Source organism: Juglans microcarpa x Juglans regia, chromosome 7S (assembly GCF_004785595.1).
Source record: "Juglans microcarpa x Juglans regia isolate MS1-56 chromosome 7S, Jm3101_v1.0, whole genome shotgun sequence".
NCBI lineage: Eukaryota > Viridiplantae > Streptophyta > Magnoliopsida > Fagales > Juglandaceae > Juglans > Juglans microcarpa x Juglans regia.
Window position 1 is genome coordinate 6757793 of NC_054607.1, and position 134946 is coordinate 6892738.

Genomic DNA, 134946 nt, shown 5'->3' on the forward strand with positions numbered 1-134946 from the left:
TATATATTTATTGGAGAGAAAGCTTTCATTGGAACTCTCTGTTCCGAGGTTAAAGGAGAGATCGAAGAGGAAGAAGAAGCTCCTCTATTTATCTGATTCTTTTTCTCGCTTGCGCCCCTACAGTGGTAAGGCCAAGCCTGTATTGCGTGTCTAACTGTGCCTCCCTGACAGTCCCATGCCCCCTGTCGTCCCTTTCCCCTGACAACCCACCCTACTCCTGATGGCATGGCTCCTACCCCTTAACAATATTTTTACCACCCTCGCACATACCTTCTTTTTATTTCTATATATAGCTATAGTTGATAATATCACACATGAAAATACTTAAAATATATTCGTGAATATTGCATGTTGCAAGGTAGAACTTGATCTTGAAGCTATGTTAAAAAATCCATCATGATTAAAAATGAATAGACAAGATCGAAAAACTGATCAAAAAGTTTACTTATTTGTTTACTTAAAGCAATACTGTCCATTCATTTTTTAATAGAATGTATTAATAAAATTAAAACAGGATGTATGCCAAACTCCTTCCCGAACCTTTCCTTGTAAGATTCTTGGGTCAACACGATAATTTGGGAAGTTGAATGGACTGGTTGTTAAACAATGGACTGGTTGGTGGGACTTCAACCTCGTGAAAATAATAAAGGTGAAGGTTACGGCAGAGGAAGATAAGGATTACATGTCATCTCACTTATAGTATAGGATAATTAGTCAAGGAACTCTCTCAAGGTGGATTCTATCTTCAACAATTTAAAGAAAATCTCATCACAATTCTCAACCAAACCACAATATACTATGTCGTTTTATAAATGTGATACTTTTATCACTCATAAATGGATAAAATCAGATTGCATTTCGATGCTAAGACGATCTTAAATTATCTAAGTTGATTTATAAATAATAGTATTTTATGGATCTCAATAAGACAGGAGTGGACCTATCTTGATAGTTGGGGGGGTCTTCCCCCTGCCCAAAAAAAAAAAAAAAATCATTTTAAAAACATGTTTTAGTATATGATTTTTTTTTAAAAATGTCCTAGCATAAAGATAATTTTTTTTTTCCAAAATCTCAATTAGTAGTTAGTACTTAGTTGTCTAGGTTTCTTTTAGCTTTTCAACAATTTTTTCATACTTACACCTATTCTTTGTCATTAATAAAATCTCACATTCTTTTTTTTTTCATATCTCATAAGACCCAAGAAAATATCTTGATCCCATTTTATAAGCTAGTTGGTAAATTTACAACCTTATTTTTCCTACTTATTTACAATTTTCTTTTCAAATCTTCCACTAGCTAACTTATTAATTTGGATTAGTTTTATTAGCAAGTACATATAACTACCATCGAATTAACAATTAGGAATGAAGGTAAAGATAAAATCATGTAGCTAATTTTTATCGTTTGTTTCAACAGATCTCACATAACTATTTCTATCTTAATTTTTATCATTCACTTGAATCCGATAGAGCTCAAGTAAGAGGTTTAGATTGACGGATTTAATAATTTAGTTTATCCTTAGATATCTTATATGATTATTGTTAAATGTCGGTGACATACTTTACTACCTTAAATGTCGGTTTCTGTTCACCCCTACATACAACAATACTTTGCTAATCGCTCCGTATGCATCAAATCCTAGTTCCACCCCTGCATTGAGATGTGTTTGAATATAAACAAGTTGATATATGTGTTTGATTGTATGAAATAGGTTGAAATAAGTTTAACTTTTTATCAAAAGTTAAAAAGGTTGTGGGTTCCATCAATAATTAGTTTGAAATGAATTGAGATGATCTCGACATCCAAACATAGCCCGACTTATCATAGTAAGATCAAATATTTAAATATTATTATTCATTCTCAGTTTTGTTATTGTTAGTCACATTAACTCAAGTACATTTTAATTAATTTTCTATTTAATTAATAAAATCAATTAAAACATATCACATTATTTAGTAAAACTTGAGATGAGAACATTAAAGATGCATAGTAATATGAGAAATATTTTAGTTATAAAGAGTTTTCATAAAAATAAACTTATAAATTAACATAACTTGATATGATATGTCAGATTGTAAAATAGACCTAATGTATAAAATGAAATGATATCTATTTGTGAGTTCAGTTTTGCTAAGTATAGTCGGTATATGCAAGCGGCAGGTAAACGTGAGGAATAAAAAAAGTAAAAATGACAAAAATAAACCAGACCTCTCTCTTTCTCTTTCTTCTTTCCCAAAAATTTTTCTTTCTTCTTCATATTCTTCTTTCTCGTCTCTCTCTTTTTTTCCTTTTTTTTTTTTTTTTTCTAGAATCAATTATTTTGTGGCTGGTTCTATGTTTTTTGTCCAAGATTTTTGAATAGATCCAATTGTTAGATAAGTTATTTTTTTCTCTTCTTCATATACTAGTCTGTTATCCATATATAGATTTTATCTCAAACATCTGTCTCGTAGCAAAATTTCATTCTTCCCATTATTTTTATTTTTATTTGTAGAATGTTGATTTAGTGTGTATGTTGTGGGTTAACAACTTCTCGCCAAAGCATGAAAAAGAAGAAAGAAAAACAGTGATTGAAATTTGTTTAAAATGGTGGTGGTCTTCAATCCCATAGAGAACAGGCTATCAGAAAAAAAGAGGTGGAGAGAAAAAGAGATGAAGAAAGTGAGCAGATGAAAAAAGAAGTAAGAGGAAGAAAAGAAAAGATTGAGACCCAATTGTCAGACGATTGCATTTCGATTGCACACACAGACTGTATATAGAGTTCTTGTTTTGAGTTAATGTTTATGAAATCTCTTCGCTAAAGTAAATATGCTAAGTTTGGATTGAGAAAACTTTTAATTCATCTCATCATTATAATTTTTACATAAAATATAATAAGTAATTTAATTTTTTTAAATTCTAAAACAATAATTATATTAAAAAATAATATTCTAATAATATTTAATTCAACTTTTAACTTTCATCTCAATTCATTTCATCTAAATTCATATCCAAACCGTCGTAAAATAAGTCGAAAAGATAAAACCATTAGTAGAATCTTTCCGGAGTCATCGATTAAAAAAAAAGATATTTACAATCTTGTGCAAATATCTCGATAAAAAGACAAACGAACGTACGTACCATAGTAGAAGACTGGAGTCAATTTAATATTTACATAAAGCCTAACTAATATTCAACGACTACAACAGTACCATTCAATAGTTTCATCATCTCCTCATTTATGCTATTTTCTCAAACTTCAACATATAGTTAATCCCTGTGGTTTTTATGGATCGTGTGTTTTTCTTTCTGTGATTGAACCCTAAACAGAGAGGAGAGAATATCATGGCGAAAGACAGGAATATAGCTGTGGCCTTGGACTTCTCGAAAGGAAGCAAACTTGCTCTGAAATGGGCCATTGATAATCTGCTTGATAAAGGTGACACCCTCTATGTCATCAACGTCAAGCACTCTCAAGGCGACGAGTCTCGCAATCTCCTTTGGTCCACCTCCGGATCCCGTATGTAAAAAGCTCTATATTGATCTTATTCAAGAGGAGTTTGTAGTTTTCTTTTTTGCTAATTTTTTTTATGGGAATTTACTGATTCCAATGTTTCGATCTGGGTTTTCCTGGGATGTTGATTGGATGCAGCTCCGATTCCACTGGTGGAGTTCCGTGAACAGCAGGTGATGCAGAAGTACGAGGTAGAACTTGATCCTGAAGCTCTGGGCTTGCTTGACTTTGTTTCTAAGGAAAAACAGGTGTGTGTTTTCTTTTACATTTTCGTGTTATTTAGGCTACTTTCTTCTGCTTTTTACACCCTTTTATTGGTATGTTTTATAGGTGAAAGTGGTGGCAAAACTTTACTGGGGCGATGCCAGAGACAAACTCTGTGGGGCAGTTGCAGATCTAAAGCTGGACTGTCTGGTCATGGGTAGCAGAGGCCTTGGTAGCATCCAGAGGTACTCAAATCTTTCCTTTTTTTTTTTTCTTTTTTGTCTTTGAAATTATGATCACCATTGAAGAATTTACAACCAATAGTACTATACTTATGATCTTTTCAACTGTTTGAATATAGGGTACTCTTGGGTAGTGTGACCAGTTATGTTGTGGCGAATGCGAATTGCCCTGTTTCTGTCGTTAAGGATTCCTCTGCTCATGGCTTTTGATTTGATTCAGCAAATCTGGACTTTGCAAGTGATTGTTTGGTTTGAAAAAATGGTGCCCTATTTCTGTATTCTCATCTCAATAAAGGGTGGTTAAAATTAGAGGTGTGTGAGCAATTTCAGAAGTTTCTGAATGTTGAATGTTTTATTATGCCTGCTTTTCATACCTTTGTATCGGTTATTTGTACAGGGATTCATGTCTTTCACTTTTGCTTGTGTTTTGGTCAGTTTCAATACTTGTAAGTCATGATGTAAGAAATACAGAAAGGAGAATTTATGCATATGTTGTGTCTGTAAAAAAAAAAAGGTGCTAACTTCTTGTGATTTCTTGGAAAAGGGTTTTGCAAATCTCTTGGGAGTTGAGTTTGGTTAAAGATTGCAGGTAGCAGACTGAAACTGATTGGCATTTGTAATTCAAGATGTGCTAAGGTTCCAATGTCTAACAATTCTATGGATAAACTGTTTTCTAGTTGGTTAATGATTTCCAGTTTGACAAGATAAAGCGGATTTTCTTTGTGAGAAATTATATTTACAGGCATAAAATTCGTAAGTGTTGCGCAATCTCTTTGAAAAAATGAGTAAATACGGAATCGATAAAAAATTTATTTTTTTAATAGTAAAGTCTACTCTTTTACAAAAAAGTGTGCGGCTCTAACGTATTCAGCATTACTCTTTCTTTGAATGTTGGAGCAAAGCATTGGGCATGGATTGCAAGCACTAGGGAAAGTCCTCTTCATCAAGCAACTTGTTCTCCAAACAACTCCAAGACTAGTAGCTAGACAACCTTTTTTTTTTTGTGTCCTTTTTATCAATGACCAAGTAGACAATCCAAACTCTAGGATAAAATCGAAAGATGATTGTCATTCTTCTAAATTTCAAGAGCATCATATGCGTATAAACTCAATCATGGACTTCTGTTATCCCTTAATGCATTTGAATTTCATGTTTGGTGGATTAATCTTTGCATAGCCGCAATTTTGGGGTCCTTGGGGGAGAGATTTCTCCTCGGTTATGTTAAATTATAATTTAACCCTCTCAAGTGTTGGTCAAATTTTTTCTTAACGAATGGACTTAATATATGAAATATTTAATTAAATAAGAAAAAATGTAGAAGATCTCATGCCGGCGAAGGCCGGACGGTGCGGGAGACAAGCTGTTGGTGTACTTGAAAGGGTGACCTTTTCGGATTTACGCTCAAATTACAAACATGGTATGGGTTCAGCCTGCTGTATTCACAGCTTCAACCACCCACAGGGAAAAAAAAAAAAACAGAGAGAGAGAGAGAGAGAGAATGTTGTGGGAGGAGAGAGAGACCCATTGCCCGTTCGTTGGCTATTGGGAGAGAAAGGGGCAGTGAGAGGTGGTGCAGACTGCCCAGAGGAAATGCTATTTCTACATGCCCTTTTCTTTCTTTCCCTGAAACTGAAACTCCAGCCAAGCAGCCCATAATGCAGCCTAATGTGTAGTTTAGTTCTTACCCCTTCTTTAGCCTGATGAGATCACAGTCGAGATCTTCCTTGTATAGCTAATGGTTGTTTAACTTTGGACAAAGCTATTTCTGCTTACTTATGTTGTAAATGAAGTGAATAGCCAATTTTAGGTTTCGTTTGAATACTAAGAGTATCTCGGATGATTTATAAATAGTAGTGAGTATAGTAGTGAATAGTTTGTGAATAGTAATAAAATAATCTGATAATATCTGAGAATAGTTATGTTCCCAAACAGACCAAGTCGGACTGTGTATAAGATTGTTGCCTTGCGATAATGTGAACTTTGACAAAGAAAAAAAAAGTAACACCAATAAGTGCCCCTAAGCACATTCTTCTTCTTCGTCATCTACCACTTCTCCTCCAAGATCCTTGTATTAACTTTATTTAAACTACTTGGTGGGGAACATATTGAACTCTTGAAGATACAATTCTCTAACTTTCATGCAAATATGTCCTCATAATCGGAAGTACATTAAGATGGAAACTTGATTTATTAAGACACGATTGGTGAAGCTTCTCTATTAAGCATTTAAGTTTGGTTTGGATAGTAAATTGAGATGAAAGTTGAATAAAGATATTATAAAATAAAAATATTATTAGAATATTATTTTTGTTTTGATATTTGAAAAAATTGAATTATTTATTGTATTTTGTTTGAAATTTTGAAAAAATTGTAATAATTAGATAAAATAAATTGATATGATTTCTGAAAACAAACGAGACCTTAATGTTATTCAAAAATTATACAGCTGCAAATGAGTTGAGTCTCACATCATGTACCTTTTATTCTCAACTTAGATTCTAACATTGGGATAAGAATGCATCTTTAATCTTAATATTTGTTAAAAATAATATTAACAATAAAATTAAACTTTTCTAGCCAATTTTCCAACAAGTCGTTGTAGTATAGTGGTAAGTATTCCCGCCTGTCACGCGGGTGACCCGGGTTCGATCCCCGGCAACGGCGTTAATTTTTTAATTTTTCTCGAACGATTTTGCCATGCGACCTTGCCGACTTCCATCCACGACTATTCCCTCCTTCGGCGACTCCTTCTTCTCCAGTCTCATCGTCTTGGCCTCTCAAGTCTCTAACAAGCCATCAAAGTCCCGAAAGCTGGCGGTGAAGCTGGGATTGGAGGCGAGGTGAGATGCTCCTGTCACCAACGAGCACCAGAACGCGGCCACTTTGCGTGTTGTTGGGATGCACGTCTCGATGATCGGGTCCCCACCATTCGGGTGCGTGTTCATATCGATGAAGCTGGTGGATTTGGTTCAGATCATTCTGGGGGTATTGGCTTGTGAGAGTTTGCATACTTTTTCGCTGCAAGCGGGCCCCTGGTAATTCTTGTCCCTTTTGGCCTTATCATTTATGCTAGCTATCGATGGTTTTGTAGATCTGAACTCTTGAAGCTCAGGGGTTGGATCATTCTCCGTTGGAAGCAATGATTTCTGGTAAGCAAGTGATGGGGGCTAACAAGGGTGGCCAGCATTACAGGGTCCGCCATTGGACAGTTAGCAAGTTATATTATTCTTTACTGTGCCATGAAATATCTGCAATTCAAGCTGCTTTTTTCTTTTTCCTTTTTTAAGAAAGAGGACATTACCTTAATTTTATTGATAGTCTCATTTGTGGTGGAGCAAAACCGTGGTTACGAACCAAGAGATACAAATCAAAACCCCAAACCAAAACCAAAATAAATAAACCAAAACCATATTACAAAATTCCAAAAACAACATAAAGACCAAGAAAACAACCCTATAAAAAGAGGCCCTTTTTATATTGACATATGGGGAAAAATTCGAGGCCCTTTTCTTCTTTATATTGCAGATTATCTGCCATACTTGGGGACCAAGTCTCCATGAATTCCTGCATAGAGAACAGAGAAATTACAAGTAGTCAAGTTGAGAGACACTGTAACAAGTAGGGGTGCAAATTAGGATCTTTGAAAGTATAATAGCTAGCAGAAAACAAGTTCTATTTGATAAATTGATTACTGGAAAGGTTTTTTGAGTTAGAAGTAACTCCAACTAATAAACCAGTTTGCAGGTTTTCATTGCCAGTAATCAGAAATTCCACCACAATATGCCATGGTGCCATCAGTCCAAGGATATACTTTAAAACAGTAAGAAACATAAGTCTTGCTCCTGCTGTACATATTTATCCACTTACATACCTTGAGAACGGATGGGGAACTCTTTTGCCAAGGAAGACAAGGCCCTAATAGTAAAGTGAACCTACAGAATGAAGATCAGATAAAGTTTGTTAGTACCTTAGTATAGTCTGCAACCTATATATAATCTCTGCTGATTCGCAGCCGAATTTTCATTAACAACATCAATACCTTGCCACCAGTTTCCTCAAGACACACTGTTTGAGTTGTTTTACATAATTCGATATGAACACAATTAGTTTTACATATCATTCATTTGACTAATGAAAAAAGCCAACAATGCACAGCAGCATAGAGGTATATCAATTTTCAAGTAATCAAGACTCACTTGAGGGTATGATCCAGAGGATTGGGTACTTGGGAACTGGGAATAGATGTCTTGTCCACCATAATAAAGAGATGAACCTAGATGACATGGTTCCACTCTTTCTTAGAAAATTGAACTCCTGTCCTTGTTGAGTATGCTACAGCATGCACCCCCGCTACTGATAGCTATATAGTTTGAGACAAATCAAAATTTTGAGGCAATATTTTCCATGCATATACTTTTACACTAAGGTACCAGGGATTTTGTTACAAGCATATGATTATAGGGAAGCATAACCTATAACTAGAAGTTCAAAAACTGTTAAAATGCATCCTTATTGTTGCTTGCTTAGTAAATGAAGGTTCTAAGAAGTTTAGCTCTTCTGATTATAGGATACCAGAATTGGTAAAATTTGCACAAGGGGAAAAACGGGAAGATTACAACTATCAAGTGACAAGTTTTAGCTTACCGCCTCAGATAGAGAAAGAAAGAGAGTAAATTGAGCTTAAATGGCATTCAACTTGGAGAAGATATTCCAACTGGTTAGTCTCGTATGGGCATGGGCGATTACTCAAGCCCGAAGCCTACCTAACTACCTAAAGCCTAGCTCGATATCAAGAGGATCTAGCCCACAGCCAATACCGACTGGATAACTATCCGACGGTGGCATGGGGTCAAAACGATTATCTCCAGGTTTGAATTTGAATAACAAATAAGATTATTATCATTTAACAACAAAACGGTTCAAAGGCTCTATATAAGAGAAAAACTCAAGTATGTAAAGGGGATCTGATTCATTAGTATTAAAGAGTTATTTTCGATCACTGACTTAGGCATTGGAGGCATTTCCTCTAACCCCCAAGCTGTCTTATTCTTTGGTTGCAGGTGATCGTGAGGCAGAGGCAGTGAAACACATCCATAACACAACTAAACAACAGTTGCTGTCAAAGAAAATTTTCACTCTAACAAGAATGAAGTAACAGAAAAAGAAGCTGAATGAGCCTTGATCATGAACCTGGAGTTCCTTGTTTCATGTTCCATGCTTCATTTCCTGAAGGTTGTTTTTGCCAAGATCCCATTATCTCAATGCCCAAGGAGTTCCTCCCAACCAGCTGAACTTGCACAATAAATAATTTAGATATTAGCCAACAGAACCCCATCATCAAGTTCATATGATTTTCCAGTGAGAAAAATGCTGGAATTCCAAGCTCAACATCTCCATTTCATTTGATCCGTGCTCCATAAATCCTATTTTTGCTATCACACACCTAACTTGACTTATCTAGTAATTTCAAAAACAAACAGAAAGTACAGGAACGAGAGAGAAAATGAAATCCATGAACTATAGCATGGAAGAAGGAAATCTGTGTATATTTCAAAGACAATCATTTTTTTTTTCCATGAAATCTCTTGATTTTGTTAAAAGTTCCTCCACCAAACATTCAAAACATATTGGAACAAGCAGGGGATGTTTGGCCCAGAATTTTCTGGAGCACACAGTACACAAACTAAATTAGACAGATAACCATTCTGTCCATAACTTCCCAATTAAAATATGGACTTTTTTCTTCTTCCTTTTACTTCAAGAACTGTCAGTCTGACAGGTAAAAAACAAGTATTTTCCCTGCCTTTTTTCCAATACTAGAACATCATATCTAGTTCAACAATTATTGTAACATGAATAGAAGCTTCAACCGTTAATGGAGGTCGGAAAATGGAGGCAAAAATTCCTGATGACGAGGATGGTGGTGACTCCTTGGCACCAAAACGATCAGCAGTGATTGAGGAAGGTGAACTTTCCTGCTTCTTGCCCTCCATTTCCATTATCTTTAAGACTTTCCTCTCCAATCCAACTAAAAAGACCACCTCCAAAAACAAGTTAAGATTTGCAGGAAACATAATTGTAAGGGGATTTTTTCCTGGCCCATGGAATTTCCTAGGCCCACTCATTGGAGAGGGACTCACTAGAAGACAAAGTATTAAAGCAAATGAGGGACAAAAAGAAACTAAGACATAGAAGTGTCATGAGGTAAGGAAAAGTAATGTTAGGAGAGAAAAATAGAGAATTTGACATAAAGCAAGGAAAAATAAGGAAAAGTAAGGTGTGAGGGAAAAGTAGGAAAATGATTTAAAACAAATGGTGAGTAGGAGATAAAAGGCAAGAGAAACTTATGATTGTGGATTTTTTTATTTGAGACGACTTTGACTTCTTTCGATTTTTGGATTCTACTTCGATTTCTTCTTCAACCTGAGAGTTTCAGAGAGAACTTCTTCTCCAGTAAATAGATCTGCATCTTCTATTGTACAGTGAGAAATGAAAGGCTATAAGAGACTGTAAACAAGTTTATTATAATGAAAACTCCCCTCCCCAAACCTCTGTGGACATAGGCCTAGTGTCAAATCATATAAATCTATATATTCATCTCTTTATTTTTTCTGCATTTAAATAATATTCTTCGTCATGGATGTATGAATCGATACTATACAGTCGCACTGAAACACAATTGGGAGCTCCACACATTACCAATCGAGACCCAACTCTAAAAATCTAAGTTGCTGGAGCCTGACTCAAAGCTGTGCAAAACACGACATTAACAATAGTGAAAACAGTTCTCCTGTAAGATCAGCGTAATGCTAGATGAACATGAATCTTTAAATAATTTTTCAGTTGACAAATAAAATCAGTTAAAATGCATGGTACAAAAAATTACCATTGTTTGAAAATTTAAAATCAAAGAAATAATGGTTCAGTGGCTCCACATCTAATCCAAGTAGGCTGAGAATACGTTGACACGTGTCCCAAGCAGATAATTGCAGCCCCTCACCTCTGATTTTCCTGGATACTTTCTCCAAGGCTTTTAAAAGAATTGAAAGTAAAGAAACCTCAAATGTTTCTGATCCCACAAGAAGATAAACAAGATAAGGTTGTATACCCACTGTCCAAATACCTGTCCCTATTCTCAAAATATCAAAGAAGTCTGGGATCATACCGCATGTCTCAGGCAACTGATTCCGGGAAGTCTGTCTGTCTGTCTGTCTGTCTGTGATGCCATGTAACAAAGGCAATCCATCTATCCATGAGCAAGGGGAAAATACTTGAATATTTGTACAACACTACTGGGATTTGTCTGTAACACAATTATTTTCAGATATTTTCATATTAATTTATTACTATTCATAAATTAACTATTCACAGAAATACTCTAGTATCAAACCTAAACAACTCCAAAGAGATCTCAAAAGAATAATTTACTTTTTTTTAATATAAATTAAATTATTAGTGAATATAATTCAAATGAGAAATTTCATAGTTCCTATTTTGTTAATTTAAGCTTTTGGATTATGCCATGGTTTAACATGACATTAGATCAGTGATCTGAATCTGCACCTTAATTCTACCCTACCTCCTTATTAGAATATCAAATTCCTTTCCCAGAGTATTAGTATTAGTTTTATCAAATTCATCTTCAAAATTTGATGAAAAATACATATTTTACATAAATTCAAAACCTCCTTATCCATAATATCACATTAGATTAGTCATTAAATTTATCAAAATAATAATATAATATTATTTTTTAATAATAATTTTTTTAAATTTTTTTTCATATTTTACAATTATATTAACCATATATATATTAATAATTTAATTTGATACTTAAATTATTGATACTAACTAGAGGGTCATTGCATGAATTATAGGAAATGTAAGAAAAATATTTTATAACAAAATAATAGGAATAGAGAATGAATAGTGGGTCTTTAAATATAGAAATGAAAGTAAAGATATTATAACTAAATCCAATGCCAGCATTTTAACCCCCAAATCATCAAATTTTGATGAAACTCCCTTTTGATGAAACCGATGCTGGTGCTTTAATAAGCAGTTCAATTCCTTGTCGACTAAAATGAAAGGTGCCGCTTGACAAACGTGTGAGAAATATTGAACAATCACAAACTAATATGATTGTGTGATACATTATATTGATTTATATAAGTCTAAAGTGTGCAAGTTATATGCCAGTCTTTTAAAAAAATAAAACCCACTAAAAAATTTGACTTGTTTTTTTAAAATTCTATTTCAACCTATACTTAGGCCTGGTTTGGTTGGGTTATCTCATCTCATATAATTATTATAATTTTTTTAAACTCACACATAAAATATAATAAATAATTTAACTTTTTTAAAATTTAAAATAAAAATTATATTCTAACAATATTTTATTTAATTTTTAATTTTTATTTTACTTCGTCTCATCTGTATAATCAAAAGTGACCTTAAACACTCTAGACCTTATCTAACGTTAGTTCATTAATAAATAATAAATAATAAAAAAGGTGTTCTCTCAAATGGTAGAATTGTCACCCCCAACATATTGGGGTCGCGTAATGCATTGCTACGTGGAGGGCATGGCATTTATAGGCTACATGGAAAAGGAAAAGAAAATTATTAAAACGTGGGCGGCAGGATTCGAACCTGCGCGGGCAAAGCCCACATGATTTCTAGTCATGCCCGATAACCACTCCGGCACGCCCACCACTTGTCTAATACATGGATACATATAATATATATAGCATTTTTAATTTTTAATTCTTCCCATCTCTACTTTTCCTAATATTTTATGGAAAAATTACTTTTCTTAATTTGAAAATGAAAAATAATTTATACGATAAACAAGTTTCACACACTTCTATAATCTAGATGAAAAACTTATTTTTAATAGTGAGCAGAACTTGTACATCTTAATACCATATCTATCATTAGTCTTTGAAAATATCTTACTATTTATCATTTATGTACCATACCAAGAGAGAGATTCAATGAGAATAACTTCAAGACGCTATATGGTTTTCTTTATCTTTCTTTAATCTTTGGAATAAACAAAATTATCATAAATTTATTAAGTCCTAATCCTATGGACAGAGAAAAAGAAGATTCTGATTATACGAAATAGAAACTCATTTGTGAGTAAAGAGTTTTTCCATCTCTTTAATCTTTGACCATATTCTATCCTTTAATTTTCTGAATGTGTTATATTTCGACCTTCCAACCAAAGTAAGTAGTTCTAAGTATGTTTCATAGCTTCCAACCAAAAGCTTACGATCGAATTGAATGGCTATACTTGGAGGTTATGATGAGAAAGTTAGGGTTTTAAAAAAAATAGATCTCACTAATCATGAAAAGTGTAAGTTTTGTTTCTTATTTAGTACTGGTAAATAGAAAGCCAAGCGAGAAGATATTACCAGCTAGGGGAATTAGAGAAGGTGATCCATTCTTTCCATACCTTTTTATATTATGTGCGAAGGGTTTGAGCTCCTTTCCAATAGTATGAGAAGCGGGGTATCATATAGGTGCAACAATGACTCGAGAGGAGCCAAGAATTAATCATGTGTTGTTCGCAGATGATTATATAATCTTTTGTTTGCAAATAATTATGTAATCTTCTGCAAAGTAAATCAAACTAAATGATCAAAGCTTTAGCTCATTTCATTCCATTTCATCTAATTATTACAATTTTTCTAAATTTTCACATAAAATAAAATAAATAATTTAATTTTTTTAAATCTCAAAATAAAAATAATATTAAAAAAATATATTCTAATAATATTTTATTTATTAACTTTAATCTCAACTCATCTCATCTCGTCTACGAAAATAAACGAGGCGTTATGAGAAGACTACGGATCAGGTTCTAAATAGGTATAAAACATCTATTTTCTTCGGCCACAATACTAAAGGAGGAACCAGAAATAGAAACTCATTTATTTTCATTATTGCCCGCATAATAAATAGATTTTCTATACATGCTCCTTTGTTTTGAAACGTGGTCCGTTTTCAAGAAAATGATTGATTGGAATATATTAAAAATAGTTGTATTTTGAAAAATATATTATTAGTGTTTTGAAAAATATTTATATAATTATATTTTAAAGTGTTATATGTATATCATTTTCTTTAAAAAAATCCCTACAAATCTATTTAAGCATATTTTTAAGCCGTAAATTCAATGGATAACATCAAATTTTATTTATAGTTTTAACTAAACATTATGAGTTTTATTAATTCATAAGAAAATTAAGCTTGTTTGGATGTTTCCAATATTTTTTCAAACAACAAACATTATAAATTTATTAAGATCCCGTTTGGATACAGAAAGACTTTCAATCCATCTCATCTCATCATTATATTTTTTTAAATTCTCATACAAAATATAATAAAAAATTCAACTTTTTTCAAATTCTAAAATAATAATAATATTAAAAAAATAATATTATAACAATATTTTATTCAACTCATCTTATCTTACTATCCAAATCAGTCCTAATTATTTTGCACAAATCACTTTATTCGTATGATTTTTTTTTATGTTGTTTTAAAATTAAAATTTAATACATGCAACTGTCAAAAGTGGGTACATTAGATGGAAGAATAGAATAAAATGTGTGGATTTTAGTGAAAACACCACCATTTAACATTAATAATACAACCAAAATCCAATGTATTCTTTAAAATAATAAAAATAAAATAAAAAATAAAAGAACATCCACTGTAACTTACACCACCCAACCAGGCCCCAGCCTGACTTGCACTGCCAATTGCCATCTCCCAGTTTCGTCAGTTTACCCATCTAACACGACGCCGTTTTACCCACCCAGCTTCCCTGCACTATTTATATCTGTCCGTTTCCCGAAATCCCTCCTATCGGTTTCTCCGTTCCCTCTGCTCTTACAAGACTCCTCTGTAATTCCTGCAGTTACTTGCTTTTACCCACACCGAGACACAGAGAGAGAGAGAGGAACTTCATTTTCCTAATTCGGAAAGCTCAGTCGGAGACTTAAACCATCACCATCTCCATCACCTCGATCTCAATCTCTTAGTGGATCTATCTTTCTTTCGGTATGTCCCGCCGGATCTCTGTTTAGTTTATATTATGTCTATTTTGTGTATTTGTATGTGGATCTAAATTTTGGGCTTGGGGGTGGGGTTTTGGTGGTTCAGAGAGATCGGGGACGAGAAGAGGGGGGCTATGGCGCATAGGGTGGACCACGAGTACGACTACCTTTTCAAGATCGTCTTGATCGGCGACTCCGGGGTCGGCAAGTCTAACATTCTTTCCAGATTCACGCGCAACGAGTTCTGCTTGGAGTCCAAGTCCACCATCGGCGTCGAGTTCGCCACTAGAACTCTCCAGGCAAGCCTTCACGGCCTATTTTTTATTCTCACCGACAATTGTGCCGCTTTACGGCTCGATCTGTGTTTTTGGGGCTTTAGTTTTAATTATTGGCTAATCATTTGCTAGAGCAGTAGTAGTGTGAAAAAAAAAAATTCAGTGATATTATTCCGTTGCTCTTTGATTCTCGTTGTTGTGGTGCAGAAATGGTTATTGGATTATGAGAGTTTCAAGGTTCTGGGAAGCTTTAAAAAAGTTTATTTTTAAAAGGTTAGGAATTTTATTAGCAATCTAGGTGTATGTGTGTCCGAAGCCTCAAAACTGGTGTGAGGCGGGGATCGGATGCATGTTAAACTAAGTGTTTGGCGCACGTTTGGGTGGCAGTTGCCATGGATGAGACCTTGGGCTTAAATACTGGCTTGTGTAATTCAAGATTGGTTTCATATTCATAATTTAGAGGCGTATTTATTGTCCGCACTTTTCTGTGCGATCTAATTCAGAAAAACACCGTCTTTTTAATGATATAGGAAGGTTGTTGTTGGAAATTTATGAGATCATCGTGCTGATGAGCACTAAGCTGTGTCAGCCCATGTCACCTTCTGTCTCGAATCACATTTTTCTATAGACTTGTTTCGGAAGTTCCTATGAAAGCTTTTTTTATAAGTCAATAAAGTAGTTCCTATACACTAAGTAATAACCACGATTATGTAGATAATATCTTTGTGATTAGTTATTTGCTTAACGAGTTACACAGTTTCATTAATAAGGGCCAAATCGGATGTTACATGTACTTTTCGGAATGTACAAGAGACTGCATTCCTCACATGCCCTCTTTCTTTCTCCCTTCTTTTGGGAGAAAAATGACTTGTTTAAAGGCTTGTTTGTTTTTAGAGATAAGATGAGATGAGATAAGATTAAAGTTAAAAAGTTGAATAAAATATTGTTAGAATATATTTTTTAATATTATTTTTGTTTTGGGATTTGAAAAAGTTGAATTGTTTATTTTATTTTGTGTGGGGATTTGAGAAAGTTGTAATGATGAAGTGAGATGAGATGAGATGAGATGAGATGAGATATTTCCTGAAAACAAACGAGGCCTAAGTCTTAGCTCTTCTTTTGTCATGTCGTGCTGAGATGGGAATTTTCTTTGTTGATATTAATTGTTCTCGTCTGATTTTTTTTCTTTTTGGTGAAAAGTTCCTCATGAGTGCTTCAAGTGATAAACTATTCGAGAAAATGGTGTGAAATTGGTGAACAAGTATTGTCCAATATATAGACTGTTGGTTGGTTAGAGACCCTGACCCAAGTATTGAACACTTCATATATTGGCCAATCAAACGGCTGATTGATGGGTATCAGATTACTTCTATAAGAGGTTATTTTGACAGTCGAGCTATCAATGAGATTATTAATATGCTTAAAAGAAATTTTTGGTGATTCAGATGAAAGTTGAACCTTTTTTATGGATCATGGGAGCTAAAACTTGTACTGGAGAAGTTCCATGGGTTTCACTACTGCTAGAAGTTTTCTTCTTGCGAATTAGATAATTAGATTGATATTACTATATTTTTGAGTGGTCATTTTATCACTACGGCATGGGGCATTTTTCTGAATTGTTCGGTTCTGACGTAACACTTGTTATCTATATTCTGAGATATAGGTGGAGGGAAAAACGGTGAAGGCACAGATATGGGATACGGCAGGTCAGGAGCGATACCGTGCTATCACCAGTGCTTACTATAGAGGAGCTGTCGGGGCACTGCTTGTCTATGACATAACTAAGAGGCAAACTTTTGACAATGTCCAAAGGTGGCTTCGGGAATTGAGGGACCATGCAGATTCTAATATTGTCATCATGATGGTGGGAAATAAATCCGACTTGAGCCATCTTAGAGCTGTTACAGAGGATGATGGTCAGGCCTTGGCTGAAAAGGAAGGCCTCTCATTTCTTGAGACATCAGCTTTGGAAGCGACAAACATCGAGAAGGCATTCCAGACCATTTTGACAGAGATCTACCAAATCATAAGCAAAAAAGCATTGGCAGCTCAGGAAGCCGCTGCCAGTACCACTGTTCCTGGCCAAGGAACCACCATCAATGTTTCTGATACATCAGGGAATGCGAACAAGAAAGCTTGCTGCTCTACTTAAGGTGGCATTTGAGGGAGGGAAAACATTTGCAAGCAGACAAAGCTTCTTTTTTCATTTTTCACTTATAAATTTCCCCCTTTTTTTTCTCTTTTTTTCTTTTTTCTATTTTTGGATGAGAGAGAGACATGTAGAGTAAATTTTCACTTCATGTAGTAATGATAAGAGAGATTGTGAACGTTGTAAACAACAGAATGGATAGTACTTTTGGAGTGTCTGCTTTCCTTTTGCTCTATTCTTATACATTGCCTTAAATTCGAAGTTCCATTGAAATTTGGTCTGTTGGGTCGATCATGACTCATGCTCCCTTTAGACTTTGCTTGCTTTAGTTACTTCCTAACTCTTAAGTTGCAAGAAAAGCTTGCCTCCTTTATGTCATATCCTTGCAACACAAAACCCATCTATCTTGCCTTTCCTTCCACCAATCACCACCACTAGCCCTTTGGGGTCAAAATATGTGGTATGTTCATTCATGAATTGATTCTTATTTTCTCTCTGTTCATTGTATCCCGTGGCAGTATGTCTTAAAAAGTTTAGGGAGGTCACCATCTTCCAACTGTTTTTGTAGGCTCTAATTACACTTTGTGCAGTGTTTTTTGTTTTGTGTTTCTTGTCTTGGTAATGGAATGGTGAGAGTGGACTTCCCTTTTCATGTGTTCCATCCAAATTCAGAGTGCATAGTGTCACTAATGTGGGGTTTGGTTGACAGTAAAGGAATCTCAAAGAGATAATCCGATTAGGTTGTCAAACCATTAATCATATCTCTAGTTGTGATGGGAATCCACGTTGAAAACAATAATTGCCTTGAAAAAAATAGCATTTTATTTTTATTTTTTTAATGAATAATCTATTCCCCAGCAGTTTCTGAACCCTAAATTTAAAAATAAAAAGTTTTGTTAATAATGTTCTAATGAATCATTAAATGGGACCCTTTCAGATTCAATTTCGTTGGAATAGGAAATGTTGGTTGGTCCTCATGATTTTTTTTGGAAAATGGAGCTACCGAGAGTTGGGTCCCGACATGGGTCCCGTCATTTTTTTTTTCTTTTTATTTAGTGATTAAATATATATATATATATATATATATTTTTAATAATGTTTTTTTAAAAAATGTTTAAAGATAAAAAAAAAAAAAAAAAAAAAAAAAAAAAAAAAAATCTATGAAAAAAACAGAGAGAATTTCGCTTTCTCGAGAACCATCCTCCGGTGGGTGTAGCACTATTTTTTTTTTCTTTCCCAAAATTCTCATTTTTGACCTTTCCTCTCAGATATTTGGAGTTATCAAAGCAATCCAACCAGTTCAGATTCTCAAACTCTCAACGATGGACCACAAAAGATGTCGAATTTAACTCTCAAAACTGTCTCAGAAATGTTTAGAGACTGCTGGTAGAATTGAGTTCTTAGCCTCAAATCATAGAGAATGGCAACAATGGCATAACTGCAACTGAAGCAGCTGTCTAAATCATTTCCAATCTTTACTTGAAAACACATTTGAAAGATCTCCTACACAACACGCATCATACAATTCAGCAACAGATATCATGTATTGTTTTTTGCAGTGAAAATAACTGAGGGGAAGAGAGGAAAACTTAAAAAGGGCCATTTACAAGACAGAGGTGCCAACTTTCTTATTTCCAAAAAATGAAATGTGAAAGGGCCATATTTAACAAAAACTCTTACAACCAAAGGAAAAAAAAAACTCTCTCTCGGTTGATCAAGGTCTGGTTTGTTTTCGAAGATGAGTTGAGATAAAAATTAAAAATTGAATAAAATATTATTAGAATATATTTTTTTAATATTATTTTATTTTGAAATTTGAAAAAATTGAATTACTTATTTTATTTTGTATAAAAATTTAAAAAAGTTGTAATGATTAGACGAGATGAGATGAGATGAAAAGTTTTGTGAAAGTGAACGAGCCTAAGAACCCACTCTCTCAAAATCCGTGTGCCAACTAAAAGATTCTTGTCCCTAACCACTACTTAATGGACGTTTTGATGATGTTGCTTCTGGTTATGGTTACAGAAAAATAGTAAAGCTACATGAAATTTTTCTTGGTACTTTCTTTGACACTACTTTTTTGTTTGATTGAGACCCTTTGTAGAACCTCTATATAAAATCTATATCTCAAGCATCACATCTTTAAGAATTAGATGTGAAGAAAATGTTAGATTTTCTCCAACCAAACACTAAATAAATGTGTTTCCTTCTCTTTTTATATCTTCCAGTATAAACAAACCATATGCTTTCTATTTCTCTCTCCATCATGATTTTCTTTCTATTCCATCCTTGGATAAACTTCTAAACACAAGGGGTTAGGGATAAAATGCTGAGAGTGATATCAAACACAGTGGCATAACTTGCTAATCAGATTAAAAACTTGAAATATATAATATATATATATATATATATCTTCATCAGCAGCAACTCGAGGTTCAATTATCATAAGAGAAGCAGATGGACGACGCATGAACTAGATCAAAACAGATCCAATTGAACTACTTGCTACACATTATTGGAAAATTATTAACTGCTAACTTGGTAGACAATGGCCTTGCTTTTTTATTTCACGACTCTCTTCTAACTTAAACAGTAGGAACTGAAGAAAGTTGAACAAGAAAGAAGGAATGTTAAATGTATAAGTTGCTATTCAATTTGCACAGTTACATGATGTATTCTGTATGTTCTTTCACAGAAATCTCTGATCTTGCAAATCAATTCACTCGAGGAAACTAGAGGATCAGCTGTTACATGGCAAGATAACACAATTTTCCCCGCAGTTATTGCCCAAACATGTAGGTCATGAACATCCTGAACTCCTTTGATACACTTGAGGCCATTTTCTAGCTTATCAATATCAATCTCTATTGGAGTCCTCTCCATCAGTATGCCGCATATATTTCTAAGCATAGACACAGTAGTACTTAAAGCAAGAACTGCAAATATAAGAGTACAGATCAGATCAACCACTAACCAATCTGGTTTTGCCCATATGATGGCTCCAGCAATCATCACCCCCACAGACTGAATCAGATCAGTCAAGACATGCAGGTAAGCACCTTGGACATTTATGTTTAATATTTTGGACTTTTCTGGAGAATCTGACACCAAGTTAGTCTCCTCTTCAGTTGTTGCACATAGTTCCTCCTTTTCATGATCATGATTATGATCCATGTGTCCACAGGCATGATGAGTGTGGCTGTGGTCGTGATTGTGACCAAGCCATGCGACCATCAGACAGTTAATAATAAATCCAAATGCTGCAATCGCAAACATAAGCATCCCATTCACCTTTGCGTTTTTGTAAAGAATTCTGTCAATGGCTTCATAAATTAAAATCCCAGAGATCAACCATATAAGCTGCACAGATAGAAGGGCACCCAAAACCTCAAGACGATTGTATCCGAAAGAATGGTGAGATGTTGCCGCCCAACCTGAAGCCCATACAGTGAAAAGAGAAATGGACAATCCAGCAACATCAGAGAGCAAGTGGGCTGCATCTGTGATAACTGCAAGGCTGTTGGCTTTCACACCACCAAAAATCTCTACTATTATTACTATTATATAAAAAATGATAAGTCCACATAGTTTTACCACCGACTTTGATCGTTGTTCTGACTCCAAAGTACTATTTTCTTGTCTGGAGAAAGCACAAAGATGTTTGCAAGATAAACTCTGTGGCAGGGAGTGGATTTCATTTTTTTCAGAAACTACTGGAATCTCAATTTCCACCTGGGAATTTGTTCTCAAGATGGGCGTTTCCTCTTGCTCCATCTGCTTCAAGAAAAACTGACGGGTTAATTTTGCGAAAGAAATACATTAAACGCAAACAATTAGACTCAATAATTTCATTAATTAGCTTCACACACTAGAAATATGTCATACTTAAGGCTACCAACCAAATGACTTCAAACGGAATATTAAAAATGAGGAAAAGAAAAGGACCGCTAGAGATCAGTCAGTGCTTTTTTAACCATAGCTGAAAACGGAGACTTCTATATGTTAGGCAGCTTCTAATACATGACCAGATCCAATTGATGAAGTCGGCTAAGATCAGAGGCTTGGATACGAACGCAGAAGAAATCATGATGACAGTTTATGAACTTGTGATAAGTTGAAGACTGGAATTTGGACCATATTACCTTTTTTTTATCAAGTCCACCAGAGTCTATGTAGCCCTATTGTATGTCATGCAAGTGTCCCTGTCCCAAAATCTATCCTAGAACATCAAAAGATCTTAATTAAAATAAGAGTTTCTGCAAGCTTTAATCATGCTAAAAGTTGATGTAACGCTATGAGATTGAGCAAACCACAATGCAGAGTTTTGTATTTCAAAATCTCTTTTAATGGGAAGAGAAATATGATCCCGAGCTCATAAAACATCTGGACTTTACATTCTGTCATACATAATAACTCACCAGCTCTTTCTAATATATATTTTTTTATAGGTAAAAGTAAAGTTCTATTGATATACAAGGCTTTGACTAAGTACACCGGTAGTATTTCTCTAAAATATATAAAAATCTCTTTTACATTCTGCCATGCATACTGAGATCCTATTCATTATTCGACTCTATCTAGAACATCAAAAGATCTTAATTAAAATAGAAAGGTTTCTGCAAGCTTTAATCACGCTAAAAGTTGACGTAACGCAATGGGATTGAGCAAACCACAATGCAGAGTTTTTATTTCAAAATCTCTTTTACATTCTGTCATGCATACTTAGATCCTTTTCATTGTTTGACTCTATCTATGATCATGCACCTTTGTGATATCATATGTCAATATGCATTTTTTCACCATGACGATGCGCACCCACGTTCAACTCCTCTGGTCTTTTAGTGGAACCTAATGCAACCTAATCAATTTTATCTTCTCCATCTAGTGACTTAGTCATTAATTCATATGAGAGATCAAAAACTAATGGTGACTTTCCAGATTCTGTACTGAAGTCTGCTATCACTGACATCTTATGAATGCCTACACTTCTCATTCCATCTTCTTTAGTATCACTTCTCATGCCGATATTACTGTTCAAACTCTGTTCATTTTGTGAACTGCCCAACTTTTCATACCATTGAACATACCTTGCCTTGTAAGTTGTAAACTGTACATGCAATTTCCAATTAAACTTGATGACTAATATTCATCAGAATACAAGCTTTCCTCCACTTTGTCCTACAACTCTAATCCTATGCATAATCTACACATTCCCACCCAAGAACAATTAATCCAAAGTACAAACATAATCAAATGAAGGCATAAAATCAAGAATCCAAAAGCTAACCAGAAAATAACATTGAATGCTACAAAATTTTCGAATTTTGTAACTTAGCAAGACGAATTCATCAACTACCCCTTCAAACACAAAACCGATATTTATTCAGCGTTTTTTTACAAGAATGATTTCTTTCACCAACAGCATGAAAACTCAAAACATAGGGGGCCACTTGACAATTCACAGATCCAAACACCCAGTCCCCCCCAATTAGCTGACGAGGATCCGTAGAAGACTCCAATTTAATTGGGATTAAAGCACTAAGCTTAGATCAGTTCAGACTGCAAGAGAAAAAGCACTAAGCGCTACAACATCCCATTACCGAAATATAAAGAAATACACACCATCATGGTCTACCATGAATCTTTTGACGAACCAATACAAACATGAATCCAAAAGTATGAAATACAACGAGAATTACCAAAAAAAAGGCTTAAAATTTTGGATATCCATTTCAAAATCATAGCAAATAATTTCTATAAAGAAAAAAAAAAAACTGAAAATAACAGATCAAAGAGGTGTGATAGATGTACCTGAGAAGCAGATGAAAAGACAGAGAGAAGCCTGTAAGGGGGACTCGTATACGAATTTGATCTCATAGATAGGTTGAGGAATAAAGGAGAAACAAAAAGTCTAAGGTCTATATGAAACGATCAACATGGAAAGAATCAAACGGGATCAACGGTCAGTAAGACCAGACATAGTCACATAGAAACACAGACCGACGCCCAGACTAGACCGTGCGGAATGTTTCGTTTTCCGCATGATTTACGCCCAAGTTGTAACAAATAAATGTTGGAAAGCTACGTATTGGTATCGTCAAAACCTACGGCCTAGATGACAAGAAAAACAGTGCGGGGACGGTGCTACGTCCACGCTACCTATCGTTAGACATAATTCAATTTTTTTAAAAAATTATAAGATTATTATTCTTTTACTATCTATTTTTTATTTTTTATTTTTTATCATTTTCTTTTAAGTAATTTCTTAACATTCTTAATCATTAAAAAAAAAATTTAAAAATATATAATTTTATTAATAGTCACTTCTTTAACCATTAAGTAAAATAAAAAATTTAAAAATAAATCAAATATAAAAAGAGTAGTAAATAGGTAATAGGAAGGTAGTAACCCTATTATTTTTCTCTTTTTTTCTATCGTCTTTTTTATATGTGTTTTTTTATACTTTTAAATATTTTTTTAAAAAAAATCACAATATTATTAAAAAATACTTTCTTAATCACTAAGTAAAAATAAAAAATTTCAATGGTAACACCAAGCTATAAGAACAAGTGGTGAGAATATCATTTTTCTTAATTTTTAGGGCGGCACTACAGCCACCGCTGGTTCCCGCTAGTTATTTTGGTGTGGTTTTTTTGACTTTTTTTTACATGTATTTTTTGACATTTTTATTTTTATTTAAAAAAAAACACTTCATTAATCACGAAGTAAAGAAAAAAAAAAAACCAACGGTACCTCCTAGCGGAAGCTGGGAGCGAGAGGACTAGTATTATCCAAATATCTATCGCTTCTCAATTTCCCACCTACTAAGTAAGACCTTCAAACTGAGCACAAAATTCTCCCTCGTTTCCATTGTGAACTCGTAAAAAGTCATTATATGTTGGGATTAACCTGTTTGGGTTGCATGCAGAGTCTGGTTCGTGAATAGAAAAGATGTAATCCGTGAGTTCGCTCAAGTCTGGTTTGTGAATAGAAAAGATGTAATCCATGAGTTCGCTCGAGTCTTGCGTAACAATGAGCTTGAGCGAGACATAAATTCTAGTGTTTGCTCAAACTGCGCTCAACACACCGCTTGAGTCAATATTCATTGGTTGTTCACTCGAGCGAAGAACGTATGTTTTTGCCAATTAAAGTTTTCAATGTTGTTTTCTATAAATATGTACTATTTTGATCTCTTGTACATGTTTTTCAACAGTTTAAGAGTGAACAAAGAGAGACAAAGTGTGAGTGCATATTGTCAAAGAGAAAAAGCCCTAAAGAGTGAGTTGAGATTGTGTGATTGTAATCTCCTCTGAATTAATAAAATTTCTACAATTTTGTGAACGTAGGTACGTTGTCGAATCACGTAGATTGCGTGTCGTGTGATTGCTTGATCGTTGTTCTTTATTTGTTTGTCATCGTTGGTGTGTGTTTTACAACAATTGGTATCAAAAGCTAAGGTTTGCGTCTAAAAAAGAACGATGGCTAAAGACAAACTGAAAACACTCGAGATCGACAAGTTTGATAGCACTGACTTCAGGTATTAAAGGATGCAGATCGATGACTATCTCTATGGAAAGAGACTCTATCTTCCACTTTTGGGAAAGAAGCCGGAGAGTATGGATGATACTGAATGGAATCTATTGGATCGACAGGTTCTGGGGGGTTTTCTGCTGCCTCTATCCAGAACAGTGGCTCACAATGTTATTAAGGAGAAGACTACAGTGGATCTCATGGCAGCTTTGTCAGGTATGTATGAAAAGCCGTCGATAAATAACAAGGTGTATCTAATGAAGAAGTTGTTCAATATAAAGATGTCAGAAGGTATGTCTGTGACCTAACACTTGAATGACTTTAATATGATCACAAATCATTTATCTTTTGTATAGATTGTGTTTGATGATGAGACCACAGTGTTGATTCTATTGGCATCGCTGCCAAATAGTTGGAATGCCATGAGCATGGCAGTGAGTAATTTAGCCGGTAAGATGAAACTGAACTACGATGACATACGTGACATAGTTATTGCTAAAGAGGTACACAAAAGAGACTCTAGTGAGCTCTCTAGTTCAGGACTGACTCTGAACGTTGACAATCGGGGTAGAAGACATGACAGGTCAAGCTCCAAGAGCAAGGGCAAGAGTGAGACTAACACCCCGTATTTTAGTGTATTTTTATTGAATGATTATTTTTATTAATTCAAAATTTATTCTCTTATTTTAAAATTGTCGGATTTTTAGTGAGTTTATTTTTATGATTTTTAATTTGTGAAAATTAAATTTGATATGTTTTCTTAATATTAAATTATTGTTATGCATTTAAACTGTTCTTTATTTTTTTAGATTAATTGATTGTTGGATTTAATTATTTTGTTTTCATTTTATCATTAAGTTTAAATTATTTTATTTGACTTGCTGTTTTAAAATCTTTTTCGTTGAATCATTTTTGTGACTCAAGATGTGAGGATTGGACCTCATTTCTTTCCCTCCATTTTTTCCTTTTCCTTTTTTCTTTTTCCTTCTCTTTTTCTTTCTTCTTCTTTTTCTTTTTCTCTCCTCTCTCTCTCTCTCTCCCGCGCACAACGTCTTCTTCCTTTCCCTGCGTCCGCGTTATTCTCCACCAGCTCGCCGTCATGCGCCTCCGTCCGGCGACACCGCCCAGCCCATTAGCTTCCCCTCCCTCCGGCGACCACCCACCTTCAACCTCAGCCTCCCTCGCGTTGCCGTCGCGCCACCTCCGGCCACCATCTCTTCACCACTTCATCATCAACCTCCTAGCAACCCAATGCACCCATTCTTAGTCCCGATCTGTCACCGGTGAAGTACATCTAACTCCATTTCCGTTTGGGCTTTGTGGTCTTCGACCGCCCTCTACGCCACCACGCACGACCAACCACCACCACTATTAGCTTCATCGACATCCCTAAGCTCTACCCTATCAATTTCGGGTCTTGGTTTGTCCCCATTCAAAAATGGGTATTTAAGACCCACGGCCACAGTGCATTTTGCACTGTAACGTTGTTGTACCACCACTTTTTGCAGCTCCGTGATTCTTCAGAAATTATTATATAGCACTGTAAGTATTTTTCCAAAGAACTATCTTGATTTAAATATATTTTTGCACTGACTCATTTTACTGTGTTCTGGTTGGTTATGCCGGACTGAGTCTGAGGAATACGGGGGTCAGATGGATTGGATGACGGAGTTGTTTGTGTGTTTGGTTTGTATTATGAGTTGTTGGTTGTTGGTTAAGGCGTCGTTCATGCACATGGCATATTTGCACGCATAATCATGTTTGTAAATGAAACTGGGTTTTCATGTAATTGCATTCATGTTCATGTGTTTATTGAAAACTGGGTTTTCATGTGTTAAAGGATTTTTGGGTGCGTGTGTATCACGACCCTAAGCCGAGATGAGGCATTATCTCGGTGGAGCTCCTCTGGTCACTCGGGAGTGAAATATACTGAGTAACGTCCCCTAGGTTGTCGCTGGGCAACAACAAGATTGGACGGGATGGTCTTGTGCCGACTCCGTGACCACTCTGCTGGCGAGGGCTAGAGGATGCTTGGCCATGAACGAGCTGGGCGCGGAACTGGGCATTGCTAGTTGCGTAGGGGATGCTTGGCCACGAACGCGCTGGGCGCGGAACTGAGCATCGCTACGAAGCCAGGACTTACGGATGGTCCCTAAGGGAAATCATGGTGCATATGGTAAAATGGATTAATGGGCTGTTTTCTGGAAAAATAGCGTGTGTTGAATAAAATGATTTTTATGTGGTTCATTTTCTGGAAAAATGATGTTTTATTGATTTGGGTCATTTTTTGAGAAAATGATGAATTATTTTTATTATTGGGCCAAAATGAGATTTTGGCGTGCGTTGGAAAAATATCCGTTTTTGGAAAAAATGATATTTTAAGTCAGTTGCATATTTCTTCATATGCATGCATGTTGGTTGCATTATTATGTTTTAATCACGTGGTTATTTGGTTTATATTTACCTGCGGTACCGTTTTATGGTAATGCAGATTTTGATGCAGAGGAGGATGAGGGTGAGCCTGAGGATTCGGCTTTGCCCGAGGTGTGATTGGGATCACTCGTTCTTGGTTTGAGAATTGTATTATATTTTATTTGAGATGATTGTATAACTCTTTTAATCATTTTACTTATGTTAGTTTGTATTAAAAAAACTCTGGTACTTAATTTACTTATTTATATTTATCCGCTGCGTTGTTTATTGTACAATGATGCATGTACACGCACTTGACACTATCGTTGGGATGCGTGACCGTGTTGTCATCATCCTGGCATCTCGATTCCCGTGTTTCCTTACATGGGGGTTGGGGGCACCACAGAGACGAAATCTGGGTAACAGATCACTTGCTAGAGTTGTGGAAAGCCGAGCCACAACAAGAGAGATTGTTTGAATCGTGAAGGTGCTGAGAATGACATTGTGAATGCAGTGGCTGGAGAAATACAGGATGTCTTAATCCTTGCAGTGCACGGCCCGATTAATAATTAGGTGTTGGATTCAAGGGGCTACGTTCTATAGCACTTCACATCAAAATATCATCTAGAACTACGTTGCTGGTGATTTTGGAAAAATATTTTCCGGCTAATGGAGATGCATTAGATGTATTGAGAGTGGGTGATGTGCACATCACACTTCCGAATAGAGGGAGTGGGCTTTACAGCAAGTCAGACACATTTCAGATCTGAAAAAAAAACCTTATTTCTGTGGGACAACTTGATGACGACGATTATGCAGTAGCGTTTGCTGGAGGAGCGTGGAAGATCACTAAGGGTGCGCTGGTCTTGGTGCGTGGTAAGAAATCTAACTCTTTGTATTTGACATCAAAGTCCAGTGATATGCAAGAAAATACAGAAGTGCAAAACGGCAAGCTTGGTTGCATGAATCTTATGAGGAAGCAAAATAGAGTCAGTTTTGTCATTCCTAATGTAAGCGTGAGGGTTACCAAGATTGGTTCAAAACTATATACTGTAGTGGGAGTAAGGAGTCGTCCAGTAGATGTGCTGATTGAAGGTGATGCTCGTGAGAAACTAAGTCGGGCTTGACTTCAATGCGTCTTCTAGCTTGAAGAAAGGAGTTGTGAACTGTAGAGGTGATAAGGTTTGGCTGGAAACAGTGGCTAGCATGTGAAGAACCAGTCTCCAAGTAAGAGATTGTTGGGTTGCATGTAGAGCCTAGTTCGTGAGCAGATGAGTTTGCTCGAGTCTTATGCGATAGTGAGCTCGAACGAGACACAAACTCTAGTGTCTCGAGCCAGTGTTCATTAGTTGTTTTCCAATTCAGGTTTCTAACGTCATTTTCTATAAATATGTCATATTTTGATCTCTTGTACACTTTTTTCAACAGTTTCAGAGTGGACAAAGAGAAGCAAAGTGTGAATGCATATTGTAAAAGAAAAAAAAGCTCTAGAGAGAGTGAGTTAAGATTATGTGATTGTAATCTCCTCTGAATTAATAAAATTTCTGCAGCTTTGTAGACGTAGGTACGTTGCCAAACACGTAAATTGTGTGTCGTGTGATTGTTTGATCATTGTTCTTTATTTATTTGTCATCGTTAGTCTGTGTTTTATAATATAACACAATTCTCTTGACATCGTTTTCTCGTTAATTTACAGGAAAAAAAGATTTTTTTTATTTTATTTTAAGAAACATTGAGAATTTCAACATCATCGTGCTGGTTGCTTGTCGGTTCCTAGACCCAAAAAAAAAACACTCTTTGATCTTTATGTAAATTATAATGGACGACCGGAGCAGTGCTCCAAACAGAAGAGAACAAAGGGCAAAGACAAGAAGAAAGAAAAACTTTTTAAGAAGAATTCCAAAAGTGCTACAAACATAAGAGAACAAAATATATTAACTGTACGTGTTTTATGGAAGATGCCATTGGCCGTAACACATTACAACTATTTGACCGAATTTGTCGATTTTATATTTTTAAATTTTGAATTTTTTGAATCACATATTGAAAAATAAATTTAATTTAAAAATTCAGGGAAAGGTTATCAATAGTATGCTAAATAGTTTATATATATATGTATAGAAAAATGATAAATGTACTTAATAAAAATTTACAAAAAACTTACTTCTCCACATATCAATTATTAATATATGTGTGTGGGTGTTTGTGATATTATATACTTTTCAATGAGTCGGTGTGACTCAATAGAACACATTTTAACAAGAGAAATGTTATACACCATTCCTTTTACCATAATCTTCTAATATGACATTAAATTATTACAAAATTATTTATCATTCATTACCATTCATTTTTTTTTTTTTATAAGAACGTCATTCAAGACATTAAAATAATGTGCTTACAAATTTGAGAGATCTAGCCAAATATACTAAGATAGAAAAGGAGGGAAAGACCCCAACCATATTTCCAAGTCTGAGATATACAATGCATCTTTTGCTAGAAAATGAGCAACCTGATTCCCACCTCTAAGCATATGTTGAATTTGATAATCTTCAAAGTGACTTAACAAATTTTTGACTTCCTTTAGTAAATTACCTTGAGTTGATAGTGAATCTTCATTAGTAGACAGTGCTTTCACCATGAGTAAAATATTACTTTCCAACACAACTTTCTTAATTCCCAGATGCAAGTTGAATTGCAGTCCTCGGAACATGGCTAATAATTCAACTGACTCTAGTTCACTGATCTCATGCTCAGCCTTGCTCTTAGCCATAAGTACTTCCCCTTTCTCATCCCTGAGCACAACACCCACCCCAATTTTTCGAAGGTCAAAAAACAGTGCAACATCCACATTCAACTTGCAGTAACCTGGTGGAGGAACCTGCCAACAACCCACTTTCTACATAGCAAAGCTTGGTTCTGCAGACCAGTGTTTTAAATTTCGTACCGTACCGGTCGAATTTTTCGTACTGGCCGTCCGGCCGGTACAAGTACTATACCCGTTTCGTACCGGCCAAAATACTGACCGTACAGGCCTCAATTTCGGCTTGTACCAGCCTATATTTCAGCTTGTGTTTTTTTTTTTTTAAATTACAAGCATATTTTTTAACCCCCAATTCAAACTAGACTATTTATAATTTATATATATATGTATTTATATATAGACTATTATTTTAGAATATAATTTTTATATATATTTTTATATATAATTTATTTATATATCGACTATCCCGAGACGTTATCCCAAAACGCTATCTCGAAACGGTACCGATATCGAAATATTTTGTTCTAGTGCCTTGACCGGTACGGCGTCCGGTACGGTATTCAAAACATTGTTGCAGACGCTGGGAAGTCAGGTTTCTTCAAACTGATAGCATGGTTTGCAATATTTACAGGGTCCAACAGAGAGTGCTCAATAGTCCACTTGTTTCGCTTGTACCAAAAAGTTCATGCATTTAAGAAGAATCTGGCCAATAACTCTTGCTCCCCTCTGTGTAATAAGAACATGATTGCATTAGTAACTGAGCACATGTTATGCAAATTTGTTAAGACAGGCAACAATTTCACCCATGCAGCTCTAATGTCAAAGCAATGTAACACATCATGAGATGCATCCTCAGCAGGATAATTACAAAAATCACATGCAACACTTTCAACAACTCTTTTCTTCAACAGGTTTTGTTTTGTTGAAGGCTATCCGTACAAACTCTCCAAATAAACACTTTAACTTTGTTGGGAACACTCATTTTACACATAGATTTCCACATTTTTTGCTCATCATTGGCAATTGAACTCTCAGTAGTATCTTGATCTTGATGGAGTAGAGAATTGAAAAATCTATACCCACTTCGCACACTAAAAATCACATTCTTCTCATACCTCCACATCCACACATCTTCGTGTTGACTTGGGCTGAGAAGGATCTTCAGAATATCTGAAGTTGTTCTTGGTAGCAGGTTTGGGGGGTGAGACAAAACACAAAATTTTCATCTCATCTCATCACATCATTACACATTTTTCAAATCTTCATATAAAATATAATAAATAACTTAACTTTTTCAAATACAAATAATGGTTGAAAACTAGTTTACAATTTAAGTAATATAAAATTAATAAAAAAATTGATGTAAGAAATATTTTATAATTTAGCAAAATAATTTTATTGTCTTAATTGTAAACCAGTTAGAAGGGTATCTCCTGACACCAAATTCAACTAATGCACAGTCAATGTAAAATTAATCAATTGACTTTAGAGTAATGAATTTAGTGGGTGGCTCCCGCTCTTCCATTGTCATGATTTTTTGAGCTATTGACTTTACAGGAATGAAATTAACGTTTATAACGTTAAATGCAGTATTAAAGTCGTTTTTAAAAAAATGAAATCCATTATAAAAAAGTTATTTCTTTTCATGTGGTTCATATTTTTTTATTTTTTTCATGAAAATACACAGAATTTAAAACATCTTAAAATTATATCTAACATTACTAATTTATATTAACAAATTTAATTATATAACATATTATAATAAGATAAAAGTATTACATCATTTATATTTGAAAAATGATGTTTGCAACTGTAGAGTGTACAAACACGCAATTCTTTTAAAAAAGTGAGTAAATATGAGATATTTATGAAAAAAAAATTAATTTTTTAATAATAGACATAATTTTTTTTCAAAATAATTATATAATGTTTACACATCTTACGTCACTTTTTATATTCTAAGGATACTTAATAATTTGTTTACTTTCTAAGGATACTTAATAATTTGATTACTCCTGCCACTTGATTGTATGAAAGCAAGACCACATGAGATGATACATTGGGGATCAATCTCTTACAATCTCACTCAACAATCTTCTATTCTTAGAGCACTCGCAATGAGTTTTGTAAAACTCATTTTTATGTAAAATTTGAAAAAAATTAGCTTAAAACTATCTCCAACAGATCATTTATTTTCAAATGTATTTTATATTTTACTATAGTGTTAAGCTACATGTAGTGTGAACTGTTCACAAATGTAAAAATATTTTATTTATTTATTATGAACTTTTTTTCCAACAAACTATTAAATAATATAATATAAAAAAAATAGATAAACTGATGTATGGTATATTATAAAAGTTAGTATGTAAAATAGAAAAAATGAGTTTTGGTGATGTATTTTAAAGAATAAGATACATAAACTATTGGGAGTGCTCTTAGTAACTACTTAAATTGCTGCTTTACAGTTTTTGGGCAATATAAGTAGATCTTGATAGCTTTTTTAGGAAAGAAAAATTCTTCTCATCACTATTTATCACCTCACACTCTACGGGCCCACACCGTATAAAAAAATTATATATGTGTTGTGTGAGAGTGAATAATGGTTGATGTATAATATTCATATTCAGGAAAACATATATTGGTGAGCTATTCTTCAAGCTTGAGTTCTCAATTAAAAGAGAGATAAATGCATTAATTGGATTCTATAATATTTATTATTATTAGTTTAAGTTTTTTTAGAGAACAATAAATATTTAAAATTAATCGTCTAGCATATTTTGCTCCAAAATTAAATGTATTGTTAGCTTTCAATTATTTATAAAAAACTTACACCTTCAACGTACGATTGTTTAAGGCTATGTTTGGTTATTAAAGTGATATCAAGTTCAACCCATCTCAAAACTAATCTTCGATGTGATCTATTATTTTTTTAATTTTTTATAAAAAAGTTAAACCCATTTCAATCTACTTGGTATAATTAAACACATATCTCGACATATTTACATCTAAACATATCTCAATAGACATACAAAATATTACTATTTACAGATCAACTAAGATTATCTGAGATTACTTCAACATTCAAATACAGTCTTAATCATGACAATAAAGATGGATGAAAGATACAAGAGAGAGTAGAATCTCAACCATGAAATGTTAATAAATGATAAAAAAAAAATCATTTTTTGGTAGTTGAAGGGTATAATATGTTATTATTCTCATGTCATCTCATAATGTGTTATTAAATAATTAAAAATTATTTGTTATAGTTTATTTGTAGATTGATAATTTAATGTCACGTCAAGAAATTATGTTACGAGAACAATAATAAATAAAATGATAAATAAAAATTTCAATATATAATATATGATGTTTGACGGTACTAAATATATTTGTCTCTGATTTGGAAAAGAAATAAATGTTTGTAAATTTCAGATCTGCACAAGATATGTCACAGACGAATATATTATAATGTTTACCGATAAAAATATTTTCCAAAAATAACTGTAACACTCGAGCTCTAAGCCCAGGTTCCATTGAAGCCCAGCCCGGAAGACCCCTAGACGAGGCGACGTCGTTTTGGTGAGTCTCTTTTTTCCCTTTGTGATTTTCCTTTCTCTTCTCTCTCAGTCGGTCTTACCTCTCTGTTCACTCCCGATTTCTTCTCCCTGATGATTCCAATGTCTGCCCACGTTCTGCAGTTTTTTTTTCAGTTCCTCGTGAAGATTTCCCTTGCCACTCCTTAATCATTTCGATTTTCTTCTTCTTACCAATATACCGGTCCATCCTCACTCCGATTCTCTTCCTTTTACTCATTTTCTGGTTCAACCTTGCAGGAGCTGTGTTCTTTGTTTCTCTCCGTGTATTTGCAGAAACTCGTTGCCGCTGTTTAGGTTGCACGATGGTGAGTCATCTCTCTCTCCCTTCTTCTGTTTCTCTTTGTCTCTCTAACTGTTTTGTGACTATTTGTGGTTGATTGTTCTATATAGTCGGCTTGTGGGTCTCTAGTTACTGGTATTGCTACCGAGCCTCACATCGGAAGTACTAGACTTGGTAAAATTTCTCCTCCCACCATCCAATTTCAGTTTCATTTTTATCTTACCCTTTGTTTAATTTTCGCACACATCTCCTCTCCGTTTGAATTCGTAGTGTACACGTTCGGACCACTCAACTTTTCTCTTTTGTGCAGAAACACTTTTCTCTTTCACTAGAGATCTCTGTGAACTTTGGGCACAGACTTCAGTGGGTTACACCCTTTCGAAGTGGTTCGAATTTTGGTGACTCTTTTAGGTAAGTTCTTTCCAAAACTTTTGGTAGTTTTTGGATATTATGGTTGGATTGTGAAATGTGGTAGTGTTACGGATAGGATTGTGGCATTGATCAGAATTTGCACTACTGCAGTAAACTTTTAGAAATTTGTTACCTATGTAAATTTATGTTATTTTGGTATTTTATCTGTTGGATTGTAATTGTTTATGATGGAAGTGTTGAGGTTGAGGAGTATGATTGTTTTGGACGGTTTTGTGAGACTGTTTTGGGCTAACAATTGGGATTGTTTAATGTAATTGTTGGGTTATTTTTAGGCTGGTCGGGTTGGGTTAAGTGGCTATTGGATGGAAATTTCTTGGTGGTACTAGAATGGAAATATTGACGGTTTGAAGTGGGTTGTCCGGGTTTACCTTATGGAGAATTTTTAGATTAAAAATGGAGCTGATTTAAGCTTTATTAATTGAGCTTAGTGGTATACCTATTTGGATTATTAATTATGTGGTGTGCATTTATTGTTTTAGGTTGTGATACTGTTAGAGGACAGATCCAAGACATATCTTGTACATAGAAGTCAGGTAAGCGGGGTTCATATACTATTTTTGCATAAAAGAAGTGAAGTGAGGTTGTTTTTGAATTAAGCATGTTTAGTTTTGAAAAGAAATCTGAAAGCGACCTCAGATGTTTATTCTGCATATGCATAAATTATTTATAAGAAAAAATATTTTCTGTCATGACCGGTATAAACATGAGCCAATTTTGTACATTTTGTTTCTGAACTATGCAAAAGAGCGAATATGAAAAATCTAAAAGTTTTGTTAGGAATAAATGAAAATATTTTAATTTTGTTTATTTTGAACATGTGAAATGACCTGAAGCTATTCAATACTTTGTTTTGTTATGATGTGTCATTTGAAAACCTTAGCATGAAGTTCTGATTCTGTATATGAATGTGATCTGATTCCGATGATATTCTGTTCTGTTTTCTGTTAAGGCCCAGCCACGGGTATAATGGTGGTTTATAACCCTACCATGGGGTGAAACATGGAATACGGCCCAATCACGGGTATAATGGTGGTTTATAACCCTACCACGGGGGTGAAACATAGTATATGGCCCAGCCACGGGTATAATGATAGTTTATAACCCTACCATGGGGGTTAAACATGGTTATTAGTCCTGATGTGATGTTATGAGATGATATAAATATAATGTTTTAATTTGGATATGCCAATGGATTTTGTTTTGGGAATAAATTTGTCTTTCTAGAAATTTTCGCTCTAATGTTTTGCACTAAGTTTTGGTTTATGCATTTCGAAAGTAAAATAGGTGTTTCTACATTCTGGAAGAAAATGTTTTGTTTAGCATATCAACGTTATAAATGCTCATGTTTACATGCTAGTATATACTCTCTGCTTGCTGAGTTGTTGATAATTTACCCCTTACTCTTCATAATATTTTCAGATGACATTGATGGTTCAACTGGGGATCAGTATTAGAGTCTGTGGGCAAGATTAGCTGTAAATAGTTTTGGGTATCTCGCAATATTAGTACTGCTGTTGAACGTTATTTGTTTAATGTTGATTTCAATGAATTTAGACAGTTTATGGGACTTACGTCAATTTTTTTTTATTCTAGTTTGTTATTTGAGACATGAAGAAAAGTTGATATTTTTTTTAGGTTGTGATATTGAGGATTTGAGATGTGAGTATGTATGATTTATTGAATTGAAGTATTTACGTTGTTTTGGAGATTTGGAAGGATATATTCTTGATTTTGGAAATATATTAGTGTTGTTGGAATTGATATTCAGATTATGTGAGTTAATTCCCCGGACCACGGGATCGGGGCATTACAATAACTTTCTCAAGTAATTGATACCGGTCCTATAATGTTCAAGCTCATGAGATTCAATGCTTTTATATTCCTTAAGGAGAAATGCATTTGCTTCTGAGACGAGGAAGGGCAGTGTTTTTATTTTATATTTTTTTGTTTTATAATGATAACAAAATGAAAGAATTTTGTATTGAAAATAAATTATACTGTTAATGCTCATTTATTTTTATTTTGTGCGAAACATAGAAGAAGACTGCTACATTCTTAAAAGAATTATACAAAAACAATCTCACAAACTGACGTGATATTATCTGATCCGTTATATCTACTTTATAACAAAAGTAACTTTATAATCTGATAAATCACATTAAATCACGTCAGTTTGTAAGATTGTTTTTGTGTAATCGGCTAGAGTATTTAACCTTTTTTTTTTATAAATATGAGGTTTTAAAAACATGAGGTTTTAAATATTGCTAATTCTATGAGTTTGACATTTAACTGTATTTTTATCGATAAAAAAAGAGTTGGACATTTGGATTTAACAATATTAAAAAGAAAAAAAGAAGAAAAAAAATGATTTTTTCAAATTCCAATAAAACCAAATATAGAAAAACCTATTGAATCTATACGATTTCTTCCTTAAAAAATAAAGAAAATCTTAGGTCCAAGCAACCCCATAAAATCTTACCGGGATTAAATATCAAAACGAAGTTGATCTTTTTAGAGAAGTTGTGACCTGAACTGATAAAATTTAAGATTACAGGGGTTTCCGCCGCATTGAAATTGCAGTCGGCTCTCTTGATACTCATCCAGTTGTCTTGGTCTTGTCCTGTATTTTCTGAAGACACAGACATAAAGCCAAACCCTTGCTTCCCCCGTTCCCAACTCAATTTTTTTAAACTACCTTGTATTGCAATTTGCAGCACATAGTAAATAACTAAGCAAAAATGATAAAGCACTCATCTTTCTATTGCACATTAACTAAAAAAGTTCAGTAAACCCAAAAAAATCAGCCTCATTCCTCCACCTTCTCTTATTCCAAAGCACTCCCCCCACGCACCATACCATTTTTCAAAAAGAGTCCGCTCCAACTAATAAATTCGAACAAATACAAAGAGGCCGAAAGAAGAACACAAGATCGGATATAAACAGAGAGAGCTCTCTTCGACGCTTCGTTCTCTTTAAAATCTTTAGAATTTGTGGGAGTTTGGGAACTATGGACCCTGCGGTGCTGGATGACATTATCAACAGGTTATTGGAGTATCGGCAGGTGCGGGCAGGGAAGCAGGTCCAGCTCATGGAGACCGAGATCCGCCAGCTCTGCACTGTTTCTAGGGAGATCTTCCTCCAGCAGCCCAATCTTCTGGAGCTCGAAGCCCCAATCAAGATCTGCGGTGCGTTCTCTTTTGGTCAATATTTGCTTGTCTCGATCTTGAAAAAGCCTGTGAAAAAAATGTTTCTTTTATTATGGTTTCGATGATTGGTTTGATTTATTTATTTATTTTGCGGGTTGGGTTTCTTGGGATTTGGATGATGTGGGTTTTGCCTGGATGGAGCAAAATGGGTTTTTTGAATGGCTCAATGCGGGTGTTTGAGTTTTGCATTATGAGTAACTTCAAAGAAAGTAAGACATGGGGTTGAGGATTTATATTTTGAACTCAGGCTTCTGAGACATGTATGGTTTGTGATTGGTCTTGGATAGAGGGACTCTTTTACATGTGTGCTCTAGGTTTTGATAGAATGAGATTGACGAAGGAGAGTTTCGGAGTTGAAGAAGAAAAATGGATGCCCTGGATGACCGTAAAGTTTAAAGCAAGCTGAAGCGGGTTCCTACAGTCTGTCCAATCTGCGCCTTCAAATTTTCTTTATATAGCGATCGATAGGTGCTTACAAGTCTTACATTTATCATATAGTTTATACACTGGTGGCTATGAGATCCTTCCGAAGAAGGGAAGAAACAAATTTTGTTCATATTGTTGGAGAACTTCGAAAAATTATAATTGCAAACAAAATTATAGTCCTTTCTTGAGGTCAAATATAATTAAACAGAATCTACTTGCTTTTACTATGGGTCATTTGGAATGACTCTTGATTGGAGAAGTCAAGTTAAGATTGGGTTGTGACGACTGTGGAGCTTTGTAAAGTTTAGAGGGTAACATTTGCACACTTTGAAGTGTCAGTTGAAGCTTTTTCTACTCTCTTCTACATCAATTATTGGGAAAAGTGGTTTCTTTTTGCTGTGGCCTGGGGGGGATGTGTTGAATGTTCAAAGATTGTAAGCTTCTTACCAGCGTTGTCAGATGTGAAGGGTTTTCAAGAGAAATGTATATAATAGAAACTGCAATAGAACCAGCTTATAGCATATTTATTGCCATGTAAGAGGATCTTCTATCATCCATGAGATGATTGTGGAAGAACCAGCTCTATGTTACTAGGATGTCTAGAGGAGCCTTCACATCCATGAGGTGAAGAAGAGAAAAATGAAGAGAGATTTTTCCTTGAGGATGTTCTATGCAAAGAGTTATGATCTTTGTTTGGAGGTGTAGATGCAGTTATCATAAGGGTTCTTTGGAATTATGACGTATTTATCTTATATCACATAAGTGATTACACAATGGAAAATCTATAGTTCGGTTGAAATAATTACCTGGTCTCCAATACAGCATATTAAGGTCCCAATTGAGTTTTACCTGATAAAAGAAGGTCCCATTTGAGTATTGCCCAAAAATGTACCTTCTCCTTTTAAAGAAAAATGCTGTAGAAGAAAGAAAAACACCATTTGCTATGCAGGGAAGTAATTCTCAATTGAAAAAAAAAAATTTGCTTTTTGGTAGAAGCAAAATTTTCCTTTTTTTATTGATAAGCAAAATTTTATTGAGCATAAAGTAGACAAGGGCCCGGGTATATGGGACATATACAAGAGCGTCACCTATGCATGCTAGTTTAGCGATACAGTGGTTGTATAATATCAAAAGCTGAATAGAAACATGCCAAGTCTCAACCTTATCTTCTAGGGGATCACATTTATCCATCTTGAATATTTTCCAATTTATGAAACATAATTTTTCTTTTACAATTTTTCCGACTACATTGAAAAATGTAAAAAACTTGGTTGGTTGTTAGATTTTTTAGTTGTATGTGATGAATCAAAAAGAGGTATCTGTTTATTAATAATTTTGTTTCCTCTATATTCAATATAGACGGTCCTTTTTCCAAATTCTCGGAGGACTAATTGACAAAATCTAGTACTTACAAAAAGAAAAGAATCTAATTGACAAAAACTGTTTGTGGTACCATACATGATGCTCTAATTCCTACAGTATAATGTGAGAAATGCATCTGGGTTATGTCAAACTTGGTTAGTATGCTTGCTAGACCCTTGGTTATGATGAAATTAAGTCTCTACAAGCATTTTTTTATAAGGGTTGTGCTTATTTCTGACACTTTGAGATAGAGCAGTGTGACCACATAGGAAGACAAAAAAAAAAAAAAAAAACATCAGTTAAATCTGGATATATTGTTATTGTTATTTAGCAAAAAATTGTGGCATAAATTTTAGAAGCTGGAAGTTTGGGAAATGGCCTTCATTGCTTGAGAGAATATTCCTGGTACTAATGGCATGGTGAGTCGGTGACATAGACTTCATACTTCTTGTTTTCTATTAAAGGGCCTTATTTGAAAGTTGAGTAGCCAGGCTATGCTAACTTATTTTCTTAGAGAATTAACTTTAGGAATTGGAATGCTTATTTAGTATTGTATCGTCAAGCACTTCATTTGGCAGATGTATTCTTCTGTACATATTGATTTAACTTTATCACCCATATATAAAAGTTTGTTTTTTTTTCATGCCTAATATATAATATTTTACAAAAGAAAAAGAACTTGGTGACTCTTTGATTGGAGTACCTTTTGTTGTGTCTGTGACTGGAGTTTGGATTATTTACTTGCTTGCATTTTGTTTATCACCTTTGAAGTTGAGTAGTACTAAGCTTTGTACTTACCCAAAAAAGTGCATACTAATCTCTGTTATTTATTTATGTTTTTTACCAGGTGACATTCATGGACAATATACTGATCTTTTGAGGCTTTTTGAGTATGGGGGTTTTCCTCCCAATGCCAACTATTTATTCCTTGGAGACTACGTAGACCGTGGCAAGCAGAGTTTGGAAACAATATGCCTTTTGCTTGCTTATAAAATCAAATATCCTGAGAACTTCTTTCTTTTGAGAGGGAATCATGAATGTGCTTCAATTAATCGGATATATGGATTTTATGATGAATGTAAACGCCGGTTCAATATAAGAATTTGGAAAACTTTTACTGATTGTTTTAATTGTCTTCCTGTGGCTGCACTCATAGACGACAAAATATTGTGCATGCATGGTGGCCTTTCCCCTGATTTAACAAATTTAGATCAAATCAGGAACTTACCTCGTCCAGCTGATGTTCCGGACTCTGGTTTGCTTTGTGATTTACTTTGGTCAGATCCTGGTAGAGATGTCAAAGGCTGGGCAATGAACGATCGTGGAGTCTCTTACACTTTTGGTGCTGATAGCCTTTCAGAATTCTTAACAAAGAATGACATGGACCTTGTTTGTCGTGCCCATCAGGTGAGTGACATTATCTTCTTTGCCCTTATTTTTTTTCTAACTCAAGCAGCTCACAAGGATGCATCTTGTTCCAGGTTGTTGAGGATGGATATGAATTCTTTGCTCACAGGCAGCTTGTTACAATATTCTCTGCTCCCAATTACTGTGGTGAATTCGATAATGCTGGTGCTATGATGAGTGTTGATGAAAGCTTAATGTGTTCTTTTCAAATCCTTAAGCCAGCAGATAAAAAGCGCAAGTTCATTTGAACAGAGCCAATGAGGACTGCAGTCTGAACGCTCCTTAAGCTTGCTAATGTAAGTCTCTTTCTAATTCTTAAACTTTGTTGTTACCGAAACGTCTTTGTTTTCAATTTATGTTAGTATGAAAAGCTACAACTGTGATGCATTAGCTATGGGCTCGTGAAACCTTGCTTGCAGAATGCCTCTCCCATCACTCAGGAAAGAACACTTCGAAGATGAAAAGGCTGGCTTTGAAGCTCCTTCAAACTTCAGTTGAACATCTAGTATCTTTTTGTGTTGGAGGTATGAATTACACATTCAAAATGTCTTGAGAAGGAGCTGAATGACTTCTCATTTAGGAGCCAATTGCCTTTTAGGGTGGTGGCAAAGGCAGAATTTTCGCTTTAATCAGTTGTCAAAGCTCTCACCGAAAAATTGTGGTGCGAGTAAATGTATTGGGTTTTGTAAATGACTGCCTGTGTAGACAGACTATGGTCACTGATTGAAAAATGTTTGATCTGCCAACATTTTTAGTTATCGAATAGTTTCACTTGCTTTCTTCTTTTCTTCCCTGTTTTTGACACGATTATGGTCTTTGAAGATTCAATGTTCATCCATTTATCATACAAGTGATATGCTTTTAGACATAATGCAGCATGCTCTGCAATATGAGTGCCTTTGAACTGTTGCCAAACCTTCTATCATTGCATTAACCTGCACTAGACAGTGTAGACACCAGAAGAAATCCGCAGTTATTGTGATTTCCGGTATGTGATGATGATACTAAATTCCGAAAACTGTTGTAATGTGTATGGGAAATGTGGGGTGGGACTTTCTTCACAACCTCTGCATCGAAACCCTAAACCCGAAGCAGTTTGCTTTAAGCTTTCAACTGCTGGTGGCTGCCGTTGAAAGTATCCCCGGCGACTTATTTTGCCACCATAACCAGTTGCCTTCGAAGTGAAAATTGTTGGTTATCAAGTTACTGATGTTATAAGAACCTGTGACAGCCGATGTGTAATCACTCTCGTATGGACTTACTTGTATATGGACTTTCTCTGTTGCCAAGATTTTATTTTCAATCAATCTTTAAATTCTTTTCTTTCAATAGCATCTCGGGGGTTGGCAAAGTGCCAAGTGCTTTGGTCTTAGAAGTATTTTCTTTCCAAATCTACGGTTATAACTCTTTGGTATAAATAATATCTCAGAGCCATGTTCCATCGATAAAAATTCAATAATTTATTTAAGAGTATTGACACTGGGCCATTTGAAATTTACTGCTCAGATGACCTTTTTAACGTGACACTACCAAATAGTGCCATATGATTTATTGAAAAAAAAACATATATTCAAATCAAAAGGGCGATTGAAAATACAATAAGAGGAAAACTGAAAATACAATCTCTAGGGTTACTATGTCATTAAACAAAATTCAATAAACCATGCTTTTATCTTCGAGCTCAATTTTATCAGATGAATATAAAACAATTTGTTGAAAAAAATAGATCTTTCATGTTTAAATGATCATCCCATAAGTATTCAAACTACATCATTAAACATTTAAATAATATAAAAAAAAATGAAATAACTATAATAAATTTTACATATTGCAAAACATTTAGCAGTATGTACTACACATTTGTTTTTATCTTCTATTTTTTTATTTTCTTTCTTAACAGATATATGGTATATGACTGTTGAGTAAAAGAACTCTAATTAATTTACGTGAAAAATAATAAATACTGATTTTATATGTCAGTATTTTGTAATTGTAGGTGAAATCTTAGGGATTTAAATAGAGGGAAAAATTATAAAAATAAAATGACAATTGATAATTCGGCAAAAAAGAAAGTAATACTATATATAGTTGTGAAATGTAAAAATATTATGTAATATTTTTAAAAAAGAATGAGATCAATTATTAAAAAATTAAACTTTGATAATGTAAATCTCGTATTTTTTTTTTTCTTTTCAAAAAGATACATTTTAAGATTATAATTTCTTAAAAAAAAAAAAGAAAAAAAAAAAAAAAAAAGAGAAAAGATGAAGGCAAGTGAGCTAATTTGAGTGAGCGCTCAGAATACAAGTCAGAAGTCAAAAGCCAACTCCCGCAACCTCTAAAGGTCGTTCAAGGACGGAGCAAGCGCAGAGGAAAGATGTTCTTCCACATAGTACTGGAGCGGAACATGCAGCTACACCCGCGCCACTTCGGTCGTAACCTCCGCGAGAACCTCGTCTCCAAGCTCATGAAAGATGTCGAGGGTACGTGCAGGTCAGGTCCTCTTAATTTTCGATTTTCCTTTCTATTCTTTTCTCTGTTTGGTACCCTAGAAAAACCGGGATTCTAAATAAACGAGAATCTTAGAAAACTAAATAGGGATACTTGAAGGATAATTTGTTTTTTAACAAAAATGTTAAGCCACGGAATTGAAAGTTCTCTGTTGCTCGGCTTGGTTGCCGGGAAAACTCATTCAAATGAGAAGCCCTAATATTCGTTTCCTCCCTTTGGTTCTAAAAAAGCGTGTAGGAAAATCATTTGAAAGCTTTTGGTTTCATTAATTTTGTTTTGCAGATTCTTTTCTCCATTACCACTTTGTTTCGATAATGCTGTATTTGATTACAGGGAAATCAGATGAATATGAAAATATAAGGTTAAAAAATCTATAAATAGTTTACCTGCATTCAATTGGGTTCGTAGATGGACTCTGTTAATTGTTTATTTATGTGTAAATGGGTTTTGGAATTGGGTTTCCTTATGGGCAAGATCCCTTATATCAATTTCGTTTAAAGCAAAAATGTTTTGTTTTAACAGTATCATTATACAGAATCAACTTATAATTTAAAGAAAGAAAAAAAAAACAAATAAAATGTATAGTCTCTTCACTATTTCCGAACAAATAGACAGGATTACACCACTGAAGATTATCTTCCCTTATGCAGCGGTCGACATGGGTTTGTGGTGGCAATAACCGGTATAGAGAATGTTGGGAAAGGGTTGATTCGTGATGGGACAGGGTTTGTGACATTTCCAGTGAAGTACCAATGTGTTGTATTCAGACCATTTAAGGGAGAGATTTTAGAAGCTGTTGTTACCATGGTGAACAAGGTGTGAATCTGCAAATATGGATTAATTTTATTTATAACTTCTAAAAGATATTTCTAACCAAGTAGAATTCGTGCAGATGGGATTTTTCGCTGAAGCTGGGCCTGTTCAAATTTTTGTTTCAAACCATGTAAGTGTTACTTTCACGTTATATAACATTGCTGCCTGAAAACTAGTATACTTTCTTTACGTTATATCCCATTTCAAATTCTCTCTTTTTTAGTATCTTGTTGTCTTGTTACTTATAAAAAAAAAAAAAAAAAGTATCTTGTTGTCTTGTTTTTTTGTAGGGAGGGTTGTTGATTTCCTTCTCTTTTGTTGTATTGTCTGTGGCTATAATGGTATTTTGTTTCCTATTTCTCCCTAAATTGGCTCAAGTTTATCCTTCAACAATCTCTTTGGACAGCTTCTATAGACTTTACTTAATTTTCATGATTTTCTTGAATTTTTTCTCCCTCTAGATAGTTATATTCCTTGAATGCATCTTTTGAACTTAGATTGTGCGTTTTAATGAAGTTTGATCACCAGCCCAGTGATAGATGCTGGTGTTGCATGTATAGATGTCTTTGAAGTAGCATGACAATTAAGGTTTCTCATCTTGTATAAATTCTAGTTGTTGGTTCTCAAAGCTTCTTAGAGTGTTTTCATCATTCTTGTGGGTTCACTTAAATGCTTTAATCCGAGATTATATCTGCTTTGATTGTTGCGCAAATATTACCATTCCATTCTTTGTTTTAGTTGATACCGGATGATATGGAATTCCAATCTGGAGATATGCCAAATTATACAACTTCAGATGGATCAGTAAGTCTTGGTTCCGACTTATTTTCAGAAGGAGACTTGATTGTTAATTTTCTAGTGAAGAATTGTATTCTTGACATTTAAATCTTGGTCTTCGTGCAGGTCAAGATACAGAAGGATAGTGAAGTACGCCTGAAAATAATTGGGACTCGAGTTGATGCTACAGAAATTGTATGCCCTGTTCTATCATGTTGTTACTATTTGAAGCCTCAACTTGCTGTTTTTTGTAGCAGCCGTAAAATTCAGCTAAGTTGGTTAATTTACTCAGTTCTCTTTCAGGGGAAAAAAAAAAAAAAAAACCTTAAAACGCCATTGAACTCTAGCTCAAATAATATTTTCTCTGCTACTAAAATGGAGTAGAAGGTGAGATCATGGATTCAAGACCTACTGTTTAAAAACCAACAAGAAAAGATGAAACACAAATTTAAAGCCATACAGTAGCATGGCTAACGATTCGGTCCTTTATCAATTCATTAGTAGTAGGTTATAAAATTCTTTAAAATAATATATTATGTTGTCCTGAAACTCCAGGCCCTTGCGTTTTCTGTCTTTGGAAGAAGTGGCATCTTCTCCCCCACATGAAAGGGTTGGTTTTTGAGGATACCAGTGTAATCCTGTATGACTGGGTTTCTTGGGGGTTGATGCAAGAAACCTTTTAAATAATGGACCATAAGGTTTCATCCTTGAAGTCTGTATCGTGTTTTTTTTTTTTTTTTTTTTTTTTTTTTTTTTTTTTTTTTTTTTTTTTTTTATAACAAGGAAATCCTGAGAATATGTAAATGCATTTTAACCGGTTAAACCCCAGAAAATTCCATCTCAATTTCAAATCATAAGCTGGAATTTGAAATCCATTTGGTGTTGACTGTTGAGTCTTTATTATAGAACTTTGAAGTGGATAGAGTCAATGAAATCTTAGGAGTGCAAAGACGCTTTAGAGACATTGATAGAGTTTAGTGACCTTTTGAGATAATGAATGTGAAATTTAGCTTTTATTTTTACATGTCTTCTAATATATTTTCTCTTTCAACAGTTCTGCATTGGTACCATAAAAGATGATTTCTTGGGTGTGATAAATGATCCGGCAGCTGCATAGCGAAGTTGCTAATGACGTTTCTGGTGTGGAGGACGCTTTTTCCATACCAGCTTGCAAATATAATTTTTCTTCATGCTAATACACTCCTAGGATGATGCTATGAATATTTGAACTGATTACTCTATATTGGACCAATTATATGGTACTATCTTTCTTAATTTGTTTTATTTCATACATTGTATCCCGTTTTGAGGTGATTGTTGGGGCTCCATATCCCTCCAGATGCATTTATCTTCCGGTTAGTAATGAAATTATCTTGACTTGAAGAGAAGAACAAGGGAAAGGCTTTACAATGTGCCCTTAATTATGGCCTTAGGTCTTCTTTCTTTTAGTAATGATATTTTAGAGTGGTATATGTATATGTAAATCTTAACTAATGTTCTCGAATTTTTCAATAATAAATATGTTTTCATATTGGATTTTTGGGTTTATAATTTTAAACTAATGCGTCAAATATTTAGCTATAAATGCTTGGATTCAAGATGATAATTATTGGTGGGGTAAATTTCCCTTTATTGAATTTTCTGTTTCCGGACACCTGGTGCCAATAAAAAATTTTCCTGTATTGAATTTACAAGCAGTGCTTGGTATTCGGTGAAACACACAAGAGGTGGTGTGTTTTTGTTTGAGAGAAATGATAGTTGCAGTCGTAAGTACGTAAGCGCTGTGCAATTACTTAAAAAAAATATGAAATTTACATAAAAAAAAAATAATTTTTAATAGTGGATCTTATATTTTTTTAAAGTGATTGTATGACGTTTGTGCACTTCACGATTGCATGTAGTATTACTTTTGAACTTTTAGAACCTAAGCTTACATAGGGCTACCAATCATAAAAATTCCATACAAAAGTTTAAACAACACAGCTCACCTGACCAAATATAAAGATATTTTTATGTGGAAGTTGGATGGGAGAGTAGAAAGGAGTATTTAAGGACCTTAAAAATAAAAAAGGTAACCCCAGTCTGGAGCAGACGACATCGTAATTCTCATGTGAATGTGATGTGGGCGCTTCACTCTCCCCACAATCTCCAATCGTCTTCCACCTCCACTCCTTTCTACTTCCCCACTCGCTCTTCTTCAAGACCACCAATCTGCTCCCTCACCTTAAACCCAAAGAATACGGGCATAAACTACAACCAGTTGATACAGTCTTTATGTAAACAAGGCAGTCTCAAGCAAGCCCTCCAAGTCCTTCCTCACGAGCCCAACCCGACGCAGCATACCTACGAGCTCTTAATCCTCTCTTGCTCCCTCCAAAACTCCCTCTCCGATGGCGTTGACGTTCACCGCCACCTCCTCGATGCAGGGTTTGATCAGGACCCTTTCCTGGCCACCAAACTCATCAATATGTATTCCGAATTGGACTCCATCGATGACGCACGGGAGGTGTTTGATAAAACTCGTAACAGAACGATATATGTTTGGAATGCTCTCTTTAGAGCGCTTACGTTGGCGGGTTATGGCCAAGAGGTCTTAGGTTTGTATCGACGGATGAATCAGATTGGGATTCCATCTGATAGGTTCACGTATACGTATGTGCTCAAAGCTTGCGTTGCTTCGGAGTGTTTGATTTCGCTTCTCCATATGGGTAAGGAGATTCACGCTCATATTCTGCGACATGGGTATGAATCGCATGTTCATGTTATGACTACTTTGGTGGATATGTACGCTAGGTTTGGGTGTGTATCGAATGCTAGTTGTGTGTTTGATTCGATGCCTGTGAGAAATGTGGTCTCATGGAGTGCTATGATTGCGTGTTATGCGAAGAATGGGAGCCCCTTTGAAGCTTTGGAACTATTCCGTGAAATGATTCTCGAGACCCACGATTCAGTTCCAAATTCAGTGACAATGGTCAGTGTTCTTCAAGCTTGTTCAGCTCTTGCCTCATTGGAGCAAGGGAAGCTGATCCATGGTTATATCCTTAGAAGGGGACTTGACTCTATCCTGCCAGTAATTAGTGCCCTTGTGACGATGTATGCAAGATGTGGTAAACTTGAATTGGGGCAACTTGTTTTTGATCGGATGGCAAAGAGGGATGTTGTTTCCTGGAATTCCTTGATTTCAAGTTATGGGATTCATGGATTTGGAAAGAAGTCAATTCAAATTTTCCTAGAGATGATTCAACAAGGACTCTCACCGAGTCACATATCATTTGTTAGTGTTTTGGGAGCATGTAGTCATGCCGGGCTTGTTGAGGAGGGGAAGATGTTGTTTGAGTCTATGGTTAAAGAACATAGGATATATCCTAGTGTGGAGCATTATGCTTGTATGGTGGACCTTCTTGGCCGTGCCAATCAATTGGATGAAGCAGCCAAGATTATCGAAGATATGCGGATTGAACCAGGACCTAAGGTTTGGGGTTCTCTTCTTGGCTCATGCAGGATTCATTGCAATGTGGAGCTTGCAGAGAGAGCAAGCAGAAGACTGTTTGAGCTTGAGCCTATGAATGCTGGGAATTATGTGCTTCTAACTGATATTTATGCTGAAGCTAACATGTGGGGTGAGGTAAAAAGAGTGAAGAAGCTCTTAGAAGCTCGGGGACTACAAAAGCTCCCTGGTCGCAGTTGGATAGAAGTTAAAAGGAAGATCTACTCGTTTACGTCTGTTGAGGAGCTTAACCCACAGATTGAACAACTCCATGCTTTGTTGCTTAAATTGTCAAATGAGATGAAGGAGCAGGGCTACGTGCCACAAACTAAAGCTGTTCTTTATGATCTTGATACAGAGGAGAAGGAACGAATTGTATTGGGCCATAGCGAAAAGCTTGCTGTTGCCTTTGGACTCATCAATGCAAGTAAAGGGGAAACAATTCGGATTACCAAAAACTTAAGGTTATGTGAAGACTGTCATTCGGTTACCAAGTTCATTTCCAAGTTTGCGAATAGAGAGATTCTGGTTCGAGATGTGAATCGTTTTCACCATTTTAAAGATGGGATTTGTTCATGTGGAGATTATTGGTAGTTTTAACTTCATTTATCATAATAATTGGAAAGTGAGCATTTTCGCCAAATATTTGAGGCTCCTCAAATGTATACGGACAAAATTTGTGTTTGACAATTATTTTACAAGCATCTTTCATTAACTGTTCTATTCTTTCCCTTTTCCTTGATTAACTAGTTTATATAGACTGTGAGTATGTATTAGAAGGAAAAAATGATCACCCCATTAGTGGTGAAAGATCTTTTTGCCTGGGGAATCTACATCCTAAGACCACACTCCCACAGGGTTGTGTTGAAAGAGTTAAAAAAAATTTATCATCAGTCACTATTTATTACCCTATAATTCTATTTCCTATAAAAAATATCTCTACACCTTATGAAAAAGTTATAAGTGTGAGATGTGAGAGTGAATAATAACTGATGCGTAGTAAATCTCAAGAGTGAAAAATAAAAATTAAAAAATGTCTGAGCCCGGGTTCGAACCGGGGACCTCTAGTGTGTGAGACTAGCGTGATAACCAACTACACCACCCAGACGTAGATGTCTATTAAATTAAATATTATCTTTAATAAACATTGGTTTGGACTTTGCTTTTAAGCCTCCAGAAAAACGTTTCTTTTCTTCTTCCTTTTAAATTCCACAAATACGTTTGCTCGTCTTCTTTGGCGGTCTAGTTTGGTTGGGGAAGAATTGCAGGGAAACGCCGACTCCTCTCCGATTGAGGAGGGAAAATCAGTATTAATCTCTGCAATCTGTCATCTTTAACGCTGCCATGGACGCTCGGCACGCATCCCTCGCTCGAAGAACGGTGCTGATCCTTCGCCCTTCTTCACCATGCTCGTCTTTCGCTTTTAGTTTCCCGAGTTTCGTATTCTTTTCATGTGCTAATTTATCCTCTATATATATGTGCGTGTGCGTGTGCGTGTGCGTGTGTACACAGTTGGAAGAGATTCGTCAGAAGAGAGCAGCCGAAAGATTGAGCAAAACTTCTTCGGGACCAGATCTGAGCAGAGCTTCCGTTCCCACTGGTCTCTTTCTCCCTCTCTCGCTCTCAATTATGTGAAGGTTTTCGTAATGTATAACTTTTTTCTTCTGGTCCACAGATATTGATGGGATGAAAAAATCAGAGAGCGCAAATCGACTCATGGAGGTGGGAACCGAGTTCTCCGTTTTCTTTTTCTTTTAGGTTTCATCATAGGGTCTCTTCATTTTTTTTTTCTAAATTTCCCTCTTTCTAATTTTTATTTTTTACGACATTCTTTTTCCAATTTGTAAAGAATTTTGGCACTGAAAAAATTTCTCGGTTTTTAAGTCTTACCTTTTGTTTGCTTTTCCGAAGATGGGGGGCTTTGACAATAGAAAGTTTCTTACAAAGAATTGCATATTGACAGTTTATTTCATTTTGCTAATGATGCCACTTACTGCCGGCCACCATTATATGGCGTGAAAGTTGAGCTCGTAACTTATTAATAAATGTTAAAAAAAGGTTCTGTTCTTTCATTGCATGTTGTAGGCAATCAAATGCGGCAGTTTGAAGCAATTTTTCCTAAAAAACGTTCCTAAAACAATTTTTCCTAATCACCGTTGCAGACCGATGTTAGTGGTTTAGTATCTCAGCTACAAGACCTACAGAAGAAGAGTGTGGAATTGGAGGAAGAGAACAAGACGTTGACTTCAAGGGTAAGGCTATCATATTGGATATGTGTGTGGGCATATATATATATATATATTTGTTCTGTATGTAATGCACAGCTGCGAAGGATTTTGATAATGAATAATGATCTGATATGTTTCTGTTTAAGCTTCAAACAAGGGAAGCTGAGAATGACATGCTACAGAAGCGTGTGACTGATCTGGTAATTGAAGGCCTTCATTATTCTTTATTTATTTATTTGCATAGAAGGGTGTGTTGATTAACATCGCTGTGTGCATTTCCACTTGTGTTTGTCATTGGTGGACACATTATACTTTTTAATTCCTTTGGTTTGGGAAGTCGTGGGAATGATCCACAATAATAATTTCTAGACGAGAAACCTAATGAGAAATTAAAAAAATGATTAGCCACACAGCTTTGCTTTCATATGGTGAGAATCTTTTCTGTCTTCCTTTTCTAGGTGTTCTACATTGTCTGAGTTTTAGATCTGTGCACTTTTTCCCATACATACATCATACCACCTGAAGTTTTATGGCATGAAAAAAAGTTCTAGATGTTTTGGTTAAATTTTTCAACGTGAATTAGCTTTTTGTTTTATTCTTCTTGGCTATAAATTGCAGGAACAAAACACTGTACCATCTCTGAGAAAAGCTCTAAAGGATGTGGCGATGGAGAAAGATGCAGCAGTTGTTGCGCGGGTAAATCCCATGCACAATATATGTTCTCATTTCATATTTTTTTATTCCTTTCATTCTTCACCTAAAAAGTATCATGCGTTAGTGTAGGAGGACCTTTCTGCCCAGCTTCGCATGCTCAAGAAACGGTTAAAGGATGCAGAGGAAGAACAATATCGAGTATGCAATCAGTTTTTATGTATATATTGGCATTGTCATGTTTGTTTCTTGTTTTTACCATTTCTCTTTCAATAGGCTGAGGAAGATGCTTCAGCCTTGAGAGCAGAGCTGAACTCAATACAGCAACAAGCAATTAATCCACTTGGTGGAATCAGCTCTATTGGAAATTCCCCAGATATACAAACCTTAGAAAAGGAGTTAGCTAGCTTAAAAACTGAGTTCCAGGTTAGACCGTTAGAACTGTTTATTTTTATTATCTTATCTTTCTTTTTATGAGTTTCTAATGGCGGTTCAAAACTTATAGCAAGTCTCAATATTGAGGCAGCAAGAGCAACAACGATTAGCAGAGGAGCTAGCCCGAACTTCTGCTCTCTTAGCTGAAAAGCAGGAGATGGAAGAGAAATTGACAGCTTTAACTAGAAGGGCCTCGGGTACCGTTCATGAAAATTTATGAACAGTTTTCCATTGTTCAGTCTTTTTTTTTTCTTTCATATCATTGACCTGTTCGTGCAATGCAGAAGAAAGCTCAGAAAAAGCGGCTCAAAAGGGGCTTTCACTGGTAAGAGAATTTCTTTGCTTGATGATCTTATTTATGGTAGTTGTGTTCATAATGATATCGACATAGGAATTTTTGTCCTACTTCGTTGAAAGTGTTAATTCTTTATTTGCAAAGAAAATATGTCCACTGCTGATCTTGTGGCAAGTTCATAGGCCCAATAACCAGTGTGTTTTGATGGTTATGACTGAGCTGATGTTTGACAGCTTTAGCCTGTACGAAGCACAGTATAACATAACCACAGCATTTGAACTTAATCCCACTTTTCCTAGTATTGTCTTGCTTAATTGATTTGCTGGTGATATTTGTATCATTGATTACTTATATACAAAAAATTGTATCATTGATTTATGCATCTAACGGGGACAGTGAGTGTTTTGGAGCTTCTGTTGTTCTATACTTTACCTTCTTTTTTTTATTATTATTATTATTTTATATTGCAGGAAGACAAGGAGAAACTTGAGAAGCAGCTGCACGATATGGCTGTAGTGGTTGAGAGATTGGAGAGTAGTAGACAGAAGCTTCTGGTCGAGGTTAGTCTTACCCCTTCTGTTATCCTTCATTAAAACACATTCTCCATGTGATGGCCAAAATAATTCATTATGTTTTTGTCAGATTGATTCCCAATCTTCAGAGATAGAGCGGCTTTTTGAGGAAAATTCTAATCTCTCGAGTTCTTATCAAGAGGCAATGGGCATAGCAGCGCGCTGGGAGAATCAGGTACTAACGAGTGAGGGTTCTACACAATTTGGTTTGTGGAAATAGGGACGTTCTGATTGATGAATCACATTCTAATTTCATGTAGGTATATCTTATTGAAAGATCATGGAATTTTTTCCCTTTTAGCTGCAATGCATTAGTTCATTGCCTTTTTTTATGGATTAGATTGAACAGTTTTTTTTATTTTTATCTGTAAACAGGAATTTATAAAAATAGCGTAGATTGAACTGTTTGTAATCAGTGTATATATTGTACTTATAAAAAAAATTATGTGGTATACTAGAGGATTTGAGTCATGAACTTGCACTTGCTGTTTTTAGAGGACTAGAAAGTGAGGCTCATGTATGAAATGCATGCAGAATTTAAAACAACACGTGGAGCCTCTAATGGTGGTCCTTTGTCATTGTTAGATAATTATGATTTTTTTTTTTTTTCATCTTGGGCTGGAAAAGCATATGGGAATTTTCTTAGGACAAGAAGTTCATTATGATTCATGTGAACGCATGTATGTTTTGGATTATAATGTCTATTAGTGCATATTTAAAATGCATTTTAGAGGATATATTTCTTTTCTTGGCCAGCCTTACATAATCTGTGACCTGGTGTGTTGAACATAAACCATAAAGTTTGGGGAACAACACACGTATGTTTCCATATGTCTATGTGATTTGATGGTACACTCAAATTCTTTGTGGAGATCTGGAGTAATAAAATGATGGGTTTGGATTATTTGGTTAATAAAACTACTCACAGAAATGGGGAAGGAAAATTTTTTATTGTAATTTTTGTAGACCTTTGAACTCAATGTTATAAGCAGATGGCAAAAGGTTCATTTTAGATCATTTTGCACTAAAGAAATGTTAACTATGAAGGCTTTTAAGGACTGCATAACCGATATACTTTCCTTCGAGAATTTATCTGCAGAATGAATCGGTATTTTGATTCTTGAGTTTATGCAATGTTTCAGCCTCCTTTCATTCCATACAGCGGCTGATACATCTTATTGTCCATTATCTTTGCGGTAATTAGTCGACCATTGAGCTTTTAGGTTTAAACTGTTGGTAACACTAAAAAGGTATTCAAGCTTTCCTATTGATTATTGGTTCTAGTATTTGCTAAGTTTCTTTAATTTATCTTTTTGCTTAAGCTCTAAGTTTTATTAATTATTTTAAGAGTGGACATAATTTCTGTTGGCAATTGCTGTATTATCGATGGTTTTCTTTCTACCAACACATGACTTTGCAGGTGAAAGACTGTCTCAAGCAAAATGAAGAGCTCCGTGGAACTCTAGATAAGTTGAGAACAGAACTGGCCAAGGGCTTGCCTGGAACTTATAGAGATGGGGTGAACGAGACTGGTCCAGCACCTACTACTACTGAAGTTCTCTCTCTCAAGGTTAGTGGTTGATTAAGACTGCGTTTGGATGTTGAACTGAGTTGAGATGAATTGAGTTCTTTATGAATAGTAGTGAGTTGAGATGGTGGAGTAAGTTTTGTGGGGCCCACTTAAGATGAGTTTAGATGTGTTTGGATGTTAAAATGAATTTAGATATATTTATGAGAATTTAAAAAAAGTTGTGGGTCCCACGTGTAAAGAGGTGTTGAATTGAAAAAGGTTATGAGTTCTACATGTAAAGAGGTTTTGAGTTGAGATGAGTTTAGTGATTTGAGAGTTGGGCGTTTGGATGTTAGACTCAGCTTAAAATTAGATTGAATTGAGTTAATCTCAATACAGTCCAACAGCCAAACGGGGCATACTGGGTTTGCTTAATCCTTTCTGAAATGTGGATGTAAGTTGAGGTAGAGCAAGTCCAATACTATACTTCACAACAAAGCATTAAAACTGATCTGAGAGGGGATGCCTTTCCGAAAATTCTTGCATGATCAGGGCTCTTGTTCTTTAATAACTTAATTTGCAGTCTATTTGACTCCATGTTCACAGGTCCAACTTGCACACGAACAGAGCAAAGCAGAAGCACTGTCAGCGGAGGTTATGCAGCTCTCAGCCCGACTTCAACAACTCTCGCAAGCGTATAATGGTCTTGCAAGCCTGTAAGATTCCCCCCTCTTTCTCTGTTCATCAAATCAATTCATCTGTTGTGAATTACATAACCTCCCTTGTTTATTTTTTTTTTTTCTAAACTAAATAATAATAATAATAATTGCAGCTATAAACCAGTACTCCGGAACATTGAAAGCAGTCTCATTAAAATGAAGCAAGATGGTTCTGTGATCGTGCGGTGAATGCCAGATTGTGAGCACTTATGTGGTGATATTTTTCATGAGCTCATCAAACAAGAGCGTCCCCATGTGTAAAGGGTTTTAAATTTGTGTTTGGCATTTTTCTTTTTTCCTTTCTTTAGAAACAAAAAATGAGAGATGGCATGAGGGATGCATTACTTGTGAGAAATTTTGTATTACAAATTTACAATTCATATTTTTTTTTTTTTAAAAAAAAAAGGAAAAATGTATTGGTAGAAACCACGATTAGTGGCAGAAACTAGTTGCCTCTTACTGTGCAGTATTACAGAATTCGAGCCTGAATGTTGGCTGAAGTTTGATTAATTGGACAGACTTATAAGGAGAATTGTTAAAATTCTCAAAACTTTTTATAATTTCATTCTCAAACATCACTCGAATATAAAACACTTTTCAATTTCAAATTTATAACATTTTCATCTAATCATTAATCAAATACAAATTAATATAATTTTTACAAACTTCAAAATAAAACTCAAAAATCAATAAATTTTTAATAAATTTCAAAACAAAATTAATATTACAATAAAATATTTTAACTCAAATAATTTTATTGTTATTCACAAAATTTTGAAACGTGCCCTTAATATTATCATTTTAAAAACGAGTTTAAACATTAAAACAGTTTAATCTTGTTTGTTTTTACAGATGAGATAGGTTGAGATTAAAGTTAAAAGTTGAATAAAATATTATTAGAATATATTTTTTTAATATTATTTTTATTTTAAGATTTGAAAAAGTTGAATTGTTTATTTTATTTTATGCATGAATTTGAAAAAATTGTAATGATTAAATGAGATGAATTATGAAAACAAACAAGTTCGAAATTGTGAATTTATTTACTGGATAAACACTTGGTCAAATTGATTAGCCTCTAGGTTGTACTTGTACAAAAGGTGGTACGAGGGTGGCTGGGTAGGGGTGGATCTGAGGCACAACTATTTCCAGTCAGTCAGAAGAGAATGAGGTCTGGGGGGGGGGGGGGGGGGGGGGGGGGGGTGGAATTAGAACAATCATTTGTTTAAAGACCAAATGATTTTTATGTCAGACAACTACAGCCTGTCTAATAGTGTTGAAAACATATGCACCTGCATCAATGGTGTTCTCAGCAATGGGGTGGCATCGATTTCTCTGAAAATCATTCCTCCTAATGCTGCTTTAGTAAGATTATACCCGAAATCTTTTGAGGATTTCAACTTTTTTAAGGAATCTCTAGCTTTATAAGCTTTATAAGCATTATTGATGAAGCTTCACAGCATTTTGGCTTAACCTAGGTTAATTACTGTAGTTCAATCATTTAAGGTTGTGTTGCATCCTAGAAGCAATTTTCTTGCATAGCTGGCTTGGCTGGCATGTAGCCGTTGATTTCCATAAAATACATGATGGAAACCAGGTAATGAGAAAGCTTTGTACTAATATGAGAACAGGAAGAACATAAAAAGAAAAAGTTTCATGAGTTATTCTTCAAAAAAAGTCCTTAATTTATGCTAACAATGCTTGTTAGCCAAGCAATCATGTAATAATTAATGTTTTGGGAACCTTTTCAAGTGTTTATTATTGAACAACAAAGCCACGAGAAAGAAGTGTAATTGAGTTTTTGCTGAAGATCCAGTGATGAAGAGCAAAACCTTATGTTTCTGCATCCCAAGCCTCAAGCACAAAGAAACCAACCATCGAGACTCAGGTAATAGTTCTCCACAACAGAAAGCTTCCCATGACAAGCCCCGAAAAGGCGGCAAAACCAAAGAACATGCTCCTATGACTCCAGGTAATCACGCCGATAATGCTGGTCCTGATGCTGTCATAGCTGCCCCTGCAATGGGTGCAGCCAGCATTGATGCTTGTGGTGATGGTAGTGCTCATGGCAGTGGTGTGGTTGGCAGCGGGTGATGCTACTGATAGTTTGTAGCTGTGGCCCTTCTGCTTCATTATGACTGTTGAAAATATTTGTTGTTTTTGAAAGGAGGAGAAGACATGTTGGTTTTCTTTAATTACTTTCCTCATTTTTTTCCCTTTTTTTTTTTTTTTTGTCTTTTGTTTTATACTTATGATTGGAAAGATTTGAGGGAGTGGACTCTGTGGTGGATTGTGTAAGCTGGTGAAGATAGATCAAGAACCCATGATTTTGTTTGATGTGTGGAACATTGTGTAATAAGAGAGGATGTGAATCTGGATTTTATGTTTTCAATTTCCTGTTATTACAGTAAATATATATATGTTTTTCCTCTTCTGTATTCTGGTGCTTTCCTGCATATGACAGTTCATTTTCTCTTACATTTTCTTCATCCTGTGAAATTGCATTGAGAATGAATTATTGTAAAAAAAGGTCACACATAAAAGTAATCTAGCCTTAGTGGTGTACCTAGATTCTTGTCCTTTACAAAAATCTTCTGGCTTCCTTAATTGTGTGGGTTGAACAATGTTTTTATATACACTACTAGTCTGGCAAGCAGAGAGAGTTTTCTACTTTGAGGCAATTTTGAGGCGATTTGGTCGTTCTTTTTTTGGTAGGTCCATTTTTAACGGACTTTCCTTTTTCTTTTTTTTTTTTTTTTTTTTTTTTTTTTTTTTTTTTTTTTTTTTTTTTTTTTTTTTATCCTTCCTTCAAATTCTACTCCTAGGGCTGCCTTGAGTCGGCGTCCCTTACCCCTCTGATGGCTTTGTCGTCGACGGGGAATGCTGTGATTTCTTATGTCTAGGCAATGTTTAAATCGTCAGAATCTGCTGGTTTCAAAATTCCTATGCGTTTTTTAGTGGATATCAATGGTGATCTAGGGTTTATTTTTACAAAACCTGAAATGGTGAAGGCAGCAGAGGATTTTCGTTTTGCTCTCGTCATGAAGTTTATGCATACTTGTCCTTCTATCGATAAAATCCATTTGGCAGTGGTTAAGACGTGGGAATTGGAAGAGATTCCTACAATCAGTTTTATGGATGATTTGCACTTGCTAATTCAGATGAAGAATAAACGTGATTTTGTGCATGGATGGGCACGTGAAGAGAGATTGTCGAAGGGCTCTATTTTTTGGTTGTTCAAATGGATGAAAGATTTTGATTTTGATAAAGAATCTTCATTGGCTCCTCAATGGATCTATTTATCAGGCTGGCCGATGCATCTATATCGAAAGGATTGTTTGCAGATTCTAGCTACTCAATTTGGACGTTATCTTGGGACTGATAATGCAACCCTGAATAGGACTAGAGCGTCGGGTGCTAGAATTTGTATAGAAGTGGATTTATCAGTGGAACCAGTGCAGGGTTTTCCCATTATTTTATCCCCATCGAAGTGTATTAGGCAAAAGGCACGGTATGAAAAATTTGGATTATATTGTCACAAATGTTATCGCCAGGGAGATACTTTTGTGGTCTGTAGTGTTGGTAAGAGATGAAAGGCTGATGGTCAAAAGAAGAAAAAACAGATCTGGCAACAGGTAGTTAAACCTGGTAAGGATGAGTCTTCAGAGTTTCAGACGAACTCAGTTCTGTGACTAATACAGAGGATCCTAAACAATTAGTTGTAGGGGAGGTAGAAAGGACCTCTGTGATTGATGGTCAGGCTGTGTAGAAGATGCAAGATATTGTGCAGAATGTGGTTTTACTAAATAATATGGTTGACGGCCAGGTTGTGATGGATGTACAAGAGAATGTGCAGCAGATTGTTTTGCAAACTTTTGTGCCGAGTGATGTGCCTGAGGCATCGAGCAAGGGTGTGATGGCGCAAGTTATGGTGTAGAATGAGAACGTGGTTAGTAATGTTCAGTGCAATGAGGCGGAATGTGAGGAGATTAGGAGCGATGCTGATCTAGGCAGTCCTGTTTTGCATGAGAAAGTGGTCAGTCCTGTTGACTTGGGCAGCCCTGTTTTGACATCTAATTCGGTGCATTCGCATAACATTGCTAGTAACGCAGAAACAATTGTTTTGCCTTAGGATGACGAGGCTCAAGGCGTTGAGTTTGTGCAAGGCTCTGTTTCTGACCGAGAGGGGGTTGGGGGGGGGGGGAATTCCGTCGGTGTTGGGGAAGAATAAAGGCTTCGATTCATATGTGGAGCCGAGCCATATTTTTGGAACATCGAAAGAGTTATTAGGTAAGGCAGTGCGCAAATCACAACGGGTTCCCACCCGGTCTCAAAAATTTAATTTATGATTGATTCTATTTTTTATTGGAACGTGCGAGGTTTATGCGGTCTAGAAAATGTATGAAGAGTTTATTTTCAAAATATAATGTTTCTCTGGCTGTGATCTCGAACCTTTTGCGGAAGAGGTTTGTATGCCCGCACTTGGTAGTCTCCTTAATTTTCCTTACTGGTGTTCTAATGAGGTAGAGGAAGGGAAGCTTTGGATTTTTTGGAGAGCCTCTTAGGTTTTTTGAATTTTTATGCTGCTAGGCTCAAATGATTACGGGTTGGTTTACATTAGATAACAAAAGAATTCTTATTTCGTTTGTTTATGCTAAATGTTCTCAAGTTGAAAGAAGAGGTTTATGGAGAGAACTTGCTGAGGTTCAGGTGGTGGAGCAACCCTGGGTTGTTATAGGGGATTTTAATATTATTCGCAATGATTCGGAACGTATTGGTGGCAATCCTCGACCTTTGGCTTCTATGGCAGAGTTTAATGATTGTTTAGATCAGTGTGGCCTTGTTGATAACTTCAGTGGTGGGAATCATATGTCTTGGTGTAATGGGCACGATGGAAGTTCTAGAAGCTGGGCTAAATTGGATAGGGCAATCATTAATAATGCTTGCACCACTCAGTTTTTATATGCGCATCTGGAATATTTGAGAAGGAAAACTTCCGACCATTGCCCGATGGTTGTGCATTTTAATAGGCCTCATTCGTCATATGGTCCTTCTCCTTTCCGATTTCAGAATATGTGGTGCTCAAATGATGGTTTTTTGACTTGTGTTGAAGAGGCATGGAATAGACCGAATTCGGCAATAGGTCTTTTGAGACTGGCTACATGCCTTAAGAGAACCAAGTTGGCCTTATGAGCTTGGAATAAAAATACTTTTGGAAGAGTGGAGATTATTCTACAGGATCTCTGGAGGCGAGATTGGATAATCTTGAGCATCAACTTTAGCTTGGGTACTCCCAGCATGTTGAAGCTAAATATTTAGTGACTAAAATTGAGATGCAATGTTGGGAGTAGAGAGAGGCAATATGTCTAAATCAAATTGCCAAGAAGACTTGGTAACTTGAGGGGGATCAGAATACTCGTTTCTTTCACTCAGTTATAAATCAGCGGCACAAGCAAGGATTTATTTCCCATATGGTGCTTCTGGATCGGAGGGTCTTAGAGAATGTTGAGGTTGTACACCAAGGTGCCACGAATTATTTTCATGACTTTCTTACAGGGGGCACGAGGGTGGAGCATGCAGATTTGTCTTCATTGATTAGTCCCAAGATTTCGGCTGTGGAAAATGAGATGCTTTGTATGATGCCATCTGAGGAGGAACTTAAAGATGCAGTTATCTTCATTCCTAAGCATAGCAGTCCAAGCCCTGATGGTTTTGGTTCGGCCTTCTATATTGAGTGTTGGGATATTATTAAATAGGATGTGCTCGAGCCAGCGCGTGATTTCTTCAGTGGGGTGCCACTGCCCAGGTATTTTTTCTCCTCCTTTATTGTTCTTATTCCAAAAGGGTAGGATCCAGCAAGTTTTGATAAATTTTGCCTTATAAGTTTATGCTCGGTGGCTTATAAGATTTTTTCAAAAATCATTGTTAAAAGAATGACTTGGATTATTCACAAGCTTGTTTCTCCCGAACAAGGTGCTTTTGTGCTCGGTAGAAGCATTTTTAAAAATATTACGCTTGCACAGGAAATGGTTCATTCTTTGAATAGAAAGTTTTGGGTGGCAACGTGATGGTTAAAATTGATATGACAAATACCTATGATCGTGTTGATTGAGGATTTTTGTTAGAGGTTTTAAAAACTTTTGGTTTCTCTTTTATTTTTTGTCGGTTAGTAAGGGGAATGCATGAAATCACCATAGTTTTCAGTAATGATAAATGGTACCTTTAAAGGTTTCTTTCCACCTACTCATGGTCTATGGCAAGGAGACCCTCTATCTCCTTATTTATTCATTGTGATGGAAGAGGTTTTGGCGGTTGCTTAAAAAGAATTTTGAAGAAGGTAGGATTGGTAGGTTTCACCATCCGGTAGGGGCTCCTTTGATTTCTCACTTATTGTATGATCTCCTGATTTTTGTTAATGGTGGTAAACGGTCTATTAGGAGACTTGTTGAGATTCTTAACGTATATGAAGTTTGGTCAGGGCAGTTAATTAGCAAAGAAAAGTCTGCTCTTTTCCCGTCCAAGCATATTTCCTCTCCTCGTATTCGTGCTTTATTGAGACTTACTGGCTTTCGAGAGGGTTAATTTCCAATCACCTATTTGGGGGCACCTCTTATGTCAGAAAGATTAGCGACTAGAATCATTGAACCTTTTTGTAGAAAAAGTCAAGAAAAAGGTTACAGGTTGGAAAGTTAAGCTACTTTCTCAAGGGGGTAGATTGATTATGCTAAGGCATGTGCTTGCGAGCATGCCTATTCATATTCTCTCAGTGATTAATGTGCCGTTGACTTCCATTACTCGCATCAACTCTCTTTTGTCAAATTTTTTTCTGGGGGCAAGTCAATGGAATCAGTAAGATGAAATGGCGAGCTTGGTCGAAGTTGTGTCTGCCTACGGGGGAGGGTGGATTGGGTGTGAGAGATTTCAAGGAGGTTCAGCGTGCACTTCATATGAAATTTGCATCTAGATTGATGGCCACAAATTCTTTGTGGACGGGTTTTTTCCGTGCAAAATACATCAAGGATAACCATTTTTCTTTAGCTATTAGGAGTCACTGCGGGTCTCGTTTATGGAAGTCCATTTTATCAGTCTTTCCTAAGGTCTACAACAATGTCAAAGTTCTAGTACGAGGAGGCAATACTTCTTTTTGGTATGATAGATGGTTAGCTTCGAGGCCACTTTCGGTGCAAATAAAGGAAGTTATCAACTCTAATCTTTGGATAAATGAATGTTGGCGTGATGACTCTTGGGACATGGATCATTTGACAAAACTAGTAGGGGAAGAGGCCATCTTGGAAATTTTGCATAATTCCCGTGCGGGTTATTTAGGACCTGATATATTTGTTTGGACTCCATCCAAAGATGAAATTTTCTCTACTTTCAACGCATGGGAAGTGATTAGGAAGAAAGGTGAACAAGTGCAAAGGAAGGAATGGATTTGGCATTGCTTGTTACCTAAACGCGTTTCCCTTTGCGTTTGGAAAGCTTACTATCACTATCTTGCAGTAGATGAGTGGGTGCAGGCTAAAGGGGTTGCACTTGCTTCGGCTTGCGGCTACTATGTTTGGAAAGCTGTTGAGAGTATTGATCATATTTTATGCAGTGGTGAAGTGGCGACGAAGGTATGGGAGTTTGTGGCACTTTGTTCGGAGTTACTTGTATGCGCCAAATGCAGTGGAAAGCTAGATTATTGGTGTGATTCCATTGCGCTAAAAAAGCTTCTGTTAAAGGTGTCCTTATTGGTCTATTAATGTGCTTGATTTCTTGGCAACTTTGGATGAGGAGGTGTAAAGCTAGAATGGAAGGGGTACTCGAGTATAGTGGTCAGTTAAATACTGGCTTCGTTGTCTTGCTGGGGATCTTAGTGCTTCTAACTCTCTTTCTATGCAGGATAAGAAGATTTTGCAGGAATTACAATTAGACCTTCCAGTTCAGCGGTTCCATCGGCATCAATTGGTGGCCTGGTAGAGACCTCCTGCAGGCTGGTTCAAACTCAATTGTGATGGGAGTTGCCGTCGAAATCCCGGGAGTTCTGGCGAAGGGGGAGTGATTAGAGATGAAGTTGTTATGGTACGAGGAGCTTACTTCGTTCATTTTGGCCAATGTACTAATAATGAGGCTGAGTTAAGGGCTATTACAGAGGGAGTTGTGCTATGTAAACGGCTAAATTTGTTTAATGTGATTATTGAAAGTGATTCTAAGGTGGTTGTGGATTGGCTTAGTGCGGGTAAGTGTATGTTGTGATATTTATGGAATTAATGGGATGATTTACTTTTAGCTCTTGAAGGAGTTAATTTTACGGTTGTGCATCAATTTTGGGAAGCTAATCAAGCAGCAGATTTCTTTGCACGACAAGGCAAGTTGGGTTGGAATTTAACTTACGAAGGATATCAAAATTTGCCACGGATTTTGAGAGGTGTCCTTCGTCTTGATAAATTGGGCTTCCCATGTCTGTGGACTTAGTTTCTTTGGTTTTTTTAGGCTTGTTTAGTTTGGTTTTTTGTTTCATAGTTTTGTGTATCGTTTTGTTTATTTTCTTATAGGTTTGATATTTGGGATGTTTTCTTTGAATATCTATAAATCTCAAGTGTTCTGTATGTTACCACAGTTTTTCTCCACCACATGTGAGGACTTTTAATAAAATTGAGAAGGGTCACTCATGGACAGGTGGCTTTTATCTCTTCTTAAAAAAAAAATGAGCATATACATATATGAGAAATGATTTAAATAGTTTTAGTATGTGTAAGTTCACGCACTCCATTTAAAAAAAAAAAAAAAAACCACTTTAGAACACACTTGAAAAAATCTAATTGTTAATGGTAGATCCCACTTTTTTTTCATAAACTATATTTAGCATTGCTCTTCATGCATACACACATAAGTGTAGTAAGCAATAATCAAATCATCAAGTACACCGAGCCCCCCATTTTTTCTCATAGCTCCAAAATTTTGTTTAATTTCTATATTATTTTTTTTATGATGTGGCCCTTCAAAAATATTAAAACTACGAAGTTTGTGAGAAATAATAAACTTATTAAAATATATCCCAAAATTTTATTATTATACAATATTACACTTCTTAATATGGAATCTAAAGTGAAATAAATAAAAAGAAAAATCATCTTAGATTGATAAACTATATGAAAAATAGTTGAAAAGTTTTATCCTCTAGATTTCATTGAACAAGAAAGAAATTATTTAAGGTCTTAATTGTAGTATTATACGCTTAAAATATCACTTGATAGCTTTCATGAAAAAACAAATTGTAAATATTTGATTACAAAAAATAATAAGGTCTTAATTTTATTTCACGAAACACTATTGTTAGAAATTTGAAATAGATGTCAAGTTGCGTTTTAAAATTTTATTTCTGCAAGCATATAGTAAATTATCGAAATCTAATTTCTATCTATAGTTACGTTTTCATCTTTTTTTTATGAAATTAAAATTAAGATTTGTCTATTATTATTTTATATAAATGTGTCACGGAATAGAAAAATTAGGCCGCTCAAAAAAATTCCTAATCTTGCCACTGATAAGTATCACCTAAACAGTAAAAAAAAAAAAAGAAGCGTAGAGGAGGAAAGAGAAAGGAAAAATTACCATAGTTTTTGGGCTTAATGTTACAGCCACACATAGCCCAATTTGAAGGAGGCCCATAAGTTCCAAAGGTGCCAATAGGCCCATGGTAATCCAGTAGAAAAGCCCTAGGCTTCCAGCCCCCTGAATCTCTCGTCAGTCTTTTCTTTCTTTGGGAAATCGAAGTCATGGCAACGGTGCAGCAAACAAAGCTCCGATGGGGAGAGCTTGAGGAGGACGACGGAGAGTACTTGGACTTCCTACTTCCACCGCGGCAGGTTATTGGTCCCGACGAGAACGGGATCAAGAAGGTCATAGAGTTCAGGTTCAATGACGACGGCAACAAGGTAAAGATCACCACCACCACCCGCACCCGCAAGCTCGCTAATGCCCGCCTTAGCAAGGGCGCCGTCGAGCGCCGGTCCTGGCCCAAGTTTGGCGACGCCGTCCACGAGGACGTCGGTAGCCGGCTCACCATGGTCTCTACCGAGGAGATCCTCCTCGAGCGCCCTCGGGCTCCTGGTTCATCTCTCTCTCTCTCTCTCTCTTTCTCTCTCTCTCTCTCACGTACATTCACAGGCGTACAACCATGCGCGCAAGCCCTCTTTTGCAAGTGGTTTAATATGTTCTAGTCTGTCTCCATTACTTGATCTGGGGTGTGATAAACTGTTTTAGATTTAGAGCTTATTGGAGAAGCGTGGTATTTTTCTGTGTGGGTAGACTTGGCGAAACTTTTTTTTTTTTTTTTTGTGTGGCGATTAGGGTTTTGGGTATTGAGAATTCTAACTCTCTCCGTTTATCCTAAGAGAAACTTGTTAGGAAATTGCTGGGATAGAGTTTGGTTTGACAGGTTAAAGTTTCTGGGAAAGGGATTGTTAATTTTTTTTATAAGTTGAGGCCATTGTTAATTTGAAGTTTGTAATGCAAAATTATAATAGATCTTTTAGCTAGGTTCTGTTTCTTTTGGTGGACGGTATAGGGCATTTTTGTGGCCGATTATTATTTTGACTGTTCATTCACATAGTCACTTGTCAAATTTATACAACATCCGATGAGTGGAGCTGGGAAATCTAATCTATTTATTGGAAAACTCTCTCCCAGAAATGAAATTAGAAACCGTAATTCCCCTACTAACGTCTTGTGTGTTCAAAAAATCATAGGACAAGTGATAGAATCACCTGCTTAATACCTTAAGTTTTCTTTTGTGTTTGAGTGAATTTGTGTTTTCTTTTTGGGGTTAAGATGCCTCCTTTTTCATGGGTAGGTGTATACAATGGCATACAACTTTTAGCATGTAGGAATTCCAGTTTTACGTACTTCTTTTTTTTTTTATAAGTAAGAGACAGTTTTACGTAGTTGCAAAACATGATCGCTGAAATCTGGTGGAGAGAAGTATTTCGTGAGTACGTACTTAGGGTATGAATCGTATGATAGAACAGGGTTTGGAAGTAAAGTAGCGATCCATAGAATTAGGGAATTTGTCGTCTGAGGATTGGGTGAAAGGGGCCATGTTTCCCGCCCGCACCCACTTTTCTGTAGACTGTACAGCCCAAGAGTGGGCTTAATGTAGATTTCTTCTCATTAATTGCCCCGAGTTTTTGCTTGTACCCCTTGATTAATAAGAGCCAAAAATAAGGGAAGGAAACACAATGTTCGAACCATGGGCTTCTTTCCTCTTTCTTCTGGATCTCGGAAGTGCCTAGTTGATCAAATTCCTTAATATTTCCTCCATGGTTGTCCTCACTTGTCCTTTAGAGTGTTCAACAACGGTGCCATTTTGCTTAGAGTTAAAAGGGTTAGTGATTCTTCAAAGGGTTGTGCACAAAGTGTATGCAACAAATTTAATATTGATTTAACTAGTTTTTGTTTTTTTTTTTTAAGTAAGAAGTATACCACATACACCAAGTATTTTTTTGTATGCTAAATATACACTTCCAAATGCATAGACCACTTATTTTGGACACAGTGTATATGAATAATTATCTTATCCGTCTCAAGCAACCTGCCATGGACAAGTTATTTTTTTGGATAATGATAGAGTTACTACCCTCCTACTACCCATTTACTACTCTTTTTGTATTTGATTTTTTTTTATTTTTTAATTTTACTTAATAGTTAAGGAAGTGACTATTAGTAAAATTATATATTTTTTTAATTTTTCTTAATGATTAAGGATATTAAAAAAATACTAGAGAAAATGATAAAAAAATAAAAAACTTCAAATACACTATAAGAAGTAAATGGGTAGTAAGAGGATAGTAACCCTATCACTACCTTTTTTTTTTTAACCTCTGAATTTATTTCTATTGGTACCATATTACTCATGGCTTCATTAGTTTCAAATCTCCTTATATGTTGTTTAACTTGTTTTTATTCAAACCCAAGTATGTGGCTAGGGTAGTGCTAGTGTGCCGCCCAACTTTGACCGCTGGGCGTGCCCACTAGTACAAATTTCACTTTTTATTTTTTTCTTCTTTTTTTATTTACATTTTGTTAACATATTTAAATATTTTTAAAAAAATACATCAATACACTAATAGTCACTTTTTTAATCAATAAGTAAAAGAAAAAAAAATTTAAAAAAAAATTAAATGCATGAGTGGTCAAAATGAGGCGGCATGGTAGAATTATTGATGTGGCTAAGCGCTCTCTTATGTCTATTGACAACTTGGAAACCTTTACAGGTGGCAAACCAGAACCAAAGGCTGGAGGAGACTCATTGGCTCAACTTAGTAAAGAGGGTGGTGCTGTCCTCATGGTCTGCAGGACTTGTGGTAAGAAAGGTGACCACTGGACCTCAAGGTGCCCGTACAAGGATCTTGCCCCACAGGCTGAGGGATTTGTTGATAAGCCTTCTGCTGTATCGGAAGCCACAACCACTGCTTCTGGGGCAAGCAAGGGAGCATATGTTCCTCCGGGCATGAGAGCAGGGGCAGAGAGAACCGGATCTGATATGAGACGCAGGAACGATGAAAACTCTGTTCGGGTCACCAACCTCTCAGAGGACACCCGGGAGCCCGATTTGCAGGAGCTCTTCCGGCCTTTTGGTGCTGTAAGCCGAGTTTATGTTGCCATTGATCAGAAGACTGGCATGAGCAGAGGATTTGGTTTTGTGAACTTTGTGAACAGGGAAGATGCTCAGAGAGCCATCAACAAGCTCAATGGTTATGGTTATGACAGTTTAATCCTTAGAGTTGAATGGGCCACACCAAGAGCAAACTAGATCACAGGCCAGCCCGAACATCCCCTGCCTCTCTCTCTCTCTCTCTCTCTCTCTCTCTCTCTCTGACAATTACCTAGATTTATAATGAGACTTTTGGCAGGTCGTTATTTCTTTTCCAATCTCTGTTCAGATAGTTTTATGTTTGCTTGTCAAAAGAAGAAACACTTGGTCGATGGTTGTAAGACTAGCCATCCAAGATGGTGTTAATTTTACTCTTCATCCACTTTCATACACAAAGTCTCTGTAATTTATCGCCTAAATGATGTGAAATCTCATAGGATGTTATGGAAGATGAGCATCATATTTCAGGCCAAAAGAGGGAAACTTGGAAACCAGTTGAGGTAGTTCTAATTCAATACAAATATTTGTTCTCTCTTTAAACCTAAGCTGTTTTTTAATTTATTTTATTGTCATAAAGTCGTGATTAACCTTTATATTCCAAGGAATTAATACACATAATCCTCTCAATTTACCATCCAAATTATAATCAACTTCTCAATCTTTCAATTTCGCTATTTAGGTAGGAAATAGGAAATATCGATGATGATTCATGCACTGTTTGATTTCCAAGAAAAGGAAATAAAGAAAAAATTCTTAAAACAACGAAAAAGGGGATGTAATTTCAATGGATTAGAGTACCATTAGGTTGCACGATTATAAATACCCAAAATGCATGTTTGGTAATTTATGATGTACATTAGGAACTAATTAATAAAATTGCAAAATATAAATACCCAAAAGTTAAATTTAGATTAACATTTTTATTAAAATATGTCTAACCAAAATTCTTGCTCACAAATGTCATGCTTCATGAAACGAGCAGGTCACTCACATTGATTAGCGTCTGTATTAATTTTAATTTCTTAATTTTCTTTACTAAAATAATAAAAATCGTTCCTTTGAAAAAACTTCAGTTTTTTTTTTTTTGAAATAAAATTTTGATTCATGTAAAAATGAAAAAAATGGAAATCAACAAATTATTGTCATTTTTTTATGAGGATTGCTAGAGACATAAAGGGATCTTACACACTGATGTGTTTCACATCTCATTTTCTCTCTCTCTCTCTCTCTCTCCCTCCTCTCTCGTGCCTCTCCTCCTCCCCCTTTCCCTCTTTCTTTCTCCCTCCTCTCCTCGTGCCTCTCTCCTCCTCCCCCGAGGTGGTTCCTGACCACACAAGTCGACAGTCGTCAACTCAGATCCCGACCACACCGGCCACCTAGCAGCGGCCACGCAGCGGTCGACCACGCACACAGTGTGCGCCCCTTTCTCTCTCTCTTTCTCCCTCTCAGGCCGGTTCCCGACTATCACAGACGGCCAAAGGATGTCGACCGTTGACCACGCATGCCATCAGCTTAGATCCCGACCATCTCGGCCACACCAGTGTATGGAATCCATTTATGGGATTCTTTTGTGTCTATTAGGGGTGTAACCGGTTCGGTCCAGTCCGGTTTTAGACAAAATTTAGGACCAAATTAGTATATACCAGTTTCGCATTTTTCAAAACTGATTACGTACCGGTTATCCTCCTAAACCGGTACCTCCAGTTTCCGGTCCGGTTTTTCGATTTTTTTAAAATGTATAGTGATTTATATAATAATTTATATATAAACTTAAAGTATATTACTAATAATAATATAGTATTAGACTATAGTATTAGTATAAATATTAGTACTAATTATAGTGATTAGAATAATTATATATTAGTATTTGTTAATTGTTATAGTGAGTTTAATTTATTATAACTATTTTATTGATAGACTATAGTGATAGTATTAGTATAGTAATTTAGTATTAGTATTATTATATCATTATTTTATATGTGATTATTTAGTATAGTGATTTATATACTAATTTATACATAGACTTAAAGTATATTATTAATAGTAATATAGTATTAGACTATTGGTATTAGGTCATAAAATGTAAATTATAATTAATATAAATTACATACTAATATATATTAGTATTACTAATCTACTAATATCTTATGTACTTATAAAAAAAAAATATTGAGAATTTATTAGGCCATCAAAATTTAGTAATAATATTTGAGTGATTTTTCTTTATTTTTTAGTTCTTACTTCTTATGATAAAATGTTATTAATAATTTAATATATATATATATTTTATGTTTAAAGTATATGATCAATTAAATTTTCATCTTTAAGATTAAGCTTTTATTTTATAAATTATAATAACATTATCTTATATATAATTATATTAATAACATATAATCAAACAAATTACAAATGTTCATATTTAAGATTAACATTTTATGTTATAATTTATAAATTATAATATGAAATTATTTTATATATGATATATAATTATATATAATATATAAAAATCTCATATATAATTATATATTATATATAAAACTTATATATAAAAAATATTTTATATAATATATATAATTAATTTAAATATATATTTTTTTCCAATTGTTCAGGTCGGGTTCCGAAAATTACAAAACTGAAATTAGACGGAATCCAACCGATTTTTATAATATAGGACCCGGACTGGTCCACTGGTTTAGATTTACTCCCCACTGTCTATAGTATTTTCTTCTTTTTTTTTTAATTAATTCGGTCATTAAAAGATATACTAACTATCACTTCATGACACGTGTCAAAATGCCACGTACCCAAAGGGCCAAAAGTGCTTTTATAGGGGAAATTGATTTTCAAACGTAAGCACGATAATCCATTTTACCTTTAGAGCATTATTGGACTATGCATATCGATATATAAAATTATCTCTTTTTGTATAATCATTTTCTCATTCAAATAAAATTTTTATATTAACTTATACATATTTTACAAAATAATAATTAATTTTTTGTTAAAATCAATTTTTTTATATATTATATTAAAAATATATATAATATATTATAATAATAAAATAAATGTGTAAGTGAATGTTTGTTATTTTGTTAAAGAATAAAGAAAACGAAATGATTGTGAGAGAGGGAGAGAGTGGGAGGATAGAGAAATAATAATTAAAATATGTTTTGTGAAGTGAATAGTAATTATTCAAATTTAAATAAGTACTGTTCATATCTAGCTAAATATTTGAATATGCATATGTCAATGTAAAAGATTTTAAAGTCATATTATGTAAATATAACTTTATATATACATATATATAGACCAATATAGATGCTCTAGATAACATTTTCATTGTCAACTTTAAAAGCGTACAATCAACATGCCATCTCCCCCTACCTTTTTTGGTCTTTTGAATACATTTATATCTTTTTCTAAGCTGTAAATTACACTCGCATCAATTAGAGGTATTTTATAAAAGAGAAAAAAAAAGTTATAAAAATAACGTAGCTTTACAGATATATCTTCATGATTTGGATTGATAAATGATAAATCATATTTACATTTTAAGTTGTGCAAGTCTCATGTACGTTTTTTAAATAAATAAATTTCAAATAAACAAGTCTCCTACAGTCATTTTGTGCAAAAAATAGATCTCACCTCAAAAAGTTTTAAAAAAATATATTTATTTTTAGTAGAATTCACTTTTTTACAAAAATACTTGTCTATTTGAAACTTATATTTAGTATTACATTTCGGGAAAAGTAGATAAATCTAAACTCTATATAAAAAAATTATTTTTCAATAATAGACTCTACTTATGAGTGATCAAGACTTGCATATCGTATCTAGCATTACTTTTTTAAAATATTGACAAAATTGTGTTAAACTCAATAACTCAACTATAATATTATATTAAATCATTATTTTAATTAAAAAAATAAACTTAATTATTTAAATTGCATCGTAAAAATTGTAAATCACGGCAATTTATAAAATGTTGTTTCTATATTATTTGTATTTTTAGTCTAACATTTATAATTCAATTTCAGATAATTAAAAAATTAGCATCTGAACTCAAAAGCATGTTCAAAAACACTTTTCTGAACTCGTCAGGTGGTCCAAGTGTCCAACCAATTGAGTAACTCAAGTGAGCAATGATTTGCACGAATTCGTATCCTCTCTTTGCCACCACCGATTCCTGTTTTAAACACATATTCCAAAGCAAGGGGCCAGATTCCCTTTGACAGTCGGTCTCTTCTCGTGGGTTGCTCCGTCATATGCCTCCTCCTCACTGAAGCATTCGGCACTCTCTCTCTCTCTCTCTCTAGAATATTTGTCGCATTGCCCTTTGCAAAAGATCAAGTTTTTAGTCTCCAAGCTTGCAATGGCTTCGATCATCGAATATGGGTGGCTGGTACTGCATTTTAAAACCTTTATGTGGCAATTTGGCCAACTTTTTCTGTTTTATCTTCAGTTGTATTTGATAATTCTTGCCCTAGATTTATTTTCTTTGATGGGTATTGTTAGTTTTGGACTTGTTGTGTATAATAATAATGCAGGTCAAATCATGGGTTTGTCTTGATTCCTTGTTTTAGTAATGTTTCGAAAATCCTAGTTTTAGCCTTGCAAGATTTGGGTTCTGGTTTTTCTTTTGTTTTCTTGTTGTTTTGGTCAAGGATTGTGACATCGGGGGCGCGGTTTATTTGATAGTGATGTGTACCTATGTGGTCAAACGGCGTTTGTAATACAGTGCTTTTATTTCGAAACCTTATACACGAAGTTATTTGGACAGATAAATGTAGAATCTAGAACCCTGTGCATCAAGGTTTTAAGAAGTTTAAGCTTATGGGCCCCGACCGGTAGACTTTTAGCTGAGCTGCATCACAGACTCTGTTGTCCCTTTAGGAATTGAAGAAGTTTGTAACAGTTACTTATTAAAATAAAAAGAAGAAATTATAGTAGTTTATCTGAGCGGACATCATTTCATTTTTTGTAATGTTTCTTTCTTCTAAGAAAAATGCATGGAGAATGTTCAAGATGTTAGCCACGTTTACGATGGATGTTACACTTTTTTTTAATATGCCAAACGTGTTCATTTTAATTCTCAGGCCTATGAAGTCTTTGGTCCAAGGCTTAGACACAAGAATCAGTTATTTGTATTGGTGGCATAGTACGCTATGGGCTTCAAAGATGTGGAATTATGTGCTTCTCCCTTTTTATTTTTAAAATGATTTTTTTATTATTTTTTTAATAAGCTAGTTAGTGTTCATTTGAACCATTCATCAGTATGAACGCTCAGAATTTTTCTGGAATTTCGATTGTCAAAGGGAATTGTGTCTGATTTCACCAATGTTGAGTTGTGGAATGATGATTATTCAAGCTATGGACATTAAGTTCTGTTCTCTTCATGCGCTTGTAGTCTTATTTGTTATGAGCTTTTAGTTTAAATCTCTACTAATTATTTTATTTTGGCGATGCAGTATCTGATCACACATTTCAGTGACTTTCAATTGGCATGTCTTGGAAGTTTCTTTCTCCATGAAAGTGTTTTTTTCTTATCTGGACTTCCTTTCATATATCTTGAGAGGGCAGGTTGGCTGAGCAAATACAAAATTCAGGTCCAGTTCTTTTTCCTTGCCATTACTCTTGAAGAAGTTCAGTAATTTCATATTTTTTGAAGCTGAATCCTGAAATGGTGACTAACTTTATTCTTACCAGAGCATTAGAGATATTTGGCAGAGAGAACATTAGTAAAAGATTCCAGTGCACAATTAATGCATGTACCAATAACTTGCTGCCATGTCGGGCAGTGTTCATTTTCTGCAATAGAATTGTGTTATTGTTCTTCTTATTCTGTGAAGGTAGCTATGAAGGTTCAATGTTTGCCTTTCTCTTATAATGATACTCTTATGGAGGTTCTTCTGACAGTGTATTGTTTTCAAGTACTTATAAAAAAGTGTTGTTTTCGAGTCATAAACTTCGCTTTTATCTATTCTGTGGTGTTCTTCTTAATGCCTAACCAGTTAAGGACCAAACATAGTATGCATGATAAGATGCTTGCTTTCTTTCTTTTTCACTATGTATTTAGTCTTATCAAGAGTTCACCAGTGTCTTCAAGCTGCTAAGGATTTCTATTTGCGACCCTTATCATAGGGAACCCCTCTTACTGAAAATCATCTTGTGTCGTTTTTTGGTACTTCCATACAACGTATATTGAGGTTTATATGTTTGATTTAATGGACTGGGCTTTTTGCATAAGATTTCTGTAGGTTTCTATGGTATTAGAACCCATATAGATATATTCATATATATCTCAAGTATGTACTTGTAATTTGTTTGTTTTAATTGACTGGGCTTTTTTTCATAGAAGTATATATGTTTGTTAGAGTTAGCATTACAAACACCATTAATATATAGATTGTAGCTTTAAGGACAAATTGTCCATGTTGTCCTCTGCTATTGAATACCCAAACTTTTCTATTTGCAATTTTTATTGCTGCCACTAACCGGTACATGGTAAAGATATTTCGATCTATCTCAATTTCTATTGCTGCTATTGCCATAGCTCAATTTGTTTCTCTATCTCGTTGAATTTATGTCATTTAGGGTTTTATATTTCTATACAGACAAAGAATAACAGTCCAGCAGCTCAGGAGAAATGCGTTGCTCGTCTGCTGCTTTATCATTTTGGTGTCAATCTTCCAGTGATGATCATCTCATATCCTGTCTTCAAATACATGGGCATGCGAAGTAGTCTTCCATTGCCGTCCTGGTATTTTCAGGTTCTTTATATACTAAAGCTTTGTTCCTGAGATATATGCACTGATATATAGGCCTCGTTTGTTTTTTGAGATGAGATGAGATGAGATGAAAGTTGAAAGTTGAATAAAATATTGTTAGAATATATTTTTTTAATATTATTTTTGTTTTGGGATTTGAAAAAGTTTGAATTGTTTATTTTATTTTGTATGAGAATTTGGAAAAGTTGTAATAATTAGATGAGATGAGATGAGTTGGGATGAACTGTGAAAACAAACGAGGCCATAGTATTATATGTATGGCCTTCATCAATTTTTTCCTTGGACAGTAACATTTCCATCTTGTCTAAAGTACAGCCAGTAAGATCCCTGCTTTTGGTTCTGCAGGAATGTAGTTTTAACACAGATAATATTTTACTTCATCCTTGAGGATTTTGTGTTCTATTGGGGACACCGGGTTCTGCATACAAAATGGTTGTACAAATATGTTCACAGTGTTCATCATGAGTAAGTGCAAGCTATAATTGCTTTATCAAGTGTTTAGGTCTATAACAATCTTTTTAATTTTCTTTTAAAACTATCTTACTTATAAAAAAAAAAAAAACAAATCTTTTTTGTTAGGTGCTTATTGGTTGCTCTTATGGGCTTATTAACTTGTACAGATATGCTACTCCTTTTGGACTGACTTCTGAATATGCTCACCCTGCTGAGATACTGTTCCTTGGCTTTGCGACCATTATTGGTCCTGCTATCACTGGACCCCATTTGATGACTCTGTGGTTATGGATGGTACTGAGAGTCTTGGAGACAGTTGAGGCACATTGTGGGTACCATTTTCCATGGAGCCTCTCAAACTTCTTGCCTTTGTATGGGGGGTAAGTGTGTAGGTTTTCCCTCTTGGTGGTTTCATAGCATCTGATTAATTCCCATAATTACCTCTTGGACAATGCTAGCGGGCCGCCCGGCATGTACTGCTGGGCATGCCCCCTAGTGCATTTCAATTTTTTTTTTCATTTTCTTTTAAACATTTTTAACCATTAAGAAAAAAAATACACAACTTCACTAATAGTCACTTCCTTAACCATTAAGAAAAAAAAATTAAAATACCTGAGCGGTAACTTTGAGGGGCCCAAATATCATTTTCCTTACCTTTTATCCTGAAATGTTTAATCCATTATTTTCCAGGGCCGATTTTCATGACTATCACCACCGTTTGCTTTATACCAAGTCTGGCAACTACTCGTCAACTTTTACTTACATGGACTGGTAAGTCTATTTATTTTCCACACTGCTTAAAGCATTGGCACATTTGTATTGTTTGGTTAGACCAATGTCTGTTGTCTCGAGCCAGGGTTGTGAGAGTGTCCTGCATTGGTTAAGGGTGGTGAAGGCATCTCACATTGGTTAAGAATGAGTGGATCTTGCAGCTTAGAATGATTCCAATGGACTCCAATTGTAACATTAACTAGTCTTCTACTTATAAAAACCCATTATTAGCCCTTTGAGATATGGTTGGACTTTCCTTGGATTGCTACAAATGTTATCAAAGTCAATCTAAGTGTGAGACTTGAGCTATGCTACCTACAACAAAATGGCAAGGTGTTCTCATGCTTAGGTGTCACACTTATATAATTCCTGTGTACTTAGGCTATGCCTATTTGTATCACCAATATAATCCTTGTTTTAATATCCTTAAAAAAATTGCTTGGCGAGAACCTTGGATTGAGTATAAGAGGGTGGTAAATGCGTATTGCATGGGAGGGAGAAGTTCTTGCTGTCTATAATGATTCCAAAGGGATTCAGTTATAACATTAACTAGTGCTTTTGGAGTATAAGCCCTGTGACTTGGACTTTTATTAGGCCATGCAATATGTCAATTTTGGTAGCCTAGGGTGCAATGTGTAAAACATGTTGTTTGTCGGAGGTGGAAAGTGTATTTACCCTCCCCTTGCCCCCCCTCCAAAAAAAATTGTTACATGGAGGATCAAATAGTGGTCTGGATGAGTTCAAGTCCTTGACCATTTTTCTTGCTAAATTGTGATTTTTTCTAGATATCTGCAACCATTTGTGGCATCTAGAATATGGTCTGTGGCATCATATTTCTAGTTCTATGAATTGATCTTGCTTGATATAGAATAACTGGATCTTCTTTGCTTTCACGATAAGTTTCTTGTAAAATATAAAACCAAAAAGGGATTTGGCAAGGTGCTATTCTCTGTAACTGGGAAATGCTACTAATGCACAGTGACAACCTCCTTGCACAAAACTGTATGCACCAGAGTACACAGGCACATGGTGGTCCAAGGTCTCTTGTCGAAAAGGGTATTGCAAGGGTAGGGAAGGCCTAAATTATGTTTGCCTTCATTGTTTGCATGTATGCACGAAAATACATGTGTTCATTGTTGTCCAAGACCTTCTGTCTTGGATGATTTTATTACAAATACTAGGATTATCTCTGATAAGTAGTCAATCATGTATGGTTTTACCTACTTACCACATCTTGGATTAACCATGTTAAATTTTCTGTTGAATTGCACACAATTTTCATAGTGCTGGGTAGCATTTGGTAAGAGTTACGAGTCAGGTATTAAATATGTTCTCTCCATGCTTCAGTTGGTGATCCCAAGTCTCTTTGGTAAAGAATGCCTTTTATGTTCATTGCCTTCCCATAATTGGATGTTTATTATAAGATGAGTACCGATGCACCAAATGTTGCTTCCTCTTTGTTTGTAGTCGTTTCTCTTTGATGTGGACAAAGACTATCAATGTATCATGGAAAAGGTGTCTGCATAAACATAGAGAGAACTGGGTACAAGTGTGATGGTGACATGTTCTTTATCTAATGTCATTTTTTTCACCTGGTTTATTGTCATTTCCATTTTCCTCTGTAATGCAACTTGGTTTCAGATTGTAATTAAGGAGCAGATTGGACATGACCTAGTAGACTCTTACGTGCTTTTCCTGTTGGGTTTTGGTGCTTAATGCTTATTCTGTTCATTCATAGTAATGAACACCTAGAGTAGAGCCTTTAATACTGACCATATGTGATGCCTCTTCTGTATGATTTCTCAGGGTATTTGGAACTGATAAAGGTTACAGAAAGTTAAAGGCTCTGAAGAATGGTGGAATCGAAGATGGAAGCAAGCAAAAGTGACAAATTGTTTTTTAAATAACCGGGCATCAAGATGTTGCTTCCTCATTTAAAGGCCATCTTAGAGGTCTTGTTTTGTCCCTGCCTCATCTCATGTGAAACAACCTTTTTGTGTTAGATTGCTTTTTGTTTACAGTGTGACATTATGTGGAATCAGTGGAAAGCTTACTCTGCATATATCTTTCTTTTTTGTCCTGCTAGATCAAGATAGGTATCCATTTTTTTCTAGTGGGTAGCTAATTCCATATTATTTACTCCCCAAGTGACTTGGTTAATAATTTCCTGTTGGATCATGGGGGATGTTAACTGCCCGAATGCCGGACTTCCTAAAATGTGAATGCTCGGTGGTCATTTTTCTTTCAGGCGATCAAGGGTGGTGCCAAAGTAGGGGTTTTGCAACCCCGCCCCGCACCCCAGGGAGGTGGAGGCAGGGCCCCCGCCCAAGCCACAATCCATTGGGTCTAAAAATTATTTTTTGGACTTAAATTATAATATAATTTAAATTATATTAAAATTTATAAATACAAAAAGAATTTAATCACATTAGATTATTAAGTCTCATATTATTTAATTAAGTATGATTATTATATTGTATTGATCTTCTATATAAAGGTTGGCCTAAGAGTCTAAGGCAATCCATTAACTTAAATATAACTTCAAATTTTTAACAAGTTGTATGTATATATATATATACAATATATTTATTTAATAAATCTTTATATAGTTTTAATTTTTTATATCAGGGGAGGCAGGGCGAGGGTGAGGGTGGGGTAGAGGGAGGTTGGCTCCTACTGCCCACCCCTATAATCTATAATACATACAATTCTTAAAGAGATTATTTCCAAAATCATTGAAATGTTAAAGCTGTTTTCATTTCATAATTCCTCTCTTGTTAAATCACCAATTGTGGAGCATTTTTTTTCTCTTATTGGGGGTGGTTTGATTTTCTCCGAATCTCCGTTGATAGGATTTACGTATCTGTCAAAGAATTAGATCCCTTTTTGGCATCCAACATGACTTGATAATTGCTGGGACACGTAGAAAGTTTGGATTTGACGTTCGTGGCTGTCACTCTACTCTTTTGTCTGGATGGTGTTGATTACAATATTTTAATTACCGTATCGAATATCGTACTGATCAAGATATTGAAATGAAATATTTTGATATTAATATTATTTTAAAATAGTATTTTAGAATAATGTTTCAGAATAGTCAATATATAAAGAAATTATATATATAAATATATATAAAAATTATATTTTAAAATAATAATCTATATATAAATAAATTATATATAAATACATATATATATATAAATTATAAATAGTCTAGTCTGAATTGAGGTAAAAAAATAAGCTTGTAGTTTGAAAAAATAAAAAAATAAAAAACAAAAAAAAAATACAGGCTGAAATATAAGTCGGTATCGGCTGAAATTTAGGTCAGTACGATCGGTACCGGCCGGTATGGCCGGTACAGAATAAGTATAATACCTATACTGATCGGATGGCCGAGACGAAAAATTTTAACCGTACCAATTAGTACGATACAAAATTTAAAACACTGATTGATCAAGCTGGTTTGCTTTTTCTTTTCTTCCCCGAAGCCACAGAGCATTGTACTTCTTCGTCTTTGGTTCCGTGTTCTAAGCATCCCTGCTTTAGATTTCCATCTCTCGTTGGCCCCATTGCCTGGATTTGTTGACATGACTGATGATGTGTTACCTCCTCTTTTTGTTCCCCTAATTGCAATAGCTCCGAGCTATTTGTTTCCTGTGTTTTTTTTTTTTTTTTTTCTTTCTTTCTAAGCAAGTAAATATATTCATTCAGATAATGAAAATGAGATATATGAACAAAGGGTTGTGTTTCTCAACAAATACCTTATTATAACAACCACATTGTTAAAATGAAGAAAAAAAAGAGGTCTTAGAGCATTAACATTGAATTATGCATATACAAATGTAAAATTTACATAATATGACATGATTTTACATTTGGCTATTCCACTCAAAACTTATTTTCACATTGGATTATCTATCTATTAGTTAAAATAATAATAAAATATTCTAAATTTAATAATATTTTTTCTCAATTTTTTTTATTCTATTAATTTTTTTTTTCTAAATTAAGAGCTACATGAAAATATTAATGTTTTACAATATTAATTTTATTGTTTTGTATCAATACTTGTTCATTTATTGGGCTTGATGCACTTTGTAGAGAGGCTGGACTAGAAAAGCAACTAATTCACATTGGAAAAGTGAGGGAAGAGAGAGAGGAAGAAAATAATAAACAAACATTTGGTTGAGCTACAGTATCAAGTCAAATATGACCGAAGGAGTTGAACCACTGTAGCTAAAAGCCATTTGATTTTACACTTGCATAATCCAATGCAGCTGCTTTTAATGTTTTATTAGCCATTTGAGCTTTTGCAGTTGCATTTGGATATTCCCATGCGAATGCTCTAGGACCAAATATTTGGTTTCCACCCATATCCTGCAAAGAATGCACCATCTTAAATGATAATTTTTTGTAGTTCACACAGCAGTACAAACTGTGGACCACCGCTAGAAGTAGAGGCGGGCAACGGGGCCCCGCCCCCCATCCGCCCCGCCCTCGTGTGTATGGCCCTGCTCGCATTTAGCACCCAAAGCAGGGGCGGGGGTGGGATAAGGGTAACCCCTCCCTGTAAATCCCCCGCCCCACCCCGCTTATATAATATATATAAATAAAATTATATATAAGTATATATATATATATATAAACCACGCATGAAATGACTGGGTTTTTTTTTTTTTACTTTAATTTATTTATTTTCATTTAATCGATATTAATTTCAAATTTAAGATAGCGTCTACGGCTACCTCCGATGCAGTATGACTTTGTGTATTGGACCCACCATTGCCATAGTTTGCACAACTTGTCCCTTAATTATTTTTTGTATTTATAATTTTATATAATATTTTAGTATCTAATTATTTTGTTTGTATGTTTTTTAGCTTTTATATTCTCAATATACATATGCCGAATCCTAATTCTAAGGACCCAATGATATATGCTCATCTTTATCCCAATGACCCAATCTTATCTTGGTTAGTATTTTTAATATTTTGTATTTTAAATTTTTGTTTCATATTTATAATTTTATAATTCTAATTTGTTTTATTTTTAACTTATTAAATATTGTAGATTTTATAACTTTTATGATTTTGATTCTTAGTCTCACAACTCAGTCTCAATGAACTCACCGTCATTCCAAATTGATCAAATTTGAAATGTTATGATTTTGTTAATTTACAATCAATTGTAATATTGCTACAATAGTTAATAGTATAATTTGTAATATTTACTATTTTTGGATGAGTTTGTAATATTGTAATAGTTTATTAGTTCTCTTAATTTATATAATTGTAAATTTGTAATAGTTTAGTACTTTAGTGATGATTATTAGTTAATACTTAATATTATTAATTAGTTGAAACTTAGTATATACTTATAGTTCTATCTATATAATTTAATTTTTGTGTTCATTTTTTAAATATATTTATTTTTAAGTTAAATTTTGGGCCCAAAAACATTATGTGTCATTTTGGACCCAGATAATTGAATTAGGTCGAAGGCCCAGTAAGGGGCAGACAGATGGAGATCCATCTCTGCACTTTGGGTAGCGGACGGGGTACCTCGCCCTTTGCATGGATAGGGGTGGGGTACGGGAAAAAATTTTCCACCCCCGCCCATGCAGGGGCAAGGAAGGAGTGGCCCCGCCCAATAAGGAAGGTAGCACCTCTAACTGGAGGCAATGGAAGCTAAATGTGCACTACGATTTATTATCTTGAAATATTTCTTGAAGAGATCCATATTCTCTTATTCAAGATCATCCGTTAGAAAAAACGTAAACATAGTAGAAAAATGAGTATCAGATGGACTGGACTGCAGTGCGCCAAATTTTTGTTTGAAGTCATGTGGTCAAAAGAGGATGTGAATAAAATATATATTATTAATTTAGTATAGTTAAAAGAGACAAACCTCATTTGGTTACGTAAATGTGGAATAATAGTAAAATAGTTTAAATTAAAATTTTTATGAAATTTTGGAAAAAGAGAGAAAAAAAGTTGAGAAAAAAAAATTATAAAGTTAAAAAGGATCATAATATAACTCTTTACTATTATTTTTGTTTTAAAATTTAAAAAAGTTAAATTATTTTTTTATGTTTTGTTTAAAAATTTAGAAAAATTATAATAATTATGTAACGATTAGATGAAAAAATTAAAAATTTGAAATTAAAAAATATTTATATTTGAATGGTATTTAAATAATGAGATAAAGATGAAATAGTTTCAATAATTTGTGAAATCAAACTAAACCTTAAAATTATATAAGTTTATCCACATATTGAGAAGAATAGTGTTATATACCGACTAAAGTTTGTAAGTCTTGTACACTTTCTCTGAAAAATGGTGAAATTTATTATTAATAAAATATTTTTTTATGTAAATTTTATATAAATCATTTTTTCAAAATAAATTCGTAAAACTTGCATTCATTAAAATTACAGATATCATTTCCATGCAAATAATTCTTTCTTTCTTCCATCTATAAAATTTTGAAAATCGTAACCGATCACAATTTTCAAAGCTAGGTTACATTTTTCTTTTCAGAATTCTATAGGTATCAGTCTTTAAAATAATAGGTAAGAAAATTGTAAGATATCACAATTTTCAAAGCCTAGGTTACATTTTTCAGAATTAAATAGGGTATCAGTCCTAAAAATAAAATAGGGAAGAAAATTGTAACCTAAACTAGAGATGATATTTGTTGATTTAAAAGATGATCAATTTTAAAGTAACGATACTTGCACAATCTTAATTATATAAATAATCATATATCTTCCATTTTTCCTAATTTTATGTATTTTCGTAGTTTTAATTTTATGTATTTATCTTTTTAACTGTAAGATAAAAAACACTTAAAGAAAAATAATGCTTAATAATTAATAGTTATAGAATGTATCAATATAGCGCATTTTTTTTTAAAAATAAATAAACATAAAATTTATATAAAAAAAATTAATTTTTTTAACAATAAATCCTACTCTTCTCTAAAAGAAATAGACAAAACTTATAACTTTATTTAAAGTTACTCAAATAATATTATTACTAATAATGCATCCAATTCCCAAAGTATATTCCCCATTGCTTTCTTTCTTTAAATAAATTCCCTAAAATTTTTGGAGAAACCTTAAAATTAGCAGTTCATTAAAAAAAAAAAAAAAAGGTATTCACAAAATGACTGACAATATTTAATAGATTATAGATCCATAGTCCATTCATCTTTTAAAAATATTAAAAATATTTTATAGATGTTTTCATCAAATTCACTTGATATTGTGTTCCAACATGTGACATTCTGTCCACGTTCACTGTCTCTTCCACTCCTTCACCCTATATATATATATATAATAATAATAAATAAAAAAACAGCCATAAAAGCCCTAAGCCAACCCCTAATGCCTAAAAAATCTTTTTAAAAGAATCTTAAGACAACCCGTTGACAACTCATGGCATATCGCTACGTGTCCCTTCTCCTGAGGTCCACCACCACAACACTGATGTTGTCTGTACTGTGCCTGGCCAAGGCCAGCTTCGTCAGCAACGTCGACGCCTCCGAGCACGCCTTATCGGAATTTTCGAACCCGGAAACTTCAGCCACTCCAGCCGGCGAACACGGTGACGCCTGAGACTTCCCTCTCAGGCACAATCTCGCCACCCCACACGCCATTTCGTTGGACACCACGTCCCACAGACCGTCGCTCGCCAGGATCAGACACTCGTCCCCCGCCGTCCGATCAGTGATCGTCATCTCCGGCTCGCAGCTCACGTAAGGCTTCAGGTAGTTATCACCTGCGGTAACATACACGTTTAACACAGTGAGACCATAAGCATATTCATAATTATAATACAGTGCACCGTTGGCTGAGGAGCGATATAATATTAAGAGTATTCTTCTCTCGGCGCTTACCAATAGCTCTTGACATGGCGAGAACTCCGAGAACCCGTGGGCCGTCCCAGTAAATAACCCGACCACCCGCAGCCTCGATCCGTTTCAGCTCATCTGGACGGTCCGGCTGTTATCACGCATCACCAGAAAGAAATCACTCTTAGCTTGCAAATCAATGGCACTACAAAAAAATTTCATTTTCTTTTAATTCTTAAATATGTTCAACGAGCTGCAACAATCAGAACCCTCAGATCACGTGATCCGACGGTTGACTACCAAGCGGACGCGTGAAATCCGCATTTATCACGTTACTCATTCATGAGAATCTGCTTAAGCCACATAAGTTCCGTTTGGTTTCCAAGAAACTGAATAAGAACTGCGAAGGGAATATTTTTCATCGTCGTCTCCAAATAGAAAATACCAGATCTAATCAAATGGAGGCTAAACAATATTAGTTTTCGGATTTCCGTTTTGAATCTTCCTCAGCGGAAAGAGACCATACAATTTCAATTCCATTTTATTAACAATTGTAAGTCTTTAAGAAGTATTATAGTTACCACTAGCTATCGTTTGTTTCCGTTAATCAGCTGAGTTTGCGTGTGAGAGAATTTACGCTACCATCGGGGATTGAAAAACCGAAAAATGAAACTTAAAGAGGAAGCGGATCGAAGCTAACCTTGTGATCAGATGAGAGAGGAACAGGCTTGCCGTTGCGGCAAAGCACGGCTCTGGAGTCACCGCAGTTGGCAACGACGATCTTCTCAGGCGTCATTATGGCAACAACCGCAGTAGATCCAACCGCATCGCACTCGGGCGACTGAAGCTCGCACTTGCACTTGGCTCCCAAAACGCTATCGTTCCACCCAATCGCCTCCTTGTCCATTCGCCTGAAGCTTTGCTCCATCGCGCTCTTCCACTCCGTCGATGAACCTTCCTTACTCTCCAACTCCTCCTTCACCAGCTCATGCAACCGCTCTCTACACTTAGTCGCCACCTAAAGAAAAGAAGAAAGCAATTATATTTTGAATAAAAATCGAAGATAAATGTCTTGTTCTTTATTTTTTTTTCCTAAAAATATCACAAAGTGAGGTAATTCATACATGAGAGCAACCGTGGCCGTCGTAAACACCAAAATAATGCAACTCAGTGGAGGTTTCACGGTCTCGGCGACAGAAGGAAGGGTGGATCGCCACTGCGTCCTCCATTTCTCTCCGCCTTCCACACACTGATGCAACGCCGAACTTCGGGTACTCCCCGCAAACTTCTGGAACCACAGGGGCTGACGGAGAGGTACAGACCGTCGACATAGAAAGATTGGAAGACTGACTCGGAATTAAGACCTCTTTGGTCTTGGATCTTCCGTTTTCTACCACGAACGGTGGTTTTTCCTCATCCAATGCGGAGTTCTCCACAGCGTTCTCGCACTCCCGAGAAAGCAACGGCTTATAGACCTCTAGCTTCTGACGCTTTTGCGCATGCTCCGTCACTGGTGACGCCACACTCGACACAAATTTGAACCGCCTGATCTCCATTCTCCTCCGCCTCGCGGTTCGAGAGTTCTGTTCGCACGGGGTCGATGCCCTGCTCTCACTCGCCAGTTCACAGCAGATCTCTGCCATTCTCAATGAAATTAGCTTCTACCACCAACTAGAAAACCAACAAATACTCGGGAGTAGACTCAAAAAGCCTCTAATTCGAACCCCGAATCACGATCTATCTCTAAAGCTTGATGATTGCAAAAATCTTGAAATTACCCAAACAATAGAATGCGCTAACGAGGAAGCTTTTAAAGCACTTCCATGGCCTTTCCCTTTTATCGGTAATCATGGCCTTTCATTTCAATTTTACGTAGGAGTTTGGTCGCCAAAGGACAGCTGCCGGTCACTCTTTCGGGCAGCCCGCACACGTACTGTTGTGCGTACGTGACGAAGTGCTCTTCCGCCTGAACGAGCTGATATTGACCGTTGATCTTCCTTCTCTCTCCCCTCTTCACCGTTAATAGCAAACGCGTGTAACAACTGCGTCGGGTACAAAGATACGTGGTCCAGTAGGAGCTAAACACCTTCGTTAGGTGAACACCCTTTTCCGACACGCATATTGTACCAAGGCTAGGCTTGTCATTTTACCTGACAAAAATTTTATAATTTTCATTAAAAAAAATATATATAATAGAGGTGTCTAGATGTTTGCCACGTGTATCATTGTAGAGTACGAGATTTTTCAAAAATTCTAAATTTATTCCTTCGGCTACCGTGGTCCAATGAAATCGTTCTACGTATCATTTTCGATTTTGACATGTGGGGCCAGAATGTCGCCATCGTCGACGGTAATAGAATATCTGAGGGGCGGTTCCCTCATCCAAGGACACGCGTCGTAATCGTGGACATCTGAATTGAAACTATCATTCCGATTGTAGACAGTGCAGAAATGTCGAGATTACCCTACACCTTACACGTAGACAAAAAACTGAAAATGCAAGAAATGAAGAGAACATAATCAACCTGAGATTCGGTAAACACGCGGCGAGAAGGGAGTGGACAACGTGTAAATGGACAGACGGGACAGTACGTTTCAGTAGGGGCCCACGAATGAATAACTAAAGCTAGAGAAGTAGCTCCACGTGGAAGATCTGGCTGGCAAGCAATTGTAGTAATCTGGGCATTGAAATTGACAGGAGGCGCACAATTAGTGCCACGTGCCCAACAGAACCCGGCACCACTTAAACCTTTGTCCAGCAATTTTGGACTAATCAGGGTTACTTTTTTATTTGATTTGGTATGATATGGTTAGATTTTTTATATTTTTTAAAAAATAAGATATTTTATAAAAAATAAATAAAATTTATCACCCAAAAAAAGAAATAAAATAAGACCATGTTTTCGTTAAAGTCATCTTAGAAATTTACCTAAAAGTACGTAATTTTCAAAAATCTAAAATCATTATTATACTAAACATATATTAATTAAAAATTTTATTTTTATTTAAATTATTATTTCTTGATTAATTTTTTCCTCAACCTAATTATTCAATAAATAGATTTTAGAATAAAAAGTGAGAAATATTAAAATAGTTGAGTCTAATATTTTAGAATAAAATATTACTTTTGAAGATGAATAGTACATCTTTAAATATAAAAAAATACTAAGAGCTCGTTTGGATAATAATATGAGATGTGATAAGATAGTTTTAGTAAAATTAAATAAAATATTGTTAGAATATGATTTTTTTATATTATTAATTTTTTAGAATTTAATAAATTAAATTATTTATTATATTTTATATAAAAATTTAATAAAATTATATAGATGAGATGAGATTAAATAGATTAAGAATATTTCTATACTCAAATCGGCCTTTAAAAATACTGTAATTTATAGTTGAAGTCATTAGTATTTGACTATTTCATTGCAAACGAATCCATCGCTATTTCTTCAAATTTTAAAGATGAATTGACATTTGGAGTCAATGCCAATGCTTTAAATAGATCAATTTTATTCAAAAGTTTTCTCAAAAAAGAGTCTCATTAATAAAATTGATTTTTTTATACTTTTTTAAAATAATATATATATATATATTTTAATTCATTTCTCATTCAGAATCACTCTCAAAATATATAATAATTTTCTTAAACAAACCGTCGATAATGGTCGTAGAAATATGGTTAGATTGTACATATTTCTCTAAAAAAATGAAACCCACTAGAAAAAATAGGATTAGATTTTGCTTTTCCATTCTAATAGATCTTATTTTTTATAAAGTGGCTGATATCAATTTTCCATTCTAATATAAATTATTTTTAAATTGAACTGTAATTTCTCAAATCAAATTGTACTCAAATAAAATAAATCTAGAAAATTTTGGGACCGATTAATTTATTTATTTAGACATTTTTTATATATTTATTAAAAGATAAGTATCATATTCACACAACTGTCTTAGAAAAATAAATTGCTTGATTGATATAACTTTATTTGATATTATAATAAAAAAATTTATAAAATCTACATCTTACTTTAAAAAATATCAATTTGTATATTTATTTTTATAAAAAATTTATAAAATACTATTATTTATCTTTGTTAAAACGTCGGGAAAAAATATTTAGTTAGAGTTATTTTAATTTAAAATCGGGTGTAAGCACGCATTCTACATCATTTAAATGGTCTAAATAATGTCATGAAAATAAATTTGTCTTAAAAAACTAATTGAAAATTTTAATGACTCGTTTAATACTTAAATTATAAAATTTTTTTATTTTAAAATAAATATTACGAAATCAAGTAAAACTAGGGCAATTTATAACAGAAAAAAACAGAGGAAAGTGGGTACGAATCGATGGTGGTGTGAACTTTGAAAAGGTACTGTAGGAGGAGATAGCCATGGCGATTTGGGGGAGAGGGGATGGCAGCAGCAGTGACTCGTGTTCGGTCGGCACCAACATGAGTAAACAAAATTATCGTCATCATGGGCACGGCGCGCACGCGTAGTGGTTTTTACTTTTGGGGTCGGAGCGTGCAGCAGCAGGTGGTTTGCATGACGAGACTCGGGAAGGTTGGGGCGGCGTGGTTTTCAGAGCTGGAAAACGCATAACAACGCTGTGACAATAGGATTCCCCCTTTATTATTATTATTTTTTTAATTTTTTATTATTTTCTTTTATTTAATAATTAATTAAATAATTATTAATAAATTTGTGTATTTTTTTAAAATTTGTCCTTAATGATTAAAGATATTAAAACATTACTAAAAAATTAATAAAAAATAAAAATAATAATAGAAATAATAAAAAGATAATAAAAATCATTACTGACAGCAGCGGCAAAAAGAGAGAAGCTGAATCTTTGCAGTCGTAAAATCACAAATTATTTCATTTTTGGACATCTCTCGACTCTCGCAAAGAGTAACGGTAATTACAAGTTTTATCTCTAGTTTATTTTTACATACTCTTTTCAATTTATCTAATTTAATCATTATAAGTTTTTTTAAATTTTTACATAAAATATAATAAACAATTCAATTTTTTCAAATATCAAAATAAAAATAATATTAAAAATATATATTCTAACAATATTCTATTTAACTTTTAACTTTATTCTCAATTCATCTCATCTCATCTCATCTGTGAAAACAAACGAAATCTTAGGAGTTATTTGTAAAGTGAGATGAGATGATATGAGATAAGAAGATTTTAGATGAAAATTGAATAAAATATTATTAAAATAGTATTATTATTTTAGAATTTGAAAAAATTAAATTACTTATTATATTTTGTATAAAAATTTAAGAAAATTGTAATAATAAAATGAGATGAGATGACAGTATTTCTCAATCCAAATTACTCTTTAAATAGACAAATTTCACATGAGTTATTTATAAAAAAAAATAAAATTTACTAATAAAGAATATTTTTTATATATTTTAGAAAGAATTCACATTTTTATAAAAACACTTCTGCTAGGGGCAGTTGGCAAGTGCAAACGGCGCACAGTCGGTGTTTAAAAAAATAATTTTTAATTGCCACATCAATGAAAAAAAAAACAAAGAAGAGAATCGCGGGAAAGATGAAAACAACAAGCTTCTTCTTCAAGCTACTTTTGTCTGAATGTTCTGAGTTTGGCCGTGCAGAGAAAGTTTCAAAAATTTTCTTTGCTTGTTGAAAGAAAGTGGGAAAAATACTGGGAATCATCATCAGTTTGATTATTTTCTTCCGAAATATTATTCTACGGAAAATCACGGTGTGGGTCTTCGGCATCGTCATCTCACGGTGTGGGTCTTCGACATCATCGTCTCGCTGTGTGGGTCTTCGTCTTTTTCTTCACAGTACTCTACCGTGTTGGTCTTCGTCTTATTCTTCTTCACCGTGTGGTAAGAAATCATAGTTTGGATTGTGCTTTGAATGTAATGGATGAATATCCTTTGTTTTGAAGCTATATTTTGAAGCTCTGTTTTCAAGCTTGAAAACATATCTAAAAATGTATAAAAATGGATTTCAGTTTCTCAAAACAGAAATACTAAGTGTTTTTCATTTAGGGAACACAACACAGAAGCACTAAGTGTTTGGTCGGGCGACACTGAACTAAGTGTTTTTCATTTAGGAAACACAAAACAGAAGCACTTGAGTTCACTCGTCGCATGAGCTTCACTGGGCTCATTGATGACATCTGAGGATATGGTTCTTGTGGAATTAAATTGTATGTGTAATTCATGTGGTTCTCATAATTGTTCAAACTGTTTTAGCTAAGTATGATCAAGTAGTTCCACATGCTTGCCTTTACAGTCTTTGAAATGATCAATGTTGGTGGCTCACTTTGTGTTTCACTCCAAACATAATCTGAATCTGGTTTAGTAGTAAAGGGCATCTGAAATATTTATTAAACAGTAATTAAAATTATTGAAACATTATTTAAACAACCATAAATTCTGTAAAACTCATTTTAGATGTTTATTTTTCTCATTTTGTTTTAAATTTTACAAGTCTGAACAAAGGCTTCACGACAGACAGTACAATATATAGGGACTCTAACAGATTATGGTCATTTTTGTAAGCTTGGCCCTCATGTCTAACACTTATTTATGTGCATTCTTTTTCATTCTTTTTTTGTGGCAGCCCCATTAAAGTCCAGCACTACTGCTCCAATCCTTTTTGGTGGCAGCCCCATTTATGTGCATTCTTTTTCATTCCTTTTTGGTTGCACTCTCTTTTAGTTTGATAGTGGAGAGATATTTCCAACACTATACTAATAATACTAGTATAGGTTTAAAAAAAAAAAAGAGAAATTTGTGCATGCATGTTATGGAAGCAGAATATGCATGCAATAATTATTAACTTGTTCCTGCTATGGTTGTCTGCATGAAATAATTAGTTGTGGAAGTAAATTAAATATTTGAATTGTTGCAAAAAGTTTAAAAAGTCGCTATTTTTCGAAGATGTTGAATTCTTTGAACTTTTTTCCTCCTATAAAAATGGTTGTACAATTTTTTTTAATGCAGCATGCATGGAAAAAGGGAAGGAAAACCCATCTCTCTCAACACCATGTAGCTCAAATCCCTCAACTGCGGTATGTTATATGATTCTTAATATTTGTTCGGAGTTTGTCAACCTCGTACTTACTAATTATCATTATTATTGTTATGTTAGGAAATCCCAACAACTGCTCCAAACTTTCTAAATTACATGCACGGTTACGGACCAGGGTCTGCATGGTCACCGGCTTTTATCACATATCCAAATGCATACCAATGTCCAAGCAACATTCAGATGGTGATGCAACTTCTTTGTTGTTTTTTTTTTCCTGTTTTTTGAAAGTTTAATTGCTTTCTTTCTTAGCAGAATACTGGTTATCCATTTCAATATGAGATGAGACCTCCGAGTCCTCCCATGGCTACAAGTTCCAGAACAACTGAAAGATTCGAAGAGGATACACCCGGGTGTAGGGAAACTGAAGTGCCATGTTCCTCCTCTAGGGTTCATGAATAAGGTGAAGAGGATATGCCAGATTCAGGGGAAACTTGTGATAGTACTGCTGAGACACCTCCGTTAGAACGAATGGATGGTGGTGATATGATTGAGGAGCCAAAAGCGGGGATGGAGTTTGATTCTTTTGAGGAATTAATGAGTTATTATAAACTATATGCTAAGAAATGCGGGTTTGGATCCATGACACAAAGGAGTGAAAGGGATGACAAAGGGAGTGTCAAATATGTCACTCTTAGTTGTGCCCGTGGGGGAAAAGCTCGGAATAGGACAATGAATGTTGCCAAACCATGACTGACAGCAAAGACTGACTGTAAGGCAATGATTAATGCCTTAAAAGTTGGGGGAAAGATGCGGTTGACCACAGTTCATAATACCCACAATCATGGGCTGAGTCCACAGAAATTCCGTTTCTTCCAATGTAATCGCGAAGTTAGTGAGACTGTAAAAAGGGTACTAGATACTAATGACCTAGCTGACATTCAAATGAACAAGAGTTTCGGATCTCTTGTTGTGGGTGCGAGAGGATTTGAGAACCTCCAATTTTTAGAAAAAGATTGTCGCAATTACATCGATAAGGCAAGACATCTATGACTTGGAGCAGGTGGTGCTGGAGCGCTTCAAGACTATTTTTGTAGGATGCAGTACAAGAACCTCAGATTCTTTGCCTTGATGGATTTAGATGATGATAAGAGGTTAAATAATGTCTTTTGGGCAGATCCACGCAGTAGGGCAGCTTATCAAGATTTTGGTGATTGGTAACATTTGACACCACGTACTTGACAAACAGATACGAGATGCCCTTTGCTCCCTTTGTTGGTGTAAACCATCATGGGCAGTCGATTCTCTTGGGAGCAGAGTTAATTTCCAGTGAGAACATAGAGACTTTTACATGGTTATTTCAGACTTGGCTGCAGTGTATGGATGGTATAGCCACGCCAGCTATTATTACTGACCAAGACAGAGCGATGAAAAATGCAATAGCCATTGTATTTCCAAAAAGCCGACATAGATTTTTCGTCTGGCATATACTGAAAAAAGTTCCCGAGAAGCTTGGCTCCTATCGTGCTTATAAAAGTGGCCTAAAAACTCAGCTGATGAAATGTGTGTATGACAGTCAAACTATTGAAGAGTTTGAGAAATCATGGGAAGAGTTAATTAGCACGTATAGTTTGCAAGAGAATGTCTGGTTGCAAAATTTGTATGCTGAGTGCACACATTGGGTACAGGTATTTCTGAAGGAGTATTTTTGGGCTGGCATGAGTACAACACAACGGAGCGAAAGTATGAATGCATTTTTCGACGGATATGTTCATGCGAAGACAAACTTGGAGGAGTTTATCGACCAGTTTGACAATGCATTAAGAAAGAAAATCGAGAATGAAATCAGTTTGGACTTCCACTCATTTAGCGTTACAATTCCTTCTATGCATATCTAGATCTCCAATCGAGAAGAGATTCCAAGAGTTGTACACGAATGTAAAATTTAGAAAAGTTCAGCAGCAAGTTATGGGTGTGCTCGATATGGATCCATCTCTACTGATGGTGTGAAGAAGACCTACCTAGTAGAAGATGAAATTTATGTTGAGGAGTTCACGAAACATGTTACATATTATGTAGACTTTAATGAGGAAAATTGCGATGTTAAGTGTTCATGTGGGTTATTTCAAATGAAGGGGATACTGTGTAGGTATGTCTTGGCCATATTGAAATGTAACGGGATAAAGTACTTGCCAGATAGGTACATTTTAGATCGATGGAGGAAGGACATCAAACGGAGATACACGTTAATCCAGAGTACCTATAACACAGGAAATCAACGAGAAGATACTAACAGATATTCAAGTCTGTTAAATATTTGTTATCGGATGATTACTCATGCAGCGGGTTCAAAAGAGCATATTAAAGATGCAACTAAGAAGTTATATGCAATGATTGATTTATATCATGGCAACCAAGAACCCCCTTCAATGACCCAAACGGATTCCAATGTTAGTTTAACAACAGAGGACACAACTACAGTTGGTAGTTCGTAGCAAGTACTCAGTCCACAAGTTGTGCGCGGAAAAGGCAGACCCCCATCTCTGAGGAGAGCATCCAGGATGGAGCAAGAAATGCGGAAGGTTAAAGCGAGGACGAATAAAGTAAATGTAAAGGAAAAACGTAAAGAGGTTCGATATCTTTAATAACAAGAATATTTGCCACATTCATGTTTATTTGGGTTGATTTATTTATGCAAATATTGTGCTGATATATAGTTTTTACTTGTTACTTGACTATTAGCGAGATGGTGGAGATACGTCATCTTAAAACACGTGTAGGAATTTATTTGGCCCATCCGAGATAGATCTTGCTATTGAAGGAAACGTGCAGGTATACATATTTTTGTTACAAAATTGCTGCCTTACTTGGACAAGTATTTGCTACATACATGCGATAGACTTATATTTGACATATTTTTGTTATTATCCATGTATCACTAGACTATTTCAGTCAGCCCAGCTTTTGACATTAGTGGATTCCAAAATATGGTTGGGAGTCAAGAAAGTGTAATATTTCTAAACTTTTTATATTTTTAATATCACCAAATTCATGTCAGAATAATATTTGTTATTTATTCTTTACAGATGCAACTTGAAATGGGTGGATCACAACCTTTGCCCAAATGATATGGTTAAATTTTAATTCCTGCTAAAGCTATTTGTTGAAACTTTATAACTTATGATTCAATTTTGTGGTATATGCATGAAAAGTATACCATGTGATCTCTTGTTTTACTCTAGCACACCTCTAGGCAATTGAATATGCTTGCCTTGAATGTTGATAATTTACCAAAAATGTGGCAGAAAAGATACTTACTATGGCTATTAATAGAGCCATATAGCTGGAAGTTATATTTGCACACTCTGCACTAGTATTAGATGGTGCAGTCAATCTATTACTACTTCCTCTATATGCATATTTTGACACTGATGCATTTATTTTTTATTTTTTTTTATCAAAAAATGCTTTCCACTCTGCACTAGTATTAGATGGTGCAGTCAATCCACGTGATGGAATTTCAATAAGCATGCTTTCCACTTGTGTCGCCAAAACATTTGCAAAGGCTGATCAATTAATGAATTTGGTGTAGAGTTGTTTGTTGTTTCCTAGTCCAGCTTTGAATACTATCTTTAGTGGTAGGGAATCTAATGACTGATATAAGTTTGAACTAAGATGCTCCATTAAATATATTGTCATTTGGCATGTCTTATATGGACTAAATCAATTGAAATTTCGGCTAGCTGTGACTTGAAGAAAATTCTTCTTGTCACATGTGCACATATATTCAAGCATCAATCCTTCCCCATATATACAATTTTCTGTTTACAATTGTTTTATTGTCTAATTTTTCATTCAAGAAGGCTCTCAATGGTTTTTATTTTTTATTTTTATTTTTCCTATAGTTGCAAGTTCACAGCCTAAGATTACAGCCAAGGTCACCAAACACAATGAGGATGATTTGTGGGATTCCATAGCTGCCCCTGCTTAGAACAACATCAAAACCTTTAAATGTGAAATCCCTTGTTACAAGTTGTAGTTTTTGTAAATAACTTAGTGGGAAGAAAGAATGACACAAGTGGAAGTTGTAATTATTTTTGTGGGAAGGAAAGCTTGGCAAGTTTACATTTTTGTAGGTACATTTTTGTGGAAAGAAAGTCTTCCAAGTTGAAAATTGTATTTATATTTTTTTTTCCCTGGATAGAAATGTTGAAGGTGCAACTATTCAAATTGTTGTAATTACTTTTGTGGGAAGAAAGCAAGACACAAGTGAAAATTATAATTTTTTTGTGTAGGGTGAGAAATATATGCAAGTTATTTGTATGCAAGAAAGATATTCAAATTGATGTAATTACTTGGGTTGATTTTTCCCACTTTGCCTATTCTACATGGCTTGGGAAATTGCCTATTCTACATGGCTTGGAAAATTTGTAATTTGCTGCAATATTGAACTGGTGGACGTAGGCATGTAATGGACACGAGTTGAAGGAAGTTTATGCTCCACTGGGATATCATTAATAATGTGCCTTAATTTTGGCTGCTTGGTGTACGTGAGAAAGTCAACGGGAAGAGTTTGTTTGGGTGATTACATTACCTGCTTATGCACCAGTTTTGGCTCTTCATTGTATAAGTTTGTTTTGAAGGTGATGACATTACCTGCTTATGCTTTATGCTCTTGTATCAATGTGATCTTACTAAAAAGAGATATACAGGACTGTCAAGAAGATGATACTCACAAGTTTATTAACTAAGTCCTTATGGCTTAACAGAGAAGAGAAAATTCATCATAATGCCCAAAAACTAGACGTGTAAAGTAATAATATGCATACAAACTGTCTTTTCGAAGGTCCCAAATATGCAATATACGTGTACATTGAGAGTTCATTTGCAAGGTGATGGTAATAATATACAAATCACCTTCCAAAAGCTATTTTATAACACTTAAACTACAAATTCAGTTCTCTAAGCTATTTACAACACTTACACTACAAATTCAGACTATGATTGTAACATAAACAACTACTAATTCACCAAATAACAACAAACAACTATCACAAAACCTCAATACATCCGGGGTAGCATGCGTGGACGCCTTAGGAGAGCTTCTCTCTTAACAATGACCAACTCATTTTTTCAAACCTCCTCATTCCTACTGAATAGCACCATCTCTCTATTCTCGATCTCATCTACTATTTTACGGAGCTGAATCTCCCTCCTTTCGACATCGATGAGTCTCTTCTCGAGCTCTTCCTTTTTCCTTAAGAGTTGAATTTCTTTTTCTTGTAGTTCCGAGTCGATGTGTTGATTACTATCAGCCCACTTGAAATATTTGCAATATGGTAATCCCTAATATTTAACACATATATAAAAAAAGTGTTAGGTACGTAATATTAATCAATATATTATTTCAAGTTACATTACAAGAGTACTATTTATCTTGGTGTTGTACTTTGGACACCCTAATAAGGGTGGTCCTGAATTTTTTTCAGTATTTGAATATCTCAATGTAGTTTCAATATTACAGAAGCACGATAGTTTCGCTGATGGTGAAGAAGACAGTGATGATGAGAACATTCTAACATGAACCAGAATCAGACGAGTTGAAAAGTAAAATAAAAGCAAAGAACAAACAAGAGAAAATAATGCATAATATAGAAGGAATACAAAAGGATATGTACTTGCCTTCCACCTAGACCAGACAGGGGCGAGTATCTTTCTTGTTAGGAATGCATTACGATGGACATAAAATGCATTAAAGAAATTTGTTAGAAGCTGCAACTATAAGAGAAAATCAGCCAAAAACAGCTCAGTTTGGCTAATGTGGTAACAATTGACAATTAACTCATAGAACAGTCGACACTTGGACCATAGAACATGTACATGACAATTACTCCAATGCATTGACAGGTACACCAATGAAACCCTGCTGCTAAGAAACTCTCCTTCAGTACTGACTTGGAAACAGTTAAATGAGTTGCAACAGTTTATAGTTTCTTGTATCAAGAATGTGAAACAGTCTACTGCTAAGAAGCTCTCTTTGACTACTGACAAGAAGTTAAGGAGGTTGACAACTACAATACAAGTTTTGATGCATTTGAAAACATATCAATTATTCTTTTTCTTTCCAAGGATAAACAAAAAGGGAAATCCAATATTTTCAAGCACCTAAACAAGCACTTCAAGAAAGAGCACAAGCCTGAGAAGCTAGTGAGTCAAATAGAAGACAAAATTGGCAGCTAGTTTTATAGCTTACCAAACTACAATTTACAACAAAAAGGCTTCATTTAAAAGATAAAGAGGCAACATGCACCAACTACTTTTCAATACCTTCAGAGCACAGTAGCTTTGGCTCCTGCCCCTTCACTTAATGTTTTGGATCTTCTTTATGATCCCAACTTAGTAGGGTGCCTTATTATTTAATGCCTTACCATAAGAGTTCTTTTCTAGACTAAAAAATCGATAAAGATAGTGGGGGATAAATGCCGGCTAATGAAAAGAAAAAAGAAAATAAATGAAGAAAAAAATAGAAAGAGGCAGTAGTGGTCCCAACTACACATTTAATTGGTTCATGTATTTGCACACAGAGGCCATAATTTCAACACAGTAATATAAACCAATGGTCCAAACTGAAATGTGAAATGCTGGCCATATGTGAAAGACTATCAACAAATAGCAAACTGAAAGTCAGAAGTAGAAAAACATACCCTTTTCTTCGCTCAGTGCAACCAACAAAATCCAAATTCAATCAGCTTTATAGAACTTGAAAAGATTCCTCAAATATCAAGCTCAGGTACTTGAATTATACCAAATTAAAAATCTGAAATCTAGCACAAGACACTACCCGACAGAACCCAAACCCACAAAATTAGGCCAAAAGGTGAACCGCCAATATTCTAAAAGATCAATTCGAAGTTGCCCAACAAGAAATAAGCAAAGAATGAAAATACCATTCAGTAATAGAAAGAGAAAGAACCTAAAAAACCCTAACAGTTTATAGATAAAAAAATCACAAATTTCGTAGATAAAAAAATCCTAACAGAAAATTATGGAATGTTAATAGAAAATATACCCATTTAAATAGGATCTCGGATTTGTGGTAGTAGACGTCGGAAATGAAGCTGCGTGCTGGAAGTGGAGCTGCGTTCCAGAGATTCAAAAGGGGCTTTTTCGGGAAGGAAAGTTAGGGTTTCTCGGGACGAAGAGAGAATGATGAAGGGATTGCTACCTTCGGTAGGAGACGTGGTTGAGGGAAGGAGGAATCGAAGGTTTCGAGTGGGTGGTCTTAGACTTTCAGTCTCGACACTAAGGGAGGCCGTAAGCGGCGGCTTTGAGTGGAGGGACGTCGTGGCTTCGAGGGGACAAAGAAAGAGGTCTCGTGAGGAGCAGAGAGGGAGGGAAGTCAGGAGGAAGAAAAATCGCAAAGAGGGAAACTTGTTGTCTGAAACACGAGGATGAGGAAAACAATTGAAATCATTTGGACTGAAATACAAGGATGAGGGAAACAATTCAAATCGAAATGGGGCGTTTCGTTTAATTGCCACATCAGCAGTCGCTTGCGCGGCGTTTCCCCCAAGTGACTGAAGCAAGTGTTTTTCTTATAAAAATTATATAAAATTTATCCATTTAAAATTTTTACAAATCGTTTCTTTTGCCGCAAAACCATACATTGATTTGGGTTTTTTTTTTCAAAAAAGTTCTCCTTTTTCCGCTGAGTGGCCGACCTCAAATTCTTCCTTGGAGAATGGAGAGTCAAAATGGAATTCTAGACTCATAGACCCTGTGCTTTTTTAATAATAAATTTTATTATTTCTTATGAAGAATGTGCGACATTTACATAATTTTTAACTATATATAACACTAGAATAGTGAAAGGCACACATATATTATCACGAGGAATCCTAAAATTTACAACTTCGAAAAGCTTACCTTTTAGATCCAATATTAAGAAGTAATATAAATGAATTATCAAAAATTTTTATAAACTATACCTCTTTTTGATCTATTCTTATCTACTTCATAGAGTTATGTATGGTCACCACTAAGGTGGTAGCTCAATTGGTACGAGCTGGTATTTCATGATTTCGAGATTAGGAGTTCGGGTTAGGACATAAGTTAAAACTACTTATGATAATAAAGCCTGACTTTTGGGTCATGATATGGGTTTTGGATTAACTAGATACTTTAAGAGTGCTGTGATGATGGGCCCTTAGGACAGTAGTTATGACTTAAACTAAACATTCCATGCGGGAAATGGCTCTTATGGGCCACGCTCAGAGAGGATTGCTAAGCTGGTCGCCTGCATCTCCTGTAGCGAAGAAAAAAAAAAGAGTTATGTACGATCGCCTAAGTGTTGCCAATACCTCTACAATAGCATATCTAATCAAAACAAACAGGGAAATAACTCAAAAACTAGCAAATTAAACAAACATTAAAAAAAATAAAAAGCAGGAATTTATTTCATGCAGATCCCAACAACTACCAAGTTTTGCGACTTTAATTGGGGATTAATTATACTGACTAATTAAAGCTAACACATTGTAGTTTATGCTTATATGACTACTTATATAAGAATTGCCAAAATTGCAAATAAGTCTAAAAAAATGTAAATTTATAAATTAATATAATTTTATATGATATGTTAGATCTATTTTATATTAAAAATAATTTTACAATCTAACGTATCATATTAAATTATAATAATTTGTAAAATTTCTTTATAATCAAACTACGGCAATCTGTAAATTTATAGAATTAGCTAAAAATGACTTTAACTAATTGAAGAGTCGAAGGCAAACGGAGAAATTAAAGCAATAATCCCGATTCCTTTGGTTCCATTAGTAACAAGAGCAGCTGTATTTCCCTAAAGACCATCTTCTATCTTGGCCATGATTTCAACAGCTGGTTATTAATTTTTTTTTTATGAATATACTTATTATTTTATTTATAATTTTATGTATCCATTTTATAAATTCAAATTTTAAATTTCACAATTTTTAATATATCAATAAATAACACGTCAATATGTATTATTACGCATTTTATTTTTCTTATACAATGGTAGCTAGTTCATTGATTCTATTAATTTACTTTTTATATGAATGAATTGATTCGAGTTTATTACAGAATTTTATTTTATGTATAGTAATAATTTATTTATTTTTCGATCTTGAAAGTTGTTTGTCAGTAACTATTTGATTTAGACCAAATAAATTATTTATTTGATAACTTTTAATTTTATTTTTTACTTTATCTATAAGTATTGATAAAAAAAACAAAATTTTATATTTTTGTAAATATTTATTATAAATAAATCAATTATTATTTTTAAAGGAAGACCGCAGATTAAAGGGAGACCGTATTTGATAGGTCAATATCGATCGTTGCTGGCGGATAAGGTTTTTGATAAGAAGAGAGAGATGGCCTTGTTCGGCAGTGTGAAGGCAGGAGAAATTGATTGCAAATTCCAAGTACAACGTCATTACAGTTACAGCTGACATTTCTCATGAGTTTAGACGGGTCAATATTAAGCTGCGTTTAGACGTTGAGATAAATTTAATTTAACTCAATTCTTTATAAATAATAATAAATTAAATAACAGAGATAATTATGTGAGATTTATTTAAATTAAATTTAAAAAATATTTAGATGTTAAGATAAGTTTAATACTTTTTATAAAAAATTAAAAAAAATTGTAAATCCCACCCACGTATAAGGATGTGTTAAGTTAAAATAAGATTGTCGATTCCACATGTAATAAAGTTTTGAATTGAGATGAATTTAATAATTTAAGAGTTGAATGTTTAGATATTAAATTCATTTTAAAATTAGGTTGAATTCAGCTGAATCTTACAATCAAACTCAATCTTAATGATGTTTGTAGAAAAATAAGAGATAATATTTATACTCGTGAGTGTATAAATATTATATAAGTATTAGATAATATTTTTTAAAAAAAAATAAATAAATACAAGATGTATATAAAAAAAATTTAACCTTTTAATAATAACTCTTATTATTTTCAAAACGATCGTACAAGGTTACGTACACCTCTGTCATTACTCTTATAAAAATATATATATATTGGACTTTTGGGGAGCCCAATAAATTTTTTATAGCACATCAGAAAAAGACTTCCCTTGATGAAAACAAAAAGACGTCCCTTTCCATCCCAATAAAGAAAAAAAAAACTCTGAATTAGGACATATCTTTTAAATAAAATATATAAAATGATAAATTTATATTTCTTCGTAACTATTTTGTAATTTTATTATAAACAGATTTAGTTAAGTGAAATTGAAATTATTTTTAATAAAATAACATAATTATATTGGCCAATTGTAAAATAGCTATAAAATAATTATAATTGTATTATTATTCACAAAAAATAATGAAGCTAAAATAGTGACCCAATCTCGTATTCTTTGGATAGATTGAGGAAATGATCTTGACCACAAAAGAAAGGAATTTTTGTGCAAGACCATGAAAGATTTGCGAGACTATGATAAAGAGCTATAATGGATATGATCGACTATAGTTGATTGTATTAATTTAAGTTCTTCTAGTCATGAGGGGAAAAAAAAGAAGATAAAAATAAAAATAAAAATAAGTATGTGACGTAAAAATGATGAGTAGAATTATTCGATGTCGGATATAGCTTTCTACACTCTCATACTCTAGACCAGGATTGAATCAACAACGAATATCCATTGTCTACTTTGATAAAAAAGAGAATTTACTAATTTCTCTGAGAAGAAAAGAAAAAAAGAGTAATCCAAGATACAGTTCGAGAGTGGGTAAACCACAAGCATTTCTTTTGGGTACGTTATTAAAAAATAATTTTTTTTATATAAATCTCAGATTTATCCATATTTAAAAAAAATATTACGAAATTTACATCTGTAAACTATAAATATCATTCTAAAAAAAGAAAAAAGTACCACTGAATTTTGTGACACATAAATTCCAATTTGGTTGGTGAATAGCCACATCAACCCAAGTCTGCGGTCAACATGGCGCGGGGGTCTCCTTTTGTCGAACGGTTTGCTCCCCTCTAATCAGTCTTGACTCTTGGAGTCGGGGAAAGCTGGCCGGAGACTCTTCTTAAAGGGCATGCTTCGATCATTTCTTCGTCTTTAATCCTAAATTATTGTGGTTTTTTTCAATGTCTTCTGAAATAAATGTCCACTTTCAACATGTCTGTAGATACGAAGGAGGTTTCGTCATGTGTTGACGAAATATGGCCGACACCCAATACGAGAAATCCCAATGTGACAAGAAATTGTGTTCATTTTTGATAAATTGGTTTATATACTCTGAATGCTCACTCTGTTGTTTTTAGACTTTTTTAGCCTTTTAAGTAATAATTTTCTGGGTTTTATGCTATTTCTATTTTTATCAAACTAAAAATAGAAACCATAAGTTTAAAGTTTAAGATTAGAGTACCTGATTTATTGGTTCAAATGCCACCAACACTGTTGCCCCCTTCTATCAAGGTGCCGTTCTCGCTCTTGATTTCTACCGCCGCCGCCGCCGCTGCCGCAACGATTAATGGTTTTTCCAGTATTTGGGGGGGGGGGGGGGGGGGGGGGGGGGGGGCTATTTAGATATGATCCTATTATCCTCGACCAGCGACCCAAGTGATTTAAGCAAATATGATTCATGTAAGCATGCAGTAAGCTGGTCTTCATTCTTTGAACATGTGTGTTTGTGCATTTTCCAATTCACATTGGACATTTAAGCACTCTTGAGATTATTCATACATACACAAACATGGACCATATAAAGGCTAGTAAACAATCAATGAAAACTAACCCTAACCAGCCACAGAACCGCACCGGCAAGCAATGATCAGTGAAACATTAGATGAAAACATGACCAAGAAATAAAATATTCATACTAGTCCACATTAGTTTCCAAATTGTACATCCAAGACATCTTTTTCTTCAAACCGTTTCCTGATTAGGAGATATTTTAATGAAACAATGGTAAAGGTTGACAGTAATACAATCGGACCATGAACTATTTGAAGGCTTAAAAAAAGGAGGGTAAAAATTACTGAGTAATAGGAAGAGTGATAATTGGGAAAAAAAAATTGTTTCTTTGTGGTACTGCAAAAGAGAAGCAGGAGTGCAGGGGAATGCCAAGGCTAGGTCATAACTAGTGGAGACTAGACTTTCTGGGGTCAATTAAGAGAACGTAAATCAACATAATGGTTAAGTTGGCTCTTCTAGTCATGTCTTGGGTAGAAACCATTGACAGACATCCCTCCATCAACACAAATAATCTGGCCAGTGATGTAGGATGATGCAGGTAAGCAAAGGAATGCTACAAGAGACGAAACCTCCTTTGGCTCTCCAAGACGCCGAAGAGGAGTTCGAGAATACACCTCTTCTAGATATTCTTTGTTGCTAAGTACCTGGAACAAAGGAAAATCAAGATCAACTTCAACCTCTCATGTTGACTTAGGTTTCAGCCTTTTTACATTCCATACATTAGGAAGTGCAAGTCCTAGCATTTTAGACTGCAAATTTTTTAGGGATCTGGTTTTGCACGTGATGAATAGGAAGGAGGCTGATTTTGAACAACAATTCTAAAATTTTGCTGTGTATCAATTTCAGTTATGATACATATCACCCTCTCATTCCACTTTCATCATATTGTGATGTGGCATTGACCATCAACTATTATATGAACTCTTATTTTTCAAAATAACAAATAAAAAGGGTTAGTAGATAATGCAACATCAATACAGTATGATAGGAGTGGGATAATTGTGTAGTATATAGTATTTTCCATTTCAGTTCGGTAGCCAAATTAGATAAAAATCTTTAAACCAAACATTCAAAAAATGCTCCTTTTCAATTGAATTTACTTCCATTAACATGGTAGTTAGTGTTGGTGTGGGTTGTGTTTGCATAACTTCATTGGAAAGAGCAAGGTGGCAGCAAGAAGCTGCTATGATTTCACACATGATTATTGGTCAGAAAGCAATCTAGAAGGGCTCAATCAAACTAATAATCACATCAGCAAAAGGTGAAGTACCTGCTCCACCATTGAGGTTCTGATGTACCAAGGCGCCACAGCATTACTTCTTATATTATCTTTCGCCCTCACAAGCCAGACTTTTAGTGAGTTGATTGATTGCTCCTAGGAATCACATATAAATAAAAAGAAAAAAAAGACCTTTTGATAAACTCCTCGGGTTCAAAGTTTATAGGAAGATGCGATAATGGTTTCAGGTAAATTACCTTTTGTTGCACCATGAACAGACATAGACTTCAGTGAGACAAAACCCGTTACAGAGGACGTGAATACAATGCTTCCAAATCCCGATGCTTTCATAGGTTGATAAGCAAGTTGGGATATATGGAAAACAGACTCGAAGTTGGTCGACATGAGAGTAGAGAATTCATCAGCTGTGAAATCCACCATTGGTTTCCTTATGTTTGTCCCAACATTATTTATCTACGGATCAAAATGTGGTGGCTTTCGAGTTCAGTGAACAGGAAATGAATTTCGAAATGATACGCTTCCGATTATAACATGTTAAAGCACAAAAATGGGAACCCAAATAGAACAGAACATACACGCTCGCACGCATGTTTGTGGGTGTATAAACTGAGGAAATCCAGGAGCTTACTTACGAGGATGTTGAGCTTCCCATCAAACACAGAAGACACAGTCCCCATGAGTTCCTCTCTCTGAACTCGAACTGACACATCACACACTGACCCAGTTACCCCAAAACCCAAATTATCCCATTCCCTCAAGCACACATCCAGCTCACTTGAATTCCTACAACACGTATGCACTGTCGCCCCAAGGCCCGCCAGTTCCTCCACAATGGCATGCCTAAAATTACCAAAAAATTACCAATTTTCACGAACCAAGGAGGAAAAATAAATAAATTCAGATCTTATAAGTAAATGTACCCGATTCCGCGAGTGCCGCCGGTAACGAGGGCGGTCATCCCGCTGAGCGACCATCTGGGATTGTCAGTGGGGCCACTGTTTCTGCTTGAAAGTAATCTGGGTTGTTGGCTTCGGATGGGTCTTACGCGGGTGGGTTGTGATATTCGGAGCTTGGAATGAAGGGATGAATGTGGAATCGTTAGGTTTGAGAATAATGAAGAAGAGGAAGAAGAAGACGGGGACGGTGTAGGGGGAGTTGGAAGAAGGGTCTGAGACATTGCAGCCGCCCAGCAAGCAAGCAGTGCTGGGAGTTTGAGGTTCACGGTCGGACAGTCATTTCAGTAATCGCGCGATTCTTAGGCTCCGTTTGTTAGGTTTGGATAAACAAACCATATCTTATTATTATAATTTTTTAAAATTTTTATTTAAAATATTATAAAAAATTTAATTTTTTCAAATTTTAAAATAATAATAATATTAAAAAAAATATTTTCACAATATTATTCAACTTTTAACTTTTATCTAAAATTATCTCATTTCATCTAACTATTTAAACCGCACTTTTCAAGCCATCTTCCTTTTTTTTTTTTTTCCAACTTTTATTCCAAATTATAAAAAGAAAAAACTATTTATGGACTTCTTAAAATATTAAGTTAATGTATCGAAAAGAAGACATATTATTCAATATTGGCAGTTAAATATTGATAAACAATACAAGTTTAACAGACATGTCGATGTATTTTTTTGCTTTAATGGGATGGTGGAATGATCCTCTCCTCTCATGTGATGGTTCTTGATGTGGTGCGTTTGGTGTGTTCATTCATAACTTGTTTAATGATAAATGGCTTGAAATAAAGAAAACGAGTATTTACATAGTTCGACATTAAGATCTACATATATGGATTTTGGGTGTTAAACCTACTATAAACGTAATGAATAAAAGCTCTCTATTATCATAGTTCTCTACAATCAGGCTAATCATTATCTACTCTTTACAACTTTTTCTAACTTCTAAACAAAAAATAAAAAATAATACAATTTTTTAAAATTTTAAAATAAAAATAATATTATAAAAATATATTTCAACAATATTTTAACTTTATAATATTTTTATTTAATTTTTTCATCTCATTTCTCAAAATTTAATAAAATATTTTAATTTAAACCATCTCATTATTATTCACAAATCATTTTACTATTATTCATAATATTCTCATTTCATCTCATTTCATTAATAAGAAATGCCCTTAGTTCTCCAAAAGTCACCTTGAAGCTCTCTCCCTAGTTCTCTCCTTATCTCCGGTTGTTCTCCAAACCTAGCTAAAAGGAAGCCCCTCCTCTCTATGCCCTTCTCCCCTCTTTTAGAACATCTTTATTGGCTTGGCTAAATGTATCTTCAAAATTTAACCAATATCATATTTTTTTACATTTATCTAATCCATTTAAATTCAATCTCTACATTGGATTAGTCATTCACTCTTTATATAATAATAAAATATTATTAAATTAATAATTATTTATTTAATTTATTTGTATCACATTTTATAATTCTACCATTTTAATATTAATAATTATTATATTCTAATTAAATGAATATTAAAAAAATCATATTTTCAAAAGTCATTTAATGCTAATAACAAAAAATATTTTATTAAACTCATCTAAATTTCTATCCAAATTTCTTAATTACAAACTAAATAGTATTTTTGCTTGGAGTGAAAAACTAATATTTTAATGTTTGCTTGGAATAAGAAATTAGTATTTTAATATTTGGTGAATCAATTGTAGTTTTCTATCTTTGGCCAATTACTGTAGCAGAAGTCCATCTTATTTTAGATTTGACCAATTCAATGTGGGGTGTTTTTAACATCAATTATATAAATTTTAACTAATTTTTTCATTTAGCCAATCCAATATAAATGCTCTTAGTCCATTCTTCATGCATTATGTCTTATCGTTTAGCTTTATGTCTCATCTCTCATTTATACTCGATCAAGCCTTGTTATTGTTACACCCTCTATTTCTCCGATCCTAAATATCATAACGAGCTTTCGTCTTCTGTGGGCCTTATTATTCGGTAGCTATCAGTTCAGTTGATTCGATCTAATTATTTTATTATTTTATGTCATTTTTTTAAATAAATTAATAAAAAAAATTATTTAAATTATTAAAATTAAAATTAAGTGAATTATTAATGTAAATTATGTAAGTAACTTATTAAAAAATATTTAATTATAATTATATTTATGATATTGATAGTTATTACTTACTAAAACTTTACTTTTTAGCATGCATAATTATTAATAATTTCATACATTTTATATATAGTTAATGAATATCAAATAATTTCATTGTACATAGATTATTCATACTTGCTTGCAACTTAAGTATTTAAAAAAAATTACTTAATTACTTTAAGTAAGTGTAAATAATAAAGTATGTATAAATATATGATGTATTAACTATTTACATATAATGACATAAATTATCACATGATTTATAATTTATTATTAATGATAACATGTATTATTTTATATTTTATATTATCAATAATAATAAATTAGATGAAAATTATATCATTAACTTAAAAATAATATATTAAGTTATTAAAAATATTTTAAATTTATATATATGGGTTCGGTCTAGCCAGGTCCGATCTAAAGATTATAGACCTTGAGACTAGACCGAATTTCTTCGATCTAAAATTTATGGAATTGAGACAGATTGATCTCAACTTCGGTTCAATTGATTTTTTCGGTCCAGACCGAACTACTTACACCTCTAGTGAGCTTTACACTTGAGCTCATTTTACCCAACAATAGATTTTGACATATTAAAGTATGTCAGATAACTTAATACGTAAATTATAAATAATGATGGAATTTGTACGAAAAAAGTAACCTTTAAGAGAGATAACTTGACCGTTTGGATTTAAAGTTGAGTTGAGATAGATTATAAATAATAGTGAGATAGATTATGAATAATAATGAAATTTATAAATTAAAATTGATAAATAATAGTGAAATGAGTTAAGATAAATTATAAATACAAATCAAATATGTAGATGGTATAGTTATGAGTGTTCTTCTTTTTAAAAAAGAAAGAAGTCGTAGACAATAGATCTAATCGCCACGTATACATATTTATAAAATAGTTGACAAGTCTACTCGCTAATCAATCCAAAAAAATGTCATGAGCATGAAAAATACCGACTAAGAAGCCCGCTGAATGAATCATTACCATTAAGACTATATCTATATATATATATATATATATATAAATTAATTTATAAAAATATCTTTATTGTTAAACATGATTGTCTGTCGAGTAAAGTCCCAAATAAGTAAATCTAATGCAAGCTATTCATAAAAAAAAGTGAGTCCTATTAATAAAAAATAATTTTTTTATATTTTTTTTAAAGTGGGTTTCACTTTTTTATAAAGATTTATATGAGATTTGTTTATTTGAGATGAATAAATCTTCACAACTTCCTAACACTCCACACTCTATATTTTTTTTTTAATTTTTATTATTTTTTTCTTTTATCAAATATTTATTATATGAATAATGAATAGAAAATTTGAAATAATTTAAAAAGAATAAACTCAAAAGAAAATTAAAAAAAATTAAAAAATTTAAAAAAATATGAAGTGTGGAGTGTGATAGAGGTTGTGTAGCAAAACTCTTTTGAGATTTGTACAAATTATTTTTCTTTAAAAGATTGTGAAAAAAGTCATGTATATCATTACTCATATTTTTTTTTCCATAAGAGCTCGTTTGCTTTTTAGTTTTTTTTTTCTTTTTACATTTTTTAAATATATTTAAGTATTTTTAAAAAATTAAAAAAATATATTAATATACTTAAAATCACTTCTTTAATCACTAAGTAAAAAAAAATTTATAACGGTACACTAGAGCGGTACATTTTGGGCGGCATACAAGTTTTTTCCTTTCTATAAATACTGACAGAAACATTTTCTCACACACATATAATGAAAGTTTTTTCCTTTCTATATATACATATAATGAAAGTTGTCTCGTTTATTTTTATAAATGAGTTAAGATAAAAGTTAAAAATTAAATAAAAAATATAAGAATGGTTGTATTCATGTTAACTATTTAGGTATGATCTCTTGAGCTCCACGTGGCAGACGTGTGGAGCAAGATTAGGATGGATGGTGCATGCATGCCTTGTTGGCGCACTCGGTTTTAGATGAGCAGGACATCCTCTGTCAAAGAGTGTCGACTCTTGATAAAAATATTATATATACGTACCTGGGTTTTGGCTGTCATTATATATGGTACTTCTTTAGGAGTTGTAGGACTTGATCTTTGGCTTCTATGGTACTGCCAAAGTTGCCAAACATATACAATTAAGTTTAATTATATATATATATATATATATATATATATGATAACTTAATAGGAGATAACTTTAATTCATATTAATTGCATTGATATGGTTGATTTTTAGCTATAAGTAATTAAATCATGCAAACTAAAAATATAATCTCCTCTAATAAAATCCTAAATACAAGTCAACAAGTTTTTTCGAGAAAATCTTAACTTATAATTAATGACTTGACTTGGTTGAAACTCGACTCATTAGACGCGTATCATTTTTATTATTATTATGATTATATATAAAACAGTCATTTCATATCCAACGACGAGAATTGAATCCAAAATAGCTAATTTATTTGTCGCTTATAACATATATACTAGTTGTATTAAGTTTTAAATCCTCAAAGAAATTTGAAGGATCCTAGGAATGATTTGTTCCTGTCATATATATATATATATATTGAATTTTATTTCAAATTAACAGGGTGCGAAATTTTGTCGAGTTAAAATTAAATATAGTTGTAGAAAAGATTGTAAAAAAATCAGTTGTGACGTTGATCATTTTCCCTTAAAATTTAAAAACAATTCTAAATTTCCTCTTACAATAATATATCTTATTTTTTAGTAATTAAAATTGCTTAGTTGTAATTAATTTAATCCATAATTGACAGGTACTATAAAATAAGAACATGCTGAAAAGAAATCATCTCTTCATAGTAGTTTTTTATATTCAATATATAAGAACATACTTAAATCATATTAATTAAGTACTTGATGACCAAATTAATGTGGATATTGGGTTGTAATATATATAGTTGGAGACAGCATATTTTGCCATCTGACCATATTGAGTGTGTAGCCTTAATTTTGAAGGTATAGATCATCAAATCCATAAATAAATAAAAGTTATATATATATATATATGTATATATATAAAACAGCCAGGAAATTACAGATGATCTCACAAATCTAGATGCAGGCCAGCCTTCCCACCGAACACAAAAATTTCTCTCTCTCTCTCTCTCTGATATCTCTGAATCCTTGGAAATGGAGTCTGATCCTGATGATCAGCAGCCATTAACCCCAGAAAACAATATGGAGCAGCTGCAGGTGGTGACCTCAGAACATGAGAATGATCATGACGACCATAGGGCATCATCAACCCAATTAACCAGGTCCTATGACTGCAACTTCTGCAAAAGAGGCTTCTCAAATGCACAAGCCTTAGGCGGCCACATGAATATCCACCGCAAGGAAAAGGCCGCAAAGCTCAAGCAGCATGCGCAGTACCGATTCGTCAATCACGAAAGTAATAAGCAACCATATTCTTCGAACAATATCCCATTCATAAGGCCGCCGGGGATGATGATCACTGACACTACTTCTACTACTACTACTACTACTTCCTTGTATAACTCTCCATTAACTATGAATAATAATTCTTCATGGCCATTAATGGAAGCCAAGCCTGGAGACGAAAGAAGCAGCACGATCAAATGGCCTTGGATTCCTGGTCAACATGATGATCATACGGCTATTAGGGATGAATTAACCCATGTCGGTGATGATCATGATCAAGTCGGCCAGCAACTTCCAGTACTATTTTTCCAAACAGCATCATCAGATTACGACAAAGATCAAAAGCCAGACAATCAATTTCATGGGAAAACTGAGCAGGATTTTTCATCACTAGCCCATGATCAGATCAACTCGACAGGTTCGGAGATAGACCTTGAGCTTAGACTGGGGCATGAGCCTAATCAGGACCCATGATCAACAGCAACTGGTACTAGAAAGTTTTTCTGAATTTTGGACATATATATATATATCATGCTATTATTCCCACCCTATTATCATTTTTTTTGAGTAATTATTATATTTTTGTATCCTGCTACTACTGTAGAACGAATTTCCCTTTTATATCATGTGTAATATTAATGGTGCATGTTGTTTTCTCTTTTATTTTCCTCATTTTAAACGCCATGTGTTCAGATATGTAATCTTTCATATACGGTTCGATCCATTTACTGCATTTGGAAGTGACTAATTCATGTTTGTAATCAAATGTTCATGATCATGATCTTGGAATTAATTAATTATTCGATCTCATGTGTTCTGATCAAATTTATCTGAAGGTTTTGGCCTGCCGATCGAACTCATGTTTGCAGTAGGACTAGATCAGAGAAAGCTAGATTAACACAAAATACCTGATAAATACAAGTACTACTAATTTTGATACTAATTCATGATCATATTGATCATCAATAGATCTAGTACTACTGAAACCTAATCTGCAGTGACTTTCAAAGCAACTTAAGAAATGTAGGTGAGAAAGCAAAGAGGCCGCTTGTATATATAATTCCAATCTGGAACATGCCTGCCATGCACTGAAAACCCTAGTAATTAGCATTTTCATATATATAGATCGAAGTAAACGATCAAGGAAGCTTCCTAATTAATATATTAAGCTAGAAATTAAACTTGACTAGGTTTGTATGTTCATGTGTTCCATCTTGCATGAACATGATCATGTGTAATTAAGATAGCTCATAATTAATGATTAATTACTGAAAGTTACTAATTCTCATAAGCTGCTGATCTCTTAATTTTATACTTAATTTAATTTGTGATACAAAATATGATCCATTAATACTCCACATGAGTCGAGCGAGCATCTATATATAATGAGTTCTGTTACATACAGTCATTTTTGTATACTTCTTACGTATTCTATTGATATGCTTGCCAAAACAATTATTTTATATTAAAAAAAAGTGATGCAGCCAATCACATTAGTGAAGTGCATAAAGAATATGTAAAAGATACTGCACGTAGAGTTTTTCATATATAATATATGGGCTATTCATATATATATATATATATATATAACTACGTACACTACATATATATATAGATTGTATCGGAAAAGAAGAATTTTGGTAAGGAAATTAATTTGGAGACAAGGGTTATCTGATATCATGTAAGTAATATATCGTGTGTGTGCGCAGTAGTACTCGCTCGAATTTGCATGAAGTCATGATGAGTACTGCTTTCAACAAAGTTTACATGACCTTGTACATGCATATTGTTGGGAATTTGAATCTTTCAAATTCATCCATAGGATTTACTTTTTGGTGAAATATGAAGAAAAATAGAGAAATAATAACAACACAAGAATTTACGTGAAAACTCTCAAAAACAGGAGAAAAACCACCAGACTCAGAAAAGAAAATACACTGTGAAAAATTATTACAATCACACAATTTTTCTCCTCACCCCAAATGACACCCACAAAGCTTCCCCACTAGTACAACTTTAACTTTCACCTCTTTCTTTTTTTTACAAAAAGGCTAATAGAGAAATTTTCTTAGAGTCACAAGTTACTAATTAAGCTTATAACTTGATGTAATTAACTAAGAGGCCAAACACCCTATTTATAAGTTATGAGCCTTGACTCCCTTTACAAATCCCATTGGTGTAGAACTCCAAAAGGAGTACAAACCCAACACATATTGGCCTGTTTGCATGATGAATTCATGATGTGGGATTCTAGAGGTAAATTACAGATCAATTGCAGATCACAAAATATTGTTTTGATCATTTTAATATCAGTTAAAAGTTTCTGGTAAAACAAAGGATCAAATCCTCTAGATATATATATATATATACATATATATATGTTTGCATGAAGCTAAGTGACTGGTTAATTTCAAGATTGGATCGAGTTTACATGCATGCATGACCTTGTACGTCCATGCTAGCTAGCTAGCGCTACAGCTTTAAGCTAGTACCATTGCTGCCATGCATAAATATTTATACATATATATAGATATATATATATATATATATATATATTTCCGCTGGGATTATACAGGAGTAATTTGTTTTAGAACTTGGCGGCCTAAAACAAGCTCATCATGACGATCATGTTGTGACAAGAAGATGATCAATTAGCTCGTGCAAGATTAATTCCTTCAAAATATAGTACGTACTAATTAATGCATGCACTTGATCAATTTTCTTTTTTCTTTTTCGGTGAAAGATTGATTTAATATTATATAGTCATGATCTGCATGATCATGGATCAGTACTTTATATTATGAATCCAATTAATTATATGGATAAACGGGTGAAACAGTGTCGGTAGTACTATATATACGTAGTACATGACTATGGATGGGATCGTGATTAATATCCATCTTCCAGTAGTACTACAGTACTATATATTCATTCATCATTCTGAACATTATATATAGCATGAGCTGTTAGAAGAATTTAATGCATCTACGTACGCATGTACATTTCTTATTAGGGATGTAAATTTTAATCGAAAAATCGGTCCGAACCAGTGGAACCGTTCTGGTCCGGAATCGGTTTTTTTTATTCCAAAACCAGTCGATATCAGTCCGGTTTCGATTCTATACTTTTTAGGATCAGACTGGTTCACTATATTATATATTTTAAATTATTTTTTTTAATATTTTATAAAATTTATGTGTAATATATATAATAATCTAAATTATAATTATATATAACATAATGTTATTATAATTTAATAAGTTTATAACATAAAATCTTAATCTTAAATATGAAAATTTATTTGATCATATGCTTTAAACATAATATATATATATATATATATTAATAACATTTTATAGCAGTTTTTTTATGGTAGATTTTTTTTTTTTTTTTTTACACAACAAACCCTTTTTATTAAGCAAATTTTTGTAAATAGTAACATATTTTTAATAAAACAGATTTTTTAAAGCAGTTTTTTTTAAACATATTTTTTATAACAAATTTGCATTTTATTAAAATCGAAAAACCGGACTGAACAGGTAAAACCGGAGGTACCGGTTTAAGAGGATAATTGGTGCGTAATCGGTTTTTGAAAATGCAAAACTGGTGCATATCGATTCAGTCCTAAATTTTGTCCAAAACCGAACCGGATCGGACCCGTTACACCCATATTTCTTACAATTAAGTTTAATTAGGCCGATGTATGTATATATATATATAGTGATCATTATAACAGAATTAATTCAACTAACCAAGATTAATGGAAATTTTTTAAACCTGGCTTAAGTAACTGGAATATTGTTAATGTGGGTGTCAACTAATTCCTTGTTTAAATTAAAGGATGAACAACATGAAGTTGAAAGTGAATTAATAGCCCGCCTGGTTTTGATAGTGAAACTATCTTAACTTATTTCATCTTATTTCATTTAATCATTATAATTTTGTCTAATTTTCAAACAAAATACAATAAATAATTTAACATTTTTAAATCCTTAAATAAAAATAATATTATAATAATATTTTATTCAACTTTTATCTCATTTTAATTGATCACTATCCAAATTAGACATTAACATGTACATGATGATACGTTTACCCAACTAATTATCATACAAAAATGGATGCAGCCAGCGTAAAAGAAATTATATTGGTCAGTAGTACTACTACTAGGTACCCCTATTATATATAGAGAAATGTTTTGACCACATATCTTATAAAAATATAAATATAAATCGATATAGTTGGACGTGGTATGTTAGATTATAAAATTATTTTTATTATAAAGTAAATTTAATATATTATATAATATTATATCAATTTGTGAATTTTTTTATTTTTTTTAAATTTATATGAATGACATATATATATATATATATATAAAATACATATATATAGAGAGGGAGAGGGAGAGGGAGGCCGCGGCCTGTATATGCATTCCTGCCTAGTGCCAGCCTCAGAAGAAGGCATAAATTAAGAGAAATTTTCTTTGTAATTCTGAGTACGAAATTATATGTGTAGTCTTATTGATAAATGTGAGTAAAAGAAAAAAATATATCATTTTAAAAAAAATATTATTATAATTTTTAATTTTTTAAATAATATAACTGTATAGACTTATATAAACAGTTTTCATTTAAAGATTATATATAAATTAACTCATATATTAATCGTCCTATGATCACCCGTACTGGCGTAGGTGATCACTTGAAAGCTGGAAGTTCTTCTTTATTTATTTGTTTCACCAATGCTATCAGCTTTTGAATATAAAAAAATGGAACCATGCAGTAGTTTATACGTACGTACAATCTTGGGTGCTGCTACCAAGATTTTGAATTTCGTATAGTATCAATTGGTACGATCGAAATATTTCATTCCTATGACATAACTGGCATATAGAAGTGTACAGCTTCAATCCGGTCAGAATTTCGATTATTTTGGCTCATATTGACCGGTATTTTAATTTTTATTTATTTTTTATTATTTATTCAAATTGTAAACTTATTTTTTGATTCTAATTTATATTAGACTATTTATAATTTATATATATATTTATATATAATTTATTAATATATATTATTATTTTAAAATATAATTTATATATATATAATTTATTTATATATAAACTATTTTAAAACTGTATCCGAAACAGTATCAGTATCAAAATATCTCGTTTTAATGCTTTGATTGAAACGGTCACCAATGTAGACAAAAAGGCCAATTTTTTTTATATATATTTTTAAACATTTTTTAAATCTTTTAAATATTTTTAAAAGTAAAATAAAAATTATAAACTCATTAAAAAATACTTTTTTAACTAATAATAATAATAATAATAATAATAATAAAGAAATCAGTGAGGATCCTCGGTTCCTTCCATCGTAAGATCTTGAACGTCATGCAAACCAAGGTAATTTTTTTTTTCTTTTACACACACACATATATATATATATATATATATATATATAAATACATATCTTGGGCAATTTTTTTTTAATATAATTAGTTTTTGAAACAGGGTAATACTGGGTGGAGGTAATGGGTTTGTATAAGGATCATAAGGTGTACAATGAGTAGATGAAAATGAAGCAGCTTTAATAGTAGGAATACTACTAAGAGTAGTCAGCCTATTAGCAATATCTAATGGGGTAGCAGGCTATTCCTACTTCAGTTTCTTTTAAAATTGTTGAAACAGATATCTTGGACATTGGTTATGGTGATGTTTTGAAACAAACGGTTTCATTAGACTCATCCGAACAAATTGTTCATTTCAATTCTGGAGTCTGGAATAATACACAACTTGATTATAGTACTATTTAAGTTTTGCTACTGTTTTCAAAATGGATTGACATAATAAAAAATTCTCCTATTTCCTCCATTTTTGCAAGAAATATAAAGTTCATTAGATCTTAAAATAGAGTTATGAACGGAATGAAGATATATTGATCCATTATTGGTTCATCAAATCATGGTGGGACAGATATCCCTACACATAGGATGTCATTAATAATGTTGCCAGAGATTTTCCTCAAACTGCTCCAGATCTCAAAAGCATTGAGAAATTTCCTGTTGTTAAATAATTAACCTTGCCTAAATACCTAATTACTCAGGCCACTACCTCTGCTAAACAGATTGCTAAACCTGCTACTTCCTCTACTATATATGATAAATCAAATTAATCTTCTAAGTCCAAAAAGAAGTCTGTTCTCCAAGTACTTAAGAAAAAAGATTTGATTTATTTATTGAAGGTCCCTCCAGGACGATAATGATAATTCTGATGACGAGTCTAAGGTATCATTTGAAATCTCTGTTGATAATACTTGAGGAAGACTTTTCTATTGAAAATTTTGATAATGTTGATTTTAATAAATGGAGTATTTCAAAGATTGATGCTAAATCTATTTATAAAACCAGTTGGGTTTAGTCTGCTTTTAAGACTGAGTTCAATGTTAAAAATGTTCAACAAACCTATGTTATTTCTAAAACTCATGAGAAATGTTGCCTGTTTAATAGAAAATCGATTCAAGATTTTTTGGTAAAAGGTTATAAATCTCTACATATTGGTTCTGTTCAAGTTGTTAAACTTTTCACGAGGAAATGCTTCAATGCTTTGGTATTTCTTTGTTTACGCGATGTTAGGTTCAAGAAATTTGAAACCAGCATACTTGGTATGAATCAATCTTCTTTGTTTATTGGTCCTGTCTACTTTGATTGTTTCCCTAATTTAACTCTTATTTTGGATGATCCCAACATTTTTAAAGTTTTGACTTTAAATATTTTGACATTTGGATATGATATGGAAGAAGGTAGCAAATCTCTTGCCATCGTTTTCCGTATTTATTATTGGATATTAAAAACTAATTTAAATTCTAAAACTATTTTAAAAATTTCAGAGTTCTAGTCCTGATGCTAATATTCAAGTTCCAAAAATGATTTATTGGAAATATATTACTTTTCCTGATCAATGGACTTTGGAACATGAAGATCCTCTTGCTAAGGTTATTTATGATGAATTTAACCTTGATTTTATTCAGAAATATTTGAATGATATTATTAAAATTAATTTTGATCATACTTTAGTAAACAACGAAAGAAGAAATTCTTTTGTTAGAACTAGATATTCTTTTGTTGGATATGTTGTTGATAACCTGGAAAGAAGAGATTTCTTCTGATTGGACTCTTGTTTTGGAGTAACTTTTCTATAGTCCAATGAATAGTAAAAAAAGTCAAATTTACACTTCACAACTGTTCATTGTACTTGTATTTATTATTCACTATTGTTAATTACTGTTGAAATAATTGTAAATACGTCTCCTTGATCTATAAAAGGAGAACCTGGCTTCAGAAGAACTTCACTTCTTTTTCTCCCATCTCTCTTTGATACCACCTATTTCTTCTCCAACCTTCATGATATGATTTTGTAAGTTATTTGGAATAAACGACTATTTCTACTTACATTCATCTTTTTTTATCATTATTTCCCATTATTTCCATTTGATTCAAGTCATTCGGTTCTGCTTTTATTGATTCCAGTTATCTGGTCCTGCTTTGATTTTATTTACCTGCACTATCACTCCAGTTATCTGTACCAACATGTTTCTTCCTATGCCAAACAAGTATTTAGAAGATTAGAACAAACATCATCAATCAGATTTTTGTTAAAATCACTGATCTTTGACTGTAATAATTTACCAGAAAATTATTCAACAATCTTTTTATATTTGATTTCTTATTGTAAGAAATTTAAATATTTTGTTTTAGCATAACATAGATTAAAGATATCAAACTTTTATCAGTATCAATATCGAATTTTGAAGCAAATTTAAACTCTATTTTTTGACCAAAATGGTCAGTAGTAATATCATCATTTTTCGAAAGGAATGGATATAAAGAAGAAATAAAAAAAAATCACTAATATGACTTTGTCAGTCATATTTTTAACAAGTATAGAATGAATTTTAAAACAAACATTATTCTGGCAGACATGAGCAGTGTTGAGCTCATACTTGATTTTCATCTGAAATCAATTAGCTGAGAATAATCTTTCAATAGATTTTTCATAATATTTACTAGGCACTATTCATTCATGGATACAATTTATATATGATCTGGAATCAATCATAACAATCACTATAAATTCATATTCATGACAAATAATAATAAAATATACGCATGTTAATTAGGAAGGTACACGTATTAGGGTTTCAAAGTTAATCAGATTGGAAGAACCTTGAGGAAGGTGTGTACAAGTACTTGTGAGCCCTATCATGGGTGGTTACAAATTAAGTACTTACAGGATCGAACGAGATAAACAAGGATATTGGTTTTTACTTTTAATAATGGAGCCATGTAGGATTTACTTAATTTCGGTAGTTTTGGTGATTTAATATTATAGATTTTCATAGGATAAGGTTTTTATCTTGTGTGTTTAGTACAAAGGCAAGTACTAGGCGAGCTCCCATACTAGGCTCGCCAAGTAGATTTGCCCACATCTGCACAATATAAGGTGGGCAATTTGCCTAGATTTAAGGGATAGGCAGGCTGATAGTTAAGAATCTTATAATGAACAGTCGAGTGCCGGGTAGGTATCCCACCCATAACCTAACTCGATTCTCTCCCTCTCTTCTCTTCTCCGAATGCCTCCCTCATATTCTTTTCTCGCATTTGTTCTCTTCTCCTAGTCAATTTTCTTTTCCTTCTCATATTTGTCTCATGCTCCTCTTCTTTTCTTTCTTTACTACTCTTCCTCTTCCTTTTTCCCATTCTCCTCTTTTGTGCAAGACCCGGGGCCATAGCCACAAGTCACCTGAGCCAGAGACTGACGGTCATAGCAGAGACTCATGCCAGAGACCGATGGCCATGGTCACGGTCACTCAAGCTAGAGATCAGCAACCATAGTTGCATGTCTCTCAAGCCAAATTTATGTATTCGATTTGATTTTTTTTTTTTTTGCGTTCTCGACCTAAATATGTGTTCTCGACCTAGATCTATATTTTGTGTTTTGATTTTTTTTTTTATGTAGATTTTTGTTAGATCTTTATTTTGATGTTGGTCGAATCTACATGCAGAGGAGATAAAAAAATCCATTTGCTCGGTCAATAAAGACAAATGGACTAGACAATGGGATGGGAATGGAGCTGAGGGGCCATATCACCACCCCGCCCAAGTGGAGATGTGTGGGGTACATGAAGGGTAGTTTCCTGCCTGTATAGGGTGGATAATAGGTACTTAAAGAAAAAGTACTAGGTACTCTAGGCTTGGCTCAAGGTGCGACTTGCAGTTATAGATGATGGGTTGGCTCATGGGCTGGTGACTTAGCCTTGGGCCTAGTTATTTATGAGTCCACGGGCTTCAATGAAATGGGCTGGCAACAAGGCCAGTATATGTCTCATTTGAGGTGGGCCCATTCCAAATGAAACGGCATAGTTCGGTTTGGCTGAAACGATGTCGTGTTGTTTCTTACGAACGGCTTCTAATGTTCTCAAAACGGTGTTGTTTGGGCCCCTGCTCGAAGCTTCGTTGTTCGTTGCAACATTTGGCTCCTCAGACTCAGCCAAAACGACTATGTTTTGGTCATTTTTCTCTTCACTTGGCTGAACGACAATGTCATTGAGCCAATAATAGTTTGAATTTTCTTGCCCATTGGTGGAAACGGCACCGTTTCGACCAATTCATTCTCCTTCTTCTTACTCGGGCAGAGATGAACATAGATTCTGAAAAAATGGTTTCTTGGATTCCCTCTGGAGAGATAGTTTTCAGTGACCAAGGTTCTGACGTGTCCCCAACGCTTTCAACTCTTGACGGCGGTGAGTGGCTCTAGCGACTAGCCGGAACAGTGTGTGAAATGAGAAATGCATTGTTTTTTCTTTGTAGAAAAATGTGCCAAAATTTTTCTTCAAAATGATAACTACTCACCAGATTTTGAAGATTTCCAGTATATTTAAGGCATCCCATCGTAATTTGGAAAAGTTTTGCACTTGGATTCAAGAGTCTCCAAAGATGATTATAATATGAAACTGTGGTTGAAAAACCAAGCACTTGTCTATTGATCTTCTTCTCAATATGCGAAAATATCTCCTCTGTCATGATCAGGCTCTTGATACCACTATATAATTATGGAGAGTGAAGATGAAAAAAAATTGGGCAAAGATTCGACTATACGGTGACACTCCTGTGAGGGTATTTGTCCCACAAGTTGGTGATGGATAAAGTGGAATTAAGTGCCTTCATTGTGCACAAATAGTCCCTATTTATAGACCATGAGACACTGGTTGGCAAGGAGCACAACCATTGGTAAGACAATGATTGGCAAATGCCAATGACATAACCATTAACAAGTGGCACAACCTTTTGACTAAATTAAAGGGTTGTATCTTTTGACACTTCCTCAATCATCACCCCCATGGGAACATCACCATGGAGAGGGTGTCATTCTGAACGTTATACCGTTTGGTAATCACACCTCTTATAATTACAAGGTAGTCATGTGAGGCTTCTACCATCACCATTCAATAGGGCAACATAGTATATGCCTCATACCAATCCTTTTGAGATGGAGAATTGATCAAATGAGGGGAAAAGCTCCCTCTTTGTTGTGAAACGATGGTATAGCTAGCCCGTTAGTGGTAGGGATTCCTTCCATTGCTTAGCGGTGGAAAGAGATCTCATCTCTTAATTTAAGAAAATTATTTGTACAATTCTAAAAGAGAAACACTATGGACACAAAGAGATCTCATAAACTGATGTGGCACAAAGTTTTTTTCCCTTTCTTTCTCTTACCCCGTGCAGGTCCTTCCCCCATTCCCTTCCCTAACCAGCCTGCAGACAGATTCTAGTTACTGTTGCCCAATGCCTTACCCACAACTATCGCTGATAGACCTAACAAAAGCCCTTGCCAACGTCTCTCGCTTTGTCAACATTCAAGTTTCCCTAACTTATACGTCGTCACCAAATTGGGTATAAGAGAAATTAGGTTTGCTCAAATAGTCAGTTAGGCTTGGTAGGTGGGAGTATACACCATAGTTGAGTTCGTGATTGGATTTTGGTTTTGCCTACTGGTGTTATATTTTTGATCGTTTTGTAAACATTGGTTGTAATTTTTATACTGGGAGAATTTTTTGATAATTTTTCAACTTGCTCTTGTTGGTTGCAGACAATGGAAAGTAATTAGGGGCAACCTGGTATGTGAGAATCCTTACCTACTTATTTTTCCCCTACTTTCGACAACGACTACTAACTGCAAAAATAAAAAAAGAGAACAAATGCTAAGTAAAGGAACGGGGAAACACAGCAAAAGTGAAAAAATAGGAGAAAAAATGACTTACAAAGGGATGAAGAAGCTCAAATGAACGAGGTAAAAGCACTAGGAATAGGATGACAAAGGGTTGGAACAACTATTGGAAAGAGAATAATTGGGAACAAAATGGTACAACTTTGGATCAAATGAGTTATAAAAAAAAAAAAAAAACTTAACTGACGTGGCAATGTACTACGTCGGTTTGTGAGATCCCTATATGTCCTTAATGTTTCTCATTCTAAATACGTAGGCTTTGTATAGTTCATTTAAAAGAAAGTAGGATACACTTGAGACTCAATTGAAAAAGCCTAATTTTTCATGGTGGGCACAATTTCAAAGGGATTGCACTTGACTTGTAACCCTATAACTACATGTAACTTTACCTCTCAATTTTGTTTAATTAAATTGGGTTTAGAAAATGACCAATTCCACCATATGGATGGGACCCCCTCCACTGAAAGGGAATGGTGCATCCACCTTATTAGGTGGTTGTGCCACCATTCCAAGGGATCAATTAGATCTCTCCTGCCCTCTACGGAATCTCCACTCATAAGGGATTGAGGTTGAGACCTCTTTGATGCCACCATTTTTAGTGGCATTGTCAAGGCTTCCCCTTCCTTCTCCTTGGATTTGGGGCTATATCATGTTCAAAAAAAGACTGCATTCTTGATTTTATTTTATTTTATTATATTTAACGTCTTTTATAGTTTTAAAATAATTTTATTTTCAAATTAGATTATTTATTTATTTGTTTTTTTTAAAGTTTTAAATCACTTAGCTTTTACATTATTATAAGACATTATTTAAAAACAATAATTTAATTGCGACAAATGGCTGCACACCATACCAGCATTTCAAACAATATACTAACAGTTGGTTAGCATAAGAAATGATTTGATCAAACATGAAATCACATAGAATAAAAAGTTCAATTAAAAAATATAAGAACAAATTTGATTTTTAAGTAAATAATATGAATCATTTTTGCTTTTTACCTATATATATAATTTGAAGTAAAAAAAAAAGGGATTGAACCCTCCTTATTCTCTTTTATTTACCATTCGAAACATACCATATTCTCTAAAGAAACAATATACTCATCATTTTTATACTATATATCTATTTTAACTTTTTTTTTTCTTAGCAAGTATATTGTGGTATAGAGATGATAAGTAGAAAAACTCAATTAATTTAATAAGAATAATTTTTTTTAAAAAAAATTAAATCATATATGGTGTTTAGTGTAAAAGACTCCGTTGCAATCCTCTTCTCTAAAACTCATCATATAGTTAAGAGTCGAGAACTATTTATTGAGAAATAAAAACGAGATTTACTATGTACAAGTAAGTTTGCATATCAATCTGGATACTAATATTGTTGTCTTCATATTCTAAATTCACATTAGCATTTTTTTGTAATAAAATCTACTTTCTGACTAATTATATAAAATGTATGCGCATATTAGTATGCATAATTGCTTATAATTAGATTTTTTCAATAAAAACTGTACTTTCTCTTTCCAGTCTTTTCCCCTTCCTTTGTGTCGTTTTCAACTCCAAAGCCAATCCATTAATAGATCTTCCACCATCTTGAAGATGTATGTAGAGATTGGAGGTTCACTTATAACTACTTAGAAAAAATGGATATTGTATTTGGGATTATACTCAGAAAAAGATTAGTCAGTATTTTAATTAAAGTATTTTAAATTACCGTAAACTTTAACAACTTGTTTATTTCAAATAATGTGAAATCTCATTTATCACATTATTGTACTTAATTCTTACATGTAACTTGTCTATTAATTGTAATTATAAGTTACAAGATGAAAAAAAGTTAAAATAATATAATTGCAAGCCGTCTTATTAATACACCAAGTACAATGTTATGGTAACAGTCTACCATAATAATATTAGAGCAATGTCATTAGTTTAGCCATATGTCAGTGATAAGTAAAACTTGGTTAATCTTGAGTGAAACTCAACTGCATTGGCTTAGGCATAGCTTCGATATTTTGGTCATAAGCTACATGATTCAACATGTTTGTAGGTATACAATAATGTCGGTATTTATTTTAGAAAATGATAGGGTTACTGTCCTTCTACTACTATTTTTGTATTTGATTTTTTTAAAATTTTTAATTTTACTTAATGGTTAAGGAAGTGACTATTAGTAAAATTATATATTTTTTTAATTTTTTCTTAATAATTAAAGATGTTAAAAAAATACTTAAAAAAATAATAAAAAATAATAAACTTTAAATTTATTATAAATAGTAATTGAATAATAAGAGGATAGTAACCCTATTACTAACCTATCCATTTTTATTCTCGTCATTTCTCTCTCAAAAACCCATTTTATAATTTTACAAAGATAATAAATGCACCTAATAATTTAGGTTGCTGGTAATTATGAAAATGATAATAAAAAGGTATTTTAAAAAATAAATCTATATTAAAAAGTAGATAAAAAAAAGTAAAAAATAATAATATTTAAATATTATTATTATAGAGAGTAAAATAGTTAATTAAGAGTAAATTAGTTTATGCAGCAAGAGTTAAAATTTTAAATGGGTAGTCAATATATATATATATATATATATATATATATATAGTTTGCTAGGGAAGATTTAGATAATAAATTGAGATGAGATGAGTTGAAATGAAAGTTAAAAGTTGAATAAGATATTGTTAGAATAATATTTTTTAATATTATTATTGTTTTGAGATTTAAAAAATTTGAATTGTTTATTATATTTTGTGTAGGAATTTAAAAAAATTATAATAATAAGATAAGATGAGATGAGATGAAATAAAATATATTTTTGTATCCAAACCTACTTAACTAATATTGATTTCTTGATTTTCTCACTAATATAATTAATTTCATGAAGTTAGGTTTTCTAAAAGGATTAAAATAAAAAAATAAAAAAGATTAAATATCGGTAGCACTGTCCCTTCAAAATTCATAAAGATTTTCGTGGGCATGCCTACCTATCCCTTGACTATCTTTTTGTCTGCCCCAACAAAACAGATCAAAACGTTGTACGCGCCGCTTACGGAAGCTGCAGATCTCGCCACGTGGAACACACGCCTATAATCGGATGCAAACCTATTTATATTCCGCTCTTTATTCTGTTTCTCGTCCGTCTCTCTCTCTCTCTGTCTGTCTCTCTCTCTGTGCCTTGCTCGCTCGCACACTCACTCACATCCCCCAAACCCTAGACCCCTTCTTCATCAACGTACCCTAGAATTTCCATGAATCATTCGGATCTTTGTTACTGAGATTTTTCTCTACTTATTTCCCCGAGAAAAATAACCGATTCGGTAATTCGGGGAAGAAATTTGGAGGTAGTCCGAGCTAGGAAGATTCGGAAATGTCGGCTTCGACAACGAGCACGGTCTACATCCAGGTCATCGAGGATGTCATCAATAAGTTCCGGGATGAGTTCGTCAACGACGGTGGCCCCGGCGAGGACGTTCTCAAGGAGCTTCAAGGAGTAATTGATTATTTCTTTTCTAAACTTTATTGATTCATAATTATTTTTTTGACTCATTTTACGTTGCTATTAAGGTGTTCTTCATATAGGAATCTTGTAATAAATATACGAAATGCGTAGTTCTTCATTTTGAAGAGAGCGGGACGGGGGTTTAGTAAATTGTTATTTGGGTTCGATTTTGTCATGTTTAGGGTTTTGACATTTTTCGTGTTTTTAGGGTTAAATTGTATTTCTGGGATGCCATTTTGAGCTTTTGTGTCTATACTTGAGCTGGGTTTGGCTGATTTTGTTTATCTAATGCGAGATTTATAGACTTGGGAGGCAAAAATGATTCAAGCCGGTGTAGTAATCGGCCCTATAGACAGGACCGGTGCCCCTAGACCCACACCTGGGGGCCCCATCACTCCCGTTCACGATCTTAATGTGCCCTACGAAGGAAATGAGGAGTATGAAACTCCCACTGCTGAGATGCTCTTTCCTCCAGTGAGTTTATGCTTTCTTTTTACTCATTGAAACTATCTATATCTAGATTTTGAATCTTGAAAAAACTAATGAGTTCAAAAAGTCGAATAATTGATTTGTGATTTTATTGTATTTTCTCGAAATGTAGACGCCATTGCAGACTCCCATTCAAACACCTTTACCGGGAACTGCAGAAAACTCTATGTATAACATTCCTACTGGACCTAGTGACTATCCCACTCCTGGAAGTGATGCTGGTGGTGGTGGCGGAAGCAACAATAATGAGACGAAAGCTGGAAGACCTAGCCCCTTCATGGTAAACACTACATCATTTGTACCATTTGGTTTGGTAGTTTCTATGGTGAGAGCTATAATGCCTAATATTTAACCCGTAGTTGAGGTTTTTATAGATGATTTTTTCTATAAACTGGAGTTACAGTCATGGGGAAATAAAAAATTTTCCTTTAACTGTTTCATGAGTGGCTGATGCATGCTTTATAGATTATAGTTCTCTGGTGGGTTCAAGAGGTAGTCTATTAAAATCCTCTTTATGCTTGTTGCAGCAACCTCCGTCTTCTTGGATGAGCCAAAGGCCCCCACTTGATGTTAACATTGGTATGATGTGAAATAAGCATATAGGTGTTTGTCTACTGTTTTTTAATAATTAATGTTGTACTTGTGTAGCTTACGTGGAAGGGCGGGAGGAGGTGGACAGAGGAACCTCTCATCAACCCCTGACACAGGTAATCCCTGTTGTTCATATTTTCAAAGAGTCTCTGTTTTCAGTTGAAGAAAAACCCTAATTAGAGAGATCTGGATGACCAAGGTGTATTCACCTCCTTTTTAGACTGTATTCTTAGAATATATTGATATGTATATTTTTGTCTTGGATCAATAATAGTACCATACTTTGTTAGTTTTTCTTAATGCTCGAGAAAAATCTAGGATTTTTTCACGATGTCTTCTGGAAAGCGAAAACGTGAGGATTTTGCTTCGAAATATCATGCTGGTGGATTCTTACCTCAGCAAGATGGAGCTGGGGATGCTACATCTGAGGTGCTTGAGATTGAGGTTAGTCTTCCTCTGTTTTTGTTGGATAAATAAGGTGAATATATTTCTTCTTTTGGAGCAACTTGGGTTAAATTAAGTTATTTAAATGATTCATTTCACAGAATTCACTTCTGTCTGAGTTTGGATACAAATTTAATTAAAAAAGCTTGGGTGGAATCTGCCCAGTACTGGAAGATAGGCTTAAGAAGGTGTCTTTTGGGCTCTGTTGTAGCTTTGTATGAAAATTCATTCATTTGGTTGGAAGTACTTTAGAATGCTTAGAGTTGACTAAGAATCCTTTGAAAGGGTTATGCACGGCATATGATGTCATATTAATTTCAATACATTATTCCAGATGTACCTATAAAAAAAATTCTTTTACCTATCAAAATATATTGAGCCCAGATGTCAGGTAATGTCAGATCAATGAAGTTAAGTGCTTTCCGGAGCAGGATGCTCTAGTTGAAATGGTTTGGAATTCTACTGACCTTGCTGACGAGGTGTTAGATGAGGTGGAGTAATAACCACTGAGAAAGTAAGGTGAAATGTCAAAAATAGAATTGGTGGTGGTGTTGTGGAAGTTATTTGATGGACAGGGAACAGGATCCATTGTGGATGAATGGAAACAGAGAAAGCTATCACCTGTTTTGTTGTGATTTTCACAATGTTGTATATAGTTACATGTTCAGTGGGATGACTTTCCTACTAACTGAATTCTGCTGAATCAAAGATGGCTGCGCAAAGTAAGTTTGAAATATCCTTGCAGAACGTTGCGCAAAGTGATTTTAGTTTTCCTATAAGGCTATATTGGTTGTCACTTAACAGTCAGTTTGGCATTGGCTTGTTTAGTTGGCCATAGAAATAATCCAGGAGTTTTTGCCTTTCTCCACAGTGCTAACCCCGGTTCAAAGTTGATCATATCTTCAAATATTTGGCTAATGAATTGGGTCTCGTGGTTCTCTTTTGTGAAAATTATACAGATCAAATCAAGTGTAGACTTTTTGCAAATTATCCTTTCTGTGGTTCTACCTGACTGGGTAAATTTGGGGTGCCATCCTAATTAATAATTTTGTTGCAATAAAGTATGGACATTTATTGCTGCAAGATATAACTTTCAGTAGTTTTATTAGTATGAATTTGAGTTTAGTTGCTAAACAGCAAAATCCTTCTATAATGGCATCACCTTTTAGAATCTTAGAATTCATATTCCTGTGTATGGCATGCTCTCTTATTGACTTGATGCAGTTTTGGACTTGAGTTATTGGCAAAATTTCAGGTAAGTGGAGGGAGCACTTCTCTGGGTGGACATGGCATAGTCACCACTGCAAATAAAGAGCTCTTAGTGCGTGTTGCAAGGTCATGCTCAAAGATTCCTCAACTGGATGGTCCAATTCCTGATCCTTATGATGATGTTCTTTCTACTCCAAATGTAAGTATAGTATGTTAATTTTTAAGACACAAGTTTTCCAATAAATAGTCTGCTTAAAGGTATTTTTAAAAATCATCCATTTTCCTTTTGCCTCTTCCAAAGGAGATTACCGGCTGATCACAATCATCTGGTCTCTTCGTTTTATTGTGTGTGGGTTGTGCGTCTGTTTGATTTGTGGAAGTTACATTTGTATGTTGCAATTACTGGTCCAGATCCTGATGCTGTTTGTTGGGAAATGGGAAGGAGGGTATAAAATCTAGCTGAAATGACACTTCCTCCCTCTATAAGAGTGTGATGGAGAGTAAGGTTGTGGGTTCAAAGCCCACTGGATTCATTTGGTACTTGATCAACTGAAAAAAATTGTTTTTCCTTCGTCTGTCTTTTTGAACAACAAAAGAAGTATATGGCTAAAAAGTGCCATAATGTTGGAGTGCTTATAAAAGAAGTTTTTTCTTCATCAGATTGCAGGGAGTATTCATGGGTCTCAATCATTTACGATAAAAATCCTATTGATTTATGAATCCCTAAAATGCTTACTTTGAGGTTTTTCCAGCTGAACAATTCTTAATTGATTTTCCTGAAGTTGGGATTAGTGGATGGTAGAGCTGTAGGTAGCCTGGAACGTTGACAGACTGATTGAATGATTTGGTTCATCAAAATATCCAGCGTGCTACTTGCCAACAAAAAAATCTTGGGTGCTTGATCTCGTTTTCAAATGCGTGCATGGATAATTTTGCCAACATGCTTTTTACCATTATTGAATATGACTGGAGGGTTTCTTTCTATACACCTCATATTTTAAAAATTTTTGATATCTCACTGACTGTTGCTCTCTCCCCTCTCCCTCTCATCCTTCAGATCTACAATTATCAAGGAGGTTTCAATGAAGACTACAACATAGCGAACACACCAGCTCCCACTGGTAAATCTTGTGCTTTATCTATTAAATATCATGGCAGACTGAAATGGTTAAAACTGGTGTGGCTTATGTTTGTTCCTCTCTAATGTTGGAGTTGCCTTTTATGTTTATATTACAGATCTTCCAGTAGGTACTCCTGCTGTGGTTGCTCAAAATGATGTTGGAGACGAAGATGATGATGAACCGCCATTGAATGAAAATGACGATGATGATTTGGATGAGGTGGACAACGTAGAAGAGCAAAACACGCATCATTTGGTTTTGGCTCAGTTTGATAAGGTAATTTACTTTGTGGGTGTTTGTGCGAACTTGTGTGAATAGCACCTTCTGTTAAGATCTGATGGTCAAGATTGTGCCACGTCGCCTATTATTTTCTGCCATCTTAATGGTCAGAGTTGGATGGATGGTGCTATTTTCTAGGTTTTAATAGTTTGAGGTTGCTATGTGTCAGTTTTGGTTGTGAAGTACAATGTGTAAAAACATTTGGTCGTTTAGGGGTGAAAAGTGTATTTAACCCCTATATATAATTTTATTAGTACGTATCGTTTCATCATTAAATACATGATATGGTTGGGTGGGTAGGTGACTCGTACCAAGAGCAGGTGGAAATGCTCACTGAAAGATGGCATTATGCACATAAACAATAAGGACATTCTCTTTACCAAGGTCAGTTTCCCTCTAATGATGGATGGGATTCTATATTGCTCTCTCTTGTCATCCTGTACTGGACCTCAAGCTCAAACGTTTTCATTGAAATTCTTCCCATCTTCTGCAGGCAACAGGAGAATTTGACTTCTGATTTTGTTGGAGGTTATCTATTTTACCATTTTCTGGCAGTTGCTTTGAGGAGCAAATCCAGAGGCAGCAACTGGGTGTTTAGTAATTTTTCTTTGATTATTAATATTATTGAGAGCTCAAGGAAAGAGAGATTGTTGATACTTTCTTAGACTCGGATGAGGTGGATGTTGGCCGGTTGTACATAAAGCGAATGATGACCTTTTTTCGGCCTTTAAATGGATGATGGTTGCTTGAGGCAGTTTGCAAAAGTGATCATTTCTCTTTCTCTAATGGATTATGTGTCCATTAGCTCTGTAGACTGTAGACTTGGACATTTTGGTTAATTTGCCAATTGCAGTCTGTTTATTTACATTTTTTTGTTGCGGCTTAATTAGGTAGGTTGTGATACAATATGAATTACTAATTCTTTGTTTTTCTTTATTGAAGATAATAGGTGTTACTATCTTACCTTCCCCTTATAAACTTTGAAGAGGTAGATTCTCTTGTCCCTTCATATTTCTTTGCATTGTTAAAGAGCACTACAAGTACCAGTGTCAAGACAAGATGCACTGTACCATGATCCTCTTATGTTTTATATGTTAATCTGGATGTAGTTTTGCTATTCATATTTGGGGATGGAATATAATCTTTACAGGATGCACTGTACTAGCACACTTGGTAAATGTTAAAAAAAAAAGAAGTAAATGTTAAAATTTTAATTTTATAAATTAAATTTTACTATTTAAATGATATGGATGACGGACTCTACGTACTAGAATATAATAATTCTTTATAGGATGTACTGTAGAGCACACTTAGTGTTTGTGAAAGGCTTCAAGTGGGTCATAAATTATCTATTGTTATTTATATATATATTTTGGACAATATTAAATAAGTAATAAATATTCATATAACTCATTTGATGTGTCTATCTCTCATTTACTTTATAATAGATTAAATTGATTAAGATGTGTGTAGGGCTTCTTTGGGGACAAAGTTATCCAATCTCAAATCGACAGTCCATCGGCTTGTTCTAGAGCACGAGCAAAAGGAAAAAAAAAAAAAAAAAAAAACTAACGAAAACTCCCTTTTTGAAAGGGTGATAAAACATGTTGATGAATCTGTCGACATACCAAGATTGAGATAATCAAACCCTACTTAGCCAAAAAATAAAAAATAATATTCTAAAAATATTTTATTCAATTCATTTAAAATCATTTCACTCATCTTATCCCATATCATTATCCAAGTAAGCGATAATCAAACATATTAGTTGAAATCCACCTCTCATCTTTCTTGCAGACAACAATGACAACCATCCATTGCCGTCATCTTCAAGAAAAACATGCAGGCAGGTGTTCGGGTTTGGGAGTAAAATGGATCCCTATTTGCAAGCACTGCCAACAGAGTTTTCAATATATATAATCACTGTACATGATCAACGAGTAGGCATTTTGTTTGAAAGCTAGTACACAGGGCGGCGGGATCCGCGAGCGCCGGCGCGGCCGGATGTTGCCACCCACCCGGTGACAAGACTTCACTTTTTTCTTCCTCATCATTCTCCTTTTGATCATCACTCTCACTCTCTCCTGATCGTTTCTCTAATGTCTCCGGCAGTGGTTGTGGGGAAAGAACGAGCGGTGACAGAAACGGAATTGCCTTGGGAGTTTCGCTGGAGACAGCAGATGGGTCGACGGCGGGGGCAACCTTGTCAAGCTGAAGGGATGCCGGGGCGTGCTTCTGTAGCCTTGTTGGGGGCTTCCCAACCTTGGGTTTTGCTTCTTTCTGACAGACATTGCTGTTTTCTTCCATTTTCCGAAGCTTGAAACGATTTTTGAGGTTTATTTTCTCACACCACAGATCACAAACTCCGTCACTGATCATATGGGCACGGTTTTTTTTTTTTTTAATATATATTGGATTGATGATTCTCAAGGTGGGAGTGAAAAGAAATACGACTTTTTCTTAGGCAAAGCGGAAACTAAGGGGTCAGTTATGAAGGGTTAAAACTCGGGAAAAAAGGATAATGAACTTTGAATGGCAGTTAACAGTAACGGTCATCTTCTTATTCTTACACATGCTCTTGCTTTTCTGGATGGTCAAGAGTTTCTGTAGCGGTTTATTGCTTTGACTTCCACAACGTGAGACACGACGTTTTGTTCGGATTTTTCCTTCTTTCCGGGAAGAAAAAAAAGGGGGGACAGTGTGCATTATAAATATATATATATATATATATATATATATATATTCTTAAAAATATTTTATGTTATTTATTTAGAAAATGTGGGTTTTCCCCACTTGTAATGCAAAATCAATTTGCATAGAAAATGTGGTAAAGTAGGATTTAGTAGTAAGTATTTGGTAGGGACTCAAAATGGGCACATTTTCCATTTAGAACACACAAAACTAATGACTGGTGTATAGATAATGATAAGGGGTAATGATACACTTACAACTATTTCATAATTTATTTTAAATTAATCAATGTAATTGTAACACTTCATTAAAAAATAATTTCAATTTTGCGTAGATACCCTTCATTTTAACTAAAAGAGTAAACTAGTTGTAGACTAATTATAAGATTATAATTTTCTTAATTTTATATGGTAGTGCAACGGAGGCGGATTTATACTTAGCATTACTCTTTATAGATACCCTTCATTCTTAACTTACACAATGGCATACAGTCCCCCCAATCATGTGAGAAAAGTCTTACCAGATATTATTTTGTTTTGGATAAGGAGGAGTAGGGTCAATACAATATATGGCTCTTGAGAGTTGAGATCTTAGGGGATTTAATTTCTTATTATATTATCTCTTCTAGCTGAATATTGATTTTTTTTTTTCCTTTTGTTTTGCTTGATGTTTGTTGTTGTTCTGTTTTGTGGCTTTGTTGTTCTTTACTCTGATCTCATCGTTTTTATCCTTCTCATGTCACATCTTTCTTCTGTTTAAAGTAAAGATATGCTGGAGGGTTGGATTGATTTTGGATTTCTTGCTCTGCTACAATTAGGATTGTAATCAAATCGAGACGATTAATTGCAAATTCGGTATATGTTTGTTTAAATTTTTGCAATTCAAGGTAGAGAAAACCTTCCTGTAGGTGTCTCCTACAACCTGCATATATCGGAACCCAATGGCAACTTGCCACATGTGCGGTATATGAAGACGTGATAGAGATGTGTAAACTGGGAATAAACACTCCCGAAACGAAAACACTCCCTCTCTTTGCTCTCTCAAATGAAAACACTCTTTGCTCTTTTTGCTCTCTTGCTCTCTCGATCCCGAAAGGTGAAAACCCTCCCTCGCTCAATGAGAACACTCCCTCTCTCCTTGCTCTCTCAATCCTGAAAGGCAAAAACCCTCCCTCGCTCGACGGAACCTCACTCTCTCATAATCTCTGATTTTGAAGGTTACGCTCTGCTCTCTCACTCCATCTTTGTCACTCTCCTTCCCTCTCGTGACCTGGGAATGACCTCCGAGACCTGCAAAAAATATGTCGAGGTAATGTCATCACAAAACTTGCAAGAAAGACGTTGAGGTAGTGCCATTTGGATTTGGATTGAAATTTTTCTTCTCCTGACAGTAGATTAGGGTTTTATTTTTTCTAATCCCTAATTTTGGTTGTTTATTTTTGTAGGTTTTTTTTACAAATTGATTTCCCACAAAGCCCTAACCCTCCCTCTACTCTACCAAAGAATGAAGGTAATTTTCTCCATGTTTCGATCTGCAACCCAATTCGTAGTGTACTCCTTTTTCTTTTTCAGGGCAGATTGCCCTTCACCAGGCAAATTTGTAGTATTAAAGTGATGCCATAATAAAATTGAAGAAACCCTATCTATTGGGAAAGAAGGAAAGTGGAAGAAGTATTAATATATGTGATTATAGGTGTAAAACTACATGTTCCACTCTGTTTAGAGGTCGGTCCCATGTCCATTTTGTTAGATAGCATATATTCTGAGGTATTATTGTCTTATAATGACATGTGATAGGCTTATATGCACTTCCCACAACTTGCTGTTTTTTTATTTATTTAGAAAGTATTGATCCCCTCTACCTTTCAATCATATCCACCCAGAATTATTATGCTCAATTCTTACATGGCAAGGCCAGGGTGCAACCCCACAAATGTATTTTTGATGTTTCCCTATTCATCTAAATGTTGCTTTTATTCAGTATTTGCCACCATTACCAAAAACATTTGTGATGCCATATCTGGCTCATTTAGAATGTGAAATATCCTACCTAAAATTGAATCGAAATACATTTACTATATACTTTAGTGCTTTTTTTTTATATTTAATGGTGGCTATAATTTGAATATAAATGGTCATTAAACCAAAGCTAGTATAATTGACGTGTAAAATGCAGTATAACAATGATGCTAGTTCTAGTTCAAGTTCTTTGAGTTCAAGAACAAAAGATGAAGCTGAGTTGGATAGACCACTTTGCCACTGTAGGATTCCATCAAAGCTAAGGATTTCTGCCAAAGATACTAGTTTTGACAGACGGTTTTTCAATTATCCAAAGTATAAGATAGACAAATAATACGGGTTTTTTCAATAGATTGATTTTGAAATGGAACAAAACAGTTGTTACAAAATGATATTAGAGTTAGCTCAAATAATGAACAACAGGATCAATCAAACACGTGTAATGACTGAAGAAGCAAAATTCAAAGCTATGGAAAAAAAGTACAAAGAAACATTACAAGTTCTATTGTTGTCATGATTTTGTATTATTGTACTTTGTACTATAATTTTTGTGATAGTTTGAACGATAATCATATATGTCATGGAAAAAAGAGCATCATTTCTATTCTATTTGTGTAGCTTCTTTTACTGTTAAATGACTTCCCAATGGAAGCTATTGCTAAAGGAATGTGAGAAGCTGTCAATTCTGCCACTTCTTGGATTTTGGATAACGTTTGGTACTTGCATATACTTGATTCCATCTAAACAAGACCACAGGACGGTGATAGTGATCAAGTTGTATATTATCTATAATTCTTTTCTTTTAATGCTATGCTTATGTTTATTGTTAAAGGTGAATATATCGAATATATAATCAGTTGCTGAAGAAATAATTGGGCAGATTTAGAAGAGAATCAGAAGGAACGCAAGGCTTAAACAAAGAAGTTTTGAAGATCTTTCTTTTTTTTTTTTTTTTTTTTTTTTTTTTTTTTTTTTTTTTAATTCGTTTGTTTACACCGTTCCTCAATTCTTACAAGAGTCCTTAAAGAGCTTTCAACCAATTTCCTTAAAAACAGAAAAGCCAACAAATAACTTAGGAAGAGTAGAAACAAATTGATTCTTTTCCTGATTTAAGTTCTTGGACTTTGCACGCCAATACAAATACAAATACAAATATTTAAAATATGCAAAATACAAATACATTAAGTCTAAAAATTCAACATAGGAATATGAGAAAATCGAAGATTAGAGAAATTGGTACTTGAGGTTCTCTGACGGTGAAGTTGCAATATAGAGTTTCGGGATCTTAATTTCGAGTTATTGATTGAAGTAAAGAGGGGGAGAGAGAGAGAGAGAGAGAGAGAGACTTTCTGAACTTC

At 34.2% G+C, this 134946-nt stretch overlaps 15 protein-coding genes, 3 long non-coding RNA genes and 3 other non-coding genes across 32 annotated transcripts; 13 read left to right on the top strand and 8 right to left on the bottom strand.

The window, feature by feature from the left end:
- Window positions 1–3131: 3131 nt before the first annotated feature.
- Window positions 3132–4427, top strand: LOC121240572 (universal stress protein PHOS32-like). Its single transcript, XM_041138045.1, has 4 exons — window positions 3132–3499; window positions 3632–3741; window positions 3824–3942; window positions 4059–4427. Exons 1-4 carry the CDS (start codon window positions 3325–3327, stop codon window positions 4147–4149), a joined length of 495 nt encoding a protein of 164 aa, XP_040993979.1. The 5' UTR covers window positions 3132–3324; the 3' UTR covers window positions 4150–4427.
- Window positions 4428–6531: 2104 nt separating this feature from the next.
- On the top strand, window positions 6532–6603 carry TRNAD-GUC. Its single transcript has one exon. It is a non-coding gene; the product is annotated as a tRNA-Asp (tRNA).
- Window positions 6604–7447: 844 nt separating this feature from the next.
- On the bottom strand, window positions 7448–8032 carry LOC121240577. Its single transcript, XR_005935565.1, has 3 exons — window positions 7979–8032; window positions 7811–7871; window positions 7448–7503 (listed from the first exon to the last, which is right to left on the bottom strand). It is a non-coding gene; the product is annotated as an uncharacterized LOC121240577 (long non-coding RNA).
- Window positions 8033–8234: 202 nt separating this feature from the next.
- On the bottom strand, window positions 8235–10088 carry LOC121240576. 2 transcript variants are annotated; one of them, XM_041138052.1, is made up of 3 exons: window positions 9810–10088; window positions 9130–9226; window positions 8235–8299 (listed from the first exon to the last, which is right to left on the bottom strand). In XM_041138052.1, the coding sequence occupies exons 1-3, from the start codon at window positions 10062–10064 to the stop codon at window positions 8238–8240; spliced, it is 414 nt and encodes a 137-aa protein (XP_040993986.1). In that variant the 5' UTR covers window positions 10065–10088; the 3' UTR covers window positions 8235–8237. The 2 variants fall into 2 exon arrangements, with proteins under 2 accessions (XP_040993986.1, XP_040993985.1); XM_041138051.1 differs by having other exon boundaries at window positions 8235–8308; window positions 9810–10069.
- A 2482-nt stretch (window positions 10089–12570) lies between these two features.
- TRNAS-AGA lies at window positions 12571–12652 on the bottom strand. Its single transcript has one exon. It is a non-coding gene; the product is annotated as a tRNA-Ser (tRNA).
- Window positions 12653–14805: 2153 nt separating this feature from the next.
- LOC121240575 (ras-related protein Rab11C) lies at window positions 14806–17656 on the top strand. Its single transcript, XM_041138050.1, has 3 exons — window positions 14806–15012; window positions 15115–15307; window positions 16947–17656. The coding sequence occupies exons 2-3, from the start codon at window positions 15143–15145 to the stop codon at window positions 17433–17435; spliced, it is 654 nt and encodes a 217-aa protein (XP_040993984.1). The 5' UTR covers window positions 14806–15012; window positions 15115–15142; the 3' UTR covers window positions 17436–17656.
- A 2314-nt stretch (window positions 17657–19970) lies between these two features.
- LOC121240573 (metal tolerance protein B) lies at window positions 19971–23501 on the bottom strand. 4 transcript variants are annotated; one of them, XM_041138049.1, is made up of 3 exons: window positions 23244–23500; window positions 21575–21646; window positions 19971–21206 (listed from the first exon to the last, which is right to left on the bottom strand). In XM_041138049.1, exon 3 carries the CDS (start codon window positions 21204–21206, stop codon window positions 20079–20081), a length of 1128 nt encoding a protein of 375 aa, XP_040993983.1. In that variant the 5' UTR covers window positions 21575–21646; window positions 23244–23500; the 3' UTR covers window positions 19971–20078. The 4 variants fall into 4 exon arrangements, with proteins under 4 accessions (XP_040993983.1, XP_040993982.1, XP_040993980.1 ...); XM_041138048.1 differs by having other exon boundaries at window positions 21575–21651; XM_041138046.1 differs by lacking the exon at window positions 21575–21646 and having other exon boundaries at window positions 19971–21209; window positions 23244–23501.
- A 13541-nt stretch (window positions 23502–37042) lies between these two features.
- LOC121240578 (serine/threonine-protein phosphatase PP1) lies at window positions 37043–41640 on the top strand. 2 transcript variants are annotated; one of them, XM_041138055.1, is made up of 4 exons: window positions 37043–37637; window positions 40294–40853; window positions 40928–41149; window positions 41245–41640. In XM_041138055.1, exons 1-3 carry the CDS (start codon window positions 37460–37462, stop codon window positions 41099–41101), a joined length of 912 nt encoding a protein of 303 aa, XP_040993989.1. In that variant the 5' UTR covers window positions 37043–37459; the 3' UTR covers window positions 41102–41149; window positions 41245–41640. The 2 variants fall into 2 exon arrangements, with proteins under 2 accessions (XP_040993989.1, XP_040993988.1); XM_041138054.1 differs by having other exon boundaries at window positions 37046–37637; window positions 41273–41640.
- A 1497-nt stretch (window positions 41641–43137) lies between these two features.
- Window positions 43138–46342, top strand: LOC121240579 (DNA-directed RNA polymerase II subunit RPB7). The gene is made up of 6 exons (XM_041138056.1): window positions 43138–43346; window positions 44015–44180; window positions 44257–44307; window positions 44916–44981; window positions 45081–45149; window positions 46009–46342. Exons 1-6 carry the CDS (start codon window positions 43231–43233, stop codon window positions 46069–46071), a joined length of 531 nt encoding a protein of 176 aa, XP_040993990.1. The 5' UTR covers window positions 43138–43230; the 3' UTR covers window positions 46072–46342.
- Window positions 46343–46972: 630 nt separating this feature from the next.
- Window positions 46973–49155, top strand: LOC121240580 (pentatricopeptide repeat-containing protein At3g46790, chloroplastic). The gene has a single exon (XM_041138057.1). The coding sequence runs from the start codon at window positions 47074–47076 to the stop codon at window positions 49033–49035; it is 1962 nt and encodes a 653-aa protein (XP_040993991.1). The 5' UTR covers window positions 46973–47073; the 3' UTR covers window positions 49036–49155.
- A 320-nt stretch (window positions 49156–49475) lies between these two features.
- Window positions 49476–49549, bottom strand: TRNAV-CAC. The gene has a single exon. It is a non-coding gene; the product is annotated as a tRNA-Val (tRNA).
- An 87-nt stretch (window positions 49550–49636) lies between these two features.
- LOC121240581 (myosin-14) lies at window positions 49637–55361 on the top strand. 2 transcript variants are annotated; one of them, XM_041138059.1, is made up of 15 exons: window positions 49637–49821; window positions 49954–50041; window positions 50117–50163; window positions 50604–50693; window positions 50816–50869; window positions 51288–51365; window positions 51453–51521; window positions 51597–51746; window positions 51847–51952; window positions 52040–52080; window positions 52521–52610; window positions 52693–52797; window positions 54043–54192; window positions 54739–54848; window positions 54965–55361. In XM_041138059.1, exons 1-15 carry the CDS (start codon window positions 49786–49788, stop codon window positions 55038–55040), a joined length of 1290 nt encoding a protein of 429 aa, XP_040993993.1. In that variant the 5' UTR covers window positions 49637–49785; the 3' UTR covers window positions 55041–55361. The 2 variants fall into 2 exon arrangements, with proteins under 2 accessions (XP_040993993.1, XP_040993992.1); XM_041138058.1 differs by having other exon boundaries at window positions 49639–49821; window positions 51826–51952.
- Window positions 55362–64551: 9190 nt separating this feature from the next.
- On the top strand, window positions 64552–67769 carry LOC121240582 (eukaryotic translation initiation factor 3 subunit G-like). Its single transcript, XM_041138060.1, has 2 exons — window positions 64552–64949; window positions 67112–67769. The coding sequence occupies exons 1-2, from the start codon at window positions 64616–64618 to the stop codon at window positions 67648–67650; spliced, it is 873 nt and encodes a 290-aa protein (XP_040993994.1). The 5' UTR covers window positions 64552–64615; the 3' UTR covers window positions 67651–67769.
- A 3853-nt stretch (window positions 67770–71622) lies between these two features.
- On the top strand, window positions 71623–77646 carry LOC121240584 (methylsterol monooxygenase 2-2-like). Of its 3 annotated transcripts, XM_041138061.1 has the most exons (8): window positions 71624–71893; window positions 72960–73097; window positions 74106–74251; window positions 74625–74744; window positions 74900–75112; window positions 75423–75503; window positions 76971–77060; window positions 77310–77646. In XM_041138061.1, the coding sequence occupies exons 1-7, from the start codon at window positions 71864–71866 to the stop codon at window positions 77056–77058; spliced, it is 816 nt and encodes a 271-aa protein (XP_040993995.1). In that variant the 5' UTR covers window positions 71624–71863; the 3' UTR covers window positions 77059–77060; window positions 77310–77646. The 3 variants fall into 3 exon arrangements, with proteins under 3 accessions (XP_040993997.1, XP_040993995.1, XP_040993996.1); XM_041138062.1 differs by lacking the exon at window positions 76971–77060 and having other exon boundaries at window positions 71633–71893; XM_041138063.1 differs by lacking the exons at window positions 75423–75503; window positions 76971–77060 and having other exon boundaries at window positions 71623–71893.
- A 496-nt stretch (window positions 77647–78142) lies between these two features.
- LOC121240586 lies at window positions 78143–91538 on the top strand. Of its 2 annotated transcripts, XR_005935567.1 has the most exons (5): window positions 78143–78153; window positions 89006–89245; window positions 90371–90438; window positions 90519–90641; window positions 90711–91538. It is a non-coding gene; the product is annotated as an uncharacterized LOC121240586 (long non-coding RNA). The 2 variants fall into 2 exon arrangements; XR_005935566.1 differs by lacking the exon at window positions 78143–78153 and having other exon boundaries at window positions 88980–89245.
- On the bottom strand, window positions 82675–85146 carry LOC121240585 (probable protein phosphatase 2C 24). The gene is made up of 4 exons (XM_041138064.1): window positions 84482–85146; window positions 84058–84375; window positions 83403–83508; window positions 82675–83284 (listed from the first exon to the last, which is right to left on the bottom strand). Exons 1-4 carry the CDS (start codon window positions 84998–85000, stop codon window positions 82953–82955), a joined length of 1275 nt encoding a protein of 424 aa, XP_040993998.1. The 5' UTR covers window positions 85001–85146; the 3' UTR covers window positions 82675–82952.
- Window positions 91539–92421: 883 nt separating the features above from the next.
- Window positions 92422–93570, top strand: LOC121240587. 2 transcript variants are annotated; one of them, XR_005935568.1, is made up of 4 exons: window positions 92422–93025; window positions 93138–93227; window positions 93338–93403; window positions 93482–93564. It is a non-coding gene; the product is annotated as an uncharacterized LOC121240587 (long non-coding RNA). The 2 variants fall into 2 exon arrangements; XR_005935569.1 differs by having other exon boundaries at window positions 92422–93227; window positions 93482–93570.
- Window positions 93571–102274: 8704 nt separating this feature from the next.
- LOC121240588 (tropinone reductase homolog At5g06060-like) lies at window positions 102275–104664 on the bottom strand. Its single transcript, XM_041138066.1, is given in 6 exon segments — window positions 102275–102810; window positions 103437–103503; window positions 103505–103541; window positions 103643–103859; window positions 104039–104246; window positions 104327–104664. Coding segments are annotated over 6 exon segments (975 nt in total). The 5' UTR covers window positions 104584–104664; the 3' UTR covers window positions 102275–102621.
- A 5032-nt stretch (window positions 104665–109696) lies between these two features.
- LOC121240766 (zinc finger protein 10-like) lies at window positions 109697–110422 on the top strand. The gene has a single exon (XM_041138302.1). The coding sequence runs from the start codon at window positions 109697–109699 to the stop codon at window positions 110420–110422; it is 726 nt and encodes a 241-aa protein (XP_040994236.1).
- A 13946-nt stretch (window positions 110423–124368) lies between these two features.
- LOC121240589 (transcription initiation factor IIA large subunit) lies at window positions 124369–129820 on the top strand. 2 transcript variants are annotated; one of them, XM_041138067.1, is made up of 11 exons: window positions 124369–124737; window positions 125050–125220; window positions 125348–125515; window positions 125763–125814; window positions 125884–125942; window positions 126145–126270; window positions 127508–127678; window positions 128537–128600; window positions 128716–128876; window positions 129180–129263; window positions 129373–129820. In XM_041138067.1, the coding sequence occupies exons 1-11, from the start codon at window positions 124615–124617 to the stop codon at window positions 129394–129396; spliced, it is 1203 nt and encodes a 400-aa protein (XP_040994001.1). In that variant the 5' UTR covers window positions 124369–124614; the 3' UTR covers window positions 129397–129820. The 2 variants fall into 2 exon arrangements, with proteins under 2 accessions (XP_040994001.1, XP_040994002.1); XM_041138068.1 differs by having other exon boundaries at window positions 124372–124737; window positions 127526–127678.
- Window positions 129821–130799: 979 nt separating this feature from the next.
- On the bottom strand, window positions 130800–131186 carry LOC121240767. Its single transcript, XM_041138303.1, has one exon. The coding sequence runs from the start codon at window positions 131184–131186 to the stop codon at window positions 130800–130802; it is 387 nt and encodes a 128-aa protein (XP_040994237.1).
- Between the last annotated feature and the right edge of the window lie 3760 nt (window positions 131187–134946).

Coding starts and splice junctions, on each gene's coding strand:
- LOC121240584 (XM_041138061.1), top strand. CDS start 71,864: ATGGCTTCGATCATCGAATATGGGTGGCTG. Junction 74,252..74,624: donor AGTCTTCCATTGCCGTCCTG/GTATTTTCAGGT, acceptor TTGGTTCTGCAG/GAATGTAGTTTTAACACAGA. Junction 74,745..74,899: donor GTTCACAGTGTTCATCATGA/GTAAGTGCAAGC, acceptor TAACTTGTACAG/ATATGCTACTCCTTTTGGAC.
- LOC121240767 (XM_041138303.1), bottom strand. CDS start 131,186: ATGGAAGAAAACAGCAATGTCTGTCAGAAAGAAGCAAAACCCAAGGTT.
- LOC121240575 (XM_041138050.1), top strand. CDS start 15,143: ATGGCGCATAGGGTGGACCACGAGTACGACTACCTTTTCAAGATCGTC. Junction 15,308..16,946: donor TCGCCACTAGAACTCTCCAG/GCAAGCCTTCAC, acceptor TCTGAGATATAG/GTGGAGGGAAAAACGGTGAA.
- LOC121240580 (XM_041138057.1), top strand. CDS start 47,074: ATGTGGGCGCTTCACTCTCCCCACAATCTCCAATCGTCTTCCACCTCC.
- LOC121240582 (XM_041138060.1), top strand. CDS start 64,616: ATGGCAACGGTGCAGCAAACAAAGCTCCGATGGGGAGAGCTTGAGGAG. Junction 64,950..67,111: donor CGAGCGCCCTCGGGCTCCTG/GTTCATCTCTCT, acceptor AAACCTTTACAG/GTGGCAAACCAGAACCAAAG.
- LOC121240573 (XM_041138046.1), bottom strand. CDS start 23,309: ATGAGATCAAATTCGTATACGAGTCCCCCTTACAGGCTTCTCTCTGTC. Junction 21,210..23,243: donor TCTTTTCATCTGCTTCTCAG/GTACATCTATCA, acceptor TTTTTCTTGAAG/CAGATGGAGCAAGAGGAAAC.
- LOC121240579 (XM_041138056.1), top strand. CDS start 43,231: ATGTTCTTCCACATAGTACTGGAGCGGAACATGCAGCTACACCCGCGC. Junction 44,982..45,080: donor ATACAACTTCAGATGGATCA/GTAAGTCTTGGT, acceptor GTCTTCGTGCAG/GTCAAGATACAGAAGGATAG. Junction 45,150..46,008: donor GAGTTGATGCTACAGAAATT/GTATGCCCTGTT, acceptor CTCTTTCAACAG/TTCTGCATTGGTACCATAAA.
- LOC121240581 (XM_041138058.1), top strand. CDS start 49,786: ATGGACGCTCGGCACGCATCCCTCGCTCGAAGAACG. Junction 50,164..50,603: donor GCGCAAATCGACTCATGGAG/GTGGGAACCGAG, acceptor TCACCGTTGCAG/ACCGATGTTAGTGGTTTAGT. Junction 52,611..52,692: donor GACAGAAGCTTCTGGTCGAG/GTTAGTCTTACC, acceptor TGTTTTTGTCAG/ATTGATTCCCAATCTTCAGA.
- LOC121240572 (XM_041138045.1), top strand. CDS start 3,325: ATGGCGAAAGACAGGAATATAGCTGTGGCCTTGGACTTCTCGAAAGGA. Junction 3,500..3,631: donor TTGGTCCACCTCCGGATCCC/GTATGTAAAAAG, acceptor GATTGGATGCAG/CTCCGATTCCACTGGTGGAG. Junction 3,943..4,058: donor GGCCTTGGTAGCATCCAGAG/GTACTCAAATCT, acceptor GTTTGAATATAG/GGTACTCTTGGGTAGTGTGA.
- LOC121240576 (XM_041138051.1), bottom strand. CDS start 10,064: ATGAGTGGGCCTAGGAAATTCCATGGGCCAGGAAAAAATCCCCTTACA. Junction 9,227..9,809: donor TTTTCCGACCTCCATTAACG/GTTGAAGCTTCT, acceptor GTGCAAGTTCAG/CTGGTTGGGAGGAACTCCTT. Junction 8,309..9,129: donor CATGAAACAAGGAACTCCAG/GTTCATGATCAA, acceptor GATTTGTCTCAA/ACTATATAGCTATCAGTAGC.
- LOC121240766 (XM_041138302.1), top strand. CDS start 109,697: ATGGAGTCTGATCCTGATGATCAGCAGCCATTAACCCCAGAAAACAAT.
- LOC121240585 (XM_041138064.1), bottom strand. CDS start 85,000: ATGGCAGAGATCTGCTGTGAACTGGCGAGTGAGAGCAGGGCATCGACC. Junction 84,376..84,481: donor ACGGCCACGGTTGCTCTCAT/GTATGAATTACC, acceptor TCTTTTCTTTAG/GTGGCGACTAAGTGTAGAGA. Junction 83,285..83,402: donor CGCCATGTCAAGAGCTATTG/GTAAGCGCCGAG, acceptor ATGTTACCGCAG/GTGATAACTACCTGAAGCCT.
- LOC121240589 (XM_041138067.1), top strand. CDS start 124,615: ATGTCGGCTTCGACAACGAGCACGGTCTACATCCAGGTCATCGAGGAT. Junction 124,738..125,049: donor TTCTCAAGGAGCTTCAAGGA/GTAATTGATTAT, acceptor CGAGATTTATAG/ACTTGGGAGGCAAAAATGAT. Junction 129,264..129,372: donor AGGACATTCTCTTTACCAAG/GTCAGTTTCCCT, acceptor CATCTTCTGCAG/GCAACAGGAGAATTTGACTT.
- LOC121240578 (XM_041138055.1), top strand. CDS start 37,460: ATGGACCCTGCGGTGCTGGATGACATTATCAACAGGTTATTGGAGTAT. Junction 37,638..40,293: donor AGCCCCAATCAAGATCTGCG/GTGCGTTCTCTT, acceptor GTTTTTTACCAG/GTGACATTCATGGACAATAT. Junction 40,854..40,927: donor TTGTTTGTCGTGCCCATCAG/GTGAGTGACATT, acceptor ATCTTGTTCCAG/GTTGTTGAGGATGGATATGA.